The sequence below is a fragment of the Hemiscyllium ocellatum genome, chromosome 7 (assembly GCF_020745735.1).
Source record: "Hemiscyllium ocellatum isolate sHemOce1 chromosome 7, sHemOce1.pat.X.cur, whole genome shotgun sequence".
In the NCBI taxonomy this organism is placed as follows: domain Eukaryota; kingdom Metazoa; phylum Chordata; class Chondrichthyes; order Orectolobiformes; family Hemiscylliidae; genus Hemiscyllium; species Hemiscyllium ocellatum.
This window is the reverse complement of record NC_083407.1, coordinates 63,500,626-63,612,911: the sequence shown is the minus strand read 5'-3', so window position 1 is coordinate 63,612,911 and position 112,286 is coordinate 63,500,626. Positions and strand designations below refer to the sequence as shown.

General features: G+C 40.8%; 2 protein-coding genes across 2 annotated transcripts; both read left to right on the top strand.

Moving 5' to 3' along the window:
- The first annotated feature begins 18,944 nt into the window (after positions 1 to 18,944).
- Positions 18,945 to 74,581, top strand: phgdh (phosphoglycerate dehydrogenase). Its single transcript, XM_060827914.1, has 12 exons — positions 18,945 to 19,189; positions 22,527 to 22,678; positions 23,485 to 23,550; positions 27,554 to 27,608; positions 31,140 to 31,238; positions 38,798 to 38,930; positions 47,423 to 47,571; positions 61,338 to 61,490; positions 61,813 to 61,951; positions 62,593 to 62,720; positions 66,627 to 66,852; positions 74,156 to 74,581. Exons 1-12 carry the CDS (start codon positions 19,055 to 19,057, stop codon positions 74,308 to 74,310), a joined length of 1,590 nt encoding a protein of 529 aa, XP_060683897.1. The 5' UTR covers positions 18,945 to 19,054; the 3' UTR covers positions 74,311 to 74,581.
- Positions 74,582 to 88,681: 14,100 nt separating this feature from the next.
- klhl23 (kelch-like family member 23) lies at positions 88,682 to 107,018 on the top strand. Its single transcript, XM_060827766.1, has 3 exons — positions 88,682 to 89,912; positions 91,572 to 91,724; positions 106,696 to 107,018. Exons 1-3 carry the CDS (start codon positions 88,682 to 88,684, stop codon positions 107,016 to 107,018), a joined length of 1,707 nt encoding a protein of 568 aa, XP_060683749.1.
- Positions 107,019 to 112,286: the final 5,268 nt, after the last annotated feature.

The following is a 112,286-nucleotide window of genomic DNA, read 5'->3' as shown; positions in this document are numbered from 1 at the left end:
GTGTATCGGTGATTTTTTTAAAATCAAAATGTTTTTGAATCCTAAATTATGATGGGCATTGAATTCAAAAGAGTACCACAGCTGTAATCAACTTACATAGAAATAAAATGTTAATTCATTGTGTGCTGTTTAACACCTTTGTCTTTTAAACTTCAAATTTTTATCTATTAATAGTTTATTTCAAAAACTGAGCGACAGTTAATGGAATGTTTCAACATGTTTACTATTTAAAAATATTGCACTGGTTTTTAGAAAATGGTCCATACCATAAGAGACTGTTAATAAATTATTTAAATTATACCAATGGATTTTTAGTTTTAATTTTTGTTTCTGAAATAACAGATATTGATTTTGTGTTGCAGTTTCATGTTACATACTAATTCTACTGCACACGTTGTGTAAAACATAAAAACATAAAAAACATGTGGTTCTTTATTTTTATAAATAAAGCTTTTTTTTTAGCTAAGTGACTTGAAACCATTCTTGGAAACACTACAGATAATTCTTCTATAGCATGGTAGTTGTGTTCTTGTGCAATATAAATAATGGCCCCAATGGGGTTAGGAACGAACTGCCAAAAATATCAGTAAAAATCAAAACAATAGTTAGCCTAACAAAAATGATAGCACAGTCTAAGTAAATATTTAAATCATATATTTTAATGAAATAATACAATAAATTTAACACTCAAATGACTGATTATAGCCCTGTACCTTTCACGAAGCTCTCCAACAGAAAACGTACAAGCCGACTGACCATGTGCTGCTGATGCAGAAATCCAGTCCTCCTCAAGATTCCCACCCAGTTGGAAATAAGTTCCTTCTAAATGTAGACGACAATTCCCAGTTTCAAGCTAAGTTTCAAGGCTAACAGATCTGACCTCATTCCTGTCTTAGCTGAACACACTGAATTTGCATTTTGCAGACAGAGGAACCTAGGGCTAGGTTTTGCTGTTCAGGTAAGTGCTGCAGATGGAATCGCATAACAGCAAATGGGAGTTTGTTTTAGTTAAATGCAGACCTTTTATTAATAATCATGTTACAGCCAAATTACGTTTATTAAATACGCATTATAGGAGAATGACCTGTATACCTTTTTACTCTTTCATGGAATGTGGGTGTTGCAGTCAAGGCTAGTATTTGTTGCCCATCCCTAAATGTCCTTGAATTGAGTGGTTTGCTCCTTCATTGCAAAGGGCAGCTAAGGGTCAACCATATTACTGTGGGTCAAGAGTCACAATGTACTGCTTATCACTGGCCACTCGGGTGTTTCCTTTCTTCCTGGTGGTGGAATATAAATAAATAAAGATTTACACACTTATTGTTTTTCACTGTGTACGACACCTGCACACACACGACGTGGGTGCTGGGAATAAATAGGCACTACTGTAGTGTCCGAGGCTGTGCTCAAAAAAAAGTCACAATATAGACCAGACCAGATGAGAGTTGTAGATATTCCTCCCTAAAGGAAATTAGTGAACCAGAGGTTTTAATGACAATTAAAATGGTCTTCTGGGTGTCATTGGACTAGCATTTTAATTTCAGACCTATTAATTGAACTTAAATTTCATCATCTGGCATTGTGGCATTCAAAACTGTCATCGGAGCATTAGCCTTACTGGTCCAGTAACTATGCACACCACATCGTCTCCTTCACTGATGGAAACCTCTGTCTTCTACCACATTAAGTATCTTAGTCCAGATCTGAAATTTAGCTGTGTGATTACTAAACGTATTTCCTGTTGGTTCAAGCCAACAGAAAAAAAAACACTCAACTGATGATTGGAGGCTAAACTAGAAATCGAATGTACTTATTGTTCACACTTAGGATCTTCCTTAACAACAGTAATTTTTGGGTGTAGAGTGAAACTATCCTAATCTATACTAGATCATAGATTACCCAAAGGAAACAGCAAAGATTATTGAGAAAGCATAAATGTTAAGTCATGTACCTTAAAGGAGGTGGCCCATATCCTACTTAAATCTACATAGAAAGAAAATCTTTCTTGCTAAAATGTGACAGCTGGTTTATGCATGGCAATATTCTAAACACAGCAATGAAATGAATGGCAGATATTTTATTTTTGCCATATAAAAGTGTGCCAGGTCATGAGGGAAAGCCTTCATCAAAATGCCAAATGTTTTTTATCTATTCATGGAGGAACCACACAGGGTCTTATAAACATCTTACTCGACAAAGGGTATGTCCAGCAGTGCAGCACTCATACAATAATTATAAGTATACCCACCTTCACCACTTCCTCTGGCAGCTCGTTCCACACATGCATCACCCTTTGCATGAAAAAACTATCCCTCAGGTCCTTTTGAAATCTTTACCCTCTCACTTTAAACCTATGCCCTCTAGTTTTGGACTCCCCTACCCTACAGAAAACACCTTGGCTATTCACCTTATCCAATGCCCCTCATGATTTTATAAACCTCTATAAAGTCACCCCCTAGTCTCTGACACTACAGGGAAAATAGCCACAGCCTATTCATCCTCTCCCTATAGCTCAAACTCTCCAGTCCCTGAAACATCTTTGTAGATCTTTTCTGCACTCTCTCAAGTTTAACAACATCCTTCCCATAGAAAGATGACCAAAATTGTACATAATATTCCAAAATCTTGATTAGAGTGGTGCTGGAAAAGCACAGCCAGCCAGGCAGCATCCGAGGAGCAGGAAAATTGATGTTTTTGGCAAAAGCCCTTCATCAGGATCTGATGAAGGGCTTTTGCCCGAGATGCCTATTTTCCTGCTCCTCGGATGCTGCCTGACCTGCTGTGCCTTTCCAGCGCCACTCTAATCTAGACTCTGATTTCCAGCATCCGCAGTCCTCACTTTTGCATAGTATTCCAAATGTAGCCTCACTAATAATCTGTACAACTGCAACATGACACCCCAACTCCGATATTCAATGCAGTGACCAGTGTAGGCAAGGGTACCAAATGCCTTCTTTACCATTGTGTCTACCTGTGACTTCACTTTCAAGGAATTATACACCTGCACCCCTCGGTCTCTTTGTTCAGCAAAACTCCCTAGGGCCCTAAAATGTAAGTCCTGCTCTTGTTTGCCTTACCAAGTTACATTTATCTAACACTCTCCTTGCCACTCTGCAGCACATTGGCCCATCTGATCAAGATCAATAGTGTGATGCTGGAAAGGCACAGCAGGTTAGGCAGCATTCAAGGAGCAGGAAAATTGATGCTTCAGGCATAAGATCTTCATCAGGAGTATGGGGGTGTGGAAGGGGGCTGAGAAATAAATAGGAGGGTGGGGATGGGGCTGGGGGAAAGGTTGATGCAGATGGGGGTTGTTGGTGATAGGTTGGAGGGGAGGGTGGAATGGATACATGGGAAGGAAGATGGACAGATAGGACGATTCAAGAAAGTGATGGCGAGTTGAAGGGTTGGTTCTGGGGTGAGGTGGGGGAGGGGAGATGAAGAAACTGGTGAAATTGACATTGTTGCCGTGTGGTTGGAGGGTCCCAAGGCAGAAGATGAGGTGTTCTTCCTCCAGCCATCGGGCAGCTTGGATTTGGTGCTGGAGGACGCCCAGGACTTGCATGTCCTTGGCAGCATGGGAGGGGGAATTGTAGTAGTTGGCCACAGGGTGATGAGGTTGTTTGGTGTTCATTGAAATGTTCCGCAAGTTGGCATCCTTTTTCCTCAATGTAGGGGAGACCACATTGAGAGCAGCGGACACAGTAGATAAGGTATTTAGATGTGCAGGAAAATCTTTGCTGGATGTGGAAGGATTTTTTGGGACCTTGGAAGGAGGTGAGGGGAGAGGTGTGGGCACAGATTTTACACCTCTTGTGGTGGGAACGGAAGGTGCCAGGAGTGGAAGGTGGGTTGGTGAGGGCTGTGGACCTAATGAGGGAGTCGCGGAGGGAATGATCTCTGTAGGTGTTGGAAATGGCGGAGGATAATGCATTGCATTCGGAGATTAGTGTGTTGGACGGTGAGGACCAGGAGAGTTCTATCTGTTTTGCAGTTGGAGTGGTGGGGTTCAAGGGCAGAAGTGCAGGAAGTGGAGGAGATGTGCTGGAGGGTATTGTTGTCCACGTGGGAGGGGAAATTACGATCCTTACAATGAGGCCATCTTTGATGTCCTGGAGTGGAGTTGCTCCTCCTGGGAGCAGATATGGCAGAGATGGAGGAATTGGGAGTAAGAGATAGTATTTTTAAAGGAGAGGAAGTGAGTCCAGGTAGCTGTGGGAGTCGGTGGGTTTGAAGTAGATGTCTGCATTGAGTCAGTTGCCAGAGATAGAGATGGAAAAATCCAGGAAGGGGAGGGAGGTGTCCGGCTTGGACCAGGTGAACTTGAGATCAGGGTGGAGCGTTCATGAAGTTGATGAACTGTTCAACCTCCTCATGGGAGCATGAGATAGTGCCAATCCAGTCATCGATGTAGCAAAGGAAAAAGTGGGGAATGGTGCCGGTATAACTGTGGAATATGGACTGTTCCATAAGGTCCCATTGAAATCTGAGATAATCCTATTCATTGTCCACTATACCCACTATATTGGTGTCACCTGTAAACTTAATAACCATGCCACCTATATTAACATCTAAATCATTTATGTAAATGATGAAAAGCAGTGGACCCAAGCACTGATCCTTATGGCACACTGCTAATCACAGGCCTCCAGTCTATTAAACAACTCTCCACCACCACATTTTGTCTTCTACTTTCAAGCCAATTCAAATGGCTAGCTCTCCTTAAATTCCATGTGATCTAGATGTGAAGCTGGAGGAGCACAGCTCAAAACATTGATTTTCCTGCTCCTCGGATGCTCTTTGACTTGCTTTGCTCTTCCAGCTTCAATCTATCGACTCTAACTTCCAGCATCTGCAGTCCTTTACTGTCTTCCATGTGATCTAACCTTGCTAACCAGTCTAACATGTGGTGCCTTGTCAGACGTTCTTTCTGAAGTCCATATAGACACCTACTCCTGCTCTGCTTTCATCAATTTTCTTTGTCATCTCTTCAAAAAACTCAAATCAAGTTATGAAATGGAGATGCCGGTGTTGAACTGGGGCGTATAAACTTAAAAATCACACAACACCAGGTTATAGTCCAACAGGTTTACTTGGAAGCACACTAGCTTTCGGAGCGCCGCTCCTTCATCAGGTGATAGTGGAGGATACAATTTTAAGGCATAGAATTTATAGCTAAAATTTACAGTGTGATGTAACTGAATTATACATTGAAAAATATCTTGATTGTCTGTTGAATCTTTCATCTGTTCGAATACCATGATAGTTTCATTTCTTTCATGTATAAATCACAAAACCTTTTTTTAAAAGTTGCATTCTCAGGTTAGCTGTAACAATGGACATTAGCTCGACAATATGTTGAAGGTGTTATCCCCCTGTGTTCTCTGTCTATGCCATGATGTTTAGATTGATTCTAATCTAAAAAGTGAGAAAACAGAGTTTTACATAAATTCATGCATTTTTTGAGCTCAGAGTTTTACATGAATTCATGCAGTTTTTGAGCAAAGTACAATGTAACTCTGCAAGTACAAATTCACCCCACAAAATATATGTGTGCATGTGGGTCTTTGTTTGTCTGTGTGTGTATGTCTGGGGTGGGGGCTTGTGAGTGTCTGTGAGAGAGAGTGTATATGTATGTGCATGAGTGCCGAGTGGTCTAAGTCTCTGAGAGGATGCCTGTGAGGGTGTGGGTGTGGGACTGTGTGTGTGTGTAAGGGTGTGTGTATTTGTCTATATGTGTGTCTGCGTATGTGTGTGTGTGTATCAGTGTCTGTGTGTGTATATATAGTGCAATAGTGGTCACCTGTAATGTGACGTGAACCCAAGGTTCCGGTTGAGGCCCTCCCTATGGGTACCGAACTTCGCTCTCAGCCTCTGCTCGGCCACTTTTCCCTGCTGCCTGTCCCGAAGTCCGCCTTGGAGGATGGTCACCCGAAGGTCCAAGGTAAAATGTCCTGGACCACTGAAGTGTCACATGAAAGAAGTGAAACTATCATGGTATTCGAACAGAAGAAAGACTTAACAGACAATCAAGGTATTTTTCAATGTATAATTTCAGTTACATCACACTATAAATTTTTGCTATAAATTCTGTGCCTTAGAATTCTGTCCTCCACTATCACTTGATGAAGGAGTGGCACTCCGAAAGCAAGTGTGCTTCCAATTAAACCTGTTGGACTATAACCTGATGTTGTGTGATTTTTAACCAAATCAAGTTAGGCAGACACAATTTCTCATGCACAAAGCCATGCTGACTGTGCCTCATTAGTCCTGGTCTTTCTAAATGCATGTAAATCCTGTCCCTCAGTGCCTCCTCCAACAACTTACCCATCACTGACATAAGACTCAGCAGTCTATAGTTTACTGGCTTTTCCTTACCGCGTTCTTAAACAATGGCACTATATTAGCCAACTTCTAGCCTTCCATTACCCTACTTGTGGCTATTGATGCTGCAAATATCTCAGCAGGGAGCCCAGCAATCACTTACGTAGCTTCCCAGAAAGTTCTGGGAAACACACAAACAGGTCACTGGGATTTGTCTATCTTTATGCATTTTAAGATCTGCAACATCTCCTCTTCTGTAATATGGACACTTTTCAAGAGATCGCTTTTTATTTCCCCAAGTTCTCTAACTTCTATATCCTTCTCCACAGTATATATTAACAGTAAATACTTATTTAATATCTCACACATCTCCTGTGGTTCCACACATAGGCAGCCATGTGGATCTTAAGGAACCCTATTTTCTCCTTAATTACCTTTAATATATTTATAGAATCTCTTTGGATTTCTCAACTCTATTTCCCAAAGCTATTTAATGTCTCCTTTTAGCCCTTATGATTTCCCTCTTAGTGTACTCCTACTGCCCTTATACTCTTTTTCGGATTTACTCAATCCCAGCTGTCTACGCCTGATAAATGCCTCCTTTTTCTTGACCAGAGCCTCAATTTCTGCTGTAGTCATCCAGCATTCACTATACCTACCAGCCTACCCCTTCACACTAACAGAAACATACTGTCTCTGAACTCTCGTTATCTCATTCTTAAAGGCCTTCCGCTTCTCAACTGTCCCTTTACCTGTAAACAGCCCCTCCAAGTCATCTTTTAAAAGTTCCTAGGAGGAAGTGAGGACTGCAGATGCTGTAGATCAGAGTCAAAAAGTTTAGTGCTGGAAAAGCACAGCTAGTCAGGCAGCATCCAAGGAGCAGGAGAGTCGACGTTTCAGGCATAAGTTCTTCATCAGGGTTGGGTTGAGGCGGGCAAGGGGGTTGAGTATAAATGGGAGAAGGGTGGGACTGGTGGTAAGTTAGGTAGGAATGCGATAGGTAGGAGACTGATGATGATAGTTCGGAGCAGAGGATAGAGTGGTGAGGTGGGAAGGAAGCTGGACAGGTAGGACAGTTCGAGAGGGCGGTGCCAAGTTAGAGGTTTGGATAATGTGGGGGGAGGAGAGATGAGGAAACTAGTGAAATTGATATTCTTCATCCATTCGTCGGGTGGCTAGGATTTGGTGGTGGAGGAGGTCCAGAACTTGCATGTCCTTGGTGGATTGGGAGGGAGAGTTGAAGTGGTTGGTCACAGGGCGATGGGTTTGTTTGATGCATGTATCCTGGAGATGTTCCCTGAAATGTTCCATGAGTTGGCATCCTGTCTCCCCAGTATAGAGGAGACCAGATCGAGAGCAATGGACACAGTAGATGAAGTGTTTGGATGTGTAGGAGAATCTCTGCCGGATGTGGAAGGATCCTTTGGGATCTTGGATGGAGGTGAGGGGAAAGGTGTGGGTACAGGTTTTACACCTCTTGTGGTGGCAAGGGAAGGTGCCAGGAGTGGAGGGTGGGTTAGTTGGGGGGGAATGGACCTAACGCGGGAGTCACAGAGAGAATGGTTTCTGCAGAATGCTGTATCTGTGGCGATGGGGTCTGACTGCAGGTGGCAGAAATGGTGAGAGGATGAGGCATTGTATCCAGGATTATTGGGTGGAAGGTGAGGACATGGAGAGTTATGTCCTGTGGCTGATTACTTCAACTCTCCCTCCCACTCCACCAAGGACATGCAAGCCCTTGGCTTCCTCCACTGCAAATCATAGCCACCCAACAAATGGAGGAAGAATACCTCATCTTCCGGCTTGGGACCCTTCAACCACACGGAATTAATGTTGATTTTACCAGTTTCCTGATCTCCCCTCACCCCACCTTATCCCAGATCCAATCTTCCGACTCTACACTGCTCTCTTGAACTGTCCTACCTGTCCATCTTCCTTCCCACCTGTCTGGTCCACCCTCCGCTCTGACCTATCGCTACCTTCATCTACCTATCGCATTCCTAGCTACCTTCCCTCCAGCCTCACCCACCCCCCATTTATCTCCCAGCCCCCTTGCACCCCCCACTTTCCTGATGGAGAGTGTATGCTCAAAACGTCAACTCTCCTGTTCCTCGGATGGTGTCTGACTGGCTGTGTTTTTCCTGATTTTCCTGTCTAATGACATCAGACTTGGCTTTCCTCCAGTTTAGAATTTTAACTTTTTGATCAGTTCTATCCTTTCCCATAACTATTTTAAAATTATTACAATTATGCTCACTTGAATGAGTGTTTTCCCCCACTGATGCCTGAGTCTCTTACCCTTATTTCCCAACAGAAGGCCAAGTATTGCCCCTACTCTAATCAGTACATCCACATATTGTACACTTCTTTTCTCCTGTCTGATTCCATTGTGTATTTCTAATGAATCAGGATCTGTGGCCTCCTTGATATAAATAATTGTCAATATGGCAAGGGTTATCCAATTCTGCCGAAAAGGATCTGCTTCAAATGATTTCAGGACTCTGTGGTGACGTTACCTGGGACAGATAACACCCTTCTCCTGGATGGACTTTTGATCCCAAAGCCATTAACTGAAATAAATCACTTTTAGGTACTTTTGGTCATATATATCCGAGTAAGAGTCATAGAGAGGTACAGAAAGGAAACAGATCCTTAAGTACAATTTGTTCTGGCCGACCAGCTATCCGAAATGAATCTAGTCCCATTTGCCAGCATTTGGCCCACATCCCTCTAAACCCTTCTATTCATATACTCATCCAAATGCCTCTTAAATGTTGTAATTGTACCAACCTCCACCACTTCCTCCAGTAACTCATTCCATACATGCACCACCCTCTGCTTGAAAACCTTGCCCCTTCAGTCCCTTTTAAATCTTCCCCTCTAACCTTAAACCTATGACATCTAGTTTTGGACTCAAAGAACAAAGAACAATACAGTGAAAGAAGAAGCACTTCAGCCCTCCGAGCCTGTGCTCCCACATTTTTCCCCTTCCATGCTAAAACTGTCTTCATTTACAGAATTCATATCCTTCTACACCCTTCTTATTCATGTATTTGTCCAGGTGCTTCTTGAATGCCACTGTTGTATCTGGTTCTACCACTTCCCCTGGTGACGCGTTCCAGGCACTCGCTACCCTTTGTGTGAAAAACTTACCTTGCGCATCTCTTTTAAACTTCCCCACTCACACCTTGAACTTGTGTCCCCTAATAATTGACCCCTCCACCCTGGGAAACTATCCATTCTATTCATGCCATTCACAATCTTGTAAACTTCTATTAGGTCACCCCCCACCCCCTACCTTTTGTGTTCCAGTGAAAACAAACTCAGTCTGTCCAATCTTTCTTCATGAGTAAAATCCCCCATACCAGGCATCATCCTGGTAAACCCTTCCTGTAACCTCTCCAAAGCATCCACATCCTTCTGGTAGTGCAGTGACCAAAACTATACGCAATATTCCAAGTGTGGCCTAACTAAAGTTCTATAAAGTTGCAGCATAATAACTTGATTATCCTTTTACTCAATGCCCCTTTCAATGAAGGCAAGCATTCTATAAGCTATTTTTACTACCTTGTTTTCCTGCATTGCCACCTTCAATGATCTGTGGACATGCACAACCAGATCCCTCCACATATCCTTCATGCCAGACTGGTATAAAACATGAAGTCACATGGTATCAGAGGTGAGCTTGCCAGATGGATACACATTAGTCCAAGGAGACAGAGTAGCAATGAAAGGATGCTTTTCGGAATGGAGGGCTGTGACGAGTAATGTTCCAAAGGGATCAGTGCTGGGAACTCTGCTGTTCGTGTTTGTGACTCCATCACCCCAGGGAAAACACCTTGTCTATTTAACCTATCCGTGTCCTTATGATTTTATAAAGCTCTATAAGGTCACCCCTCAGCCTCTGACAGTCCAGGGAAAGTAGCCCTAGCTGATTTGTCCTTCCCTATAGCTCAAACTCTCCAACTCTGGCAACATCCTTGTAAGTCTTTTCTGTTCCCTTTCAAAATTCACAACATTCTTTCTCTAGCAGGGAGACTAGAATTGCATACAGTATTCCAAAAGTGGCCTAATCATAAGCCGCAACATAACCTTCCAACTCCTATACTCAATGCACTGACCAACAAAGGAAAGCATACTAAATGCCTTCTTCACTAACCTGTCTACCTGCGACTCCACTTTCAAGGAGCTATGAACCTGTACTCAAGGTCTCTCTGTTCGGCAACACTCCCAAGACTTTACCATTAAGGTATAAGTCCTGCCTTGATTTGCCTTTCTAAAATGCAGCAGCTCATGTTTATCTAAATTAAACTCCATTTCCTACTCCTTGGTCCATTGGTCTATCTGATCAAGATCCAGTTATATTCTGAGGTAACCTTCTTCACTTTGCACTACACCTCCAATTTTGGTGTCATCTGCAAACTTACTAACAACACCTCCAATGTTCACATCCAAATCATTTATATAAATAGCAAAAAAGCAATGGACCCAGCACCAATCCTTGTGGCACACCGCTGGTCACAGTCCTCCAGTCGGAAAAGCAATCCTCTACCGCCACCCTCTGTCTTCTACCTTTGAGCCAGTTCTGTATCCAAATGGTCAGTTCTCCCTGTATTCCATGTGATTTAACCTTGCTAACAAGTCTATCATGAGGAACCTTTTCAAACATCTTACTTAAATCTATATAGATCATGTCCATGCTCTGCCCTCATCAATCCTCTTTCTTACTTCTTCAGAAAGTTCAAGTTAGTGAGGCATGATTTCCAATACACAAAGCCATGTTGACTGTTCCTAATCAGTCTTGACTTTCCAAATACATGTAAATGCTGTCCCTCAGGATTCCCTCCAAGAACTTGCCCACCACCTATGTTAGGGTCACCAGTCTATAATACCCTGTATTAATCAATATTTACAATTTAATCAATCAAAACTTGCATCTCCATTCTAAGTGATTAAAGATTTAATAGTGATCTAGGTTTGTTCTATACATGACCTCAATTGTATGACACTTTGATTTATATTATAAATTCTGTGTCCCATGATCAGCAGTGCTCTGAAAGCTTGTACTTTCAGATAAACCTGTTGGATTATAACCTGTGTCTTTTAAAACATTTGTTCAATCAAACTTTCGAACACATCTTAATTTTTCTCTTCATGTCCTAATATCAACTTTCTATATACTGAATTGAAAAGCTTTTTTGAGTTTTTCTTCATTAAATATAAAATATTAATGCTATTTGCTGCTGTTGTCTTGATCTAGCCTGCTGACCAACTTGTCATTTCAGATGTACAATGACAAAGAAGAGATTAGTGTTAGAATTCTATCTCTGAAAAATCTCCCAAGAATTCTCACATTAATTGTATATATCACTTTGTAGTTGGGAATATAAGAGCATGACATGTCGAGGGTAATGTATGCACCAGTACTTTTCTTTGGCCTAAACACAGCCACATATATGCATTTCATGTAATTGAGGACATGTAACTGTAAAAGCACCAAATAGGCAACTCTTTAGCTCACACTGCTCGTTGGTTGACTGCAGTTATTTGTTCTGTAGCTGCAAGGCTTTTGTGGGTAAACTTTCTCAAGCTGACTTTGCAAGATGAAATTTTAAATACAAGAATGACGAATCACAGTACTACTTCATCCCTAAAACAGTGGGAGACATCAGAGAATGGGGCAGAGTGGATAATTTTGGAAGAGAAGTGAATGTACTATCACCAAGTTTGCAGATGACTTGAAAGGAGGGTGGGAAGGCAAGAACTGAGGATGACACAAAGGGTTTACAGAGGGATACAGACAAGCTAAGTGAGTCAGCAAAAACTTGGCAGATGGAGTATAATGTGGAAGAAATACGACGTTATGCATCTTAGCAGGAAGAATAGAAGAGGTGAATGTTATTGAAATGGAGAAAGACTGCAGAAAACTGTTCAGAAAGAATTGCAGAGCCCAGTGCATAAATCACAAAAAGCTAGCATCCACATTTAGTGGGTAATAAGAAGATAAATGGAATGGTGGCCCTTATTTCAAAGATAATGGAGTATAAAAATAGGAAGGTATTGCTAAAACTATACAAGATACTATAGTAAGCCCACTGAGACATAGAGTTATACAGCAATGGAAACAGACCCTTCAGTCCAACTCGTTTGTGCGAACCAGATATCCTAAATTAATCCAGTTCCATTTTCCAGCATTTGGCCCATATCTCTGTAAACCCTTCCTATTCATATCCCCATTCAGGTGCCTTTTTAACTGTTGGAATTGCATCAGCTTACACCACTTCCTCTGGCAGCTCATTCCGTACATGCACCACTTCTGCATGAAAAAGTTGCCTGTTAGGTCCCTTTTAATTTTTTCCCCACTCACCTTAAACCTATGCTCTCTAGTTTTGGAGTCCCCTACATTGGGGAAAAGTCCTTAGCTACTCACCCTACCTTTGCCACTCATGATTCTATAAATCACTATAAGGTCACCCCTCAGTGTCCGAAGTTCCAGGGGAAAAAAAGCCCAGCCTATTCTAATAGCTCAACCCTCCAATCCTGGCAACAACTTTCTAAACTTTTTCTGAACTCTTTCAAGTTTCACAACCTCTTTCCTCTAGCAGGGAGACCAGAATTAACTGCAGTATTCCAAAAGAGAGCTAATCAATGGCATGTACAGCCACACCATGACTTCCTCACACCTATTCTCAGTGCACTGACTCAATGCATCCTAGTAAATTAAATGAACTAGCTACAGAGATAGTGAAAGCACTGGTAGTAATACTCCAATAATCCTTAGATCCTGAAAAGGTCACAAAAGATTGGAAACTACAAATGTAACACCTTTATTTAAAATGGGAAGGAAGCTTACTATAGGACAGTTACCTTAACATTTTCTCAATAATAGATTTTCATAGTCTATTATAAAATATGTAACAGCAGAGCATTTAGAAATGCATAATATGATCAAGCAGAGTCAGCATGGTTTCACAAAATGGAAATTATGCCTGATAAATTTATTAGAATTCTTTCAGGAAGTGGAAGGTTACATAGGAAGTGGTGAATGAAATATATTTGGATTTCCACAAGGTATTGATAAGATACCACACATTGGGTTATCTAATAAACTCATGATGTTAGAGGTCGTATATTAATGTGGATAAAGGATTAGCTAACTTGTAAAATAGAGAGTTGGGATAAGGGGGCATTTTCAGGATGGTAATCTCTAGCTATTGGAGGGATCAATGCTTGTTTAAAATACACATTAATGACGTGGATAAGGGAAGTAAAAGCTAATTTCAGACAGCTGCAGAGGCTGGGTCATTAAATATATTCAAGACAGAGATAGGTACTTAATCAGTAAGGAAATTAAGGGGAAGGGCAGGACAGTGGAGTTGAGGATCAGGTTAGTCGTGATCTCATTGATTGATGAAGCAAACACAAATGAACTGAGTGACATGCTTCTTCTCTGTCTTATGGCTTTCATTCTATAGAGGTACAAGATTCCACAAATATTTGCATTCCTACATTATCTTCAGGCTGGCCTATGCAGGGCAAGAGGACATCCCACAAGGCATGGCTAGTAATCTCAGGAATTCATGTGGGCCATCATTGAACAGATAATTTGCCTTCTGATTGCCACTACATTCTAGTGGACACCAGGTAGGGTCTCCAGAATTGTATTTATTGAGCCCTGCACTACCTGGCTCATTGATAGAGCCAGAATCTAGAAAAGGACAAGATAGACTGGCTACCTGTCCCTCAAATGAAGAAGAATGGGAACATGACAGAGATGCTGAGGGAACCATCACTGATGACATGTATACTTAGGAAGCCAGGGCAGTTTTGAGACATGGATCATCTACCTTACAGTGACTACATGAGAGGGCAAATGACTTTGCATCAATATTTGTTGACAATCAGCACTTTAAGCTAATTATGGCATACAGCTGTTACTTCCTTCAGGGAAAGCTTATAGCTTTAAAATATTAAAATTCCTACTTACCTCTTCATTCCCATCAGCTCATTAAAAGCAAAATCCAGAGGTTCATCTGTACTAGGTTCAGCAGAGGTTTATTCACCAACAGTTCTCAGAGTTTTAAGAGACCTTGGCTGTTTCTTTCCCTTCTAGTTGCAGGCCTCTGTCAACATTGTGCTCAAGAAAGTGTCTGCAAGCCTAATTTGGATGAGATTACTCATTGAGGTGAATATCTGAACTGGCCAAGGGTGAGAAGGAACACCTTGATGGTATATCCTGAGTTTGCAACTGTTCCTCCTCAGAAATACTTTTTCTTCTAGTCATGGCCTGGGTCTGCATTGAAAAATATAACAATTATTTGTTAGTGTCAATCTGACAGCCTTACCCAAGTTTTTATTGAGTTGCTGCTGCTTTATGTGTAGCTGGTAACTGCTTGGAAGCTTTCTCACTTGTTAGCTGGAGAGATCCGATCTCTCCTTCAAAAAAGGCATATCCCCCTTGCTCTCCTGCCAACAAGGCAGCTTGTAACTCAAAACAGGTTAGGATTCTTATGTTAGACATTTCTCTCCCTGTCTATGCATATCTGCTTTTATTGTGTATATTGTTTGCCTGCAAAAGTATTAAAAGATATTAACATAATACTTTGCCTGCATTGATTGACAGAGCTATCAATCTGCAGAGCTGTGATCATCCATGTGCAGTAGTTGTAAGAAGAGTGTAGTGCAGGGAAATTTGAGAGTTAAGGATTTGAAAGGAAAAAATGGTCATTAGAAAACTAGAGTTAATGTAAATCAGTAAAGCATTACATCTTCTATGTGTCTGAGACACCTGCGAGATGTTCATCCCAAAGCCATGTTTTGTGGTGGTGCTATTTTCCCATGCAAGCCTTTGCTGAAAAGCATCAGATGTGCATTTCTTTCTAGCTGTGATGAAAGGTTGATGAGTTGGTGGTGTATGAACAATTGAGTATTGTAGTTCCCTTACATGTTTTAAGTCGGAACTCCGGCAGGTGTATGAAAGTCAGGATCATGATAATGCAAGTAGTGCTAAAATTTATAGTTTAACTAATTGCACGTGAGGTAACAGATACAGATGCCTGGCACTCAATTTAGTGTGTTACATTCTTGCACAGTGTCAAGATTCATAGGGGCATGAACAATTGAATAGACAATGGTGCATGTCCTCACATAGTTCACTGTATCATTTACTCTTTTGTGACACTGGAACAGGTTCTCATGGACTGTCCATGGTTGTTGACCTCTGCATTCACTTCCATTCAAACTTCCTTCATCAGAGAGGGTAGCATTTTGTTGTCATTCCAGGTGGAAAGCATTTCCCTTCTCTCTTGGACAGCTTTGAGGAGAACCTCCATGAAGTCATTGCTAAACCACAGTGCTGCATTTTGCTGGGTCTCTGACATCTTCAGGCATGGTAGAGGGTGATGAGCAGCAATGAGGTTGAGTGGTGCTCCTTGCTTGTAGAAGGCAAAGTATTGCATGGGTATCATTTAAATATGGTGCCTGGAAGGTCCCAGCAGGTGGTCAGAATTGCCTACCCATAATATTTGGTGTTCCATCTGCACATGAAAACGCACAGAACCAAGAAGAACACAATGCTGTGAGAAAACCCAACCTGCCTGAGTGGAAGTGCCTTCTGCATTTAGGCCCATCTCCACATTTAGTTTCAAATAAAAAGATTCTGCAAACCAACAAAAGTAAAACATTCAAAAATGCGCATGCATCCTCCTGTAGCTGAAGATTTTGCTTTGGAAGCTACAAATGACAATTAAATATAACCATCAGACAACTCTCCCTGAATGTACACATATAGCAACTTACGTCAAGTTATGTGTTACTGAAAACAAATGTCCACTATTCAATCAATATTCAGCTTCTTACCTTGGTATCTCTTGCAGTTCATTAAGAGAGCAAGATAAGGCAATGGCTGAGTCTGAAGGCAATATGGGGGCAAATAGAAATTTGTAAAAAAAATTCCTTTGGCTGCAGGACAGTTTTCTGTTTACTTTTTACATATTGACCATACCCAGTATACTGTGAAAATATTTAATCCCCTTATCTTAAGGAAAGATATGTTCATTGGAGGTAATCCAGAGCAGGTTCACCAGATTGATCAAAAGATCATAAGACCATAAGAAACTGCACACAGTAGGCTGTTTGGCACATTGAGCCTGCTCTGTCATTCAATAGGAGCATTGTTGATCTGATATTTTTCACATCCACTTTTCTGTGTTACCCTATAACATTTGATTCACCTACTGATCAAGAATCTATTTAGCTCAGCCTTAAATATACACTAGAACTCTGTTCCCACAGCCCTCTGAGTTCTAAAGATTCACAATCCTCGAAGAGAAGAAAAACTTTCCTCATCTCAGTATTAAATTGGCATCTCTTTGAGATTTTGCCCTCTGGTCCTAGACTCTCCCATGGGGGAAACATCCTCTCAACATTTACCCTGTCAAGCCCCTTGAAAATCCTATATGTTTCAATGAGATCACCTCTTATTAGTCTAAACTCCAATGAATTCCAACATGTTTAGCCTTTGCCCATAAAACAATCCCTCCATACCAGGATCCTAGTACACCTTCTTTGAACTGCCTCCAATGAAATAATGTATTTCTTTAGAGGATGAAAACATAGTACCCCAAATGTTAAAAATCCCACAACACCAGGTTATATCCCAACAGGTTTATTTGGAAGCACTAGCTTTACCCCAAATATAGTCTCATTAGCACCTTGTACACTTACAGTAAGTCTTCCCTACGCTTATATTGCTCAAAATAAGTGCCAACATTCTATTAATCTTCCTAATTATCTCTTGCACTTGTTTACGAGTTTTCTGATCTTCCTTGATCCTGAGTATAGAGGGATTTCTTAAGAGAGATTGAGTAGATTAGTCATGTTCTCATTGGAGTTACAGAGAATGAGATGAGACCTAATGGAAACCTATATGATTTTTAGGGGGTCTGACAAGGTAGACGTGGAAATGTTGTTTCCCTCTCATGGGAGAGTCTGGACCAGAGGGCACAATCTCAGAGTAAGGAGTTGCCCGTTTAAGACAGAGATGAGGATTTTTGTTTTCTAGATAAATCTTTGGAATTCTTTACCACAGAGTGCTATACAGGGTGAGTTATTAAGTACATTCAAGGCTGAGATAAACATTTTTAATCATTAAGGGAAGCAAATTTTCGGTGGGTAAAGCCAGAAAGTGGAGTTCAGGATTGTCAGAACAGATCACGGATCAACCATAATCTCATTAAATGGAGGAGCGGGTTTGAAACGGTTAATGGCCTACTTCTGCCTCTATGCTTTACGGTCTGATAGTGTTCTTCAAAAGATTGAATGACCTCTTTCAGTGTAGCATAAGACTTTATGCTGAACTCTAATATAGTAAATCTGAACCAGCATCCATAACATATAATTTAGGTATGAGATTTATTTTGATCATCAAGGAATTTTCAGCTTCTATCTTGATGGACACTGAAGAACTTGTAGAAAATGGTAATTTTTCTTCAGAATTGACGGCACCAAGCCAAGTTAGCGTTCAATGGTATAGGAAACGACCTCCCTTCAAAAGCCTATTGCAGGTTTTCCATCAGCACGGCTCTCAGCTGTGCAAATTAGAAGTTTTAATTTATGCAAGATTGTCTCCACGATGCAATTCATTTTATGAACTGATTTTAAAGGCTGATTGGAGTATGCTACACACTGGGGATCATTTATTTTATTCACGGTGCAACACATGCTTTTTGTTACTCAAGTCAGCATTAAATGAATCAAGAAGGAATTTGGAAAACTGGCCACAGTCTGTGATTAATATTATTACATAAGGCATTGCACATAGAGATCTTTTGTTGTCCCTTTCCTACCACTAAATATTCAGCTTCGAAGCACAGAACTCCCAGTCGACATAGCGAATGCTGCGTGCCAATATTCTTATGTCTGTACTCAAAAGTTATTTGAAAAGCTTTAATTACGTAAATTATGTACTATTCATGCATTGGGAGGTACGATCCTTTACTATTTTAGTTTTTTTTAGTATTAGTTTGAACAACTAAAAGTATTCATTATAGATGAGATGTTTAATATTCCACTGTACTCCATAAACACATGTTTATATTAATATCCAAAGTTTCGTGCAAAATGCTTAATCTTCACAACTTCTGCAGAAATTCGCGGCCATTTAACTTTATAATGTAAAACCGCTTTGTAATGTTGCAGTGTAAATACAGCCTACCCTTGCACAAACGTTCAAATAAAGTAGAACAAGACTCCCTATGAGGTTAATCGCTTTTTAGTATTTACACTTTTGGTAATACTGCGTAGAGGATCTGCTTTATTAAACTTGCAGTATAAATACGTCACGAACATAAGTCCTCCTCGAACAGTAAAGCATAAAAATACTAGTTTTTTTGCACCAGTTTCACAAAACTTTGTGGGATGAAAAGGCGCTAACCGGTGAAATATTTCATTTTCATTATCCCGAAGGGAATAATTATTCCGAAATGTTGCCAACTCGTTTTACAATCAACACAGATTGCAGTTTATAATCATCATGTCGACTTTAAAATTAACATATTCAGTCAGGCTTGCTGATTTACGTGTACGAGCTCGGTTTTTTTGGGAGGTGGCTTCGATGCAATTGCCAGAGGGTGGGGTGAAAAAGCAGCTTTTAGAAAATCAGAAGGGTGAGCACGTGCTCACTTCAGCTCCGGCGAACTTCAAGTAAGAAAGGAAACAGTGAGGAAGAAAGATGGCTTTGTCCGTCTGTAATTTTCTCATCAGTGAACGCGTAGATGCCAGCTGCAAGAAGATTCTGGAAGAAAATGGCATCAAAGTGGTCCAGAGGGAAACAATGACCAAGAATGAACTCCTAGCTGAAATTAAGGTACGATTCAAAATTCTAAAATAAATTATATTTTGAGTCTTTATGATGAAAGCACGTCAGGTATTTGCAGTCGTGATGATGTGCGCAAACGGTATAATTTTGATGGGGGGGCGGGAGATGACGATAGATTTGGTCTTAACAGGGCTCAGCTTATCGAAGGATAATAGTAGAGAGAATATTATTTCTTTTATTCTCCAGGTGTGACATGCATACGTTAGACTTGAGATCGGTTGTGGGAGTAGCTAGCACCATTGAATCATTGGAACAGTTGCTCCCAAACGTTTTGTTTTGCTTTGCCGTTATGTGTGAACGGTGGATGTACTATATCTCATAGCGCGGCGCCGTCTCCTGGATTACCAGGAGACCCACCATCACCCTCCTCTTTTCTGATGCAACATCGCTCAGAGGTTTCCGCGTCCAAAACGAACAAGGTGAACTCAGGCTGCTGTCGAACCTTAACGATACAATGTGCGTTATTGACAATTCGCCAAGATTTTTCCTAAAGTAATTTCAGACCCTCTCCCAAACATTGCCTCGAATTGTTCAATGGCTTCAGCGAGATTTTAACATGAACAGTGGAGGTTTTGAGCCTGTACCCGATAACTTATTTGCTTATTATTCATCAGATGAATCCAAATCAAAGCAAAATGAACCTTTTGTCGCCCATATTTGAAACTTCAAATTGATATAGTATAGATACTGATTGCAAAAATCAGCCGGCAGTTTCAAAGGTTATATCTTTGAAGACTGCATTTCTCATTTTGCTTTTTTTAAAAAAAATGGAGTACTAATATAAATTCCATATGCTCTATAATTTGCTATGGATCCCGCAAGGAACTAGCCTGCTTTCATTTCATGTTTCAGTCTTTGATCTTTATTCTGTCACTCTTCTAATGCTGTTTATCTCGGTTTGCATTACGGCTTGAAAAGGCAAACCAGTGAATTATGCCCAGAAAATTGCTTATGTTTAAAACTGTTACACTTTTTTTGTATCCTCTTCTCCAGACAGAGAACCAGTTCTCCACCTCCCTGTCAGTCTCAATTTTTTTACCTGTTTGCTTTCCTCCTTCTTTTCCAAATCATTATGTAATATTTGGTTAGCCTGGCAATAAATAGTGGAGTGTGTGGTGCTGGAAAAGCATAGCAGGTTAGGCAGCATCTGAGGAGCAGAAAAAATTGATGTTTCAGGAATAAGCCCTTCATCAGGAGTGAGGTTTGAGGCCCAGGGGGTCAGAGAGAAATGAGGGGATGGGGATGGGATTGGGGGCAAGGTAGCTGGGAGTGTGATAGGTAGATGAAAGGAGGGGAGAAGGTGATAGATCGAACAGAAGGGTTGAGCAGATAGTCATAGAGATATACAGCATGGAAACAGACTCTTTGGTCCAACTTGTCCATGCCGACCAGGTAGCCCAACCCAATCTAGTCCCACATGTCAGCACCTTGCCCATATCCCTCCAAACCCTTCCTATTCATATACCCATCCAAATGCCTCTTAAATGTTGCAATTGTACCAGCCTCCACTTCCTCTGGCAGCTCATTCCATACACACACCACCCTCTAAGTGAAATATTTGCCTGTTCGGTCTCTTTTCTATCTTTCCCCTCTCACCCTAAACCTATGTCCTCTAGTTCTGGACTCTCCTACACCAGGGAAAAAGATCTTGTGTATTTATCTTACCCATGCATCTCGTGATTTTATAAATCTCTATAAGGTCAGTCCTCTGCTTCTGATACTCCAGGGAAAACAGCTCCAAACTATACAGCCTCTCCCAATAGCAAAAACCCTCCAATCCTGGCAACTTCCTTGTAAATCTTTTCTGAACCCTTTCAAATTTCACAACATCCTTCCGATAGGATGGCTCAGTGGTTAGCATTCTGTGTTCTAAATCTTGCCTAATCTTACCATAATTACCTTTTCCGCATCAATAACTCTCTTGCCCTGCGGTATATACCTATCCCTTTTGGTTCTGTTCACTTTAGCAATGGAATTGTGGTCATTATCACCAAAGTGCTCACCTATGTCCAAATCAAACACGTGGCCAGGTTCATTACCCAGTACCAAATCCAATGTGGCCTCGCCCCTTGTTGGCTTGTCCACATACTGTGACAGGAAACCATTCTGCACACATTGGACAAAAACAGACCCATCTAAAGTCCTTGAACTATAGTATTTCCGGTCCTTGATAAGTATGTACCTGGGAGGAAGTTGTTATTTACTAAAGAAGTTGAATCTCTTGTCAAGAGGAAGAAGGCTTATGTTAGGATAAGACAGGAACGCTCAGTAAGGGCGCTTGAGAGTTAGAAGCTAGCCAGGAAAGATCTAAAGAGAGAACTAAGAGCCAGGAGGGGACATGAGAAGTCATTGGCATATAGGATCAAGGAAGTCCCTAAAACTTTCTATAGGTATATCAGGAATAAAAGAATTTCTAAAGAAAGATTAGAGCCAATCCAGGATAGTAGTGGGAAGTTGTGTGTGGAGTCAGAGGAGATAGGGGAGTGCTAAACGAATATTTTTCATCAGTATTCACACTGGAAAAAGACAGTGTTGTTGAGGAGAATAGAGATACAGGCTACTAGACTAGACGGGATTGAGGTTCACATGGAGGAGGTGTGATCTATTTTCATACTTTCCAGAATTTTGAAATTTGCTGGTCCAAATGGGATTTATTCTCTGGGAAGCCAGGCAGGAGATTGCAGAGCCTTTGGCTTTCATCTTTTTGTCATTGTCTACAGGAATATTGCCAGAAGACTGGAGGATAGCAAATGTTGTCCCTTGGGTTTATGTGGGTTTCTGCTGATCATTCTGGTTTTCTCCCGTAGTCCAAAGATGTGCAGGTTAGGTGGATTAGCTGTAGTAAATGTGAGATTACAGGGAACATGAGAGTCTGGCTGGGATGTTGTTTGGAGGATCTGTGCCAACTTTATAGGCTGTGCTGTTGGGATTCTGATTCTTTGTCAGGGGTGGCTGTGATTGAATGTGGCTGCGTGAGTTTCCTCTGGGAGCTCTCTCTCCTCCACAGTCCAAAGATATGCAGGCTAGATGGATTGACCAAGCTAAATTACCCATCTTGAGCAGGGATGTGCCAGGGAGGTGAATTAGCTATAGGAAATGTGGGTTGACGGTTGGGGGTGAGTCGGTGTGAGATGTTGTTTGGATGGACGTGTGAACTTGATGGACTGAATGGCTTGCTCCCACACTTTAGGTTCTATGATTCTAAATATGTATCTTAAGATATTATAGAAATGTGTGATAATTATGCTTTACAATTTTTGTTGTGTAAACTTGCAGGACAACAGCAAATTCAAATAAAAGTTCTAATGAATTTCAATTGTCATAGGACTATGATGGACTTATTATCCGTTCTGGAACAAAGGTTACTGCTGATGTTATAAATGCTGCAAAGAATCTGAAGATAATTGGCAGAGCTGGAACTGGAATAGATAATGTGGATGTGGAAACATCAACAAGGAATGGAATCATTGTGATGAAGTAGGAATAATGAGAGCAAGTCTAAAACTTAAAATGTACTGAGAAAGTGAGATTTGCATAACATTAGTCTAAAAGATAACTAGCTTTGCTATAATGTATACAAAATTCATTTGTTTATAGTGTGTACTCCCAATGTCTTTATTTCAACTAAAAACAATATTAAGAATCACTTGTATATTTTACTACTTTCAATGTCGTCATTGGCTACATTGTCTTTTTGCAGAATTGTCATACATTTTCACACTCGAACTTCTACAAGCATAATACATATCAGTTTTACTTTGTAACATAGGCTATTTTTTGTTTTGAAAATTTGTTAGGAGAATATATTAATGGAAGTTTTATGGGGAAATTTTGGAGCTCCATTTGTTATCCTTATGAATATTGTAAATCACTGCAACTCACCAAATGCACGTCCATCTTCTTACACAAATCTATCTTTATATTTATAGAAAGTGTTTTTGTTTCAGCTTAGCTGTCATTTCTGGACCAGGTGTCTCAAAATGCATTTTACTTTTTCAGATTCAACTAATCAAATTCAAGAAATGACTTTCTGTCACAGAATTTGGTTTTTGTAGTATTTGAAACTGAAGCAAATAGAAGTTGTTGAAGATTATTTGGAACCAATCACAATACAGAGCAATATTATTCAAGTCTAAAATAAAGTAAATGAAGTAGAAATAGATAACTGCACCTTTTTAAATTTATAATCTTTGAACCAGTTAATCATTTCTTTTCCTAGACAGAAGTCTACTTTTGCAATCTTTAAAAGATTAGCAACTCAATTTATTTCTTTTTCTTCAAAGCACACCAAATGGAAACACTATTAGTGCAGCAGAATTGACTTGTGCAATGATCATGTGCCTGGCCAGGTAAGGTTTGTGGACAGTTGTATATTCTTCTAATTAAATTATTGATCGTAGGTATTGCTAAGTTACAAAAAAAACCTCCTCATTTGCAGGTGCATCTAAAACCAAAGATTACAAATCTCTTTTTTATAACATTTATGGCTTAATGTTTGTATCTTTTAATACATTTGGAATAGTAACTGTAGCAAAGTCATTAGTGATTAAATCAAAGACGGTAGCTTATATCACAGGAGCAAAGGAATTTGCAGTTGTTTGGGAAGTTGATTCTGGTTGAGGTGTTGTAATGGAGAAAACAGTGGGGACCCATAGGCTGCCCATTTTTGTGGGTAATCCATAAAAGCACAAGGCTTGAGTATATTTCTTTTGTTTGCAGATCCTCATAGCTCCCAAAGTTTTTGAGTCTTTGCTTTTAGTAAATATTATTGAGCCAATTATCAGTTTGAGTAATTATTTGAAATTGGTTTAGTGTAGCTGTTAGCACACCCAGAATTGTTCAAGTGTTTCTCAATCACCAAATCATGTATAAAAGTGATAATCTTCTTATAAGTTTTAGTATGGGCACATAATAGGCACATGTTGCTTGTTTCGATCAGCCAATCAATGGGACATAAAACTTGGTATCAGTGAACTGCTTGGAAGCTTGGGAATCTATAGTTCTCTGGCTGAGGCATAGCCATGGAGAGAGGAACAATCAGAGTTAATTTCCCACCCAAACATTCCTTTAATTTCTCCTGTGGTATAAATTGTGGTTTGACATTCTTGCAGTTATCTTGATGAATGCAAGATGTGAAGCTTCAACAAATTCTGTCTGGTGATGAAAGATCTATCACTGGGTTATCTCTGAGCTCAATGTCTTAATGTAACATTGTATTGGAATAAAAACTTAGTATATTTACTAGGGTGCACAAATCTCATTTTTTGTTTTGATCTCTAATGCCTATTAGGTTTAATGTTTTGTTTTTGCAAGATAACTGACAAGTTTGACAATCTGTCTAGATAATTGCAACCCCCCCTCCATGTGCTAATTTCACAAGAATTTAAAAATCACGTCTAATGGTACTGCTGTCATTTTGTCTAGATTTAGTTCAGATTATTGATTCTGGAGTTCCATGTGCTTTTAATAGATGATTATTTGGATTTGACCAAGATTTGTAAAGACTGTTCTATTGGTAATGTTTAGAATAGGATGTGATTATGGTCATTGTCATTTTCTGCCCTGTCCTCTGAACGGTCCAACTTCTCTCTTATAGTTGGGGAGAGGAATAGATGACAATAAGACCTAATTGTTTGACAGTAACAGTTGAGTTCTCAGTTTGTCAAGTATTATTCCACAGATGTGTTAGCAATATTTACTGGGTGCAATAATTGATGTGCTACAAGAGAGTATTCTTCTTTGACCGTAATGAGAATTGTTCCAAGAAGAAGTGCTAGAATCTGATACATATGAATTGGTGATCATCCACACATATTCAGAGGTTAAAATTAACTTGTAGTTTGTATTTTAGCATCAATTTTCAATAGGCTAACTTATTGAGCCTCCAGTCTGTTTTGTGACTTAATGAGATTATAACTCATCTGTATACTAGCTCAATTTAGCCACCTTGATTCTACAGTAAAAAGTGAGGTCTGCAGATGCTGGAGAACAGAGCTGAAAATGTGTTGCTGCTTAAAGCACAGCAGGTCAGGCAGCATCCAAGGAACAGGAAATTCGACGTTTTGGGCACAAGCCCTTCATCAGGAATGATTCTACACTCAATGTTCTTGGCTAATTAGTTTCCTCGTAATGTCAGTTATGTACTCTTCCCCTTGTGAAGATTGAGACACTGTAATTGTTCAAGTTTGGCATTTCTTTATTTTTGTTTTGCAAGATTGCTTTTATCAGTTTTTGAGGTCTCTGTTACACTTGATTGTCCTCTTCCTTCTAATATTATTGGACAAACCTGTGTTAACTTTGATATTCTCTTTAAGTTTCACTATCTAGTTACTTTTGAATTTAGCATACTTTGTCTTCCTTTGTTCCTAATATAGACACTGAGAACTGACAAAAATATAATTTTTCACACTACTTTTTGTTTGCTGTTTAGTTTTATCTCTTGCTAGTCATGTCAAGCATGATTGACGTTTGAGTAAGTGAACATCCTACATGGATTTTTAATGGACCTGTATTAAGCTAAACTCTTTTGAACACCTGCCACTGCTGTGCTGTAATTGGCAGTGTCTTGTCCTATTAAACGTTAATCTTGCCAAAATCTGGAAACTTGGGAGCCACACCATACTTCTCCTTTTCATACCCAATAATGAATCGGAATATATTATAACTGTTACATTTTTCCACAGTTAGATTATCAACAAAATTTGACTTATTAAACCTAGCTCACTACTTGGTTCTGGAACACACTGGTTTAGAAAACTCTTGAATGCACTGAAATTTACTGATGAGCTGTCCTAATCGATACAAAATATTAAGGCCTCCCAGAAAGTTCATTTTTGTAGAAATATGTGTCTTTCTGACTGTAAGCTTCTATCACTTGGCAGCGCAGGCTTGGAAGGCCAAAGAGCCTGTTCCTGTGCTGTATTGTTCTTTGTTCCTTTTTTTTCCTATGTGAGAAAGTAATTATTTTGAGTGCTGAAGCTCTAGAATAAGTTGCCAGTATGTGTTGAGTATGGATTTACTGCATTATTCTGATGAGAACAGCATGAAAACAGACCATTTGATTCAAGCAGTCCATGCCAACCATAATCCCAAACTAAACAAACCCCACCTGCCTATTCTTGGCCCAGATCCACCAAATGTTTCTCATTCATGTCTTTATTTAATTATCTTTTAAATACTAACTTTATCTGCATCCACCACTTCACTCTATGCATGATCGACACTTTTTAAAAAAAACAAATAAAATGTTGCCCCTAATGGTATTTAAAATTTTTCTCCTCTCAGCTTAAATATATAGCCCTTGATGTTGAAGTCCCCCACCCTAAGGAAGAGACACTTGCTCTTCAGTTTATGCCCCTTTATTATTTTATAAATGTCTAAACGCTCAGTGCTCTGGGGGAAAAAGTTCCCAGCCTCTCCATCACTCCTCCATTCTTGGCAACATCCTGAAATCCTTTCTGACCCCACTCCAATTTAATAATAATATCCCTATAACAGGGAGACCAGAACTGGACACAGTATTGCAGAATAGCCTCAATGTTCTGTACAACCTGTAACATCCCATCATGGACTGGTAGGACTGTAAGGTATATTTCTGTGCTGTTTGACTCTGACATTATGCAACTTGTGTGGAGAACACTCCACATTCTTGAGGGGGAGATATAATCATAAATTCTAGAAGTTATATTTGTTGACAATGGTAGTGGTACCAGTCACCATGATCTCTTAGGATTTGTTTGGTTGCTTGGGGTGCTGAGAGAGAAATTACCTAGAATTTTTCTCTTAAATTTAGGATTTTCCATCCTTTGACTTGCTCAGGAGATTCCACAGCAACATGCATGCAGGCTTTGTAGATGAGTTGATTTAATGTCTGTCACTTTTGTACAGCATGATCTGGGTGGCATGGTGGCTCAGTGGTTAGCACTGCTGCCTCACAGCACCAGGGATCTGGGTTTGATTCTAGCCTCTGGCAACTGTCTGTGTGGAGTTTGCATATTCTCCCCATGTCTGTATGGGTTTCCTCCCACAATCCAAAGATGTGCAGGTCAGGTGAATTGGTTATACAAAATTGCCCATAGTGCTAGGTGCATTAGTCAGAGGGAAATGCATCTGTGCAGGTTACTGTTCAGAGGGTTGGTGTGGACCTGTTAGGCTGAAGGGCTTGTTTCCACACTGTAGAGAATCTAAACTAATTTGTCTTGTTTATAACCCTGTTTTCAAAAGTAGTATCCTTGTATTCGGATCTAATTCTACTGTAATATATTGATCTAACCACAGTTTGATTTCAGTAAAAGTGCTGTATTCTATTTTCAGCTATGATGAAATGAATTACTATTTACTTTATTATTGTAGGCAAATTCCACAGGGAGTTGCTTCCATGAGAGCTGGAAACTGGGAGAGAAAGAAGGTGAGTGTGTTATGGCTGATTCAGATACAGACAAGGGAATCAAGTAAACGTTTGTCAAATGTAAAGCAAAAGCAACATAAAATATTCCTGGGAGCTTCACAGGTGCATTACAAAATAAGATTTGTCACCATATCTCAACAATTTTAGATCAAATGATCATAAATCATAGTCAAAGACATTGGTTCTTTTTTTCCTACGTGAGAAAGTAATAATGGAGTGTCTTAAAGTATAAAAGACGGCTAGAAGCCAGGGGCATTTAAGGAGGGAATTCTAGAACTGTGTGCTTATGAAATGGAGAATATGGCCACCAATAGCAGAAACATTAAAATCCGGGATGTTTAAGATGTCAGAATTGGGGGAGCACAGCCATCTTGGAGATTCTAGGGCCGGAGAAAAGTATGAGACAATGGAGGGACTTGAAAGCAAAGATGAGAGATTATAACTCACTTGTTTCACCAGAAGGTAGCTGAATACAGGCATGATAGATGAATTTAATTTGTCCTGAATAACAGGTCCCAACCAAACAAGTCCCAAGAGATCATGATGACTGGTACCACTACCTCTGGGTGCAAGTGACAATGAATTACTATTCCATTCTATTTATTTTTTTTCCTTCTTAGAAGAAATTCTTTGGTGGAATAGAAAATTTGCATTGATTTCAAAAAATCCCCCCTCCCCCACCTTTTTTATAGGAGAGACAATGGTAAGTGATATTCAGTAATGCAGAACCTTGGCTATTGTGCTGGAGTCATGGATTCAAATTCCACCATGGCAGACGCTGAAATTTTGAGTGCTGTAAAATTTGGAATTAAACACTAGTCTAATGGTGATTTAACCACTGTTAGTTTGTTTGTTTATTTAAAAAAAACATATACTTCACTAATGTACTTTGAGGGAAATAATTCTGTCATCCTAGTCTGGACTGCATGTGACTATAGACTCCTAGCAATATAGTTGACTCTTAACTGTGAGCGTATTGATGACTCAATTGTATCAAAGCCTGAAGAAAGTAACAAAACTGGACAGACTCCCAGCAACACCCTAGGCACTAGCAACAGTGATAAAACAGCCTGTCTCCTACCCAGCATCTGGAAGCTTGTGCCACAACCTAGTGTAGTCATTCCTGATGTGTCTATTCCTGATTAAGTGCTTTTGCCCAAAAAGTCTTTTTTTTTACCTGCTCCTCAGATGCTGCCCGACCTCCTGTGCTTTTCCAGCACCACTCTAATCTAGACTCTAGTGTAGGCATTGTCATGCCTTACAATGTCCCAGAAATTACCATCACCATCCCTGAATATGACCTACTGACAGAACAGACTATCAGAGGTGATGGCATGGTGATATATGGTTGGAAGAGATTTGCCCTGAAAGTTCTCCGGATTCCATGAAATCTCTTGGGCAAGTAAACCTGCTGTGGATTACCACTTATGCTCCCTTTAGCTGATCATTTTCTCTTCTATGTTGAATACCACTCGGGAGAGGCACTGGGTTTGGCAGGAACATATGTACTCTGGTGCGAACTCTGTTCCATCACCAACAATACTTTATAGCGATTACTACTGGCAATGTTGGCTGAGTCTTTAAAGGTCAACAGCTGCTAGGTCTGTAGCAGGGAGTGAGAACACCAATGAGAGCAGAAACTTAACCTTCCCTTATTCTCATCTTTCTGCAGATCTATCTGCTCACAATAGCATCAGTGGAAGTGACCACTGCTCAATGAATTTTGAGACACAGCTCTCCATTGTGTTGTGTGACATGACCATCATGCTAAATGGAACAGATTGGAAAAGATCTGGCAACTCAGTTGAGCATCAGCAGGACAATATGGGCATTCAACATCCACAGAATTGTATTTCACCACAAGCTGTAACTTCATGACCCATCCTATTCCTCCATTACTGTCAAGTTGGGAGATCAACATTAATTCAATAAAGAGTGCAGAAAGGTTTGCTAGAAGCAGCACCCAGCATAGATAAAAAGGAGTTGTTTGAAGTGATGGGAAAATAACAGCCCAGATAGGGATTATTATCTTTCACAAGAGCATTAGTTCCTCAGCCCATAAATCCTTGGGGTTACAAACCTTTTCAGGTGGGTTGAAACTTGCAGAATACTGGGGGTCGGGGAGAAGATCTCTCCATCTGTAGGAGAAACTAGGACACAAGGGTACAGTCTGAGTGAAAGCACGACCTCTTAGAAGTGAGACATGGAGGAACTTCAGCCAGAGGGTGGTTAATCTGTGGAACTCATTGCTGCAGAGGGCTGTGGAGGAGAAGTCATTAAGTGTATTTATAACCGAGATAGATTCCTAACTGGTAAGGGGATCATGGAAGAGAAAGCAGGAGAATGGAATTGAGAAATATCAGCCATGATCAAATGGCAGAGCAGAATCAAAAAGCCTAATGGCCTAATTCTGCTCTTTTATGGTTAGCCTTGAGTCTTCATGGATTAATGATTCATTTGAGGTACTGTTTGAGTAAACTGGGAGAAAAATCATATGGGGGTTGAAAATAACTTTTCATGTTCTGTTAGCACTTGTCTATTAGTTGTAAAACTATTGGCAATGTGAAAATAGTCTGTAGTTGGCATTTATAGAATCACATAGCACTGAAACAGACCCTGCAGCCCAACTCCTCCATGCAAACAGGTTTCCTAAACTGAACTAGTCCCATTGCCTGTGTTTGGTCCATAACCCTCTAAACCTTTTCAATCCATGTACCTGACTAAACCTCTCTTAAATGTTGTAATTGTGCTTGCCCGTGACCACTTCCTCTGGCAGTTTGTTCCATATGCAGATCACCTGGATGAAAAATTGCTCCTCTGGTCCCTTTTGAACCTTTCTCCTCATCTTAAAACTGTTTTGGACTCCCTAACGTGGACAAAAGATATTGGTTACTCATCTCACCCGTCATATTGTATCAACCTTTTGAAGGTCAAAGATAATCAAATACCCACAGCCTGATATGAAAAGGTAATTCACTGCAGGAATGGACATACTGGGCACCCCATGGTTGCAGTGGTGGGACAATTAGAAATCAGGGTTCAGGTGATGAAGTTACCAAGATTACATTCAGTCAGAGTTGCCATCCTTTTTATTATCTGCACTGGGTGAAGGTTTATAGTGAAAAGATGAGTGGTCTACAAGCTCATTTTGATTTTGTGTAATATGGGTTAGAAAGTTCTAAGTCTGTAGTACTCAACCTTGTATATTACACATTGCGACAGTGGTTTGAGCTGGAGGTTAGAATAAAATCAGACCATTCAGTAACCTTGTTGAAATGTGTGCATGTTGTTGAAGTCGGTTTTAAAAAATGGCTCAGCTGTGATATCCCCTGTATTCCACAATCTGATAGCACGCTGTGACTCTACATGTAGAGATTCCCATGGATGGCTGCTGCGAAGTATCTGTATGAGTCATTTACTTTGGAAAAAATAATAGAACATGTGAGAAATAAAAACAGGAATTGTATTTGAAGTTTCTGTTGTTTTTAAAGTTTGCAACTCAATTGCATTCACTTGGTATTGTATTTACAGTTCATGGGCATGGAGTTGTATGGGAAAGTCCTTGGAATTGTGGGACTTGGAAGAATTGGCAAAGAAGTAGCAATCAGAATGCAATCATTTGGAATGAAGGTAATGCCACTGTATGAGAAGGCACTAGCCTAAGTATTTATATTCATAAACAGATAAAAACAAAACATGCAAAAATATTTGCTATGAAATTATTTGTTTTCTTGTGCCTCAAGATACATCGTGGTCAAAGGTTTTGTGATGGAAATGTACATAGTCAAATTGTAATAAGAACATAAGAACAAGGAGCAGAAATAGGCCATCTGGCCCTTTGAGCCTGCTCTGCCATTTAATAAGATCTTTCTGTGCCTCAGCTGCACTTATCTGCCTCTCTCCATAACCCTTAATTTTTTTGAACAATAAAGGAATTATCTATCAAAGCTTTAAAAACAGTCATTGGGGAAGCCTTACCAACTTTATGAGGCAGGGACTTCCACAGATTCACAACCCTTTGGGCAAAGAAGTTCCTCAATTCAGTCCTAAATCTGCTCTTGCTAATTTTGAGGATATGCCCTCTTGTTCTGTTTCTTCCGCCAGTGGAAACCTCCTCCCTGATCATATATTATCTGTTCCCCTCATAATTTTGTTTCTATACGAGTCCCTCCCCCATTCTTCTAAATTCCAATGAATATGATCCCATTCTACTCAGCCTGTCCTCATAGGCCAACCTTCTCAACTCTGGAATCAACTGAGGGAATCTCCTCTGAGGCCAGTACATCATTTCTCAAGTAAGGGCACTAAAACTACATGCAGTACTCCAGGTGTGGCCTCACCAGCACCCTATACAGCTGTAATATAATTTGCTTTCTTTTGATGTGGTTCTGTTAGCCGAGCTGGGAATTTGTGTTGCAAACGTTTCGCCCCCTGTCTAGGTGACATCCTCAGTGCTTGGAAGCCTCCTGTGAAGTGCTTCTGTGATGTTTCCTCCGGCATTTGTAGTGGTTTGTCTCTGCTGCTTTTGGTTGTCAGTTCCTGCTGTCCGCTGCAGTGGCCGGTATATTGGGTCCAAAGAATTCAGGACAAAGGAATACAGGAAAGCCACACACAGACCAAGTCCTCAACTATGAAAGCAACCACCCAACACACACAAAAGAAGTTGCATCAAGACACTATTCAAAAGGGCCACAACACACTGCAGCACACCAGAACTGCAAAAAGAGGAAGAAGAACACCTATACAATGTATTCGCCAAAAACGGATACCCATGCAATTTCATCAACAGATGCCTCAGGGAAAGACAACGGAACGAGGACATGCCGCAACCCAAAGGACTGGCCACACTACCATATATCAGGAGCATATCCGAACTGACAGCCAGACTACTGCGACCACCAGGACTCATAACAGCACACAAACCAACAGCCATTCTCAGGCAACAACTCACCAGGACAAAGGACCCAATACCCAGCATGTGCAAAACCAACATAGTGTACAAAATCCCATGCAAGGACTGCACAAAACACTACATAGGACAAACAGGAAGACAGCTAACGATCCGCATCCATGAACACCAACTAGCCACGAAACGACATCCTTAGTAGCCACACACGCAGATGACAAGCAACATGAGTTCGACTGGGACAACACTACAATTATAGGGCAAGCCAAACAGAGAACAGCCAGGGAATTCCTAGAGGCATGGCACTCATCCACAGATTCAATCAATAAGCACATCGACCTGGACCCATACCGATACTAATCCTTTTTATTGTTATTCCTATCAAATTGGACGACTTCACATTTATCAACATTGTACTCCATCTGCCAGACCTTTGCCCAACCACTTAAATTATCATATCCCTCTGCAAACTGACTCTGCACACATTGCTGTATCACTCATCTTAGTGTCCTCTGCAAACTTTGCCATATTACACATGGTCCCTAATTCCACATCATCTCTGTAAATTGTAAACAATTGTGGTACCAACATGGATTCATGAGGCAAACCACAAGTCACTCATTGCCAACCAGAAAAACACTCATTTATTTCAGTCTTTGCTTCCTGTTAGTTAACCAATCCTCTCTCTATGCTAATACACTACTTGTAATGGCTTGCATCTTTATCTTCTGCAGCACCCTTTCTTTGTGGCACCTTGGCAGAGGCCTTTTCAAATCTAGATATATCACTTCTACTGAGTCTCTGTTGTCCACTGTAATCATAATGTCCTCTCAGAATTCCAGTAAGTTAGTTAAGCATAACCTTCTTTACATGAACTCATGATGTATCTGTCCAATGGGACAATTTCCAATGATCTAATTAATCATTTTACATGCTTACACCTTCTTATGAAGTAAGAGAATATTAAACATTAAATTGCTCATTTTAAAAAAAACAGCTTAATGTCATAAGAGAATATCAAACATTGCTATCCATTAGACTGATTTCTAGTAAGCCATTGTAATTCCATTTTAATTCCTGCTTTGAAAATGAAAATATTCACTTTCAGTCATGCTGTAGCCTCACTGGATTAAATTAACAAAAAATCAATGTCCTGTTCATGTGAAAATTTAATGGTCTGATTTGCCTGTACTGACAGGACAGATGGAGAATTATAGGCCAATTAGCCTAACCTTGGTTGTTGGTAAAATTCTAGAATCCATCATGAAGGATGAGGTTTCTAAATTCTTGGAAAAGCAGAGTCTGATTAGAACAAGTCAACATAGATTTAGTAAGGGGAGGTCGTGCCTGACAAACCTGTTGGAATTCTTTGAAGAGGTGACAAGTAGGTTAGACCAGGGAAACCCAGTGGATGTGGTCTATCTAGACTTCCAAAAGGCCTTTGTTAAGGTGCCACATGGGAGGCTGCTGAGCAAGGTGACGGCCCATGGTGTTCGAGGTGAGCTACTGGTATGGATTGAGGATTGGCTGTCTGACAGAAGACAGAGAGTTGGGATAAAAGGTTCTTTTTCGGAATGGCAGCCGGTGACAAGCGGTGTCCCGCAGGGTTCAGTGTTGGGGCCGCAGCTGTTCATATTATATATTAATGATCTGGATGAAGGGACTGGGGGCATTCTAGCGAAGTTGCCGATGATACGAAGTTAGGTGGACAGGCAGGTAGTACTGAGGAAGTGGGGAGGCTGCAGAAGGATCTAGACAGTTTGGGAGAGTGGTCCAGGAAATGGCTGATGGAATTCAACGTGAGCAAATGTGAGGTTTTGCACTTTGGAAAAAAGAATAAAAGCATAGACTACTCTCTAAATGGTGAGAAAATTCATAAAGCCAAAGTACAAAGGGATCTGGGAGTGCTAGTCAAGGATTCTCTAAAGGTAAACATGCAGGTTGAGTCCGTGATTAAGAAAGCGAATGCAATGTTGTCACTTATCTCAAGAGGGTTGGAATATAAAAGCACCATTGTGCCACTGAGACATTTTATAAAGCTCCGGTTAGGCCCCATTTGGAGTACTGCGTCCAGTTTTGGTCCCCACACCTCAGGAAGGACATACTGGCACTGGAACATGTCCAGCGGAGATTCACATGGATGATCCCTGGAATGGTTGGTCTAACATACGAGGAACGGCTGAGGATCCTGGGACTGTATTCATTAGAGTTTAAAAGATTAAGGGGAGATTTAATAGAAACTTACAAGATAATACATGGCTTGGAAAGGGTGGACGCTAGGAAATTGTTTCCATTAGGCGAGGAAACTAGGACCCGTGGACACAGCCTTAGAATTAGAGGGGGTCAATTCAGAACAGAAATGCGGAGACATTTCTTCAGCCAGAGTGTGGTGGGCCTGTGGAATTCATTGCCGCAGAGTGCAGTGGAGGCCGGGACGCTAAATGTCTTCAAGGCAGAGATTGATAGATTCTTGATGTCTCAAGGAATTAAGAGCTATGGGGAGAATGCGGGTAAGTGAAGTTGAAATGCCCATCAGCCATGATTGAATGGCAGAGTGGACTCGATGGGCTGAATGGCCTTCCTTCCACTCCTATGTCTTATGGTCTTATGGTCTTATGGACAAGAGCTATTAGCTTCCATTGTTTGAAATTGGATTCCCTACAGTGTGGAAACAGGCCCTTTGACCCAACAAGTCCACACTGACCTTCCAAAGAATAATCCACCCAAACACATTTCCTTCTGACTAATGCACCTAACACTATGGGCAATTTAGCATGGCCAATTCACCTGACCTGCACATCTTTGGACTGTGGGAGGAAACCCACGCAACACTGGGAGAGTGTGCAAACTCCACACAGACAGTTGCCTGAGGTTGGAATCTGGGAGTAAGCAAGGCAAAATTCGAAGAGATTGTTAGAATGGGGGAGGCAGTTAAATGTGCACTTGCATAGTGTACTTCATAATCTTAGGACACCTCAAGATGTTTTTACAGCTGGTGATGTACTTTTGAAATGCAATCACTGATGCACTGCAGAAAATACCAAGCCATTTTATACACACCAAGGTTCCACAAACAACAATGTGATATAACAACTAAATTAACTGCTTTAATGATGCAGCAGTGCTAACCACTGAGCCACATACTGCCTGTTATGTATATCCTTTGCTCATTGCATTGGAATAAGCTTCTGAAATGTTTGCAAGATGTCTGGAAAAAGGCATAACTTGAGGTGTGTGGCTTTTAGAATAGAGTTGAACCCTGAGCTGTAACAGAAGCATTATCTTACCATAAATCCTCAGATTTCCTCCAAGATGAGACCAAATTGAATTTATAAGGAGATCATTAAATGTATATACAGTTTGAATAGACTAGTATCAGAACTTCTGCATGTACAAATTTTATGAATGCAGGTTTTGGAAGGTTATGTTATCATCCACAATGCAGCTGGAATTTTACTGATTCCTAAAATGCCATTGTTGGTCTTTGTACAATATGAACAATACTACCATTGAAACACTAATAATGGGCATTTGTAATGCTTTTAATCTGGGTTGTGATAAAATATAGAATTGATATAAAATCAATTATTCTATTATTTTGAAGGAATATTGTTCTCAATGAAGGTTCTCCAAAAGTGATATCATGTCATTAATTTATATTGAAAATCCCTAACTTTTGCTGTTGATACAGATTCCCAGTAGTTAAACTTGCAAACAAAAGAAGTTCTAATTGTACCACGAAGTACAAACTCAATAATTCAGTATTCAGAAACTAATAAAAGACACAGAAAACTGGCGTCTATAAAGATAGTGCCTTCCACAACCTATGGGCATTTCAAAGTGCTGGAGACCATTTCAGTTCCTGGTATAGAGAAATTAGGTGGAAAATAGAAAACTGCATCTAGTAGTTAGTCATGTTCAATTGTTAGTGCTCTCCTCTCAAGGGTCAGACAGTTGTCATTTTAATCCATGCTGTCATCCCAGAGCAATACTGAGTGCAGCACTGTCAGAGGTGCTGTGGTTTGTTAAACTGAAGCTTCAAGGAAATACAAAACATTCCCTGGCATGATCTTGAAGCTGAACAGGGCAGTTCACCCCATTGACCCACGCCAAATGTATTCCTAAACTAGCATCATTAAAGCAGTTAATTTAGTTGTTATTATCACATTGTTGTTTGTGGAACCTTGGTGTGTATAAAATGGCTTGGTATTTTCAGTGCATCAGTGATTGCATTTCAAAAGTACATCGCCAGCTGTAAAAACATCTTGAGGTGTCCTGTGATTATGAAGTACACTATGCAAGTGCACGTTTAACTGCCTCCCCCATTCTATCAATTTCTTTGAATTTTGCCTTGCTTACTCCCAGTGTTTTGGGACACTTCATTTTTCCATTTTTCCTTTTTCTCCCACTTTCCTTTCTGTCTTTTCTCCTTGCTTTTCCCTCTCCCTTCCTCTCCCCTCCTCTCCAGTTTTCTGTGAAACATTTTTGCATTTCTACTGTAAGTAGCAGATAACCAGACTGTGCTTTCTTCATATTTTTGCATATCAGAGTCACATTTGGAGCTATTAGCTTGCCAAGAATTTATGCATAGGAAGTTTGTGAAGCTGATTCTTCATATAGTTCCAGTGAGAATAGCTCATGATTGTCCTGTGTGCTGCTTGCCACACACGCGCACACTTGCTGTCTCTTGTTTTGCTATATTGGGGCTTTAATAAGCTAAGCTCCTGCATGAAGCCAATCTTCTCAGTTCTTGTTCTTCACACCACATAACTATTCTTGGCTCGTTTCTTAGAATTACAATCCCTACAGTGTGGAAGTAGGCCATTCGGCCAAACAAATCCACACCAACCCCCTGAAGAGTAACCCACCCAAAATCTGTTCCCCTACCCTATATTAATCCCTGACTACACATTCATGAACACTGGGTAATTTAGCATGGCCAATTCAGCTAACGTGCACATATTTGGATTGTGAGAGGAAACCAGAGCACCTGGAGAAAACCCATGCAGATGGGGAGAATGTGCAAACTCCATGATTTTGGAGATGCTGGTGTTGGACTGGGGTGTACAAAGTTTAAAAATCACAACACCAGGTTATAGTCCAACAGCTTTAATTGGAAGCACTAGTTTTCGGTGTGCCGCTCCTTCAGGTGGTTATGGAGTACACAATTATAAGACACAGAATTTATAGCAAAGGTTTACAGTGTGATGTAACTGAAATGCAGTGTGATGTAACTCTCTCTCTCCCTCTCTCTCCTCTCTGTTTTTCTCACTCACTCACTCACTGACAAGTGGTGTAAGTGTGGGAGTGTGTGTAGGAGTATCTGTGTGTATAGTGCAATGATGGTCACCTGTAGTGTGACATGAACCCAGGGTCCCGGTTGAGGCCCTCCCTATGGGTATGGAACTTAGCTGTAAGCCTGTGCTCGGCCACTTTTCACTGCTGCCTGTCCTGACCCCACCCCAGACAAAGAAAGACACACACACACACACACACACACATATGTTTGTGGGGTGAATATGTACTTGCAGAGTTGTATTGTACTTTGCTCAAAAACTGTATGAATCCATGTAAGACTCTGTTAACTCACTTTTTAGATTAGAATTAGTCTAAACATTTTGGCACAGACAGGAAACACAGGGGGCTAACACTTTCAACATCTTACCATCTTATTTAGCTGACACCAATTGTTAGTTAACTTGAGAATGTAACTTTTTAAAAAAAGGTTTTGTGATTTTCACATGAAAGAAGTGAAACTATCATGGTCATTCTAACGGTCACTTAACAAGCAATCAAGGTATTTTTCATTGTATAATTTCATTTACATCACACTGTAAACTTTTGCTATAAATTCTGTATCTTACAATTGTGTCCTCCATAGCCACCTGATGGAGTGGTGCTCCAAAAGCTAGTGTTCCAATTAAACCTGTTGAACTGTAATCTAGTGCTGTGACACAGTCACCCAAGGCTGGAATTGAACCTGGCTCCCTGTTGCTGTGAGGCAACAGTGCTAACCACTGAGCCACCATGCTGGCCTTCATGCTGACTTTGTCAGTACTTCACTCTACTTGGGTCTGACCCCCATCATTGTCCCCTCGTCTTCTGTCCTATCTTGGTCATACAGCCTTCAATGTTGTCTGCCATGCAAATACCATATAGTGAATGGAATCATCTCTTCATTCAGAGACATTTAGCTTCCTGATCTCTACTGAACCCACATGAATTTCAATTCTGCGATAAGTTGAAATTGAGTTAAATCAAACCACTTTGATTATTATTTCAGACCATAGGCTACGATCCAATAATTCCTGCTGAAGTAGCAGCTACGTTTGGAGTACAATTCCTGGCTCTGGAACATCTGTGGCCACAATGTGACTTCATTACTGTCCATACCCCTTTAATACCATCTACCAAGGGTAAATAAATGTTCGGTGTCTCAAAGTGCTGAATGTTAATTTCAAGGCATTTTTGTGTGATTGATGTTTAATGATTAATGAAAGTGGCAAATAACTGCTTTAAATGATAAACTACTCACCTTTTGTGGAAACTTAGCTTTTTAGCCTCATCAGCAGCAACACAAGCACAAGGGAGGTTTGAGTTTTTTTAATCAATTAAGTTCTGAACAATAAGTGATCTGTTTGAATTTTTCCAATCCCTTTAAACATCACAAGATTTAAAGTGAAAGAGAAAAACTGAAAATAAATAAGTTTTTGAATGTGAGCATAGAAATTCAATGAGTATAAGGCAGATTAACAGTTCTGTGAAGGCACTGTTGCCAAAATATTAATCGTGTCTAAATTTTAGACCAGGATATGTATTGCTATATTTTTTGTTCTGATTATTCAACTTGTAGCTTGTTTAACTCTAGTTTTCTTTACCAATGCCCATTGTGCAGTTTTTTCACATTTGAAATCAATAAAGAAAAAGATAAATCCTGAGTAGTGTTGATAAAATTTGACAAAAGCCTAGTGTTAGATTGTAATGAAGGAAGGACTAATTTTGAGATTCAAAGCAATCAATGAATTGTGCTAAATTCCAGTTTAACTATAGTCACAATATAGAATGAGAGAAATTTGTTCATAGCTGTGCATCTGTAATTTAGAAAATTAATAAATTTTAAAACTGCACTGATCATATTAGCATTTATAAATAAAAATAAGGCATAATTGTGACAGCAAGAACTCGAAGACTAGGAAGACATTGGTCATTTTTTTTTCTCTCATTCATCCGATATGGTTGGCACGAACTAAGCCTGGATTTATTGCCTGGAGAAAGTGATGGCGAGTTGATTTTTGAATTGCTGCAATCCATTTGGTTTAAGTAAACTGTGTGCTGTTAGGGATGGGGTTCCATGAGAAATAGCAGTATGGCAAGAAGTTAGGGTGGTGTATGGCTTGGAGGGAACATGCAGCTGGTGGTATATCCAAGTATCTGCTGCCCTTGTACTTCCTTATAGTTGAGTTTGCAGGTTTGGAAGTTGCTGTTCGAGAAGCCTTGATGAGTTATTGCAGTACAATTTGTCGATGGTACACACTGCTACAACTGTGCAGTGGTAATGAAGGGGGTGAATGTAGAAGAGGGTAAATAGGGCATCAGTTAAGTATACTGCTTTGTGGTGTCAAGCTTCTAGTGATGTTGGTGCTGCACCCATCCAGGCAACTCAAGTGTGTATTCTATCACACTGTTGACTTATGGTGCATAAGCAGAAGGGAAACAGGAAGCAAGCTGTCACAGAATTCCAAGCCTCTGATCTGCTCTTGTAGCCACAGTATTTATGTGTAGTTGATGGTAATGTCCAATGATGTTGAGAGTAGGCATGCTGTTGCAGAAGGAGCAATTATTAAACTGTCTCTTGAGGATGGTCAGTGACCAGTGTCTTGTCAGCTTCATTAGCCAAGTAAGTGCTGAACGCTTGTGCAGTCAATTGTGAATATCCTCACTTCTGACTTTGGAGAGAAGGAATTGATGAGAGAGTGAAAGATAAGTGAACCCAGAACACTACCCTGAGGAATTTCTATCATTGATATTCTGGGACTGAGATGATTAACTACCCAAAAACCAGATGAGAAGTATTGAATTGGACCAGGCCAAGGTGATCTCAGGCTGTTGACAGAGGCATGAGAGGAGATATCAAAGCCTGCCTGACCATTGAGGAGCTTGACCTCTACAAGACTGAGAACTGCTAACATTGTCCCATTGTCGCAGAAGGAAGGGATAGACCAGGAAATTTCAGGCCTGCCCATCTAACATCAATGATTGGACAATCATTAGAATTCTGAGGGACAGAATATATCTGTACTTGGAGAGATGCAAATTAAGGGAAGGTAGTGTTTGACAAATTCGGTCATATTCTTTGAGGTGGTAACCAAGACTATAGTTGTGAGTAATGCTGGCGTCCGTGTAGACTATATTAAATGCAAGACTTTTTGTGGAGGTCCCTCATTATAGGTTAATCAAGAATGTAAGAGCCAATAGGATCCTGGCTGAAAGGCAGGAAACAGTGTGATGTTTTTGTGAATGGAAGTCTGTTTTCAGGATGGCTGTGCAGGGCTTTGTGCTGGGGCCTGAACTGTTTGTAGTCTACATTAATGATTTGGACTTAGCTGTGGGAGGCGTACTTCTGAGAAGTTTTATGGATGACAAAAGTTGGTAGGGTTGTAAATAGTGAGGAGGATTGCTGTAACCTGCAGAATGTCAGGTGGACAAAGCAGTGGCAAATGAAACTCAACCTAAAAGTGTCAGTGTGAGGTAAAATGTTTGGGGAGGGCTAACAGAGAAAGGGATTACACAATGAATGCTAGGATCCTAGAAGTCATGATTTGGAGGTGTGGACTGGGGTGTACAAAGTTTTATTTTAAAAAAAACTCAACACCTGGTTATAGTCCAACAGGTTTATTTGGAAAAACTAGCTTTCAGAATGCTGCTCCTTCAGGTGGTTGTGGAGTATAAGATCGTAAGATACAGAATTTATAACAAAAGTTTGCAATGTGATGCAATTGATCTGAAATTATATATTGAAAAGACCTGGATTGTTTGTTGAGTGTCTCATCTTTTAGAATGACCATGTTGCTTTCAGTTCTTCAGAAAGAACTAAATTTCAAAGGTTCCTTGGTGTGCCTATCCACAATCTTTGACGGAAGCATGGCAGGTAAATAAGGTATTTAAGAAAACATATGGGATACTTGTTTCCAAATAGAAGTGCAGGAGGTTGGCTCACAACTAGAGTACAGTTCTGGACACCTTATAGGAAATTGTAATTAGAGGCTGCACTGCAGATGTACCAGGATTCTGCCTACACTAGAGGGTCTGAGCAATGAATATTTTTCTTGGAGCAGTGATGTTGGCGAGGGGACCTGTTAAAGTAAAGCGTCATTAACCAGCAGGGGATAGATTTAAGGTAAGAGCTAGAATGCTAAGAGGAGAGATTAAAAATGCTCTCACCCAGAGGGGTGGAAGTCTGCAACTTACTGCCTGAAAGAGTGCATTAGTCAGAAACACTCAAAGCATTTAAGTAGTATTTACATATTAATTTGTGTTGTCATTGCCTACAGGGCTTTTGGCCAAGAACTGGAAAATAAATAACATTAGATTACTTAAGTGTTTGTTGACTGGCATGGATACAGTGGGCCTTGCGGTCACCTCCAGTGTTGTAAATATCTTGAGTCAACCATAACCATCTTCCTTTGTGCTAGGTATGACTATAATCAATGGCGATTGTATGAAATAGAAGCAGAATTAGTTTGGCCCCTGAAGCACGTTGCACTGAATCAGAGTTGCAAAATATGGAAGCAGACCCTTTGGTTCAACTCGTCCATAACGACCAGATATTCTAAATTAATCTAATCCCATTTGCCAACATTTGACCCAAATCCCCCTCAACCCTTCCTATACATATACCCATCCAGATGCCTTTTAAATGTTATAATTGTACAAGCCTCCTCCACTTCCTCTGGCAGTTCATTACGTACACTTACCACCTTTTGCGTGAGCAATGTTTCCCCTCTGGTCCCTTTTTCATTCTTTCTCCTCTGACCCTAAACCTATGTCCTTTAGTTCTGGACTCCTGCACCCCAAGGAAACAACCTTGTCTATTTACCCTATCCATGCCCCTCATGATTTTATAAACCTCCATAAGGTCACCTTCAGCCTCATAGCTCCAAGGAAAACAGCCCCAGCGTATTCAGCCTCTCCCTGTAGCTCAATAAGATCATGACTAATCTACTTATGTTTCAAATTTCATATTCTCATCTAATCTGAGTAGTACATTTGTTTGACAAGATCTTGGGATTAAGCTTTCCTCTCAAATCAATTTTCAGTTTATTATGGAATTATTTGTATTCTAAGAATCATTGTGGGTCAGCTAGTAGCCTTCCCTTCTGAACATTCACGTTTACTCCTCTATAGATTTCAGCTTGCAGTCTAGGCTATAACTTCAGTGGAGTGCCGTGGGAGTTGAGTAATGCCATTGGCATCAAGGCTGTGTTTGATCTGGGAGACGTGAGAATGGGAACGTGGGCAAGTCTCTGGTTAGAATCCTACTTAACACAAACGAAGGTGGTTGTTGTTGTAGTTGTAGATCAGTCATCTCTGAACGAGTTCCTCAGGGTAGATATTTTCCAATCAACCTGCTCAAGGATGTTATGAGACATCTCTGGAGCAGGTGGGACTTGAACCTGGGCCTTCTGGTTCAGAGGTGGGGAATGCTACCACTGCACCCCAAAGTCCTGAATTTTTCAGATAATGTCCTAGGCCCAATCATCTTCAGCTACTTCATCAATGACCTTCCCTCACTGCACACTGTTCGGAGCTAATTCTGACTCCTCACAGGAAGCCGTCCATGTCCAAATGCAGCAAGTTTTGGACAATATATAGTTTTGGGCTAACTAGGAGAGTACCATTCACACCAAACCAGTACCGAGTACTGACCATCTTCAACAAAATAGAATCTAACTATTGTCCTTTGACATTCAAAAGCATTCCCTACACCATATCTGCAACTCGGTTCAGCATCCTTGGGGTTATCATTGACCAGAAACTGAACTGGACTAACCACGTAAATACTGTGGCCATGAGCGGGTCACAGGCGGGGTATCCTGTAACAGGTAATGCACCTGACTCCCCAAAGCCTGTTGTCTACCGACAAGACAAGAATGAGATGTGTGCTGGAATACTTCCCAATAACACTCAATCCAACACAAAGCATCCTGCTTAATTGGAAACAAATTGACAAGTGTTGATTTGATTGACAATCACATCTCAGTAGCAACAGTGTATAGCTTCTACAAGAGTATAGAAAGTGAGAGTATTATAAAAGACATGATAACAGAACATTTGCGAAGCATTAGCAGAATTAGACAAAGCCAATCTGAGTTTAGAAAAGGAAAATCATGCTTAACAAGTTTATTCAGATTTTTGAATGTAACTATTAGAATAGATAAGGGAGAACCTGTGGATATGATGCATTTGGTTTTCACCAGGAACACAGTCACAGGATATAGGGTGCACTCAAAATGGAGTGTACCTGTGGAATTCTTTGTACAAGAAAGCTTTCGGGATCAAGTCATTAAATGTATTCAAGCAGGAGTTAGATAAACTTTTAAAGGCATCAAGGGGTAAGAAGAGGAATTTGGAATTTGGCAGAGAAGGCTTGAATATCTGAATGGTCAACTCCTGCTTTTGATTTTTAAGATGCAGTGCAGAAATTCACCAAAGTTGTTTAGACAGCATTTTCCAAACCACAGCCACTACCATCTAGAAGGACAAGGGTGGAAGAAACACTTTAGTATTACCACATGCGCATTCCTCTCCAAGCCCCACACTATCTGGTGGAAATATATTGCTGTTCGTTCAATATAGCTGGGTCACAATCCTGGAATTCTGTCCCTAAAAGTATTGTGTGCTTACTTACACTGAAGGAATTGTAGAGGTTCAAGAAGACCGCTCACAGTTGCCTTCTGAAGGGCGAGCTGGAGTGAGAAATAAAGGCTAAAGAGCTTTGGATATGAACATAGGTAGTATGGTTAGTTTGCAGATGATCCCAAAATTGGATGTAATAGATAATGAAGAAGGTTACCTCAGTTCAACAGGACCTTGATGAGATGGGCCAATGTGCTGAGTGGCAGATGGAGTTTAATTGTGATGAACGTGAGGTGCTGCATTTTGGGAAAGCAAATCCGAGCAAGACTTGTACACTAAATGGTAAGGTCCAAGGGTGTGTTGCTGAACAATGAAGCTTTGGAGTGCAGGTTCATAGTTCCTTGGAAGTAGAGTCCCAGTTAGATAGGGTAGTGAAGATAATGTTTGGTACACTTGTCTTTAATAGTCAGTGTGTTGAAAATAAGAATTAGGAGATCATTGTCCTGTACAGCTGCAACTTGGTGAGGCCATAATTGGAGTACTATGTGCAATTCTGGTCTCCCTGCTATTAAGAAGAATGTTGTGAAACTTGAAAGAATTTATAAAAGGTTTACAAGGATGTTGCTAGGATTGGAGGGTTTGAGCTATAGAGAGGCTGAATAGGTTGGGGATATTTTTCCTGGAGTGTCGGAGGCTGAGGGGTGACTGATAGAGGTGTATAAAATCATGAGGGGCGTGGAAAGGATAAATAGACAGTCTTTTTCCCTGGGGTGGGGAAGTCCAGAACGAGAGGGCATAGGTTTAAAGTGAGAGAGGAAAGAATTAACAAAGACCTAAGGGGCAACTTTAACATGCAGAGGATAGTGCATGTATGGAATGAGTTGTCAGACGAAGCAGTGGAGGCTGGTACAATTGCTACATTTAAAAGGGATATGAATAGGAACGGTTTAGTGGGATATGGGCCAAATAGTGGCAAATGGGACTAGATTAATTTTAGAATATCTGGTTGGCATGGATGAGTTGGACTGAAGGGTCTGTTTCCATGCTGTACAGCTCTTTGACTTATTGTCACGAATATAGGAGTGATGGCTGAGTAGAACCTCATGTGACAAAGAATGTAAATGGGAACGAGTTGTGAGAAGTGAAGTTTATGGATGATGGAGTATTAAAATCCTCATAAGTATGTAGATACAGATGGGGTGGGGATTGCAATACGTACGTATAGACTGTAGGGGCATAAACTGTAGATGTTTACTGGAGGGTCACAAAAAAGGAGCAGGAAGTGTTGTTCAACCAGTTCACACCTTTGTTCAAACATGTCATACTGAAACTTAACAATTCAGTGGATATAAACGTTTCTCTGAGAAACTGAAATAATTTAAATTTTCATTAGCTGAATAGGAAGGTTCAATCTTTCTCATCCTTTGTGTACATCACCCTTATGTTCACTGACATAACATTGGCCACTCAGTTAAGTGATGACGCTCTTAAAATTCTCATCTTGAGATCATCTTGTGGTCGTGCAATAGTAGAAGATAGCTGTGCAAATAGTTCACTGGATGGGGATGTTGGGGGTTTGGGAGGAGTGGAGTCAAGAAGAGTTGTAATCAAATTGGAGGAAAGTGTTCATATGTCTGAAGTTACATTCAAATGTTGATTCCTGAAAACTATACAATGTCTAAGCATGAGTTGCTGTTCCTCCAGCTTGCAATAGGCTTCACTGGAGAACTGCAGCAGGAATATGGACAGAAACTTTAGTGGCAGAGCAAGGTGGTATATTGAAATAGCAAGTGATTGGAAGATCATTATTATGAACAAGAATGGATATTCTGCAAAATGTAACTCAGCTGTGTGTGATCATGCCAATGTAGAGAAAAGTGCAGCAAATAGATTAAATTTCTTAGGGCTACCTATTTTCTATTGTTCATACCTATAATTAACAGCTGTTCTGCATCTATATCTCTACTACTGTTAGCATGTGCTTTGGGCACTCTCCCCATCTGTTCTATTTGCTTCTCCTCCACCTTTGTCAATAGCATGAAATTATCAATTCCCAGTCGGTTCAGAAGAGCTGTATGGACTGAACATATTAACTGTTTCTCACTCCACAAGCTGCCAGACCTGAGTTTCACCACTTTTTTAAAAAACATTTCATGTTGCCATCATAATTGCCCAGGCAGGATGCTGCCTGATTTGCAGTGCTTTTCCAATGCCACACATTTTGACTGATATCCAGCATGTGCAGTCCTTACTTTCTCCTAATTTCCCAGTTATGTATACCAAAACATTTTAAGTAATTGCTAATTTGTATATGAAATTGAAAATGGGAGCCAAAAGACATGAAATTTACAGCTTTTCATTGTTTCTTACAGTTCTCCTCTTAGTCAATTTGCCTGTAGGGTCTAATAATATCTTGGGTATGGTTGTCAATGTACATGTATACTTACAATATTTAGTATGTAAAATATCTTGTCTGCTTAGTTATGCAACAGACATTTTCCATTTTGCTTCGCATTTTAGCAATGTTTAAATAGCATGACATAAATAGTATTTCTTTGAGCTCTACCATATCAGTTTCCTGTCTTGGAGACACTAAATTGTTTGGGTATTGTTCCATGGGCAACTCCAAATATTTAATTTGTGAGACAAATGCAACAGTGAATTAGTTGACTCTGGACAACCAGATCTGTCACCTCCTTATCCATTCTCGCACGTTCAGCATGGCTGGTAATCCAGACCAGCCATCAGGGTTGAATTTTTCTCCCTTAACCCAGGAGATTTCAGGCCAACTGATTGATGTCCCAACATCAATTCAGCTGATATAAATTTATTCAGCTAATCTCCAAGATTATCTTAGTATATCTGGTATAGTCACTCACTGGATAAACTTTGGTGAATTAAGTTGTATTGTTTTGAGAGAGCTTCTGAATTAGTCTAAATGATCTAATTTGGTATAAATCAATAATTTAGAAGCACACACTTCAAGTATGATTTTAAAATACCTAATTATCTTGGAGTATCCTTTTATAACATTTTATATTGTAATATTTAGGATTGTTGAATGATGAAACCTTTGCCAAATGTAAAAAGGGAGTCAAAGTTATTAATTGTGCTCGAGGAGGTATTATTGATGAGGAAGCATTACTTCGGGCATTGGAATCCGGACAATGTGGTGGTGCAGGACTGGATGTATTTGAAGAGGTACGAAGAACTTGTATATTGATTTCTTTCATTCGAATTGTTGAAGTGAATAATGCTGAAATTTTGTTTGTCCTACAATCAGCAATGTGTAACAATTTTCGAACTTAGAATTTACTTATTGTAACTGCATTGCTCTAAATCAAGTTGGAAAACTTCAAAAAGAAATTCACTGAAGCATTTTGAAGTGCAGTGGCTCTTGTTATATGGTACTGGTTAGTGTGCTTTTTTAATGCAAAAAAAGTTTTAGATATTGAGGGAAATGGGGGGGAGGGGGGGAAGCTGTAGTTAAGGTAAATGATCAGCCATAATCCTGTTGAATGGTAGAGCAGGTTTAGAGGGCCAAATGGCCACCTCCAACTTTTATGTCTTATAGCCTTACCTAAGATTTTACCATGGTAGACTTGTGATTGGATTTCCTTCCCTTCCTGGAGAAGTGTCAGTTTAGAACATTTGCCTTTCTGTTCTTATTCCACCATGAGCTTGACTTATTTGCCTGAGTAACTGCTGTTCAGATGTAGAATATCAGGTCCCAAAGAAACATCACTACAGGGGTTGGAAGATAAAGATGCCTTGGCTGGAGCGTTTAGTAAATGATAAAAGTGAACTTCGAGTCCGTTAAGTGCATTAAGATCCGATAAGATCCTCCGTGTTGGGCCTCGTTCAAACTGAGGCCAAAATGTCAGCATTTATAATTTAAGGAGAGTTGTTCTCCTTCGGGCCCCTTTCTCTGCAATTAGGGCACTGGTGTTAACCACACTAAAACAAAAACAGAAATTGCTAGAAAAGCTCAGTAGGTCTGGCAACAACTGGAGAGAAAGCAGAGGTAAAGTTTCAGGTCCAGTGACCACCTTCAGAACCCTTCTCCAGCAATTTGTCTTTGTTTGATTTTCCATCATCCGCAGTTCTTCGTTTTATCAATTTCACTGAAAGAAACCTGTTCGCTAATGAATAATTATTCAATGTGCCAGAAATTACCAGTAAAAATTGGTATAAAACAGTGCACAGAAGCAGCAATCTGAATACAATAACAACATTTTCTATAGATATTAATGTTAGTGAAACCTTGCTACATAATTATCATCAACTATTTTGCATGCTTCTGATTTAAAATGTAAGCGTCTTTTTAGCCTTTGTCTTCATTGAAATAAAGCATGCTATGACAACTGGGAACTTGGAGCATATCCAAACCAATCTGATGTGTTGGTGTCCAGTATAGAAGGTTATGTAAATACTTCCATGACAACTATAGTTTGTCCCAGATAATTTAAGCCCTTGTAGCAGCTGTTTTGGATACTGCTGTCCCATAATATATTTATTCTTGAGGTCAGGATATTTTTCCCTGGCGAAATTTATGCATCGTATCCAGAAAAAGTAGAATTGTTTTGTTAGTATTTGGTACATATTTCGGTCTGTTTTTGAAAAGCTAAGGCTTTTGAGTTCATTGATATTTTGTTTGGCACTAGGAGTGCTGTTTTGCTTCCAAAATAGTGCCTGTAGCATGTGCACATGATTCTGGTGTGAGCTTCTCTAGATGCCATTAAGATGAGGGCTTTAGTGAATGCTCAGCATCTGCTGAAAGCAGACACAACTATAAATTATAATGCTATTAGTATGTGATAACTTGATACCTGTACTGTCACTGGGGGGGCTCAGTACTCCAACTGGAACACTCCCTTAACCTCATATGTATTCTGCAGCAGGGTAGACCTCAAGTATTATTTAAAGGAATAATCACCCACTTGCATGTTAGGAGCTACATTTGCAATAATAGCCAGTGGATGCATTTAGCAGGTTCCAGAATCTTCAATTGCTAAAGTCTACAGGGTGTGATGTGGCTGTGTTGATGGACTTTACTCTGCAACAATTCTGCATAGATGACTTGCTTCTATACATGAGTGCAATAATATATGTTCCTTTTTAGATTAGAGCATGGTAGAGAGGAAGACAGTGAGGCTACAAAGTGGATAAGTTGCTGGAAGAAAAGGGAGAAAGTTGTTGCAAAGAGCACTTGGGAGAAATGGTGTGTTACAAATTTCTGCTTTTGTAAGAACATTAGAAACACAAGACCAGGAATAGGCTACCCAGTCCTTTTGAGTCTTTTTGGCCATTCTAGATTATGGCTGATCATCTAACCAATTCAAATTGTTTATTATCCACTAATCCCATGATGTTATCAGATCCTACAAATCTATTGAACTTTGTCTTGAATTTACTCAATAACTTGAGTTTCCCTTCAACAACCATCTGTTACTTCATCAAAAAAGTAATTGTTAGTCAAACAGGATCTGCCTTCATTTAACTCAAAACTATCGAAGTCCCTGTTACTTTTTTACCCCAATTATTATTTAGAAAACCTTGCCCACAACTAAGCGTTCTTACACCCTTGAATGAATTGCCATTATTATGTCTGTGCCTTACAATGGAAAATGGAAGCTTTTTTTTAAAGCAGTTCTTCGTTCAGGTACTGAAGTAAGATTTGCTTTTAATCTTTGTTTTTAAAATTTCTCTGCTTGTACTAGTCGATGAACTGCTATGGACAACCTTTCAAAATACTTCTTTGCTGTATTGTACTTGACTGTTGTATAGGTGAAGTATTGTAGAGGAACTTGTACTGTACCTGTGATTTTCCTTAGTGATATTCTTGCAAGAAAGATGCTTGCATTCTTACTGAAGCTTATTGTCTCAAAGCTTTCCTTCATGAGACAATACCGTACTAGTCTGCAGCAGGTTAGGCACAGCAGCCATTTTAAAGCCATGAAGGAAAAGATAGAGGAACCATTATAAAGTCTCGTGTTCCATGTTTGTGATTTTGTGCTGTTGGTGTTGAACATGGACCAGAAATGTCCTGTTGCTAGTGACACGAGAAACTGCTGGAAAAACTCCTGCAGGGTTAATGATCCAAATCTGAAACATTAACTCCCCTATCTTTCCACAGATGCTGTCAGACCTGCTGAGACTTTCCAGCAGTTTGTTTTTGTTTGAGTTCCAGTAGTTTTTTGGCCTGTTTTGGTAGTGAGCCTGTATTGTTGGTTTTCTTTGATTTGCTAACAATAATAGTGGAACTTCATCATTTCAGGGTAGCAGGTAAGTCGGGTTAGAAGCGACATTTGATTTATTGGTGTTACATAAACACAGTGAAAAAAAGTTTTTTTTGTGTGCAGTACAAGCATATCATATGCAGAGACATACAGATCATGAGGTGTTTAGACAGGGAGGCATACAAGATACGCCAAAGCAAGATCAACATTTCATTTGATATGAAGGAAGTCTATTCACCTAACCGCAGGGAAGAAAATGTTGAACCTGTTAGTACATGTGTTAAGCTTCTGCATCTGCCTGATAGAAGAAATTGGAAGAGAGTATGAGTGTGGTGGATGGGTCTATGATTTTGGCTCATTTCCACGGCAACAAGAAATGTCAATGGAGTCCATTGATGGAAGGTTGGCTTGTGTGGTGATCTGGGCTGTGTACATAACTCTAGTTTCTTGTCTCAAGCAGACCAGTTGCCATGCCAAGTCTTTATGCACCCAGATAGGATATTTTCGGTAGCATCTGTAAAAGTTTTTTTTTACTTTACTTTCAGTGTGGAAACAGGCCCTTTGGCCCAACAAGTCCACACCGACCTGCCGAAGCGAAATCCACCCATACCCCTACATTTACCCCTTACCTAACACTACAGGCAATTTAGCATGGCCAATTCACCTGACCCACACATCTTTGGACTGTGGGAGGAAACCGGAGCACCCGGAGGAAACCCACGCAGACACAGGGAGAACGTGCAAACTCCACACAGTCAGTCGCCTGAGTCAGGAATTGAACCCACGTCTCAGGCGCTGTGAGACAGCAGTGCTAACCACTGTGCCACCGTGCCGCCCACCAAGTTAGTGAGGGTCTTATGGCCATGTCGACTTTAAGCCTCCTGAGGAAGAAATGTCATCTTGACTGTTGCATCTACATGAGAGGACCACAACATTGTTGGTTTTCATCATTCCTAGGAACTTGACGCTCTCGACCCTCTCCGCCTCACCCCAGTTGATGTAGATAAGAGCATGTTGTCCTCCTCCTTTCTTCCTGAAGTCAGTGATCCATTCTTTAGTTTTGTTGACATTGAGGGAAAGATTGTGGTACAAAGATAAACAATACCAAGTGTTCTGTCTCCTTTCTGAATTCTGACTTGACATTGTTTGATATCTGTCCTATAATGGTGGTGACAGTGAACTTTTAGATGGCATTTGTATGAAATTTAGCCACCGAAGAATGTACAGTAGGGGGCTGAGTATGCATCCTTGAGAAGCACCAGTGTTGAGGATTATTTTGGAGGAGGTGCTGTTGTCTGTCTTCACTGATTTGTGGTCTGTGGGTCAGAAACATCTTGGAAATCATAAACACTTTCCTGACCATCTGGTTCGAAGATCAAAATCAGTGCCAGGATACCTCTTGCTGGTGACATAAAAAGCCAGATGGATGTATAAAACATTACGGAATGAGTAGGGTGAGATGTCAAAGTTTCAGTGCAAGTCTTAATGGTTCAGCATAAACATGTGCCTATTTGGATGGCACTAGAATGTCTGGGGAGGCAGCAAGTGCTGACACAAGTGGGAGATGAATGCTCTGCCTATTTGAAAAGAGTCATTGAAAAAGGTGACTGTACAATCAGCAAATCAAGTTGATGAAATGGGGCTTTTTTTTTTAAAACTTGCCTTCCAGAGAAAGACCGTCAGATTTCTAGCCACAAGAAATGGCCTGACAGTTTTGCTTTGTGGGAATGCTGCAAGAGATTTAATTTTTAGGCACTTAGTTGTAAATCAGTTCAAGACCCAGTGTGTTGAGGCATTAACCAAAGAGCATCTGCATGATATTTAGTGATCTATTAAGAAGGCTTGGATTACAGGGCCACACTTTCAGAATGGTTCTCTCCATGTACCATCCATACATTCTGGAGTTCTGAAGAAGAGTTCCATCAGACTTGCTTCTCTCGCTCCACTACTGCTGGACCTGAGTTTCTCCAGCATTCTGTTTGAATCATCCCTGCATGGAGGGCATGTTGTGTGAGAGAGCTCATCTCTTAAGATGATGCCTGGGTCATCTCATCAGCCTTAATGAAATCTCTGAAAATGTGAAAGTGCTTTTCCTACCACACAACATAATTTCTTAATTAATATTACATGTGAATCAGAGAGCAACGGCAATATTCAAGGTGTAGTATCTTCACTGTGCTTTGGTCAATCTCGGCAAAGCTGTAAATCAGCACTGAGGGAATTTGGATGTGGCCACACATCCTCAACAGCATGGACAATATTGCTGATGCTTGGGGTAAAAGCACATCAATGTGCCTCAACAGTTTGGCAGAGCTTGTGGCCCCAGCTTGTCAGTGGCTTCAAAAAGCTTTGTTGTCCCTGAAGTTCAACATGAAATTGTGACCTTGGCAAGAGAGGCTGGCTTTGAAGTGAATGAAGCTGATATGAAATTCTTTGCATTCCATGGAGAGGCATCTCCATGCAGTTCAACAAGAATTAAAATGCTAAAGAGGAAGGCTGCGATGAAACACTACCCATGCAAGTTTTGTGGAAGGAAGTTTTTCGGTCATTAGTCAGGTTATGAACAATCTGTGATGAAGGTTCAAATACATTCTTGTTTGGGAAATTGATTCTAAAGGGGAGGAAAATTGATCTTAGATCTGACTTGTCTAGTTTGTTCTGGTGAATTTCAAATAAAGGTATTTTCAAGAAATCATGTTGCTTGCTGTTCCTTTATTTAAAGTCACAAGGGAAGATATTTCCAGAATAATTGCTCTCTCATTTTTACAAGTCAGAGAAAGCAGGGGGCCCAGAAGTGGTGTAAATGATAAGAAAAATTGAGGCCAGGTCACAATCTAGGATCACACTTGTCTCCTATTACTGTCAGTTGGGATCATTACATATCTTGTCAAATTACCCATGGTATCTTGTATACTCAGCTTTTTTTTCACATTTCACATAGACTTCAACCATTTTTAATTTTGGTTATCGAGAGTCTGGTGCTGGAAAAGCACAGCAGGTCAGGCAGCAGCTGAGGGCCAGGAGAAACGTCAGCCTTAGTGACGATAAAACATCTGGTTCTCCTTCTGGATCTTCTGCTTCTCACTCGCAGCCATATGCCACCACCTACTCTCCCTGCAGTCAGACCTGCCATGGCTCAGGGCCACACTGTTCCAGACCTGCAAAGGACCTCTACTATTCTTCATCCTTTGAATAATTCTGAACAAATGCTTTTTTACAACACCCCCCGCCCCCCCCTCCCAGGTCCTAGCTCCCAGCCCTGCTGTATTTTCACCATGTCCTCAGACCTGCCTCTCACCTGAGGATGAACAATCAGTCCTCATCCCACTATGTTCCTGGATCAATTAGTTCAACATGTATTGCAACATTGAACATTTTCTTCAGCTGCCTCCGCCTCTGGGTTTACTTTTTCCATCAAGTCTCCTACCTGCCCTCCGAGGATCCCTTGTGTCTCCAACGCACCCCGTCCACTTGGATTTACCATGCTAGTCTGTAACCCACCCTTGATCTCTTCATTTTCAACTGCCACTCGACATTGACTGACTGCCTCAACTTGTTCACCTTCTGTTCTTCTCTCTCCCCCCCCCCCCCCCCCCCAAAATCCAACCTCTCACCCTCACAATGTGCAGCCCTCCAACCCCAGCATCACTGTCAAACCAGTAGATAAGGGGGTGGCCACTGTGGTAGTTTGGCATACTGACCTTTTTATACTGCTAAAGCCAAGTGCTGACTCCTAGACACCTCCCACTATGCCTCAACCACTACGTCATTTTCCAACACCAAACCATTGTCTCCCAGACCATCCACAACCTCATCACCTCTGGGGATCTCCCATCCACAGCCTCCACCTTCATAGTCCAGGAATCCTGGGCCGCCCGATTTTACGACCTAACCGAAATTTACAAACCTAACTGTCCTGATCCCCCCATTGTCTCAGCCTGCTCCTGCCCCAGCCCCACTGACCTTATCTCTGCATACCTTGACACCATCTTGTTCCCCCTTAGTCCAGGATTTCCCTACCTATATTCAGGACACCACCTACGTGCTCCACCTCCATGATTTTCATTTCCCCGGCCCCAACGCCTTATCTTCACCATGGACATCCAGTACCTGTATACCTCTGTCCGCCACGATGAAGGCCTCCAAGCCCTCTGTTTCTTTTCAAGCCGACCCAATCAGTACTCTTCCACTGATGCACTTACTCATTCGACTGGCTGAAATGGTTCTCGCTTAACAATTTCTCCTCCCAATCCTCCCCCTTCCACCAGTGTCTAGATTAGAGTGGTGCTGGAAAAGCACAGCATTTCAGGCAGCATCCGAGGAGCAGTAAAAATCGACGTTTCGGGCAAAAGCCCTTCATCAGGAATACAGGCAGTGCCTGAAGGGTGGAGAGAGAACACCGATTTTTACTGCTCCTCGGATGCTGCCTGAAATGCTGTTTTTCCAGCACCACTCTAATCTAGACACTGGTTTCCAGCATCTGTAGTCATTGTTTTTACCCTTCCACCAGACCAAAGGGATAGCCATGGGCACTCACATGGGGCCCCAGTTATGCCTGCCTCTTCACTAGGTACGTGGAAAAGTCCATCTTCGACAGCATGCATGGCACCATTCGCCATCTTTTCCTCCGCTACGTCAATGACTGTATCAGCACTACCTCATGCTCCCATGAGGAGATTGAACAGTTCATCAACTTCAAAAACACCTTCCACCCCCATCTTCAAGTTCACGTGGACCATCTCCGTCATCTGCCTCGCCTTCCTGGACCCCTCTATCTCCATTTCCGGCAGCCGGCCCAACATGGACATTCACTACAAATCCACCAACTCACTCAGCTACCTGGACTACACCACCTGCCACCCTGCCTCCTGTAAAAATGTGATCCCCTATTTCCAATTCCTCCGCCTCTGTTTCATCTGCTACCAGAAGCACCAATTGCATCATAGAACATCCCACTTGGCCACCAACAAAGACCGCAATTTCCTCTCCCATGTGGTCAATGATGCCCTCCAGTAAATCTCCACTTCCCGCACTTCTGCCCTTTTGAACCCCACCCCTCCAATCGTAACAAGGACAGAACCACCTGTCCTCACTTTATCCCAATCCAATCTTCCAACTTGTCACCACCCTCTTAAACGGTCCTAGCTGTCCATCTTCCTTCCCACCTATCATTTTCACCCCCCACCTTCATTTACTATTGCATTCCCAGCTGCCTTCCTGCCCCTCCAGCCCCATCCACCTCCCATTTATCTCTCAGTCCCCTTGGCCAACCAGCCTCATTCCTGATGAAGGGTTTATGCCCAAAACGTAGATTCTCCTGCTCCTAGGATACTGAATAGCTGTGCTTTTCCAGTACCACACTCTTTAAGTCTGATCTTCAGTCCTTACTTTCTCCTCTGATAATAAAACAAGCTCTGTCAAAGTATTTTGTCTTCCATGCATCAAGATCACTTACAAGAAATATGAAAGTAAAAGGAAAACAACCTTGATGCTGTGTAAGAGGTAAGTTCTGATTTATTGGCACTGATAGGTAGAAGTGTTTCTACAGGGAATTTTAAGAGTCACGGAGATGTACAGCATGGAAAAAGACCCTTCGATCCAAGTTGTCCATGCCAACAAGATATCCTAATCTAGTCCCATTTGCCAGTGCTTGGCCTGTAACCTTCTAAACCCTTCCTATTCATAAACTCATCCGTATGCCTTTTAAATGCTGCACCACTTCCTCTTGTAACTCATTCTGTAAATGCACCAGTGTCTGCATGAGAGAGTTGCTGCTTAGGTCCCTTTTAAATTCTTCCCCCCTCACCTAAACCTATATCCTCTAGTTATAGACTTCCCCCACCTCCGGGAAAAGACCTTGTTTATTTACCTATCCATGCCCCTCACGATTTTATAAATCTCTATAAGGTCACCTCTCAGCCTCTGACACTCTTGGGAAAAGAGGCCCAGTCTATTCTGCCTCTCTCTAAGGTTCAAATCCTCCAACCCTGGCAACACCCTTGTAAATCTTTTCTGAACCCTTTGAAGTTTCACAACATCTTTCTGATAGGAGCAAAATTCAATAAGTGGCCTAACCAATATCCTGTATAGCCAAAGCATAACCTCCCAACTCCTATACTCCATGCTCTGACCAACAACTGAACGTGTACAAAATGCCGCCTTCACTATTCTATTTACCTGCAACTCCAATTTCAAGGAACTATGAACTTGCACGCCAAGGTCTCTCAGTTCAGTAACATTCCCCATTAGCGTTAAGTGTATAAGCAACACTCCCCAACTTATCATTAAGTCTATAAGTCCTGCTGTAATTTTTTTTAATGAAATGTAGCTCCTCGCATTTATCTAAATTAAACTCCATTTGCTGCCACTCAGCCCATTGGCCCATCTGGTCCCCTTCCAGTTCTGGTGCAATCCATCCTCCTTGTACAGGTCACTTCTATCCCAGAAGAGATTGCAATGTTCCAAAAATGTAAACCCTTCTCCCCTGCACAGGCTCCTCAGCCACGCAATGATCTGCTCTATCCTCATATTCCTACCCTCTAGCTCGTAGCACCAGGAGAATCCTGATATGACCACCCTCGGCGACTTTTTAAAATTCCTACCTAGCTTCCTATATTCTCCCTTCAGAATCTTTATCCTTTTTCCCTTATGTTGTTAGTTCCATTGTATACAATGATCTCCTGCTGGTCCCTCTCTAAGATATCCTAGCCCCATGGAGGCAACACGCAATTTTGATATTTTTTTACTGCTGGCCACAGAATCATCTGTTTGTACCTCTGACTAGAGAGTCCCCTATTAAAATCAATCATTTGGAACTTGACGTATGCCTCATTACATTAGAGCCTGTCTCAATAACAGAAACTTGGTTGTTTGTACTACATTTCCCTGACAGTCCATCGCCCCCACATTTTCCAAAACAGCATACTTGTTTGAAAAGGGGATAGTCACAGAAAACTTCTGCCTACCTCTCCTGCCTTTTCTGGAGTTAGCCCATCTACCTGATTGTGTTTCTGTGGCTGTTCTCCTTTCCAATAACTGCCATTCATCACACTCCCTTGCTCTTGTAAATTCCTCATTGTCTCTAACTGCCACTTCATCTGATTCATGTGACCTGATAGGATTTGCAACGAAAGACACTGTCTACAGACATAATCATCAATAACATGGAAACTCTCCCTAAACTTCCACATCTGACAGGAAAAGCACATCACTCCACTCTACTAAAGGCCATCCTCACTCCTTCACAATTTGTAGACCCAGAAAAATAGTACCATCGTTTTACTCTTTTTTTTTTAAGAAAAAGACAGTGCTCCAGGCTAACTTAGTACTTGTGGTTTAGATTTTTAAAATTTAATGAAGAGACCGATCTCAATAAAACATATAATCAAGAAAGAACCCCCTCTACTCACTACACACTTTAAAAACTAAGCACAGGAATAGATAAGTGCAATGAGCTGTCCCACACAGGTTCGTCAAAGGTCAGCTGTGAATTTCACTGTTTGTTAATTTTTTTTTAGACTCGCTGATGTCCAGAGATGTATAAACTCAATGATGATTAACAGTTCATTGCCAAACTTCGAATTTTAATCTTTGGAGGTTAGCTTTGATTAGTCTTGGTGTTGCCCTGAGAAATGAATCTGAGAATGGTCGAGATCTATTTTTGGCAAGTTGAAACAAGCACAGTGTGTATACACAAGGAATTAAGGGCTATGGGGAGAATGCGGGTAAGTGGAGTTGAAATGCCCATCAGCCATGATTGAATGGCGGAGTGGACTCAATGGGCCGAATAGCTTACTTCCACTCCTATGTCTTATAGTCTTATGATCTTTATCTCTAAGGAATAGATACCGTGTGTTAATAAGCTAGTTGTTGGCGTACGTCTTTGCACACTCATGTAGCTTATGATGTTGTTTTGCTTGCAGAATCCGATCTAATGTTGGACACCTGAGTTTTGCAAGCTAGGGCTGCTTTGTTAGAGTCAGCACCTTTCAAAGAGACAGAACAATGTAGTTTGATACAATCTGCCAGTCTTTGGATATACAGTTCACATATCCAGCACTGAAATTCATATACCACATTATTTGTTCCTTTCTTGTTTGAAGCAGCATCCTGTTATTGATGTCTCTTCTACTGAGTAGAACTTGTACTCTATGCTGTCTTTGCTGGGTAGGAGATGGCTTATCTTTCTTAAAAATAAGCCAAAGTACTGTTTTCAAACACACAAAATAGTGAATATTGGACCTTTGTGTATTTTAAATGTAAGAAATGCCCTGTGTTGGCCTCTACTAGGATTCATTTGCCAATGTGTCAGCACATTCCTCTCCTCTCCACTGTATAAATGTTTTTCCATTACTGTAGTACTTCCTTAGAATTGTCTTGATGAATGTAAGACAAAATCCTTACAGTTTTTTTTACACAGCAATAATGCTCTACTTCAGCATTCTTTCTCTCAGATCTTTTGTATTCTGTTTAGATAGTATAATAACCTAAATACCCATTCTAATCAAAGAATTAAAATATTGCTAATTACATTAATTTACCACATTAACTTGCCAATATATTTTAAAGAATAATCAAGATGTAATTATTGATTACTAGACTTTTTTTGTGATAAAAGCAAAATACTGCAGATTCTGGAAATCTGAAATAACCACACTGCTGGAGAAACTCAGTAAGTCTGGTACCAAATGTGGAAGAGTAACAAAGTCAACAACCAGGCCCTTGTCAAGCCATTAGGATTATATCCATCAGTCACCAAACCTCTGAGGAAGCCTCCTTTGTGATGGAGACCTGAAGGAACTAAGTGGCTTTCAGGAATTTAAGTGGCCACTGTAAGGCTTTTCATAATTGAATACAACAATGGTGTTAGTCCTTTCAGCAGAATGCTACAACTAATCAAAGACTAGTGGCTCATTATTGCCAATTGGAAGCAGTGACAGTTGATGGTAATGCATCCATTATAGGCTCAGGTTCATTGTGGGATTTTATACCCAAGAGCAGTGAGTACTGGGAAGAGCTTGCAGGGCAGAGGGTTGCCTCAATCTTTCCATTTGACTGGAGATAGTGTGGAGATAATATTTGGTGCTGCATATCCCAATTATTTATCAATTGTCTAAATTCAACACAATGGTCCTCAATTTACAAATGAAGAATGACAATGTCTGGAATGCCTCAGTGACTAAAGTATATTTTCACTGATATTGGTTAACATCCAAATCGTCATTAACAGTGATAAGATAATTTTGTTCTTGTGGAAGTGAAGAGATCCACTACAAGTTTTATCTATAGTAATGGTTCTTTAGTTGATTAACTTGGTAATTGATATAAGGCTGGATCACTGGCTGATATGGTCCTTAATCTCTCATTTACCCAGGAAGCTCAATTCCTTGGTTGCTTGCATGGATGTGCTTTAACATCTCTCCTGTCAACTAGTTGGGGCTAAAGATTCTTCCTTTTGTGCAAGAGGCCATCTTAGGCTACCTCACCACCTATGTATCATTCGTACTTTGGCAACCATTGTGACCATGATGCTGTAATGCCACCCTTGCATCACCACTTTCAGCAACACTAGAAGACTTGTAACTTGGTGTGTAGTCTGAATCTGAAAAACAAGCAATGTCATTGCTGAGTTGATGACTTGCAGTGCATGTCACGGTGTTGCTGCTTGTTTAATTGGGAAGTTTTCATACACTGTCTTACCCTCAACTCTCTCCACAGGGAGTGCTGCATTTGGCAGTGGGTTAGCAATTTAATTTTATTTCCCTTGTTTGTCATGTCAAGATGATATGGCTGCAAGCAAAGTAACATACTTCGAAGAAAATAGAAACCAGTTTGAGGAAGATGCTTTGCAGAGGCTCTTAGTAACATTTCGTCCCAAACAAGCATTTATTAACGTGCTCACGGTAAAGACAATAGCTAGGTGCTGTTTCACAAATTAGTATAATATTGGCATCAATACTGTGAATGAAGATCCATCTGGTTATCCTTGCTGCATAAAAGTTTTATCAAGTCTTGTCTCACCTGTATCAAGCAGCAAGATGAGTTTTTTCATTTGTCTTGGTACCACAGCAACATTCGCAAATTGAATGGCACAGCCATGCACTGCATTGACTTTCAGATGTTGCTTCTGCCAATGGATCTGAGATCCAAGCAGATGAAAATATAATTAATCGGAATACTGGTTGTCATTAATTGTTGCTTGATTCTGGGGAAAGGTGTATTTTTTTCCCTCTGCTCCAAACCATTGCGTATCTTTAGCGGTGAGTCTGTGTAGAGGTTCACGCCTTGATGACAAATTAGGCAAGAAGTTTCCAATATGTTGCTTGAATCCAGCAAATCACATGGCTACAGCAAGCTTATATGCTGAGTTCAGCCATTTCTCTAATGTTTGAATATTTGCAGTAGGTTTGAATGAGCAGACAAGGCAAAGTTGTATATAGACAGCTTTTTAAAAAAAAACCTCAAGCTTTTGCATGACTGACATCGTATCAAGGAAAAAGTTGTTGAAACTGAGAATTGCTGACGACATTCAATGTTACTTTGTTCTGAGTTATGTATTTCCATTGTTATCTGGATTAAGCTGATAAACATTTGATATTTTCATCTGGCGTGCATACTGCTTTATCAGTATCGCAGATAACAATTTTCATTGTATTTCAACCATCAAACAATGCAAATAAAGAATCCTGCATTTCTCATTTTAAAATGTTGTACTTTTGTTGCTCTCAGGAACCCCCTAAGAATCTTTCTCTAGTGAAACATCCAAATGTAGTCAGTTGTCCACATCTAGGTGCCAGCACCCATGAAGCCCAGAAACGCTGTGGAAAGGACATTGCAACTCAGATTGTGGACATGGTGACTGGCAAGTCATTAGTTGGAGTGGTATGTAGCAAAGCTGCTGATTTAAGCATTCTAAACAGGGAAATTACCTTTTAAACTGAAAGGAAAACATGAAAATGTCTTGCAATAAATGTCATTCAATAAAAGCATTAACATAAAGGGAAGCATAAAGGTTTACAAGTTTATAATTGCTTAAAGCATTAAATAGTTATTTCAAACCTTTGAAGTGTTATAAAATATTTGAACTTCACTGTAAAACTTAGTGTATTAGCCTCTGATTTTATATTGAACAATTTTCTTGCGTGAGTTGGTATTACTTTATTTTTAATGTTAGATTTGACATTGTTCTATGTCCTTTTGTTAGATTAATGCCCACGCTGTTAGCCATGCAATGGCCCCTGAAACCAAACCCTGGATCCAGCTTGGGGAAGCACTAGGTTTGGTGGCAAAAGCATGTACTGGACAAGAAAATGGTAAAATCAATGTACAAGTTACAACACAAGGTAAAAACACAACTTGGACATACATTTTATTTAATAAGAACTCTGCACCATTTTGGAAGGGCTATATGTTCGTAGTTTACGTTGAAGTAATGACATTAATGTTAAAAGGGAATTGATGTATGAGAATGTGGAATGTCCAGCTATAAGTAGTCGTTTAAGTCTGTTATACTTTCTGGCTCCTAACCGGAATCCAGAATTTAAGCACACTGTCACAACTTATTTTGGGATCGGAGATGTCCGACTTAATGTTTACCTAAAACTTTTATGCTGGTCATAGCTGAGCTGAGATTTTACTGTATCTGAAGTAATTGCTTACAATTAAATTTGCCCAGTAACAAGTTTTCAGTTATATGACAGAGCAGATTCCTGGATAATTTGGTTTTCTAACCTGTACTGTGTGGAATAGTCAAAAATATTTTCCCTAACTTATTTTTCTTTTTGACTGCATTTACTCAGCTTCCAGGACTTGTTGAAAGAAAACAAATATAATGCCTTTGACTGTCTGACTTGCAAATTTAAGAAATATTAAAATTGAGATTGGACAGAAGCATACTTGAGTTGCAGCAGAGGGCACAACAACAAAACTGATTTCTTTTAGAGTAATATGATTACTATTATGTAGCTGTTTTGTAACTTTAAAGGAACATTCTTGAAAAATGCTGGGAATTGTGTTGCCTCAGCTGTGGTGGTAGGATGGCTTAAAGGAGACTTGGAAAACCGTGTCAACCTCATCAATGCATCCCTGTTTGCAAAAGAAGCAGGACTGGATGTAAGTTGGATTTTTTTTTCATTCTTCATGAAAATAACACCTATTGTTTTAACTGTTTTTAATTCATGTTGTCAGATGTTCATAATCTTTTGCGTTTCCTGTACATTTCGTGATGAATTGTGTTTGTGGTCAGAAAAACTATTTTCTAAACTTCAGACTGGATTAATAGTATGGTTTTGGAGTGCATTTCCAGTTATCAGCTTACTGAAGTATAATTGCTACCTGAAAACTTAGATACTGACCACCCATGATATGTACTACTTGCTTGGATTCACTATGATCAAGTCCATGATGCAGATTAAAAGGAAAGCCAACAACTTGGAGGCTGGAGATTTGAAACAAACAGAAATAATTCAACTTTTTTGTCACTGGACTCAAAACGTTAACTGTTTCTCTCCACTGACACTGCCAGACCTGCTCAATTTGTTTGTATGCAGATTAAAACAGCAGGCTCTCCTGTGCCAGCAACTTTTTAACACTGGTTGTCTTTATGATTGTCTGCTTCTAATAATGAGAGAAATGGCTGCAACGAACATTCAAATTCTCCATTTAATGAAACCACTTAAAGATAGAAGGTTGTGGCCCTTTTTAAAGCTGATGGTTTTTCTTCGATAATGCAAAGTGACCAAGTAGCATCAATGAAGGCAGTTGGAAGAGTAAATGCTATTTCTCCTATTCACCAAACATAACAAATTTTTCTTGTAGCTGCTAAAGTAGTTTGTGTACATTTTAGCTTAATTTTCTAACAAGTTGGTGAACAAGGCATTTCATCAGTACAGGTAGACAACCATTTATCCAGAATCCAAAACGTGCCAAAATCCAAAGCTTTTTGAAGTCTTTATCTCATTAACAAGGTTGTTTGGTGTGCAAACAGATAACCCAACCCACACCCACTCAATGCATGTCACTCAGATGTGAAGTGGGGGGGGGGGGTGTGGCCCAGCACTGGTAGGCCTCCAGGCTGTTTCAGGGCCTGTTACACTGAGTCTACTGTTCAGAAAGATTTTCTTTTTTACAATTTCACCGTTGACCATAAGAAATGAGTGGAAGGAAAGCCATTCGGCCCATCGAGTCTTCTCTGCCATTCAATCATGGCTGATGGGCTTTTCGATGCCATTTACCTGCACTCTCCCCATATCCCTTGATTCCTTGCGAAATTAAGAATTTATCAATCTCTGCCTTGAAGACATTTAATGCCCTGACCTCCACTGTGCTCTGTGGCAATGAATTCCACAGGCCCACCACTCTCTGGATGGAGAAATGTCATCTCAATTCCGTTTTAAATTGACCCCCTCTAATTCAAAGGCTGTGCCAACGAGTCCTAGTATCCCTGCCTGACTGAAACCATTTCCCCAGCATCTACCCTTTCTAAGCCATGCATTATCTTGTAAGTTTGTATTAGATTTCCCCTCAACCTTCTGAATTCTAGCAAATACAATCCCAGCATCTTCAATGGTTCATCGTATGTTAGGCCTACCATTCCAGGGATCATCCATGTGAATCTGTGATGGACATGCTCTAGTGCCAGTATGTCCTTCCTGAGGTGTGGGACCCAAAACTAGACACAGTATTCTAAATGGGGCCTAACGAGAGCTTCAATAAGTCTTAGTAGCACCTCACTGCTTTTACATTCCAACCCTTTTGAAATAAATGACATTACTTTTGCTTTCTTAACCACGGACTCAACCTGCAAGTCAGCCTTTAGAGAATCCTGTACTACCACTCCCAGATCCCTTTGTACTTTGGCTTTATGAATTTTCTCTCAGTTTATAAAATAGTCTATGCTTGTGTTCTTTTTTCCTTTGAACTGTCACTTATTCCAAAACTCGCAAACTTTCAAAAACCAACTGGTCCCAAGCATTTCAGATAAAGGATTGTGTACCCGTACTTCAATTTGTATTTGGAATAGAATCGTCAAAAAATTACATAGTACTTTGACAACTGGCTGACTGCACCAGTCCCATGCCTTTAACTAGAGCTTGATGTGTTGCTACTATCACAGTTGTTACATGTGGCAATAAACACTTTGTGCACTGCATGCACAGGTATTGAAAAATTGTATGTTCAGTCTAATCATTTAGTTTTGGTGAATGGAATCTTGAAGAACCTTGGATATTTGGTTGGATGAAATTCTCTTTCCGGTGTGTGTCGTTTTTCCATGAGCTTACAGAAACAGTAATATTTGCAGGTCCGGGAGTAGGTGGGTTGCCTAAAATTTAAAGTATCTTTCCATACAAGCTATATCTTGTTATCCTTTTAGGTTCCCAGAAGAGGCCAATCGCAAAGACTGATATCTAGATTTAACTGAGCAACTTGGAATATTCTGTGTCATCCATTCATACAGTAGAAAATGCATTCAAACATCTAGACTTCTATTGCAATCTTAATTAGTGAAGCAGAGGACATAACTGAGAAGAAACAAGTGGTGATGAATTGGAAAATATGCAGTCCATTGGCTAAAGGGTCAGCTTGGAGCTTCCAGCAACTCATAAACCCAAGATTAAATTTTAAAGGGTTAGGCTACAAATGTGTTCTGTGGTGTAGCATCACGTCAGTCATTTTGGAGTGAGTTTGCAATATGCAGAGTTTTGGGATAACTTTAGAGGAATCAAAGGCCACAAGTGTGCATTACTGTATTCTTTTTTCTATCCGCTTTGCAGCCCACGTATTTCCTCTCCAGAACGCTGTGTATTATCAGTGAAAGTATTGAGTACATCTGCAAATAATGGTTAGTTTGTCTTACAACTCTAGCTGATTAACATGAGCAAAACATTTTGTATTTATGTAGCACCTTTTAACATACTTTTTGATAGTAGGACTGGAGGCTAAAAATCTTAGTCTGAAGGATAGTTTTAAGGAGCGTTTTGAAAGAAAGACACAAGCTTTAGTGAAGGACCACAGAGCTTTGAGCCTGGACAGCTGGAGGCACAGCCATTATTGGTAGGACATCAAAGCAGACAAGTGATTAATGCCTTTGTACAATCATGTATCCCTCTCATTTGAACTGGCTTCTACTTGTTTCATGGTAGTGTTCCTTATAGGATAAAACAAGGCTTTGATAAGAGAATAAATAATATCAGGCATTTTAACAAGTTTCATTCTATTTCTTCTGAGTAGATGGGCACCTGAAATGGGGATCATTAAATTACACAACAATAACCACAACCTCAAGATAACATGGTTGTAGTTCATTCTAAGTTATGAAAGAGACGCTACATCTTTCTTTGTGAGGCTTTAGCAAATTGTAGTCTATAACACTTCATTATCTGTATAGGTTGGTCAGATGATTTGTTGGATTGTAACAGATTTCTCAAGCCATTTTACGAACCAGTATTTTCACTTGCCCTGCAATATTAGTAGCACTCTACATCAAATTTCATCATCTATGTTAAATACAAAAGTGTTTCATTCCATGAAACTGCTTGTTCTACACATGGAGATGTTTAAAATTCTTTGTTTTGAAATCTATCAAATCTGAAATATTCAGAAGAAAAAATAATTTGAAGTTGTTTAGTCTGTCTTAAATTCACATTTGAAGTTTCTGCTCGTCTCCATAAATTGAAAACTTGCTTAAATTGGGATCAGATTGCACTATGGACTTGATGCCAATTCTAGGGTGACATGAAGGTGCCATCTTTTGAATGCAGTATGGAAGTAGGGGTTCTATTTGTTTGCTAGTCAGAAAAGATCTTGTGGCAGAATTTGAGTAATAATGGTGCTTTTTCTGGTGCTCCTTGCCAACCTTCCCAATCTCTCATCACTACTGAAATGAATTATCTTTTAACACATATTGCTGCTTGGGGGAATCTTTGCTAATTGGCTGCTATGCCTCCCTATGAAATAATCATTGATCATAAAGAATTTTGTAATGTCCTAATGAACATATGTAAATGATCTTTCTTGCAGATAACAATTAAGCACAGCGACTCAACTCCAGAATTTTCAACTGACAAATGTGCACTGGAAATTTCAACTTCTGGTGCCTCACATAAGTTTGTGGGCTCCGTACAAGCAGGTGTTCCTGTACTACTGGAAATTGATGGAGCAGTATTTGGAAAAGTAGTTCCCCTCAAGGGAAACCTATTGATTTATAAGTCTGCACAAAATCCTCACAATTTGGCATCTGTTGTAGGTAGGCAATGCAGCTATTACTTCTATGGAATCTCTCTTATTGCCTTTGACATTTCAGCATCTATAGTTGTCCATATTTGTTTTCATTAATTGCCCTTGAAGTGGATAAATTAACTAATACTTATTTAACATCAAATATAAAATTAAGAAATGCATCTTTGCACAGTATATATGCCCTGTCGAACCTAAAACCTTGATTTTACGATTTAAAGGCCTTTTCAATCTGTAGAAGGTCTATTATTCTATATTGGTACTTGAATTAACACTTAGAAACACATTTGCCAAACTTCAAGTTTTTGAAAACATAAGTAGCAGCAGAATAAATTCAAGAGAACTAATGTTTATTTGAATTGATAGCTTTTAATAAAGTCCATGTAAAAGGTCAGTGTTCAAAATTTTGATTTTGACTCGGAGGTTAGGGATAATATACTGGCACGGATTGGCAGTTGTGCAACAGGCAGGAAAGATAGTAACCATAAGTAAGAATCCACTCTTTAGAGTGGAAAGAGACAACAAATGGGGTACTACAGATAACTGCTGGGGGCCCCAGCTGTTCAGAATATATAATCAATGATTTGGATGAGGGAATCAAATGTAAAATTTCCAAGTTTTCTGATGATGCATGATTAGTTTGGATTGATTAGTGGGGATGATGCAAAGAGGCTTCAAGATGATTTAGACTAATGCTAGATTAAAATGCTTGGTAGATGCAATATAACATTGGGTAATTGTGAAGTTTCCTACTTGAGAAAAACATCATGGCAGAAAATTATTTAAATTAGAATAGATTGGGAAATGTTGCTACAGAAAGGGATCTGGAAGTCCTTGTACTAAAGTCACTGAAAACGAGCATGCCAGATGTAGCAAGAAGTTAGAAAGAAAAATTATATTTTGGGCTTTTTATTGTAAGAGGAATGGAATACAAGAGCAAAGAACTCTCACTGCAGCCGTACAGAACCTTGATGAGATCAAACCTGGATTGTTATGTGCAGTAGTTTGGCCTCTTTTACAGTAGTGAGTGCAGCAATATTTTACCAGATAGATTGCTGAGGTGACAGGACTGTCATATGAAGAGATTGGTTTGAGGCTCTATTCACTGGAGTTTAGAAAAGTGAAAGGAGATCTGACTGAAATGTATGCAATTCTGACAGGTTTGGGTAGACTGGTTTGTTCTCTCAGACTTCAGGTGTCAAGAACAAGAAGTCACATTCTCGGGATACACAGGGACTGAGATGAGGCATTTCTTCAGTCACCGGGTGGTAAACCTATGCAATTCTCTATCATATTAGGCTGTGGAGACCATGTGACTGAATACATTCTAGAAGAAAAATCTAGACACTAATGTGTCAAGGAGTATGAGGAGAGCACGGAAATGCCATTAAGATGGCACAGTAGGCTCGATTGGCTGAATGTCCCACTCCTACCCCTATTTTCTGTTTCTGTTAAGGTAGAGCATTATAATGGAAACAGTTGCTCTATCAGAGTTCTATTCAACTTCATTATCCTCCCTAAGCAGAAACAAAATACCAAAAGTGTTCAGGTTCGGCAACCGTCTTGGAAAGAAACTAAGCATGTTACACAACATAAGTGAGAAAGTGAAAAACTTTGACTTATAACCATTGATATGAAACAATGCAATGTTTCTCTCTTAATAGGTGTTGCCTGACCTCAGTATTACAAGTGTTAATTCTAAAACTTGCTGAAGCTAGAAGTTTGTTTTTATATAATCCTCCTTGGATTTCCAATAGAGTATGTTAATGGTTGAATTAGCATTAAGTTGAAATGCTGCATGGTTGGAGATTTGGACAGAGACTAGCAATGTTGAATTTCTTCGTGCTAGAAAATACCATAACGATGTTTAGTGTTTTCAGCACATTCATTCAGGGCTGTTTTCAGAGTCACAACTGACCTGCTTAGTATGCTATTACATTGTGACCCAAATCTTTGAAAAACGGCAATTACCTCCCACATTTATGTTTCTGTTAATGTCCATTTTTGCATTTCTGGGCCCAAACTCCAAAGCTGGAAGCCTCAGGTAATCATAGAGCTGTATAGCACGGAAACAGACCCTTTGGTCCAACTGGTCCATGCTGACCAGATATCCTAATTAATCTAGTCCCATTTGCCAGCATCTGGCCCATATACCTCTAAACCCTTTCTATTCATATACCCATCCACATGCCTTTTAAATATTGTAATTATACCAGCGTCCACAACTTCCTCTGGCAGCTTATTCCAAACAGTCACCACCCTCTGCTTGAAAAAGTTGTCCCTTGGGTTCCTTTTAAATCTTTCTCCCCTCACCTTAAACCTATGCCCCTCTAGTTCTGGACTCTCTCACCTCAGGGAAAAAGACCTTCATGATTCACCCTACCCATGCTCCTCATGATTTTTATTAACTTCTATAAGGTTACTCCTCAGTCTCCAGTGCTCCAGAGAAAATAGCCCCAGCCTATTGAGCTTCTCCCTATAACTCAAACTCTCCAATCCTGGCAACACTGATGTTTTCTGAACCCTTTCAAGTTTCACAACATCTTTCCTGTAGCAGGGAGACCAGAATTGAAGACAGTATTCTAAAAGTGGCCTAACCAATGTCCTTCCTATCCTGAGTGACAAAGCCTAGTTCACGTGAGCTAATCTTTGCAGGGACTAGCTATCTTATACAATGTTATTCAGTAAATAGGTGAATCTTCTAGCACAAAAATATCTCCAGTTCAATCCCTGGTCTCCACTGAGATATGTTACGACACGGGATAAACCCTCCTGCTTAATTTAAACCAGCAATACAGAAAAGATTTATCCCATGAAAATTAGAGGGGCCAAGAATTATTTCAAGTACAAATTAACAACTTTATTTCTTAAAGTATAATAGAATAATTAACTAATAACTATTTACAACTCCTTCTAATCTTCCCTTTTTATCTTCCCTTCCATAATATTAGTCTGATAACATCGCCTCTTTTCCCCCCTCCCCCCACCGCCATCAAAAAAAATTAACTTGAACTTTTGGTAAATCTTTTCAAAACCAGCCAGATGTCAAATCTTCTCTTTGTATCTTCCTTGGTCTTATTTCTTTCTAAGGGATTTCTCTTTCATAGGCTACTGATTGATAAAGGTACCTTTTTTAAGAGAGCTATTTTCAGGCAGTCTCTACATGCTGGTGGTCTGGCAGTTCTCCTCTTAACTGTTCAATTTCCCCCAGTTTTACCCCCCCCCCCCCCCCAAAGCATTGGATTGTCATTGACTTTTAAGATTGTCAATATATTAAATTCAAACTTGATTGGAATTTGTTATTTTTAGGGGTATAATTTAAACTGGCCAAGTTCCAATCTGTGTTAGTCTCTAGGCAACCAGCTACCCTATCTACCCCAGTAGCTGGACCACATGTTACATTGTATCTTAATCAGAACATTTGGTGCTGTCAGGTAATTCTGCTAGCTTTTAACTTAAAGGTAGAGCACACCCACATCTTTGTAACAGAGAACAGCTACAGCCTCAATAACAACTTGCATGAATGTAGTTCCTTCAATGTAGCAAATTATTCTGTGGTGCTTTGCTGGCAAGTACAACAGACTAAAGTTTTGGTCAGAGGGAGACTTTATCAAGTGTCTCAAAGGAAAAGAGAGATGGACAAACAGAAACAAGTAGTTAATTTGGGGCTTGGACCACTGAAAGAACATACTTCAATGATAGTGAATGAAAAGAGTATCCATAAGAAGTTGTGTTGTCGGAAGGGTGTTTGGATTGTTGTACAGGTGGAATAAGTTATAAATATAGGGTGGGGGAAAGGCCATGAAGAAATTAGAACGCAAGCATGAGAATTTTTTAAATGGATGTTTTGGTAAACTGGGAGTTAGCAACTGTAAGTGTGGTGAAACAATAAGACATGATGCAACAATGTTTTAGATGAGTGCAAAGGATGGACAGCTAGCCAGGATTGCATTGCAATGTTTGAGCCTTTTGGTGATGAACACTTGGAAAGGCTTTCAAGAATGAATGGAGAGCCAAAATGAGTAATGTTACAAAAGCAGGAGTGATTCTTTGTGGAAATAGTTATGGGTTCAGTAGACCAAAGTGCAAACAGTCTGGCTTAGCTTAAGGAAGGGGAATAAAATCAATGTTTAGGAAACCTAGCAAAAAAGAGATGCATAACATATCTTTAATGCAACTGAATCCTGAATCAAGGTAAGCCGTGCCCCTTTTTACAGCAGTAACTGCCATAAGTGGTAAGTTAATTAATAACATTAGTGGTGCAGAATAACTGGGATGTCTTAACAGCTTTGCAGTGTTAGTGAATGAATGAGTCAGTTAGGTTGATAGGGGGATCGCTGATGAGGTAAGTAAATAAGGTGTAGGGCGACAGTTGGAAGAGGGGCAGACTGGAAGGGGTAGCAGAGTAGATGAGTGAGTGGTTGTGGAGTGATGTGTTTGGGGTGGAAGTATTCAGTAGGCTATTTGGACCTGGACTGAGCAGGTCAGTCCAGAGTAGTGAGGGGAGGAGAGCTTGTGTACAGTCCAGGGCATTTTAGAGTGCGGGATCTGGTAAAGCCAGGCCTGGAACACTTTGGGTTGGGATGGGGTTATCTGCAGAATTATAGAAGATTTGGGTAATTATCCCCTTTGAAAGTCAGAAGTGTTGACTCATTTTACTGAACATTGTGCCCTTTCTTAACAGTCCAGTAAAAAAAATGCACATCTTGCAAATTCCTAGCAGTTCCAGTTGGAACTATTTGGATTTGGTTAGGTTCAATTTCTGCTTTCTCAGGTAGTAAGCCTCATGTAGCTTCTGCAGGGTTTCATTACTAAAGATTTGATATTACCTTACTATTCCCCTTTCCATGAATTTCATAACTTGGGTAAAAATCAAATCTGGTCAGGAATTTGACCAAACTTCCCCAAAAGAGAGGTGCCTATTATGACCTGTCATTTATTCCCTCCTTTTATCCACTCCCCACTAAAATATTACTTATGTATAATTGAACTATGCAAGGTTCAATAGGAAGTCATGAACTTAGTGTTTGCTCCTGTCTTTGGCCAAGATCATGTGCTCAATGCAGGACTGTATTTTTGGAAACGCTGTATCTTTGTGGGGTGTTAAATTGAGCCTATAATCCATCCAGTGAATTTAAAAGATACCATATATTAATGAGCAGAATTCTCTGCTGTAGCCATGCTATTCTGTCAATTGACACTACTAAAATAGAACAACAGATCATTCCTTTCACTCACTGTTTTGTTGGAACTTGTCCCACAATGTGACTCTGGCATTTACCGACAAAACCACAGAACAAAAAGCAAATAATTGGCTGTGAAATACTTCAGGATACCTTGAGCATATGAAACTGAATACTATACTTCTGTACATGCTACAGCTCTCTCTCCATCTGTAATGCATTATATAACACTTATCAATATACAATTAGCCCACATCCATGCAAACCCATTGGCTACATAATAGCATACCACAGGGAAAAAGTCACGAGTTCAAAATTATCTTCTTATGGGAACATTATTAACGGCTGAATGGCTTTTTCCTATGTTCCAACATTGAATGAGATCATGGCTGATCTATGGCCTAACTCCATATAACCTCTTTTGGCCCTTATCCCTTACCACCTTTGCTTAATAAAACTGTATCTATCTTCAAATTAAAATTGACAACTGAGCCTGCATCAGCTACTATTTGCAGAAGAGTTCCAAACATCTACCACTCTTTGTGTGTAAAAGTGCTTCCTCACATTTGTCTTGAAGGGCTTGTCCTCTAGTTCTAGAATCCCCAACCAGTGGAAATAGTTTATCTCATGTATCTTGTCTGATATTTAATGGAAGTCTGATTATAGCATCTTGGTAGTCAGTGCTGTACTAAATGAGATGTTAAAGTGTGGGCTGGACACGAAAGATTGCATGACACTGCTTTAGGAAATGCAGAAATGTTCTTGGTTTTCTGGTTATTATATTTTCATCAATTAACATAAATGTTCAATTAAATAGTTTAATTTTGTGTATTGGTTTTTGTGGGACTTTACTATGCACAGATTGGCAGCTGCATTCTACTACATTAGAACAGTTGACTACATTTTAAAAGTACCATGGTCATGCTCTCTAATAATCAGAATACTGCAACTGTCTAGAAGAGATCTTAAAACCCATGTCAAGTAACCTCAGTACTACTAACAACTAACTGACAGTGGCTATTCATCTTCTGAAATAAAAACTGCTTTGTGGTGAGTATTAAATTTTAACTAGATAGGAAAGTCTTTGACTTCAGTCATCTCTATGCAATACCTAAACTAACCACTTTAGTCATATATAAGCAGCAGTTTGCACCTGACTGCAGTGTCATTACTCACTCTGCATTTTGCAGGCCAATCTCAATTTCCAATTTTGCATATTTGAAATTCAGCCCATTCTTGAATGTTGCTAAAACAAAATGGCTAAAACTTGTCCACAAACTGCATCATGTTTTAACTCCAAATACCTTAGTAATGACAAAGAAGGTGAATGAAGTCAGTCCTGTAAACTGAATCCCACTACCTCTGGGATGCCATGCATCATGTTACCAAAGATATATGCATCACAAATTGGCCTATTCAGTCCTGAAAGTGCTATAGTAGAAACATGCAACCCTCGGTAGCCATCCCTCGAACCAAGGGACAGCCAGTGTCTATGGTTGTAAAGACTCTTGAGACATCCTGAGGATATGACAAAATGTTACGTTAATGGAAATTCTTGAAGTTTTTTTATGGGAATTACACTCTGGCTGAACATTGTTTTATCAACAGAAAACAATGCAGACAACTTGTTCTCTGTACCCATGAGTCTTACTTTATTCTTACTAGTCTCACATGAGAAACTTTATTGAGCTCTTTAAAAGTCAGAGAAAGGTATGGATTACCTGCATTTAATTGTGAAGGTGCCTTCTCAGAGTTCCTGAGTGTTGGTAGGGAATGATCTGGTATTTATAAACAAGCTAACTTCTGTATCCCTTTGTCACATTTCATAGTCCTGAAATATTTCAAATTTATATGCTAATCTATCTCGCAGACAATAATCCATTGCTATCTGAAAGTTCTGTTGCCTTTTTCAAAATTTTTTGTATGTTTTCATCCTTTTAAAATCCCTTAAAAATATTGTGCCTGCTGCACTTCCACTGAATTGCTCTGTCGTGTGATCTATTTTTGTTCACAAGAACAGTTGGTTTTAAAAAGTTTGGTGATCTACATAAATATCAATTTGACTAATTTTAGCATTGTCATATAGTTGACTGCATTGGGTGAAAATAAAATTGTTGACTTTTTTTTCAGGTGTGCTTGCTTCAGCTGGAATTCTGATTGAGTCATTCAATGTTTCAGCTGTTTTGGATGGAGAACAGTGGAATATTATGAGCATTGCAGCATTATTGGTGGATTTGAATCCTCTTCGACCACATGTGAAAGAGGTGTCACAGCTGGCAATATGAAGATCAAATAATGTTCTATTCATAAAAACCTGTGGCACAGTTTAGAAGTAGGTTTGATCAAAAAGTAATCAATAATTTTACATTACTGTAAGAAAAAACAAGGTTGCACTTCAGTAAAGTTGCCTTTTCTTCAAATCTTTTAAACAAATTACCTTGTCTATCTAATCTTGAAATAATTGAGTATTAATGATTTATGAATTCTTGATATTGAAAAGCTAACAACCATTGTATAGATTATACTGTTTATTCACCAACTTTGTCTCCTGTCAACAACACCATAAGTTTAGCTATTGTTGCAAAATCTGTCATTGCAGTAATAAAATATTATTTCTAAGCATATTTGTGTGATATTATTGGATGGTGAAGCTCTTTGCTTCTAATCACACAGGTTTTTGTGTTGCAGGAGATGGCCATTCAGCCTAACATGCCATGTACTGGCTCTTCAAATGAGCATTATTGCCGAGTGCTAATCTTTTGATGCTTCCCCATAGCTTTTGTTCGTTACAGTATGTTTATTCAAATAAGCATATAATGCTTCCTGAATGCCTCAATTAAGCCTTTCTCCATTACACCTGCAGGCAGTGCATTCCATCAGCTTGCACTTCAAGTTTATCTGAAGAATTCAGAAGATTAGAACTAGTTAATGTAGTGAATTTCTGGTAATTTGGTATTACATTTCAGGCTTTTTGCAACATTTCATTATGGCAAAAGACTGTTTGCAGGGATGACATGCATCTCCTATCACTCAATATTGTTGGAGATAATGTAAAGGAAGCTTGTATTATTGAATTTAAAGGCTTTTTGGCTTAGTGATAGAACTTCCATATTTGATTTAGAAGGTTGTGGGTTAAATTTGAGCACACATTCGTGGTTATCATTCCAGTGTTGAAATGAGAGTTGCTGTCTATTGGATGAGTTGTAATATATCCTAGAGCACAAATGGAAAATGTTCTTGAGTACAAGCTAATGTTTGTCCACTAACAAATGTTATCATTGGTCAATTTCTTAATTTCTATTTGTGAGAGCTTGACATGCAAATTGGCTGTTATAGTTTCCTACAATGACTACATTTAATAAAAGTCTGTTATTAATAAGTGGATTTACTAGAAAATCCCAAATCTCTGAAGAGTGAGTGTCAGGTTTCTTTTTGCTTTTCTTTCTGATAAATATGCTGCTTAAAAACATTTGGCATAGAGAACTTTAGACAAGATGTGTATTAATCTCCTTATGGCTCTGAAAAATTGTTCTGAGAAATGGAATCTGTGGTTTATGGAGCCTAAGACCATATCAGTGGCAACTGGCCACCACACTTGTGTTGAAGTAGGAGAAAGGTTAATGCTGCACAATAAAAAAAAATGGTGATTGCTTTTGGAAGGAGTTTTTTGCTGATGACATTGGTGTTTCTCAGGAAGATAGGGAGAAGTTATTAGATGAAATTAATGAAAAAGGCATGAAAACCCAGCATCTTGGGATCTGAGGTGCAAATTGAAAATGGGCCATGTGACCAGGTTTGCATATGACAGTTAGGTGAGTCTATTGTGGACAACTAGAAAACAGAAAGAGGCTCTTTTGGTTCTTCTTGTCCTCCCTGGTCATCAAGAATCTAAATAATCCTATTTTCCAGCACTCTGCTTTACTTGCTTAAGATTCCTGCTTCTATAACACTTTCAGACATTGAGTTCCAGATAGCGTCCATCCTCTGGGTAAAAATATTTTTCCTCCAATCTTCTCTCAACCTCCCCTCCCTTGATACCAGTGTATCTATTATTTTCTTCATAGCTGAAATCTTCCCACCTTGGTAATATTCTGGTTAGTTGTATCTCTACTTCTTGAGTGCAATCATATCCTTTTATGTAATGTGAACCAGAACTAGATGTAAACTGCATTTGTTGCCTAACAAGTGTCTTATACAGCAGTAATCTGCTGTATTCTTCACTTTCAGTTTCCCATCCCCACCCCACCCTGGTATCCATATTGCCTCTGTTCCTTTTATTCCGCAGGTTTTAACTTTGCTGTTTATTTGTGTTATGAAGGTGTTGAGGTGTACTGTATCTTTGAGAGGGGAAGCTGGCAAGGACTGTGTGCTGAAATTTAAAAAGGTAATATTTAGTTGTGAAACAAAAGGCTGGAGCGATGTTGCCCTGATATGCAAAAAATTTGAATTTGTAAAATCAGTTTAAACTCTGTCCCAAGATACCAAAATCCAATCAAATTTGAATTTTAATGTTTTGATGGCATCAAAACAATGAGTCAGTCTGATGGGTTGGGGTATATAAAATCAGGTATTTTGAACAGTTAGCCAGAACAGCAAAGAGAAGCCAAGTACCAACCGACTGCATGCAGAATAGTTCTCTGAAAGATTCCTGTCCATAAGAACTTTGTGCAGCAGAACACGGAAGAAAAGACAACCCTGGAAAATCTAAAGAGGAAAATCTACAAAGGAGTATCGGCACAGCTGTCTGCTTTTGAAATGTGATTTTCTTTGTAAATCTTAATTGGGGTTTTTATCAGACCAGTATTGTAGAGTGGGAGGTAAAAGATAGGTTTAAGAGAAATGAGTTGTAAGTATGATTTGGAGATGCCAGTGGACTGGGGTGTACAAAGTTAAAAATCACACAACATCAGGTTATAGTCCAACAGGTTTAATTGGAAGCACACTAGCTTTCGGAGTGACGCTCCATCAGGTGATTGTGGAGAGCTCGATCGTAACGCAGAATTTATAGCAAAAATTTGCAGTGTGATGTAACTGAAATTTTACATTGAAAAATTGATTGTCTGTTAAGCTTTCATCTGTTAGAATACAGTGATAATTTCACTTCTTGCATGTGTAAATCACAAAACCCTTTTTAAAGTTGTATTCTCTGGTTAGCTGCTAACAATGGTGATACCTTCAACATATTGTCTAGCTGTTAGCCCCGTGTTCTCTGTCTATGACCTGATGTTTAGATTGATTCTAATCTAATAAGTGAGATAAGTGTTTTACATAAATTCCTGCAGTTTTTGAGCTCAGAGTTCTACATGAATGTACACCTGGAAGTACTCAAGGATGCCCTCAAGAATGGGGTACGATGCTCAACTCATTGACCGCCAGTTCTGACGTGTCACAGAAAGGAACCGTAATGACCTCCTCAGGAGACAGACATGTGCTGCAACTGACAGGGTACCCTTCGTTGTTCAGTACTTCCCAGGGGCTGAAAAATTACGCCATGTTCTTTGTGACCTGCAATACATTATCAATGAGTATGAGCACCTCACCAAGACCTTGCCCACACTTCCACTACTTGCCTTTAAACTATTACGTGTGGGAACACCTCCCACCTTGTACATGGCATGTACTCATGTGACTCAGCCAACGTTGTCTATCTTATACGTTGCAGGCAAGGATGCCCGGAGGCATGGTATATTGGGGAAACCGAGCAAAGGCTATGACAACAGATGAATGGGCACCGCACAACAATCAACAGACAGGAGGGATCCCTCCCAGTTGGGGAACACTTCAGTGGTCCAGGACATTCAGCCTCGGACCTTCGGGTGACCATCCTTCAAGGTGGACTTCAGGACAGGCCGCAGAGGAAAGTGGCCGAGCAGAGGCTGATAGCTAAGTTCGGTACCCATAGGGAGGGCCCCCACTGGGACCTTGGGTTCATGTCACATTACAGGTGATCATTATTGCACTACACACATACATACACACACACATATTCCTGCACACAGACACCCCACACTCACACATACACCCCCTTGCAGACTTAAGACACTCTGCACTCACTACACACACACACACTTTCTCATACTCACAACTCCTACCCCAGACAGACAGACACACACACACAGATAAAGACCCACATGCACACATATATTTTGCGTGGTGAATTTGTATTGCACAATTACATTGCACCTTGCTCAAAAGCTGCATACATTCATGTAGAACTCTGAGCTCAAAAACTGCATGAATTTATGTAAAACTCTGATTCTAATCTAAGAAGTGAGATAACAATCTAAACATCAGGTAATAGACAGAAAACACACGGGGGCTAACACCTTCAACATATTGTCTAGCTATCACCATTGTTAGCAGCTAACCCGAGAATGCAACTTTAAAAAGAAGGATTTTGTGACTTACACATGAAAGAAGTGAAACTATCACTGTATTCTAACGGATGAAAGGCTTAACAGACAATCAAGTTTTCAATGTATAATTTCAGTTACATCACACTACAAATTTTTGTTATAAATTCAGTGTTACTATCGAGCCCTCCACAATCACCTGATGAAGGAGCGTCGCTCCGAAAGCTAGTGTGCTTCCAATTAAACCTGTTGGACTATAACCTGGTGTTGTGTGATTTTTAACTTTAGAGTTGTAAGTAGGTATTGTCTAATGTTTTATTTTGGATTTAACAATTTTTAAATTTCTTTTCTTAAAGAACTATCGTAAATGTCACTATTTACCACTCAACATTTCACAGATTATGGCATGAGCTCAACTTTGTCTGAGTCTCTAGTTTAAATTGGCAGAGGGGTTTACCCTCTGTTGTAACATATGGCACTTCATCAAGTCCCTTTGGAGGTGGATGTACACAACGTCAACCCCTTATTCCTATTACCTCATCAATAAATCTTAATCAAATCAGCTATACATAATTTTGCTGGAACAAATTTGTGCTGGTCTTTCAACACAAGTTAAGGGGTTGTTTAATGTTTATTCCTTAGAGCACACAGCAGACCTTATATGTGGGAGTCTTGAATTCATCAACCGTGAAAGGTAAGGGGCCGGGTTCACATTATAAGCTCCACAGTTTGAAAAACTCACGTTTGAACCACAATGAACAGGCAACTGCGCAGGACGAAACAAACAAAAAGCAGATGTTACATCCTGAATAAATCCGTTAAACCTTCCTGTGGAGTTGTCATGAACGTTCCTCATATTAATTTTGCCCCCAAACATAAATTTAAAAAATTCTGTTTACTTCAATGGAATTAATTCTTGAAGATTATCCAGTAGTCACTAAAATAAAACTATTTTGATATTATGAAGCTGGATTAATGCATATCTACGAAATAGCAAGCCATTTGTGTAAGATGGCCCGAAGAACCAGGCATGATGAGAATGGATGGAATGTGCGAAGACTCTGGAAGGCAGCTCGAGCTCCGTTTCATCAGCTAGAGTTGGCAGAAAATAATACGTAACAAATAGGACTTCGCAGCTCATGTTGATGTATACTGTTTTCTGGTGTAATATGCCTTATAATAGGTCAAGTGCTCCAAATAAAAAAGCAGACTTGGCCCGAGAGATTCACATATATGTAAGTGGAGCTGGTGCATGACCTTGGTGAACTATAGCAGCTGATCAAGTCAACTGTCTCCTATTCCAAAATAGGACTGGAACTCTTGAGTTCACTGGATTAAATATACCCCATTTGCTGCCCAGTGTCTCCACAACCATTTACTCTAATGTATTCCATTCGGTCTTGCCGTGGCTACAAACAATAGCTTCTGGAAATTGTTATCTCTGTGTTCTGGTGAACATAATCGTTTGAAAGGTATATTTTGTTATTATTTCCAGTGTGTGGTTGCTGTATTTTGAAGATCAATCCATTTCTATACGTCTTGGATAATTATTTATAAACGTTTTTTTTATTTTTGACTTAACAATGGGCAACAGTAGGCGTCTGAACTAAAAAGATTACTTTTGAAAATATGAAATAATTGTCAGTTTTCTAACCAGAACATTCAGGAAACAAGTTGTAACCATAATATCGATTAAACCAGAAACGACGAGGTAATTGGATATTTAAGGAGTATGTAAGGACAATTATGCTAGGACCACAGTATCTTCGCAAGTTCTTGGCACTAACGAAGCTCCTTAATAAAAATAAGCGTTATTTAAAGCGGATAAGCGAAAACAACGCATATATGGAACTTTTAATTTGTGCTTGTTATTTAGGATATCTTTTTATCCAAATATATAAGAGTTGAACAAAATTGTTGAAAACAACATCCAAAACAATCACGCTTGCTGTGAATGTAAAACTGCTGTTTGAGGTCAAGTTTAATACATGGTTGCTAATTCAAACTGACTATTGTATTGAAAATGAGCAGTACAACTCCAAGATGCAACTAAACAATATTCTATTTAGTTGACGATTGCATTTGTGTGGTAAAAGTTAAGGGAGGTATCGTCGGAGAATCGAACAATTTTCGGTTTTGGGCGGTCGAAGTACATTTTCCCGTTGATGATGTGGATTTGGTTTTTCTCATGTTCTCCAAATAGTGTGTTTTCTAACATGGGTTTCCCCTTTAATATTGTAAGCCATCGGTGCTTTTACCCTCAGAAGCTGACAAGGACTTAAGGACTTGTTCCAGACGATGTTACTTCCGATAATTGTGACCGTTTCAAACATCAGATGAAGAGAGCTGATAGGGATGGGCTAGCTTCCATTCCAGTTGGGTTAATATTATTGCTACTCTGCATTGCCTCACCAATACGGTCACTGCCCTGTAATTCTTTACCAGTCGTGTCAGGGTCATAGAAACTAGGAGCAGGTCATTCAGACCCTCAAGCCTGCCTGTTCTGCCATTTAATAAGATTATGGTTGATCTAATTGTAAACCTCAAATCCACATTCCTACCTACCCTTGATAAACTTTCACTCTTTTGCTTATCAATAATTTATCCAACTTTTCTTTAAAAAATATACAAATACTTGTTCTGACCTTTTCTATCATACTACTGACTTGTGATCTATGGATGGTGAACAGACTTTAGGCAGTCGAGTTAGAGACCTAAGGGGCAATCTTTTCACGCAGAGGGTGGTACGTGTATGGAATGAGCTGCCAGAGGATGTGGTGGAGGCTGGTACAATTGCAACATTTAAGAAGCATTTGGATGGGTATATGAATAGGAAGGGTTTAGAGGGATATGGGCCGAGTGCTGGCAGGTGGGACTAGATGGGGGGTTGGGATATCTGGACAGCATGGATGGGTTGGACTGAAGGGTCTGTTTCTATGCTGTACATCTCTATAACTCTATGCACTTCTGGCCTTTGCCCAGAATAGAATACAATAACTGGAGTCCAGGGTTCTCAGGGGGCCTATTGTACTCAATTTAGTTGGGGATGGGGGGTGGGGGGAAGGTTTATTGGAACTACTGTACGCTGGTCAGAAACAGTTGCAGCACTTGGGTCAGGGGCAAAGCCTCTGCACTCAGGTTGGGTGCAGAGGCCACTGTGCTCTGGTAGAGCACAGACCACAGGTCAGTGATTTCTGTTCCTCACCTTACTTGCAGCCATGGTGTTTATAAAGCCAGTTTAGTGAAGTTTCAGGTCAATGTTGGCCACAGGTTATTGATGGCTTGGGATTTGGCAGTGACAGTGTTGTTGAATGTTAATGGGAAGTGCTCAGACTTCCATCTTGTTACAGGTGGTTATTGTTTGGCACATAAGTGGAGTGACTGTTCCCTGCCATTTATCAACCAAAATCTGAATGTCATCAGGTCCTGCTACGGGCGGCACGGTGGCACAGTGGTTAGCACTGCTGCCTCACAGCGCCAGAGACCTGGGTTCAATTCCCGCCTCAGGCGACTGACTGTGTGGAGTTTGCACGTTCTCCCCGTGTCTGCGTGGGTTTTCTCCGGGTGCTCCGGTTTCCTCCCACAGTCCAAAGATGTGCGGGTCAGGTGAATTGGCCAAGCTAAATTGCCCGTAGTGTTAGGTAAGGGGTAAATATAGGGGTATGGGTGGGTAGCGCTTCGGCGAGTCGGTGTGGACTTGTTGGGCCGAAGGGCCTGTTTCCACACTGTAAGTAATCTAATCTAATACTGTTACTCACAAAGAGTACTTCAGCTTTCTCCTAGGTGTTCTTTCTTTCTGTGACAGACAAGAGACAGGGAGTCAATTCAGAATTTAATTAAACAAACACTTCTTTATTTAATTCTTCACGTATCAATATAAAACACATATTCATGGGAACATTTACTACTTACCGCATTTAACTTCAATTTAACTCACTTCATTTTAACTTCATTTTAACTTAATTCACATTTAACTCTAATTTTAACTGTAAGTTTGACTTGAAACAAATACCACCTGATTTGAGTAAAGCAGCCAATGTTTGCTCTCGGTGTAGATCCTACCTCGAGGTCTCTCTGAAGATAACTTCAGGGCAAGTAGTCACTCAGGAAAAATCCTTTGTGCTGTTAATTTTACAGTAAAGCTTGCTCACTCTTCCAGATACTTCTCTGGCACTCAGCCAATGAATTAACCAAAACCTGATCACAATGTTTGATCTCAGCCAAAGGAATCTACTGGTAGACAATTCTCAAATATTCATACCTAGTTACAGTCACATACCATGCTCCACGTAAGGTAATAGGTGATGCTAATATGTCTAGCAGCTCACTATGAATACTTCCCTTATTTGATCAACACAGGAAAGTGCAGATCACAGTTTACAGGACATGTCCTGGCTGCATTTTTAATCTTGGTCAGAGTTTAAACTAGCTTGACCAAAGTTTCCAATATGCTTGATTGTAACTCTTAACCAGCCCTGTAGCTATTTCTGCTGCTGACCACCTGACCACAATTCAGACAGACAGTACTTCATTTTCGGAGGAACACTAAATGGAACTGCAATCAATAATGGACATTTTCTCCCAGCCCAACTGCTTGTTCTGTGGCGCTGTGGAGTCCGTGGACCACATGTATATTGGGTGTGGGCGTTTGCACTCCCTTTTTGATTTTCTTAAAAACCTCCTCCTCTGCTTTTGGTTGCACTTCAGTCCCATGCTCCTGATCTTCGGGCACCCGGTACGGAGGAGGGAGGGCAGGTCTGAAGACCTCCTCGTGGTTCTGCTCCTGGGCCTGGCCAAACTGGCCATAAACAGGGGGCCAGGCAGCGGGCCGTGGAGGGGAGTCGTTATGGCCGACTGCCTGCCCCTCTTCCGCGGTTACGTTAGAGCCCGGTGTCCTTGGAGAAGGAGCACGCGGTCTCCATCAACACCCTGGAGTTGTTCAGAGAGAGGTGGCATCGCAGGGAGTGGAGTGCATTACTTCCCCCTCCAACTCTATTTTGATTTAGTCCCTGCCCTCCCCTTCACTGTTTGATCACACAGCATTGCCCTTTGATGTGAAGGGCACTGCTTGTCACTGGCCACTCGGGTGTTTCCTTTCTTCCTGGTGGTGGAAATTGAATAAAGATTCATACACCTTGTGTCTCTCACTGTGTCTCACACCTACACACACGCAACATGGGTGCTGGGGAAAAAAATAAGCACTACCGCAGTTAGGCGGTAGTGTGGGCATTAAACAATAAAAAACAGGTGTGTCAGAGGTTCTGTTCACTCTGAGAGCTGGCTCTAAGGGAGCTGGATCAGTGTGTGTGTGCGCGGGAGAAAAGAAGAAAAAAAAAGGAATAAAAATAATGGACATTTTCATTTCTGACCTTAAGGTTTTGTTCTAGGAGGCCAATCAATGAAGGATAGAACTGGAGCCAATCTTTTACGCAAACTTACATTTATATTCAAATATAATCTAACAATATTGTTGTGTTTTGTCCATGTGTAGAACTTAAATAACTCCTTAATAAATACACACAGTCCTGGTATATCTAAACAGTTATACAATTGGTGATCCTTTTCTTGCTTTCTAAATAAGAAATTACATGTAAAAATCAACACTTCAAAACAAATTAAGACTAATAAGTGTGTATTCTGCAAAGAGTATTATGAGATACCCTTTATCTAGGACCCCCAAATTTCTTTGTACACATTTTTTATTTGGTACACAAAAATCAGTTGATCACTTGTAGTAATGTATATCTTAAAGATTTCCTTTTCTCGCCTATATTCACGTTGTAGAGCTAGTCAGCATAGAAACAGACCCTTCGTCCATTCCAACCAGATATCCTAAATTAGTCTAGTCCCATTTGCCACCATTTGGCCCATATCTCTCTGAACCCTTCCTATTCATATAACCATCCAGATGCCTTTTAAATGTTGTAATTGTACCAGCCTCCACCACTTTCTCTGGCAGCTCAGTCTATAAATGCACCACCCTCTGCATGAAAAGGTTGCACCTGGGTCCCTTTTAAATTTTTCACCTCTCACCCTAAACCTATGTCCTCTACTTTAGGTCTTCCTCACCCCAGGGAAAAGACCTTGTCTGTTTACCCTGTCCATGGCCCTCATGATTTTATAAACCATTATAAGGTCACCCCTCAGCATCCAACACTCCAGGGAAAACAGCTCCAGCCTATTCAGCCACTCCCGCTACACCTTCAATTTTGGTATTGCCTGCAAACTTAGTAACATATCTCATATATTCACATCCAAATCATTTATATGTATGACAACAAGCACAGAATCTAGCACCGATCCTTGTGACACAATGCTGGTCAGAGGATTCCAATTAGAAAAGCAGCCCTCCCTCAGCACCCTCTGTCTCCTACTTCTGAGCCAATTTTGTATCCAAATGGTTACTTCTCTCTGTATTCCATGTGATCTAGCCTTGTTAACCAGTCTGCCATGCCTTGTTGAATGCCTTATCAAAGTCCATATCGATAATGTTCATCTATCTGCCTTTATCAATCCCCTTCATTATTTCTTCAAAAATCTCAATCAATTTAGTGTGACACGATTTTCCACGTTCAAAGCCATGTTGACTATGCCTAATCAGCAGCAAGTTTTTTTCCATGTCCTTTTCTCAAACTTATTTTTCTTAAGAGAGTGTACTATTCCACAATAAACAATTATCTACATAACATGTAATAAAAATACTATCTTCTGTGCACTCTTTATCAAAATGTTACTTAAATGGAATCCCTATATCTATCTCCACCGAGGCAATGAGTTTTACCAGTCCTTTACAGTGGCTTTCTATTTTCATCATAAGAAATATCAAAGCAGCTTGACTAAAATATCGATCAGAAATGTTAATATGTAATGCATAGCCAAAAAGACCAGTTCCACGTTCTTTAGATCACCTAAGGATGAGAACAGCACAATGTTTTTACATTAAACTTTTCTGTGTTTTATTTGCTTGTGAAACATTTTTATATGTATATTTCATCACAGTCCTTCCTTCCAACACAGCAAAATTAGTATTTGTGTTAATCTCTCTGCCCAACCAGTTCAGCTGACCAATCAAGCTTCACAGTTGTTTTAGTCTCTTCTTTCGGAGTGGATTGGTATGATTAACTTGAATGTGAACAATGCTGTCTAGAAAGGATTGTTGATCTAATGTTATTACAGGCCCAAGTTTCTGAACAACAAAACCAATATATTTTAAAACTCCACAAGCCTGACACCCAATTTTAAATTCTACTGATTATATTAAGAATAATTTTTGAATATTTGCAGATAATTTACACCCTATACATAAGCCAGCAAAATTTCTATTTCCATAGGTTGACAATCCTCTGGGAAAGACAATGCTCCTGATACCTTTCTAGTTCTTCACTTATGTCATGTGTATGCATGTTCCTTCTTTACCTATCCAAACAGGGTGAGCTCCCCCCACCCCTTTACCCATGGGTCTGGTTTCCATGGTTTCAGTTACCCGTGGTTTACTGTAGCCTGAATATATTACAGGAAACATTCCAGAACTAGGGACTGGGGAGTACTGGGAAGATATGTTTCTCATTTAAATGAATGGGTTTGTTCCTATCCGTGGTTCTGGCTTCTGTGGTAGGTCTTGAAACGTATTCCCCAGGGGTACAAGGGGGATTACTGTACAGGTAACCTCTCCACATGGCTATTCCCTCTATTTACATCATGCTGTGAAAGTATTACTTGCCACTTACCAACCCAATTCTGAAAGTTGTCTGGATTTTGTTGTAAGCTGATACAATGTGTTTTACAGACAAAGTCATTAATGAAACTGAAGGAACTTTCCCTAACCACCCATGAATGAACTAAAGATTTTATAACACCTTGTGATAAAATGCTGACTTGATGTTGAAGGCATCTGTATGTCAGTTTGTATCCATACCAAGATCAAAGCTGTGACAATGTCTGGAACCAAGTGATTCTGGCAGAACCCAAATTAAGCATCAATATTATTGGTAACATGTGCCATGACATAAGTGGTGGGTACATTGTTGGAGGGGAATCTGAGAGATAAGATTTGCATGCATTTGGAAAGGCAAGAATTGATTAGGGATGTTCAGTATGGCTTTGTGTGTGGGAAATCATGTCTCACAAACTTGATTGAGTTTTTATGAGGACGTGACTGAAAAGATAGATGAGGGCGGAACAGTAGACTTTGCATGAACTTTAGTAAAGCCTTTGACAAAGGTCTGCATGGTAGACTGGTTAGTAAAGTTAGATCACATGGGATTCAGGGTGAGCTGCCAATTGGATATAAAATTGGCTTGATGGAAGGAATTTAAAATATCACACAAGACCTGGTTGTGTGTTGTGCGGTTTTGACTTTGTCCACCTCAGTCCACACCAGCACCTCCACCTCAAGGTAGAAAACAGAGGTCGGTGGTGGAGGGTTGTTTTTCAGGCTGGAGGCCTGTGACCATGGGTGTCCCACACAGATTGGTGCTGGATCCACTGTTGTTTGTCATTTATATAAGCAATTTGGGTGAGAATTTAGGAGGCATAGTTAGTAATGTGGCAGATAATACCAAAATTGGTGGAATACCAGACAGTGAAGATGATTATCTCAGATTACAAAGGGATCTTGATCAATTAAGTCAATTGCCTGAGGCATGGCAGATGTAGTTTGGTTTGGATAAATGCGAAGTATTGCATTTTAGTAAAGCAAATAATGGTCAGACTTCTATAGCCCTGGTTACTGTTGTCAAACACAGAAACATAGGGATTCAGGTACAAACTTCTTGACAATTGCAGACAGGTGGTTAAGAAAGCATTTGGCATACTTGCCTTCATTGCTCAGACCATTGAATATAGGAGTTTTGATGTCATGTTGCAGTTGAACAGGATGTTGGTGAGGCCACTTTTGGAGTACTGTGTACAGTTCTGGTAACCCTGCTATTGGAATGAATTATCATTAAGTTGGAGAAGATTCTGGAAAGATCTACAAGAATCTTGTGGGGAGTGGAGGTTTTGAGTTATAAGGAGAGGCTGGACAGGCTGGAACTTTTTTCACTGGTGCACAGGAAGTTGAGGGGTGACCTTATAGAAGTTATAAGGTTATGAGGGGTGTAGAGTGAATAGCAAAGGTCTTTTCCTGAGGGAGGGGGAGTTCAAATCTATAGGGCATATTTTTAAGGTGATGGGAGAAAAATTTAGAAAGCACTTATGGGGCAACTTTTTCACACATAGTTGTTCATATGTAGAATGAACTGCCAGAAAGTTGAAAGTTCACTGTAAGAGTTCACAATTTTTTTAAGGCTTTGTAAATACATGACTAGTCGTAACTACTTACTTTGCTGTTGACCCTGCTGAAGCAGTTTTCTTATCAGTGACTGGCTTGAAGGTGTTTTCTAAATTAATTAATGGGATGTGTGCTTCACAGGCTGGATATTGCCCATCTCTAGTTACCCTTAAGAAGACCAAATGCTTGTTTTATCTGGTTCAGTTGCAGAAACACCCTCTGTTAATCAGCTGAGTTGGAGGAAAGCCTGCTATTAAAAGAACCTGTTAACTTAGTGGAAAGCTCATTAAGAACAAGCCACTTAGCTGATCTCTCTTCTCTGAAAGGAAACCACCTTCTTGAATTCAGGGTGAGACCTATTTGTTCTTTGGAAAGAATGATTGAGGAAACAGCCCAAGGTTGTATCTCCTGAACAAACTGATTTTGCAAGTTTTCAGAGATGACCATGCATGACTCGTGACTTGATTATGTGAAAATCACAGCAACAGACTCTTGAAGATTCTGTGCTTTATTCTTTGGCCATCAATAATAACCCATTGACCAAAGGATTTTCTTTCCCAGAAGGACAATCTCTGAGAGCAATTTTGTTTTCCTTTCTATGAATTTTCATTTGTGTTTTGAGGATTTTTAGAGGGATAATCATTTACACTTCCATATTTCTGACTGTATATGTTAATCCGTTATTGAATAAGATTTGATTTAATAACAAACCCCTTATTGTGCTTATCAAGAAACCTAGTTGAAAGGTTAAAACCTAATATGAACAAGGTATTTAATTGGCCATTGACTCCAGCATCTGCAGTCCTCACTTTCTCCTATTTAATTGGCCATCTTGGTAACTCGGAAAAGTATTCTCATTTTATGTTGTAACTCATGAATAAGTGGGATTACAGATACAGTGCACTCCTCCAGCCTCAGACATGACAACACCACATGGCAAATTAAATATCAATTGATTAAATACAATCACTTAGACTGTTAAATCAAATTATATGGAGAATGCCAATAATAAATTTATTTTTTTTTACAGATATGGCTGGGAAAGGATGTGAACCTTATACTTATGAATTTAAGGATACATATCATTCTGCTGAATTCCTTGATGCGTTTAAAGAATTTTATTGGAATCAATTATTCACTGACATTACCTTGGAAAGTTTCTCAGGACAGCTATTTCATTGTCACAAAGTTGCTCTAGCAGCTTGCAGCACTTATTTCAAAATAATGTTCACAGCAGATATGCGAGAAAAAGCCACTAGGATTATTAAACTTCCTAGTATCGATGACAGCATTTTGGATGCCCTTGTAAACTATGTATACACATCAGAGGTGTTAATAACCAAACAAAATGTCCAAAGCCTGTTAGAGACTGCTGACCTCTTACAATTTATATCTATTAAAAAGGCATGTGAAAACTTTCTGGTCAGACATCTAGATATTGACAATTGCCTAGGAATGCATTCTTTTAGTGAATTCCATACTTGTAAAGATTTAGAGAGAGAGTCTCGTAGGATGATCCTCTCGAGATTTGAAGATGTTTCAAGACAAGATGAATTTTTAGATATCAACAAGGATAAACTACTCTTCATTCTGTCCAGAGAGAACCTTAATGTATGGAAAAAAGACATACTTCTCGAAGCCATTATTAAGTGGATTGCATATGATATAAAAAATAGAATTGAATGTTTGAAGGAGTTATTAAAATACATTAAAGCTGATTTGGATGAAGTGTACCTCAGAACAGCACTTGAGTTGAATGGGCAATACCTCCTTTCAAGTGATATTAAGATGCATTCTTTAAAATGCCATGTACTTAAACCAAATGAAAATGGTAATATAAATTCACAAACTTGCAAAATGTCAACATGTGCTATGTATATAGTTGGTGGTTATTATTGGCATCCACTTTCAGAGGTGCATATTTGGAATCCTTTGACTGATTTATGGACACATGGTTCACCAATGCCTGACCACAAACGAGAAAGTTATAGTGTTGCTGCTTTGGGACCAAACATTTATGTGACAGGTGGCTACAGTTCAGATAGCCTGGAGGCCCTGGACACAATGTGGATTTATAATTCAGAAATGAATAACTGGACGGAAGGGAGCCCAATGTTGAATGCTCGTTACTATCACTGCTCAGTGGTGATGCATGGATGCATCTATGCAATGGGTGGCTACAGAGGTGGTGCTCCAGCACGTGAGGCTGAATTTTATGATCCTCTGAAAAGGAAATGGATTTCAATTGTAAATATGTTAAAAGGTATGTGATAAATTTCAGTGCCAGTAATCAAGTAGAGATGTAAGCTGCAAATTGTTTCTGATTGAAATTAAACAAGACTCTGACACCATAGCCCAAATCTTAACCAATCCCACTCAATCATAATAGGGTTCGACTGGATGGGATGGTTGTTTGATAAACTAAGCTGATTCATGCTCTTTTGAAGTCAACAGAGGACAACATACAGTCCCGTTTATCTTTAAAAATGTTGTTAGAATTTAGATAAGTGACTCTATAAGGTATGGTCATACCTTATAAGACTGTATAAGATATGGGTCATGATTTGGAGATGCTGGTGTTGGACTGGGATGTACAAAGTTAAAAATCACACAACACCAGGTTATAGTCCAACAGGTTTAATTGGAAGCACACTAGCTTTCGGAGCGACGCTCCTTCATCAGGTGATAATGGAGGGCTTGATCGTAACACAGAATTTATAGCAAAAATTTACAGTGTGATGTAACTGAAATTATACATTGAAAAATGGAAATATTGACTGTCTGTTAATCAATCTGTTAATCAATTTTTCAATGTATAATTTCAGTTACATCACACTGCAAATTTTTGCTATAAATTCTGTGTTACGATCGAGCCCTCCACTATCACCTGATAAAGGAGCATCGCTCCAAAAGCTAGTGTGCTTCCAATTAAACCTGTTGGACTATAACCTGGTGTTGTGTGATTTTTAACTAAGATATGGGTGTACTTTTTGCAAAATGGAGGTGGGATCATATGCATGTAATGATAACTTCCCTGAAACTGATATTGAGTCAATATTCTGACATCATCCACTCTTTGGTTTCACGACAGCAGTTTCTGAGTCCAGAGCGAAGGTCCTTGAGTTTGGCAGACAATCAATTGACTAAAAGGACAATAAGAGTCTTTTGAACCATGAACTCTTTCTTGTCCATGAGTACAAAAGATTCCATATTTTGTCTGCACTAGCTCAGGGACACCCAGAACTGTGCACAGTTGACAGAGCTTCTTCAATGAAATAGTTAAGTAGGAAGATCTCTGATCAATTACATTTAAGAATTCCAGCCATAGCCAGGTGAGAAATTGATGTTCAAAGTACTTCTGTTATCGTTGGTCAACAAATGACAGACAACTTTTCGGAAGGTATGTAATCTGCCTAGCACTTCACAGTTACTAATCTCCAATACAGCACACAAGTAGTTAATGGAGCTCCATGTTCCACATCTGTTAAGAAACAAGAGATCAAACCACTGCAATCAATTTCAGTAGCAGGAGGTGCAACATCATCTTCTTTCTCCTGGCTATGTGCCCTTTCACAGGGCAAATTATATGAACACCAAATTTAGCTGGAAGGTAACCAAGTATAAAGGTAGAGGTTCTCCTTCCTCAAAATATATGAATTTTGGGAAAGAGCATCAACAAAACCACCCCCTCTTTGGAAATTGGGTTCTCAAAGTAATTATGGTGGCACCTTTCTGACATGGAATATCCATAAGATTCTGCCTATTTATATTTAAAAATTTTGATAGTGATGTATTTCAACTTCAAACAAATTACATTTGTGAATCATCACTTAAAATGTAGCGTACATTAATTTGAAAACAATGCTAGAGTTGCTGTTCCCTCAGGCTTTTATTTAGTCACTACATTAATTCTCATGGGCAGGTGTTGGAAATGCAACAGCTTGTGTCCTCCGAGATGTTGCCTATGTAACAGGAGGTCACCATGGCTACCGAGGAAGCTCCACTTATGATAAAATTCAAAGCTACAGATCGGATCTTAATGAATGGATGGTCGTAACCATTACCCCACACCCAGGTACATGACAAGACTTTTAATAAATTCTGACTGATAAACCCCTCCTTTTGGTTTTCACTTTCAGATCAGTTGCACATAATGACTTGGATTTTCTGGTCACCAGTAAATGGCCAGTAAGGCCTTTGATTACCCCTGGATTTGTCCACAGATTTTTAATGTGCTTTTGGAAATCTTTGTGAAGCATAAACAAAGATGTATTTATTCAGTTCATCAGAAGATTTGCTCGAGATATGGAGAATCTAAATGAGAAATATTAATTCAGGCAGGGTTTACAAATGGAGAGCTCTGTAAAATTTACTTGGTGGTCTTCCCGCTGCCTACATTTCCATCCCTGACTTGTCTTATATTTTATGGGGCCAAGGAAGTTCTAGGATCATCCTGCCTCACCTCATATGATGATTTATGTGATCAATTATTAGCCACATAAGAACCACTTCTTGTACGATTGCAATTTTGAGGCTGCAGAAGGAGAGAATGGACAAGAGGGATCAGCAGATTCATCGAAGCATATGGGAGAGGGGGTCCCTCCTTTTATGGAGCTCTATCTGTTCAAAATCTCTCCTTAAGGTCTTCCCAAGTGTTTCCTCCACCACCAGCCTTTTCGATCCAACTCTTTACACATCTACTCCACCCCTGAGAACTCCTTCTGGTCCAGCTGCAAACCTTACTGGATTTCTGGCAGCTATAACAGATGACTTCCTGTAATCCCTTCAATGACCACCTCAGTGACAATTTAGAGACTACAGCATCAAACTGGCTGGCAGCTCTTTTGGATGGAAGTCAATACGTGCTCCAATAAAGCAAACTTATCACAATTGAAACTGTACAAGGAAGAAAGTGAAGTATAAACACAGTTGCATTAAAACAAAGATTGCAATTAAGCAAAATCACTAATAGCATGGACTTAAGAATGTGGTGTTCTCTGAAGATATCTGTCAGGAAATGTTAATGAGTGATTAAAGATTAAGGAAATAAATTATGAAAGTGAAGAGAATTTAAATGCAGAATTATTCCACCTTTGTACAACTTCTTTATGGTATAATAACCATTACCTTTTAGGAAGCAGTTCACAACTTTTAAACATATTTACTGATTAGAATTAAGAGTCTAATGATGACCATGAATCCATTGTTGATTGTTGGACAAAAATCTGGCTCACTAATGTTCTTTAGGGAAGGAAATCTGTCACCCTCCTGGCCTGGCATGACTTCAGACCTGCAGAAATGTGTTTGACTTTTAAATGCATTCTGTGCAATTAGAGATGGTCAATAAATGTTGGTCTAGCCAGAGATGCCCATGTCCCATTAATGAATTTTAAAAAGACAGTGACCTCTAGCAGATTTTCACATGCAGTTCTCCGCTGCTCTCTATGAATGCACCATACTTCCATAACACTACTGTCATATTATCTCGTCAGCAGTGAAAGTGCTTACTGCTGCTAGGACCTTTCAGGATTTAAGGCCATAGCCATAAGATGTGGGGTCTGAATCAGACCACTTGTCTGTCAAGTTGGCTCCGCCATTCGATCATGGCTGATGTTTTTCGCAAATCCATTCTCCTGCATTCTCCCCATAACCCAGGGGCAGCAGCACTGCCTCCCTGTTTGATTCCAACCTTGGATGACTGTGTAGAGTTTGCACATTCTTCTGTATCTGTGTGCATTTCCTCCAGGTTCTCCAGTTGTTAGGTGGATTAGCCATGCTAAATTATTCATTGTGTCCAGGGATGTGTCGGCTATGCAGATTAGCCTTGGAAAATGCAGTGTTATAGGGATAGGGTCAGGTGGGATGCTCTTCAGAGGTTTAGTGTGGATTTGAGAGGCCAACTGGCCTGCTTCCATATTGTAGGGATTCTAACCCTTCATCCTCTATCTTGGTCTTAAATACACAAAATGACTTCGCCTCCATAGCCCTCTACAGCAATGAGTTCCACAGATTAATCAGCCTCTGGCTAAAGAGATTACTCCTCATCTCAGTTCTAATGGATTGTCCCTTCACTCTGAGGCTGTGCCTCTATTTCAGACTTTTCAGTACTCTAAGTTTCAATCAGATATCTCTCGTCCTTCTAAAGTCCAATGACTACAGACCCAGACTTGTCAACCTCTCCTCATATAGAGTAATAGAGTCATAAAGATGTACAGCATGGAAACATACCTTTCGGTCCAACCCGTCCATGCCGACCAGATATCCCAATCCAAGCTAGTCCCACCTGCCAGCACCCGGCCCATATCCCTCCAAACATCCCTTCCTATTCATATACCCATCCAAATGCCTCTTAAATGTTGCAATTGTACCAGCCTTCACCACATCCTCTGGCAGCTCATTCCATACACGTACCACCCTCCATGTGAAAAAGTTGCCCCTTAGGTCTCTTTTATATCTTTACCTCTCACCCTAAATCTATGCCCTCTAGTTCTGGACTCCCCAACCCCAGGGAAAATACTTTGTCTATTTATCCTATCCATGCCCCTCATAATTTTGTAAACCTTATAAGGTCACCTCTCAGCCTCCGACGCTCCAGGGTAAACAACCCCAGCCTCTTCAGCCTCTTCCTGTAGCTCAGATCCTCCAACCCTGGCAACATCCTTGTAAATCTTTTCTGAACCCTTTCAAGTTTCACAACATCTTTCCGATAGGAAGAAGACCAGAATTGCACGCAATATTCCAACAGTGGCCTAACCAATATCCTGTACAGCCGCATTATGACCTCCCAACTCCTGTACTCAATACTCTGACCAATAAAGGAAAGCATACCAAACGCCTTCTTCACTATCCTATCTAAGTGCGACTCCACTTTCAAGGAGCTGTGAACCTGCACTCCAAGGTCTCTTTGTTCAGCAACACTCCCTAGGATCTTACCATTAAGTGTATAAGTCCTGCTAAGATTTGCTTTCCCAAAATGCAGCAACGCTCATTTATCTGATTTAAACTCCATCTGCCACTTCTCAGCTCATTGGCCCATCTGGTCCAGATCCTGTTGTAACCTGAGGTAACCCTCTTCATTATCCACTACACCTCCAATTTTGGTGTCATCTGCAAACTTACTAACTGTACCTCTTATGCTCGATCCAAATCATTTATGTAAATGACAAAAAGTAGAGGGCCGTCAGCCCTGAGATCATTCTTGCCAACCTCCTCCCCCACAAGACCCTCCATCCTTCATTAGATTAGGGGCCCAAAACTTCTCACAGTATTTCAAATTCGATCTGACCAGTGCCTTATACAGATTCAGCACTACATTTCTACTCTTGTATTCTAGCCATCTTGAAATGAATGCTAACATTGCATTTGCCTTTCTAACTGCCAACTGAATCTGCAAGTTAACTTATGAGGATCCTGAACTAGGACTCCCGAGTCCCTTTGTACTTCAGATTTCTAAAGCCATTCGCTGTTTAGAGAATAGTCTATACATCTATTCTTTCTATGAAAGTGCATAATCTTACACTTTCCCATATTGTATTCCATCTGCCACTTCTTGCAGAACTCCACTTGTCATCCTAAAAAGGACCCCTTAATCCCCACTCTCTGCCTTCTGCCAGTGAATCAATTCTCTGTCCATACCACTACCTTGTCCTTAAAATCATGGGCTCTTCTTTAGCAGCTTCCTGTGTGGCACCATGTCAAAGGCTTTCTGAAAATCCAAATCAATCAGGTCCACTGGCTCTCCTTTGTCTAGCCTGCTATTTACCTCGTCAAAGAATTCGCACATATTTAGAGGAATGACTACCACTTGCTAAAGGCATGCTGACTCCGCCATTTTTTACTATGCACTTCCAAACACTCCCCAGTCTCTTCATTAATAATGGACTCTCAAGTCTTACCAACGACTGAGGTCAGGCTAACAGTTTCCTGTCTTTTCCCTCCCTCCTTTCTGAACCAGGGGTATTACATTAGTGATTTTTGTCCCTGAAAGATCTACAATGCATTTACAATCACCTCTACTATCTCCTTCAGAACTCTGGGGTGCAGTCCACCTGGTTCAGGTGATTTAACTACCTTCAGTCCTTTCAACTTCATCAGCACCTTCTCCTTAGTGATGGCCATTACACTCTCCTCTTACTCCTGACTCTTGAAATTCTGTTATGCTGCTGGGGTTTTCCACTGTGAACAATGATGCAAAGTACCTATTCAGTTCCTCTGCCATTTCTCTGTTTCTCATCACTTCAGCCTCATTTTCCAGTGGTCCAATGTCCAGGTTTGCCCCTCTCTTACCTTCCTAAATAAAAACATTTGCAGTCTTCTTTTATATTGCCACCAATCTTACCCTCATTTCATCTGCTCCTCTTTTGTTTATTTTTCTTGTTGTCCTCTGCTGGTTTTTAAAGGCTTCCCAATCCTTTGACTTCCCATTAATCTTCACACATTGTGTGCTTGCTCTTATACTTTTATGCTGTCCCTGACTTCCCTCATCAGCTGAGATTGCTTCATCCCCTCCTTAGTATGTCTCTTCTTCCTTCCGGGTCAATTTCTGAAGTGCTTCCCAACATACCCCAGAAACTCTTGCTGTTGCTGCTCCACTGTTTTCTCTGGTAGGCTGCCCTTCCAATCAACTCTGGTCAGCTCCTTCCTCATGTCTTCATTGTTTCCTTAACTCAACTGTCATATTGTTACATCTAATTCCACTTCTCCCTCTCAAACTACAGGGTGAATTGTACCATATTATAGTAACTGCCCAACTGCCCACTGGCGGTGGTGGGTGGGGAGGTTTCCTTCACCTTAACCTCCCTAATCAAGTCTGCCTCACTGTACATCACCAAATCTATCATTGCCTGCTCCCTACTGGGCTCTACCACAAGATGCTTTAAAAAAAACCTCTCAGATATTCCACAAATTCCTTTATGTGAAACCTGCCACTGACTTGATTTTCCCAGTACACATGCATTTTGAAGTTCCCCATAGCAGTGCCTTTCTTAGATAACTTTTGTAATCCTGATTGATTTTCTTCCTAAATCCTGATTACTGCTAGGAAATCAAAAACTTTTTTTCCTTTGCAGTTCCTCAACTCTATCCACAGATTCTTAACTTTCTAACTCTCTATCACTTCTTGGTATTGATTTAACTTCATTTCTTATTAATAAAGCAATCCTGCCCCCTCTGCCCTCGAGGTGAAAGTGAGTACTGCAGGTGCTGGAGATTAGAGTCAAGAGTGTGGTGCTAGCAAAGCACAGCAGGTCAGGCAGCAATCGAGGAGCGGCAAAAGCCTTTCATCAGGAATGAGGCTGAAAGTCTCGGGAGTGGAGAGACAAATAGGAGGGTGTGGGGCTGGGGTGGAAGGTAGCCGAGAGTGCAATAGGTGGATGGAGGTGGGGACAATGGCAATAGATCAGAGAGGAGGTTGGAGTGGATAGATGGGAAGGAGAATGGACAGGTAGAACAGGTCATGGTGGCAGTGCTGAGCTGGCAGGTTGGAACTGGGGGAAGGTGGGACGAGAGGAAATGAGGAAACTGTTGAAATCCACATTGATGCCATGTGGTTGGAGGGTCCCAAGGCATTCTTCCTCGAGGTGTTGGGTGGTAAGTGAGTGGCAATGGAGGAGGCCCAGGACCTTCATTTCCTCGGCAGAGTGGGAGGGGGAAGCTGAAGTGTTCGGCCATGGGACAGTGGGATTGATTGGTGCATCGGTGTCTCGGGGATGTTCTCCGAAGCACTCTGCGAGTAGGTGTCCTGTCTCGCCAGTGCAGAGGAGACCGCATTGGGAGCAATGGATACAGTAAATGACATGTGTGGAAGTGCAGGTGAAACTTTGATGGATGTGGAAGGCTCCTTGGGACCTTGGAAAGAAGTGAGGGGGGTGGGGGGAGGTGTGGGTGCAGGTTTTGCAATTCTTGTGGTGTTAGGGGAAGGTGGTGGGAGGGGAGAGTTCATTGTTAGGGGGCGTGGACCTGATGAGGTTGTCATGGAGGGAACAATCTTTACGGAAAGTAGATAGGGGTGGGGAGAGAAATATATCTCTGGTGGGTGGGGTCCGTTTGTCGGTGCCAGAAATGACGGAGGATGATGTGATGTATACCAAGGTTGGTGGGGTGAAAGTTGTGAACCCAGGTGTTCTGTCCTTGCTGCGGTTGGAAGTTGGGGTTTGAAGGTAGAGGTGCGGGACGTAGATGAGATGTGCTGGAGGGCATCATCAACCATGTGGGAGGGGAAATTGCAGTCTTTAAAGGAGGCCAGCTGGTGTGTTCTGTGGTGGAACTGGTCCCTCTGGGAGCAGATGCGACAGGTGCAGAGGAATTGGGAATAAGGGATCGCATTTTTGCAGGATGTAGGCTGGGAGGAGGTGTAATCCAGGTAGCTGTGGGAGTTGGTGGGTTTGTAAAAAATGTCAGTGTTGAGTCGGTTACCGTTGATAGAGATCGAGAGGTCCAGGAAGGGGAGCAAGGTGTCAGAGATGGTTCAGATGAATTTGAGGTTGGGGTGGAATATGTTGGTGAGATTGATGAACTGTTCAACTTCCTCATGGGAGCATGAGGTGGCACTGATGCAGTCATCAATGTAGCAGAGGAAAAGGTGGGAAGTAGTGCCGGCATAACTCCGGGTGATGGACTGTTCCATGTAGCCGGCAAAGAGTTGGGGCAATACGGCTGCCCATGGCTACCCCTTTCATTTGGAGGAAATGGGAGGATTCGAAGGAAGAATTGTTGAGGGTAAGGACCAGTTCAGCCAAACGAATAAGAGTGTCAGTGGAAAGGTACTGTTGGGAATGTCGGGAAAGGAAGAAACACAGGGCTTGGAGGCCCTGGTCATGGAGGATGGAGGTGTATAGGGACTGGATGTCCATGGTGAAGATGAGGTGTTGGGGGCCAGGGAAATGGAAGTCTTAGAGGAGATGGAGGGCATGGGTGGTGTTCCGAATGCATGTGGGGAGTTCCTGGACCAGAGCAATAGGACAGTACCGAGGTATGAGGAGATCAATTCGGTGGGGCAGGAGCAGGTTAAGACAATAGGTTGGTCGGGGTGGTCAGGCTTGTAGATTGTGGGGAGGAGGTAGATCTGGGTGTTGCGGCCTTCCCGAACAATGAGGTTGGAAGCTGTTGGTTGAAGATCTCCTGAGGTGATGAGGTTGTGTGCGGTCTGGGAGATGATGATTTGGTATTGGGAGGTGAGGTCATGGTCGAGGAGGTGGTAGGATCAGGTGTCTTCAAGTTGGCACTGGCTTCAGCGGTGTAGTCGTCAGTGCGTCAAACTACTACTGCACCCCACCCCCCTGCCAACTTGAAGACACCTCCTCCTACCGCCCCATCAACCACGACCTCACCTCCCATCACCAAACCATCATCTCCCAGATTATACACAATCTCATCACCTCAGTGGATCTCCGTTTCTTACTCTCCCAATGTTCCCATCAGTACCATTCCACTGACTCTTATTCGTTTGGCTGAACTGGTCCTCACTTTCAACAATTTCTCCTTCGAATCCTCCCACTTCCTCTGATGAAATGTGCAACCATGGGCACCAGCATGCCTGTCTCTGTTGGCTACATAGAACAGTCTATCCTCCGTAGTTACACCTTTTCCTTTGCTACATTGATGACTGTATCAGCACCACCTTGTGCTCCCATGAGGAGGTTGAAAAGTTCACCAATCTCACCAACACATTCCACCCTGACCTCAAATTCACTTGGACCATCTCTGACACCTCCCTCCCCTTCCTGGACCTCTGTATCTTCATCAACGGAGTTAAAAATCACACAACACCAGGTTATAATCCAACAGGTTTAATTGGAAGCACACTAGCTTTCAGAGCGTCGCTCCTTCATCAGGTGGTAGTGGAGTGCTCAATCCAAACACAGAATTTATAGCAAAAATTTACAGTGTGATGTAACTGAAATTATACATTGAAAAATTGATTGTCTGTTAAGCCTTTCATCTGTTAGAATACCATGATAGTTTCACTTCTTTCATGTGTAAATCACAAAACCTTTTTTTTTAAAAAAGTTGCATTCTCAGGTTTGCTGTTAACAATGGTAATAGCTAGACAATATGTTGAAGGTGTTAGCCCCCTGTGTTCTCTGTCTATGCCATGATGTTTAGATTAGAATCAGTCTAAAAAATGAGATAACGGAGTTTTACATGAATTCATGCAATTTTTGAGCAAAGTACAATGTAACCCTGCAAGTACAAATTCACCCCACAAAATATATGTGTGCATGTGGGTCTTTGTCTGTCTGTGTGTGTGTGTCTGGGTTGGGGGTTGTGAGTGTGAGAAAGTGTGTGTGTGTGTGTGTGTTAAGTCTGTGAGGGGGTGCATGGGTGAGTGCGGGAGTGTTGTGTCCGTAAGGGTAAGTGTGGGTGGCTGTGTGCACGTGTGTGTCCGTATGTGTGTATAGGAGTGCCTGTGTGTGTGTTTAAGAGTGTGTGTGTGTGTAGGAGTATGTGTGTGTGTGTATAGTGCAATGGTGGTCACCTGTAACACAGAGACCAACTCAACACTGGCATTATCTATAAACCCACTGACTCCCTCAGCTGCCTGGATTACATCTCCTCCCACCCTATCTCTTGCAGAAATGCTATCCCTTATTCCCAATTCCTCCACCTCCGTCGCATCTGCTCCCAGAAGGACCAGTTCCACCACAGAACACACCAGATAGCCTCTTTCTTTAAAGACCGTAATTTCCTCTCCCACGTAGTTGATGATGCCCTCCAGCGCATCTCATCTATGTCCCGCACCTCCGCCCTTGAACCCCACCCCTCCAACCGCAACAAGGACAGAACCTCCTGGTTCACACCTTTCACCTCACCAACCTCTGTATATATCGCATCATCCTCTGCCATTTCTGCCACCAACGGACACCACCACCAGAGATATATTTCCCTCCCCACTCCATCTGCTTTCCGTAAAGACCATTCTCTCCGTGACTATCTCGGCAGGTCCATGTCCCCAACAACCCATCCTCTCCTCCTGGCACTTTCCCCTGCCACCGCAGGAATTGCAAAACCTGTGCCCACACCTTCTCCCTCACCTCTGTCCAAGGCCCAAAAGAAGCCTTCCACATCCTTCAAAGTTTCAGTTGCACTTCCACATGTCATTTATTGTATCCATTGCTCCCAATGCGGTTTCCTCTACATTGGGGAGACAGGACGCCTACTTGGAGAGCGCTTCAGAGAACATCTCCGGGACACCTGCATCTATCAACCCCACTGCCCCGTGGCCAAACACTTAACTCCCCCTCCCACTCTGGCAAGGGCATGCAGGTCCTGGGCCTCCTCCATCGCCACTCTCTTACCACCCGACGCCTGGAGGAAGAACGCCTCATCTTCCGCCTTGGGACACTTCAACCCCATGGCATCAATGTGGATTTCAACAGTTTCCTCATTTCCCCATCTCCCACCTTCTCCCAGTTCCAACCTTCCAGCTCAACACTGCCACCGCGACCTGTCCTACCAGTCCATCCTCTTTCCCACCTATCCACTCCATCCTCTTCTCTGATCTATTATCATTATCCCGACCTCCATCCACCTATTGCACTCTCAGCTACCTTCCCTCCAGCCCCACCCCCACCCCCCACTCCCTCCCATTTTTCTCTCCACGCCCGAGGCTCCCAGCCTTATTCCTGATGAAGGAGGTTTGCCCTAAAAGTCAACTTTCCTGCCTCTCAAATGCTGCCTGACCTGCTGTGCTTTTCCAGCACCACACTCTTGACCCTCTGCCCATCTGTCTATCCTTTCGATAATACATGTATCCTTGAACATTTAGTTCCCTAATGTGATCCCCTTGCAGACATGTCTCTGTGAAACCCACAGCATTGAATCTCTCAATTTCAATCTGCATTATAAGCTCATTTACCTCTTTTCATACTGTTAGGCCGGAACCTCGGGGTTCCGGTCTTCGCGAGTTCTTTGGAAGGAGAGACCGCACCAGCTTCTTTAGTTTGGAGCAGAGCACCGTTTATTTTACAGAAACAAAACTGGCAAACTATATAACGAATTCTACAGCATGCAATTCGTTGGAGAAGGCGTTCTGCTTTCCCCTTCGGACTTGGCTCAATTATACTTCGCGCCGCCAGGAGTTCCCGGTCCGTTCTCCCTCGTTCGTCCCCCTCATTGGTCAGTTCACCTGAGAGCGAGGGGGTCTGCGCCTCTATTGGCCGCATCAAGATGCCTGTCCAGCTCCCGCTGTGCCGGACAATGGTACAGCCATCCTGGGGTCGGCAGTTCCGACCCTGCAATCAATAGTCCATTGTTCAGAGTATCGATCTCATTACTATGTGTCTGACAGGCTAGGTGTTTTCCGTAACAGAGTCAATGGTTTTCCGCAAGCGAATTAACAATCATTATTATTTATCATGGGTTTCGATGGGAATTCGTTCTAGTAGGTACATTAACGGATGCTTTAACAATCATGTACTCCGATAGCGCAATTCACACCGTTCGACAGTTACCGGTTCTTTTATTAGTCATGAGTTCTCAATGGGGCAGTCTGATACTGGCTGACATGATCTAATCAGCGAGGAATGTTACTTCAGACAGGTAGCCCTGCAGTTGCTAGGTTTATCCCCCATGGCTGTGATTAACTGTTTGGGGACTGGAACTGGTAATGTCTGCTGTAGCAATAGTGCTACCCTCCCTAGCCCCACTCTAGGCAATCTGATGGTGTATTCTCCCCAACAATACATTGCGTGTATTTAAGTACAACACCCTCAGTCCTGGGTTGACTGCTCCCTTCCTCACAGTTGTTCCCTCATCTGCTGTGCCTGAGGTTAGATTCCAGGCCTTTATCACTCTCTGTCCTATTACTTGTTCTGGAAACTTAAGTAATCTCTGCTGAACCCTGTTCCCATTTAACTTTTCCATAATTTTCCATGAAACTGAACAATCATGTTGCGTAAAGCACTAGTGTCTGTTTGACACTTAACATGCACTTGATACCCTTCTACAATCATGATTTATCACCTCCAGACCTGATGATGTAAATCTGTTACATATTGTAGATTGGTTTGTCAGAATCATTGGCTGACAACTCTCTGGCAGTCATTTTTATAGACTTATCTTGTTTCTTTTAAGCTAACCATTTGCTTGTGACTCACTTTGTGAAAGTTAAAGCACTGCTTTCAATTTTCTTCATTTTATTCATGTGTTATTTTCTACATTGACCTCTTGCTTTGATTTATCTATGAGTTATCTTGGAAATATTTTTTCTTTTTTTTTCAATCCATTATTTTATTTGGCTTAGAATGTCTCATAGCATAATGCCAAAACCTCATCTGTTTTCTAATTAATACTTTCCAGTTGAAGTTCAATAATCTCGAAAGCACATGCATGCGAATAAATTTCTTAAGATTTAAGTTCTTTTCTCTCAGCAAATGTGCTCGCACTGCAGGATCTCAAAGACAATCCTGTTTCTGATGAGATCGTCTGTCCAAATTTTCAGGATCCAGTCAGAAATCTCTGTGCAGTCACATAAAGATCAATATTCTCCCAATCCCTTTGAGCTGTAATGTTGAACATTGTTCATACAGAACATTGAATCTCGCATTAAAGCCTGTAAGATCTCCTCTGTGGTCTTTCACCTCCTCAGCGATATCAAAGTTGCAATATAGTAGTGCTCTTTCCTCAGCACTGTTAGAAGAGTTGCAACTCTTTATATAATCAGATTTTTAATCAATTCCAAAGTTATTTCATAGGTTGCCACTGGGAGTGGAAAAAAAATCCAATTCTGTCTCATTTAATTTCCACAGCAACAAGAAATGGAAAATCCAAAAATATTTTGACTCACTCAGTAATTCAATATTGGAGTTGAAAATGCGTTGCCGGTTAAAGCACAGCAGGTCAGGCAGCATCCAAGGAATTGGAAATTCGACGTTTTGGGCATAAGCCCTTCATCAGGCTTATGCCCGAAACGTCGAATTTCCAATTCCTTGGATGCAGCCTGACCTGCTGTGCTTTAACCAGCAACGCATTTTCAACTGTGATCTCCAGCATCTGCAGACCTCATTTTTTACCCCAATTCAATGTTGGACACTGCATTTCTTCATTTCTTCCTTGTTGTTCCTTTCAGTGGTTGGTTCTCCTTTAGCTGACATATTTTCAGTAGCACCAATATCACACATAAAACCTTAGAAACTAAGAGCAGTAGGCGATATGGGTCTTCGAGTTTGCTCAATCACTCAATAGGATCATGGCTGATCCTTTGTTTCAATGCCATATACTTACTTTTCCCTCATACCCCTTGATACCAGTAGAAACGAGAAATGCATCTATTTCTTGAATTTATTCCATGATTTGGCCTTCAGAAATGTTTGTAGTAGAGAATTTCACTAATTCACACTACCCTTCGAGTGAAGAAATCTTTCCTGATCTCAGTCATCCAGCATCTACTCCACATGCTGAGACTGTGTGCCCCAGTTCTAGGCTTGCCAACCAGGGAAACTATCATTCCTGCATCTAGTCTATCCAGCTCTGTAGAATTTTATATATTTCAATCAGATTCCCTCTCATTCTTTTAAGCTCTAGTAGATACAGACCTAGATGAACCAATTTCTCCTTATAGCTCAATCCTGCCATCTCTGGTATTAGCCTCATGAACCCCCCTCTTTGGCAAGCATATCCTTTCTTAGGTCGGGAGACAAAACCATGTGCAATACTCAGGTGTGATCTCACCAAGGCTCTGTAAAGCTGCAGTAAGACATCACTACTTACAATGAAAGCCAATAAACCACTTGCCTTCTTAAGTGCTTGCTGCACCTGCCTGTCCATTTCATTGACTGGTGTACAAGGACACCAAGATCCCTTTCTTATATCCAAACTTCCCAATATATCATGACTTAATATTCTTCCATTCTGTTTTTCACATTGAAACATACAACTTCACATTTAGCCATGTTATTCTGTGTCTACCATGTGTCTGCTGACTGACTCATCATGTCTAAATTACCTTGAAGCTTCCTCACAACTCACAGTCCTGTCCAATTGTGAAATAAGGAAGGTTGGAACTATTGCATTTGTACCCTTATTTAGGTCCTTTGTATAAATCATGATTAGCTGTGGCCCAAGCACTATTCCTTGTGATACTCCATTAGTCCCTGTCTGCCTTTTGGAAAAAGACTAAATTATTCCCATTCTCTGTTCCCCCTATGTCAACCAATTGTCAATCCATACCAATTGATTATCCCAAAGCCCATGTGCTTTAACTTTACTCACTAACCTGTTAGGAAGGACCTTATAAAAAACCTACTAAAAATCCAAATACACATCTACTGGTTCTCTTTTATCAATTCTACTAGTTATATCCTTAGCTCTTCTGGATATTTTAAGCACAATTTGCCTTTTGTAACCCTTCTGGCTTTCTCCAATCTCCTTCATACTTTTAAGTATATTTTATATTAGATTCCAGCATTTTGCCCACTACTGATGTTAGGTTAACTGGTCTGTAATTATCATTTTTTCTTTCTCTCATAGTGGGTTTACATTTGCCACTCACTAATTTTTGGAATTGCTCCAGAGTCCATAGAATTTTGAAAGACACTATGTTACAAATGATGTTATTAAATGGCTACCATCCATTGCAACAAATCACATTACAACAGATCTTGATAACACATGACTATAGTAAGCTAGCCAATACACTAAATACCATTGCATTTCTACAAAACTCGCGCTCCTGAAATCTGTCCCCTTGGTCCTTATGTAGATGCAAATATAATGGTGAGCAAAAAAGAACCATTGTGGCCCTTAAACACTATTAATGAGCAACAATGGACTAAAATAAACCCATAGATAGGCTATTACACAAAGGTTCAGGAAGACAGTACTCATCATACAGCATTGTAACACTAGTTCCAATGTCTCTTAAATACCCTTAAAATATAATTTACCTGAAACTATATCTATCTTTGTTAAGTTTATGCCTGAAAACATAAAAAATGTTATAAAAAGCAAATCGGATAATGGTTGAAATAATTATAATTATGGGTGGAATCTTCTTTCTCAAACTTAAGTGTTGGGACTGTTTCTATTGCCCAATTTTGTAAAGGTCAGAGGCTTTTAACACTGAGGTGCGCAATTTAATACTTAGCCATGTTGTTCTGTATTTGCATGTGTTTGGGTTACTAAGGGCTGATTTTTTAACTGACCTAGGGATAAGGCTACCTTCATATTTGCTGTCCAATAAAGGAATAGCAGGCGGTTATGGACAATGGAGCACAGTTTACTGTGGTATACTCCTGTGGAGGCTAGAAATTCTCACTGTGAGACCAGCGAGAGCTCTGAGTGACATACTGATATGAAGAGCAGGAAGGTACAGCAGCTGCTGTTAGCTGAAGCAGATTAAAAATTTATTGCATAAGGCCACTAGAAACGTGCTTCTCTATAATTTCTTCATCCAATGACAAGGGTGTAATGAATGCAGCAGTCTTACCAGTTGCTGCTGATAAGCTTGTCCGCAACATCAAAGGTTACAAGACACCTACTGTGAAGCTGCTTTCTGTCATCCATAAACAGCTTGCAAAATTCCAGTTGTGATCAAACAAATGAGGCTAATTTTAAAAAAAGCAAATTACTGCAGATGCTGGAATCTGAAACCAAAAGAGAAATGCTGGAAAATCTCAGCAGGTCTGGCAGCATCGTAAGGAGAGAGAAGAGCTGACGTTGAGAGTCTAACTGACCCTTTGTCAAAGCTGAGGCTAATTGCTCTTGTGTGGAGATCTAGTAACTGGGTGGATAGCTACTGGAGCAGGGAACAACCACCCTTTTCTGAGAAGATCTCCTGAAAGCAGGAGCTTCTTAGAGATGACCTAATGAGCAGTGGTCTAGATTTTCATGTCTACCCCGCTACCTCTTCAAAGTAGTCTTTACTGGGCTGGTAATAGAATGTCAAATTGGCCTTGTTTCGATTTGTTTATGTCAGCATATTTGAAAACTAAATGTCATGGCATTCAAAGGTTTGAGAGTTGGGGAATAAGATATCTGAAATGGTTACTGAGAAATAAACACAACTTCTATTGGGTGTATCTTATAATTGTGTTGCTTTCTTTTTCTAGAGTATGGACTGAGCTCTGTGGCTCTGAATAACAAGATCTACCTTGTTGGTGGCCAAACAACTATCACTGATTGTTACGACACAGAAAAGAATGAATGGAAACAGATAGCTCAAATGAATGAAAGACGAATGGAATGTGCTGCAGTAGTGATGAATGGATGCATTTACGTTACAGGTGGATATTCTTATTCTAAAGGAATTTACCTTGAGAGTGTTGAGAAATATGACCCTGAACAAGATTCCTGGGAAATGATAGGGAATCTGCCTAGTGCCATGCGGTCACATGGTTGTGTAACTGTATATAATGTAGAAGCACAATTGTAATAGGCTTTCAATCTGAAGATCAACCATCATCCAACTGATTGGTGAAACAAGCTTGATGGGCTGAACAGTCTATTCTTGTTCCGAAATGAATGTAAAAAACAGTGTATAATTAGAGGACGCACAGACAGGTATGACTTATTTAACTCTAGGATGTAGCCAAGCATCTTATTCGGTGAGAAAATATGGAAGTCAAGGAAAAAGGGGATCCTGTGGGAAAGAAATTTAACAGTGATTTCACTGAATGATGGAGTAGAACAAAGAACAAAGAAAGTTTACAGGCCAGGAACAGGCCCTTTGGCCCTTCAAGCCTGTGTCAATCCAAATCTACTGTCTAAACTTTTCACCCAATTCCTTAGCATCTGTATCCCTCTGCTCCCCACGTACTCATGCATTTGTCCAGACGCACCTTAAATGAATATACCATACCTGCCTCTACTACCTCTGCTGGCAATGCATTCCAGGCACCTACCACCCTCTATGTAAAGTACTTTCCACGTGTATCCCCCTTAAACTTTTCTCCTTTCACCTTGAACACGTGATCTCTCGTTATTGAATCCCTCAGCTGGTAAAAAAGTTTATCTCTATCCACCCTGTCTATACCCTTCATGATTTTGTAGACCCCAGCTCAATCTCCTTTTTTCTAATGAAAACAATCCTAACCCCCACGACCCTCTTTATAGCTAGCATCTTCCATATCAGGCAGCAACTTTCTCCGCACCCTCTCCAAAGCGTCCGCATCCTTTTGGTAATGTGGCGACCAGAACTGTGCACAGTATTCTAAATGCAGCTGAACCAAAGTCTTGTACAATTTTAACATGATCTGCCAGCTCTTATACTCAATACCCCATCTGATGAAGGCAAGCATACCATATGCCTTCGTGACCACTCTATCCGCCTGTGCAGCCACCTTCAGGGTACTGAACCTGAACCAGGACCTGAACTCCCAGATCTCTCTGCTCAAACTTTTCCCAAGGCTCTTCCGTTTACAGTATAGTTTGCTTTAGAATCATTTATGTACATCACAAACAACAGTAGCCCAGCACTGATCCCTGTGGTCACCTTTCTCCATTTCAAGAAACTCCTTTCAACTACTATTCTGTCTCCTGTTGCTCAACCAATTCTTTATCCACCTAGTTAGAACACCCTGCACACCATGTGACTGCACTTTCTCTGTTAGTTTACCATGGGGAACCTTATCAAACCTTACTAAAGTCCACGTATGTGACATCTACAGTCCTTCCTATCAACTTGGTCACTTCTTCAAAGAACTCTATTAAGCAGATAAGGCACGATCTCCCCTGCACAAAACTATGTTGCCTATCACTGGTAAACCTATTCTCTTCCAAATATAAATAGATCCTATCCCTCAGTACATTCCCCAGCAACTTTCCCACCACTGACATCAGAGTCACTGGTCAGTAGTTATCTGGAACATCTCTATTACCCTTCTTGAACAGGGGGATAATATTAACATCTCTCCAGTCCTCTGGCATTTCACCTATGTTTAAGAATGCTACAAGAATATTAGATTAGATTCCCTACATTGTGGAACCAGGCCCTCCGGCCCAACAAGTCCACACACTGACCCTCTGAAGAGTAACCCCTCCCAGTCCCATTTCCCTCTGGCTAATGCACCTAACACTATGGACAATTTAGCATGGCCAATTCACCAGACCTGCACATCTTTGGACCTGTGGGAGGAAACTGGAGCACCCAGAGGAAACCCATGCAGACACAGGGAGAATGTGCAAACTCCACACAGACAGCGCCCAAGGTTGGAATCGAACCTGGGATCCTGGTGCTGTGAGACAGCAGTGCTAACTACTGAGCCACCGTGCTGCCCAAATCTGTCAGGACCCCAGCTATTTCCTTTCTCACCTCCCCCTCAGCAACCTGGGATAGATTCCATTCGGTCCTGGGGATTTGTCCACCTTAATATCCTTTAGCCTACCCAACACTTCCTCCCTCCTTATGTCAACGTGATCCAGAGTAAACAAAGTTCTATCTCTAATCTCAACATTCATCATGTCCCTCTCCTCTGAGCACTGATGCAAAGTAATCATTGAGGATCTCACCCATTTTCTCAGATTCGACACACAACCTTCCTACCTTATCCTTTAGTGGACCAACCCTTTCTGTAGTTACCCTCTTGCCTCTTACATATGAATAAAAGGCCTTGGGATTCTTCTTAATTCTGTTCGCTAAAGTTATTTCATGACCCCTTCTAGCCTGCTTAATTCCTCATTGAAGATTGGTCCTACTCTCCTGATATTCCTCCAAAGCCTGTTCTGTTCTTAGCTACCTGGACCTTATGTATGCTTCCCTTTACCTCTTGGCTAGTCGCACAATCTCTCCGGTCATCCACGGTTCATGCAACTTGCCTTTCCTATTCCTTGTTTTTAAAGGGACATGCCTATCCTGCACTATCTTTGAAAGCCTCCCACATAGCAAACATAGACTTCCCTTCAAATAGCTGCCCCCAATCCACATTCCCAGCTCCTGCAAATTTTTGAGATAATTGGCCTTTGCCAAATTAGTACTCTTCCCTTAGGACTGCTCTCATCCTAGTCTACGAGTATTCTAAAACTTGTAGAATCGTAGTCACTATTCCCAAGAAATCCCCCACTGCAACTTCTACCACCTGGTCTAATTCATTCCCCAAGACCAGGTCCAATATGGCCCCTTCACTAGTTGGACTATTGACACACTGCTCGAATGCTCTTTACAAATTCTGCCCCATCCAGATCTCTGACACTAAGGGTATCCCAATTTTGGGAAAATTAAAATCTCTCATCACCACCATTCTGTTGTCTCTACATCTTTCCATAATCTGTTTACCTATTTGTTCTTCTACCTCATGATCACTGTTGGGAGGCCTGTAGTACAGTCCCAACAATTAACTGCTCCCTTTTTATTTCTCAGCTCTACCCATAATGCCTCGCTGCTCAACCCCTCCATAGTTTCCTCCTTTAGCACAGCCGTGATATCTTCCCTGACCAGCAATGCAATTCCTCCCCCACTTTTACTTCCCTCCCTGTCCTGTCTGAAGCATCAATATCCTGGAACATTTAGTTGCCAATCACACCCATCCTTCTCTGTGACTGCAATAATGTCATACTCACAGGCACCAATTCAAGCCCTAAGTTTGTCTGCTTACCCACTATTCTCCTAACAGTAAAGCATATGCACTTCAGACCACCAGTTCCTTTGCATTCATCTGCTCTCTGCCTACTCTTCCCCTTGGTAATGCTAACTTCATGACCCTGTTCCTTACAGTCTCCAGTTTCCACCTCACTGTCTACTAGTCTTCTCTTCTGCTTTCCAGCTCCCCTTCCACATTAGTTTAAACCCTCCCCAACATCAGTAGCAAAATCTCCCCAAGGACATTACCAGTCTCTTTCAGGTATAGACTATCCAATTTGTAATAGTCCCACCTTCCCCACAACTAGTTCCAATTTCCCACAAATCTGAACCCTTCCCTCAAGCCACATGCTCATCTTGCCTATTCTTTCATTTCTATCCTGGCTAGCAAGTGGCACTGGTAGCAATCCTGAGATCACTAATCTTGGAGATCCTTCTCTTTAACTTCTCTCCTAGCTCCCTGAATTCTGCTTTCAGAACCTAATCTCATTTTTTAATTATATCATTGGTGCTTATATGCTCCATGACAACTGGCTGTTCATCCTCCCCTCTCAGAACGCTCTGCAGTCGATTGGTGACATCCCTGACCCGAGTACCTAGGAGTCAACATACCATCTGGGAGTCTCATTTCCGGCCACAGAACTGCCTATCTACTCTCCTTACAATAGAATCTCCTAAGATATGGCCCTATGAGTCTATTTCCTGCACTTCTGAATGGCAGAACCCACCAGTGCCTTGATCCTGGCAACTGCTGCCCTCCCCTAGTGAGCCATCTCCCCTAACAGTATCCAAAATGATATACCTGTTTTGGAGGGAGATGACCGCAGGGGACACCTGCACTGCCTTCCTACTCTTAATCACTCGTTCACTATCTCCCTCAGCAATTCTAATCTGCAATGTGACCAATTAACTAAACGTGCTATCCATGACCTGCTCAGCATCCCAGGTCCTCCACAGTGATTCCATTCGCAGCTCCAGTACCGTCATGGGTCAAACAAGAGCTGCAGCTGGACACACTTCTTGCAAGTAAAAAATGAGGTCTGCAGATGCTGGAGATCACAGCTGCAAATGTGTTGCTGGTCAAAGCACAGCAGGCCAGGCAGCATCTCAGGAATAGAGAATTCGACGTTTCGAGCATAAACCCTTCATCAGGAATGAGAGAGAGAGAGCCAAGCAGGCTAAGATAAAAGGTAGGGAGGAGGGACTAGAGGGAGGGGCGATGGAGGTGGGATAGGTGGAAGGAGGTCAAGGTGAGGGTGATAGGCCGGAGTGGGGTGGGGGCGGAGAGGTCAGGAAGAGGATTGCAGGTTAGGAGGGCGGTGCTGAGTTGAGGGAACCGACTGAGACAAGGTGGGGGGAGGGGAAATGAGGAAACTGGAGAAATCTGAATTCATACCTTGTGGTTGGAGGGTTCCCAGGCGGAAGATGAGGCGCTCCTCCTCCAGCCGTCGTGTAGTTGTGTTCTGCCGGTGGAGGAGTCCAAGGACCTGCATGTCCTCGGTGGAGTGGGAGGGAGAGTTAAAGTGTTGAGCCACGGGGTGATTGGGTTGGTTGGTTCGGGCAGCCCGGAGGTGTTCTCTGAAGCGTTCCGCAAGTAAGCGGCCTGTCTCACCAATATAGAGGAGGCCACATCGGGTGCAGCGGATGCAATAGATGATGTGTGTGGAGGTACAGGTGAACTTGTGGCGGATATGGAAGGATCCCTTGGGGCCTTGGAGGGAAGTGAGTGTGGAGGTGTAGGCGCAAGTTTTACATTTCCTGCGGTTGCAGGGGAAGGTGCCGGGGGTGGAGGTTGGGTTGGTGGGGGGGTGTGGATCTGACGAGGGAGTCACGAAGGGAGTGGTCCTTGCGGAACGCTGATAGGGGAGGGGAGGGAAATATATCCCTGGTGGTGGGGTCCGTTTGCAGGTGGTGGAAATGGCGGCGGATGATGCGTTGTATGCGGAGGTTGGTGGGGTGGTAGGTGAGAACCAGTGGGGTTCTGTCTTGTTGGCGGTTGGAGGAGCGGGGCTCAAGGGCGGAGGAGCGGGAAGTGGAGGAGATGCGGTGGAGGGCATCGTCGATCACGTCTGGGGGGAATCTGCGGTCCTTGAAGAAGGAGGCCATCTGGGCTGTGCGGTGTTGGAA

What these genes read in the sequence shown, in the direction of transcription:
- phgdh (XM_060827914.1), top strand. Translation starts at nt 19,055, where the DNA reads ATGGCTTTGTCCGTCTGTAATTTTCTCATCAGTGAACGCGTAGATGCC. An exon ending in TGCAATCATTTGGAATGAAG is followed by an intron (nt 31,239 to 38,797) that starts GTAATGCCACTG and finishes TTATTATTTCAG; the next exon opens with ACCATAGGCTACGATCCAAT. An exon ending in GCAAGTCATTAGTTGGAGTG is followed by an intron (nt 61,491 to 61,812) that starts GTATGTAGCAAA and finishes TCCTTTTGTTAG; the next exon opens with ATTAATGCCCACGCTGTTAG.
- klhl23 (XM_060827766.1), top strand. Translation starts at nt 88,682, where the DNA reads ATGGCTGGGAAAGGATGTGAACCTTATACTTATGAATTTAAGGATACA. An exon ending in AATTGTAAATATGTTAAAAG is followed by an intron (nt 89,913 to 91,571) that starts GTATGTGATAAA and finishes TCTCATGGGCAG; the next exon opens with GTGTTGGAAATGCAACAGCT. An exon ending in AACCATTACCCCACACCCAG is followed by an intron (nt 91,725 to 106,695) that starts GTACATGACAAG and finishes TTCTTTTTCTAG; the next exon opens with AGTATGGACTGAGCTCTGTG.